The sequence below is a fragment of the Canis lupus genome, chromosome 21 (genome assembly GCF_011100685.1).
Source record: "Canis lupus familiaris isolate Mischka breed German Shepherd chromosome 21, alternate assembly UU_Cfam_GSD_1.0, whole genome shotgun sequence".
Classification (NCBI taxonomy): domain Eukaryota; kingdom Metazoa; phylum Chordata; class Mammalia; order Carnivora; family Canidae; genus Canis; species Canis lupus.
This window is the reverse complement of record NC_049242.1, coordinates 51,190,973-51,312,868: the sequence shown is the minus strand read 5'-3', so window position 1 is coordinate 51,312,868 and position 121,896 is coordinate 51,190,973. Positions and strand designations below refer to the sequence as shown.

General features: G+C 52.9%; 5 protein-coding genes, 1 long non-coding RNA gene and 1 other non-coding gene across 20 annotated transcripts; 4 read left to right on the top strand and 3 right to left on the bottom strand.

Annotated features, from left to right (window-relative positions):
- The first annotated feature begins 982 nt into the window (after nucleotides 1-982).
- TCN1 (transcobalamin 1) lies at nucleotides 983-13,870 on the top strand. Of its 2 annotated transcripts, none has more exons than XM_038569316.1 (9): nucleotides 983-1,101; nucleotides 3,659-3,838; nucleotides 4,828-4,968; nucleotides 6,057-6,209; nucleotides 7,702-7,892; nucleotides 10,163-10,352; nucleotides 11,364-11,547; nucleotides 13,141-13,259; nucleotides 13,644-13,870. In XM_038569316.1, exons 1-9 carry the CDS (start codon nucleotides 1,023-1,025, stop codon nucleotides 13,703-13,705), a joined length of 1,299 nt encoding a protein of 432 aa, XP_038425244.1. In that variant the 5' UTR covers nucleotides 983-1,022; the 3' UTR covers nucleotides 13,706-13,870. The 2 variants fall into 2 exon arrangements, with proteins under 2 accessions (XP_038425244.1, XP_038425243.1); XM_038569315.1 differs by having other exon boundaries at nucleotides 6,054-6,209.
- Nucleotides 13,871-19,656: 5,786 nt separating this feature from the next.
- CBLIF (cobalamin binding intrinsic factor) lies at nucleotides 19,657-35,174 on the top strand. The gene is given in 10 exon segments (NM_001005759.1): nucleotides 19,657-19,768; nucleotides 20,999-21,175; nucleotides 21,858-21,971; nucleotides 22,391-22,531; nucleotides 24,813-24,994; nucleotides 29,047-29,224; nucleotides 30,599-30,800; nucleotides 32,935-33,053; nucleotides 34,952-34,972; nucleotides 34,974-35,174. Coding segments are annotated over 10 exon segments (1,254 nt in total). The 5' UTR covers nucleotides 19,657-19,689; the 3' UTR covers nucleotides 35,015-35,174.
- Nucleotides 35,175-43,190: 8,016 nt separating this feature from the next.
- MRPL16 (mitochondrial ribosomal protein L16) lies at nucleotides 43,191-46,948 on the top strand. Of its 2 annotated transcripts, XM_038569313.1 has the most exons (4): nucleotides 43,191-43,267; nucleotides 43,729-43,794; nucleotides 45,318-45,466; nucleotides 46,276-46,948. In XM_038569313.1, the coding sequence occupies exons 1-4, from the start codon at nucleotides 43,213-43,215 to the stop codon at nucleotides 46,759-46,761; spliced, it is 756 nt and encodes a 251-aa protein (XP_038425241.1). In that variant the 5' UTR covers nucleotides 43,191-43,212; the 3' UTR covers nucleotides 46,762-46,948. The 2 variants fall into 2 exon arrangements, with proteins under 2 accessions (XP_038425241.1, XP_038425242.1); XM_038569314.1 differs by lacking the exon at nucleotides 43,729-43,794 and having other exon boundaries at nucleotides 43,198-43,267.
- Nucleotides 46,949-47,871: 923 nt separating this feature from the next.
- On the bottom strand, nucleotides 47,872-69,510 carry STX3 (syntaxin 3). 11 transcript variants are annotated; one of them, XR_005375896.1, is made up of 11 exons: nucleotides 69,395-69,510; nucleotides 59,928-60,011; nucleotides 59,226-59,325; nucleotides 57,615-57,689; nucleotides 57,108-57,175; nucleotides 56,772-56,880; nucleotides 56,363-56,436; nucleotides 56,131-56,265; nucleotides 55,068-55,178; nucleotides 53,925-54,546; nucleotides 50,813-51,857 (listed from the first exon to the last, which is right to left on the bottom strand). XR_005375896.1 is itself a non-coding variant. In XM_038569306.1 (11 exons), the coding sequence occupies exons 1-10, from the start codon at nucleotides 69,422-69,424 to the stop codon at nucleotides 53,955-53,957; spliced, it is 870 nt and encodes a 289-aa protein (XP_038425234.1). In that variant the 5' UTR covers nucleotides 69,425-69,510; the 3' UTR covers nucleotides 50,813-51,964; nucleotides 53,925-53,954. The 11 variants fall into 11 exon arrangements, 9 of the variants coding, with proteins under 9 accessions (XP_038425237.1, XP_038425240.1, XP_038425234.1 ...); XR_005375897.1 differs by lacking the exon at nucleotides 69,395-69,510 and adding an exon at nucleotides 61,095-62,552; XM_038569306.1 differs by lacking the exon at nucleotides 55,068-55,178 and adding an exon at nucleotides 55,253-55,363 and having other exon boundaries at nucleotides 50,813-51,964; nucleotides 53,925-54,038.
- On the top strand, nucleotides 59,964-60,072 carry MIR8811 (microRNA mir-8811). The gene has a single exon (NR_128751.1). It is a non-coding gene; the product is annotated as a microRNA mir-8811 (primary transcript).
- A 17,462-nt stretch (nucleotides 69,511-86,972) lies between the features above and the next one.
- FSHB (follicle stimulating hormone subunit beta) lies at nucleotides 86,973-90,553 on the bottom strand. The gene is made up of 3 exons (XM_038569302.1): nucleotides 90,395-90,553; nucleotides 89,440-89,604; nucleotides 86,973-88,401 (listed from the first exon to the last, which is right to left on the bottom strand). Exons 2-3 carry the CDS (start codon nucleotides 89,596-89,598, stop codon nucleotides 88,171-88,173), a joined length of 390 nt encoding a protein of 129 aa, XP_038425230.1. The 5' UTR covers nucleotides 89,599-89,604; nucleotides 90,395-90,553; the 3' UTR covers nucleotides 86,973-88,170.
- A 14,730-nt stretch (nucleotides 90,554-105,283) lies between these two features.
- LOC111091619 lies at nucleotides 105,284-112,113 on the bottom strand. Of its 2 annotated transcripts, XR_005375397.1 has the most exons (4): nucleotides 111,894-112,113; nucleotides 107,307-107,436; nucleotides 107,056-107,184; nucleotides 105,284-106,914 (listed from the first exon to the last, which is right to left on the bottom strand). It is a non-coding gene; the product is annotated as an uncharacterized LOC111091619 (long non-coding RNA). The 2 variants fall into 2 exon arrangements; XR_005375396.1 differs by having other exon boundaries at nucleotides 105,284-107,184.
- Nucleotides 112,114-121,896: the final 9,783 nt, after the last annotated feature.

The window sequence follows — 121,896 nt, the reverse complement described above, 5'->3', positions numbered from 1 at the left end:
TGATGGTGCTATTCTTAGGACCAGTGCCAAACAGGAATATAGCCAAGTCCACAAGGAGATGAAGCTGTTTTCTGGTCTGTATCCAGGACCATGGTCAGGAAGCCTGGCTCTTCAGGATGCAACAGGGAAAAAGGCAAGGAAGAAAACGTAGAGTTGGCAAATTCTGTGCTTTAGCTTTTGTGAATACAAGTCTTTTTCTTTGGTGTGCCTTTTCCATACAGCTCTCGGCTGAGGTTTTACAACCTCCTACCTGGAACACAAAGCCCCTACATAGAAACTGTTGTCAATGGATGGCTGCTAAGATGATTGGTGCTGGTGGGAGGGGATATGAGCAGGGGACCTCCTACTCTACCATCTTGCCAACCCATAGTGAACATCTCAAGGCCAGACTGTTAGTATTCTCTACAACACTTCTCACATAGAGCTTGTGACATCTTTCCTGGTGCAGCAAAAACCTGCATCCAGTGTACATGTCTGTGATTTTCCTCCTGGGTAATGAAACTCTCAGGGCACCTATCTTAGAAAAAAAAATCATGTAGAGCATCAAAAAACCACTATGCCCAAGACCCTCATGTGCCAGTCTCCTTCATCTTGCCTGGTTCAATTTCAGTCTCACAACTTCTACTTCCATGTTTATATGTTTTAAGCCTTTGCCCCATCAAATTTAATGTTTCAAGAGGCATAAATAAAAATACAGCCAAAGTGGAATAGAAAAGAGGGAAATATAATTTATTCTCATTGTGCTGAAGACAAGTAATGAATGTGAATCCTAAAGTTTGGGATACGAAACAAAGAAAATTATTTCCTCATCCTACTTGACCATATCTTTCAAGTCTTCTTCTTGGTTTATCACAATTCTTGGATAAATACATTTGACCACACCCCCTGACATTGCTCAATATTTGTTTAAGTGAAATAAGGTGAAGCAAGCTAAAGGAGGAGCTCTCATTACCTTCCGTCATCACCCAATAAATAGTCAGAACACTCAAATTCCCTCACCACTCCAGAACACTCTTGGAGAGATGATACCATCCCACCAGCTGCCCCTAGTGGGGCTCCTATTGTTTTCTCTTATTCCAAGGCAACAATGCGAGATCTGTGGTAAGTATGCTTTGAGCTAAAATCGCTCCTAGTGTGATAGTCTTCTAAAGTCTACTGGCAGGGGATTTGTGTAGAGGGGCCTGAGAAAAGATCCTATTCCAGTTATATATGTGGTTGGACTCCATGAGTCATGTAAAATGTGGTAGGGCATGGTGAGGAGAGCCCCAAAAATATGTGAAGAGGGGTCATAGATTCAATGCTAACTTGCCTAATGGTTCTTTCTATATTCAGATTTTCTCCACCGTAGCAACCCTACCAAGCAACTGTCTATTCTTCTTCATTTTCAATGATAGAATATTCATGATCCCAGAAGTTCTTCAAAATCATAGAAAGTTATTTTTTGAATTTGGGATGCAATCTTTCCTTCCAAATAATGAAGCCTTCTTTCCTGTCATCATTGAGTTTAGATGTTCCAAGCTATACATCTCCTTCCTTCCAAGTTTTCCCCACAGGACATGGGTACAAGCCCATCATCTCTCCTCTGGGCATAGGATCCCAAGATTCTGTGATTCTATTAAAAATTAAGAGAAAGAAAAACTGGTTCAGGTGTAGTATGACTCCTTACTAGCTGAATGATTCAATGTTTATGAATTTTTTTGGCTTCATCCATACATTGAGCATAATTGGGGAAAGGTGTTGAAGCAGGTGATGTCATGAAGTCTGGTATAGCTCTCAGGTGCATGATTCCTCTTTTGTATGTCTTCGCCCTGGAACTGAGCTTAAACCCAGTCCAAGGATGACTACATGCTGCCATCTGTGGCCATCTTCCTGGTGCTCTGTAGCCTACAAGAAGAGGCGAACGGCCCAGCAGAAAGACCTGTGTTCACACAAGCTAAAGCACAAACTCTTCTGACTCTAATTTTCCTTCCTGGTCTGTCATTTCCTCTGTTGTATCTTAAGAACAGGGGGTCTCTGTGGAGTTTTCGAACTTGAATTCATTGTACAAAATAATTAACTTTTGTCTTTAGTGGTCAAGGAAACTGACGAGTTGCAGCCCAGGAACCAAAAAGTCTATTTCAGTGCCAGAAAATCTGCTGAACTGGATGCTTCCACAAAATCTCTGACATGACCCAACAATTGTCCGATTGTTCTGGTACCAAACCAGGACTTTCTACCACCACTGGTTCAGATCTCCCTGATTCTCTTTTAAAGAGAAGAAAGGTAGACTGGTGCCTGGCTGGTAGAGCATGTGACTCCTGATCTCAGAGTCATGATTCTGAACCCCATGCTGTGTGGAGAGAACACACACTTCCTTGATTCCCTAAGTAGAGTGATAGAGACTCCAGTTGAGCTAAAACTGATAATATGTGTTTATTTTACAGTATATTAAGTGACTTCTTGTCTAATATACATATAATTTTATTATGTATAGTATATATGTATACACATATACATATATACATATATACTATATACATATATATTATATAATAGATGTTAATACACACAATTTTAAACTAAGGGAAGGTCAGGAAAATGACATAAATCACTCAGAGTCCTAAGTATGAAGAATTCCACCAAGGTCCAGCTGACATAGGGCTTATGCTCTTCTCAGTATCCCACTAACCCAAGAGATAATCTGGAGATGGGTAGGATTTTTCTCGGAAGTGTGAACAAAGTACATTTTTAAACTTTTATTTATTTATTTATTTGAGAGAGAGAGAGAGAGTGAGAGTGAGAGTGTGACCATGAGCAGGGGAAGGGGCAGACTCCACACTGACCGTAGAGCCCAACGTTGGGTTTGATCCCACAACCCTGAAGTCATAACCTGAGCTGAAATCAAGAGTCAACCATTTAACCAACTGAACCAACCAGGTGCTCCTGAACAAAGTATATTTAAGAATGTTTTAACTGGTAATGAACTCTCCTAATTTGCCTCCAGTTCTTGGGGTCTCTGGACCCTCTTTTCACTTCCACAGTAGAATGTGACTCTCCTCATCCTTTCCCTTGAGATGTGGGCTACGATTAGAGGGTTTTCTGAAAGGTCCATGCTGCTAAATAACGATCTTGATGCCAGGCCGGTTGGGCAAGCAGACAATTCAGCTCTGGGGTCAGTCACCACCGTAACTTAAAGCTGCTGCCTTCTTTCTGTCGATATTAACCTGATGGAGTCAGAAGATGGAGAAGGGAAAGAACTGAATCTGGCAAGTAGAAAGGACTACAGACTGGGAGTCAGAAGACGTGTAGCCTAGTCTCCGTTAAGCCTTCAGTTACGGAGGTCTTAAGGACACCCACCAGGCCTCACCCTCCAAGTCAGGGAAGGATACTAAATCTCCCGGGAGGACTGGTACTCTGCCCGTACACAAAGGTCAGGCTGGAACAGCTGTTAGAACATGGAGACGCTTCCACGCTAGTTAGGGAAGGAGTAATAACCGTGACATAGCAGAGATCCAGACCCACCTGTGGATTGTTCCAGCAACATAGCCCGTGGCCGCGGGATCGCTCCGTGGGCACCGTATCTGTTACTAAATGTATTAACGCCACCTCTGTTCCTAGCGTTCCTGTTCCTTAATGTGTTCTCAGTGTGCATTTCTTATTTCCTCCTCTCCTGCCGCAGAGATAAGCAGAGAAAACTACACCGCTCTAAATCCTCTGATAAACACAATGATCAATTCAAAATATAGCAAAGGAATCCAGGCCGCCAATGTCCTACTGTCCCTCAGACTTGGTGGGATCCTGAACCAAACCCAAGAGCAAAAGCTGATGAGACAAATCGTTCGCTCCGTGGAAAATAAAGGTGAGTGCCTACGTTCCCTCGAAGGTGTGGGGCAAGACTGACCTATGACCTCCCGCCAGCTGTATTAGGCAGAACCGCAGAAGCCCTGCTGCACCTACCCTAGCTGTAGGACCTGAGGGGACAGCGGTGCCCCAAGCACCAATCCCCTGCCCAGTACTCCGTAGCTGGGCCCTACTTCTTTGGGTCCTGTAAAGCATTTTCCTTCAAAAGGTCACAAGGAAAAGCAAAAGAAACCATAGACTCTTACCCACGGAGAGTGTTATGCGAGCTGAGTTCACAACCAGACAGGGTAGGGCTCGTCAGGAAGCTGGCGGTAGCAAGAGAAGTGCGGAAAGACAGAGGAGGACTGGGTTGTCTCTGTTCCTGTTTGTGCTTAGGGAGGAGGGAGACGGAGACAGAGCCCCCTGCGCTTGGGACAGAGACCCCCACGGCTCCGCCCCACCACCCTGGGATCATGACCGGAGCCAAAATCAAGAGTCGGACACTTAACCAACTGAGCCAGGGGTTGAGGGCGGCTCCACCCTGAGTCCTTTGTGCCAATCCTGAGCCTTAGCTTCCTCACTGGGATAAGGGGGAGATGAAGCCCCCCTACCTACCTCACAGGATTATTGTCAGAGTTACAAGAGGTCTGAGAATGTTGATACCCTGTAAGGAAGAACATCCAAGTATTACTATCTTGGCAAGACAGCACCTATAAGAGAGTAAATCCCAAGGCATCATTATCTACTTTTTTTCTTTTAAAATTTTTATAAGGATCCCATGATTCCAAAAACCTCCTATGATTTCATGGGGAAGACTGTGAACTAGCTTGCATTTATACCACACTGCTAGAAGTCTCTGCTTTGGGAATAAGGAAGAGAACAATAAAATATTGGTAGAGAGTAGAAAAAAAGAAAGAACTGATAGGTAATGTCAGTCACAAGACAGACAGGAGGCCGAGAAAAATCACAAGCAGGTACCTCGTTAAACTTGAACATTTTTTTTTTCAGAGTCCTCTTTAACCTCGGGACAGCTTGCCTTGTCTATCCTGGCTTTGGGAGCATGTAAAAGGCCTGATGAAATGTTTAAAAATTACTCAGACCTGGTCAAACAACTAGAAAATAAATTCCAAGAAGAAATAAAAAATATGGGTGAGAATCAAATGTTCAGAGACCCTGGACGACCTAGTGTTTTCCTCCACTGGTTCAGAACTGAACAAAGTTTCCCCTCGGCCTTTCCTTCTCCTCTTCCTTCTATGCACCCCACGCATCTTTGCGGATCACTTGCCCTTCTTCCCTCTTTCAACATGCATCTTGAGTTTTCAAACACATTCAAATGAGCACCGACTCTACATCCACCTTGCTTATGACGATGCACACGCACACACACAAGCTTATAGGAGACCGTTGTCTCGTTCTGCAGAAGCGTGGCTTTTAGACAAATAGTGAAATGCACCAGAAATAGCTGAGAACACAGACACTATGTCGTCAGTATGAAAGCACTCGATCCACACTCACAGGAGAGCTACCGAGGCCAGGAGCACTTCCCCGCCAGGAAAAACACGCTGACTGTGGTGGCTGCTCGAGACGTGCGTTGTTTTAATCCGAACGCCCACCCAGTATTTACCCTATTGATCATTAAGCCTCTACGAGCTCATCTCCTTTTGAGCTGGCCTCTACTTCTGCTTCTACTTCTAGGTTGGACACGTTACCCTCGAAAGTGCAAGACGCTTAGCGGCAGGAAATCTGGGTTCTAGTCCTAGCTCTGTAACCACCTGAGTCTCAGGATGGTATTTTAATCTCTTTAGAGCCCAGTTTCCTCAGTTATAAAGTAAAAAGAGTTAAGTTGAATTTGAAGATCCTTAGCAGCCTTTACATTTCTCAGGTTTGCTGATTCTACAAATGACCTTCCTCCCTCTCTCACTCACCTCTCCTTAAGTGTAAAGAAATTCTAATACAGAACATAAAGGCTCCTAATTCTGGGAAACGAACTAGGGGTGGTGGAACGGGAGGAGGGCGGGGGTGGGGGTGAATGGGTGACGGGCACTGAGGGGGGCACTTGACGGGATGAGCACTGGGTGTTATTCTGTATGTTGGTAAATTGAACACGAATAAAAAATAAATTTATTATAAAAAAAAGAAAAAAAGAAATTCTAATAAAGCAAGTAGGAATAGACTGAAATTTTATTATTCAAATATTGTTTCCATGAGTAAGGTATGTCTTTCCTCCCTGACAGAAGAACATGATGATAATCCACTGACTAACTACTACCAGCTCAGCCTGGACGTTTTGGCCTTGTGTCTGTTCAGTGGGAATTACTCAATCTCTATAGTTGCTACAAAATTCAATCCTGAAAATAAAAACTACTATTTTCATGGACAGTTCTCAGTAGGTGAGTCATTACACCCAATTCCCTCAGTGGAGAGGACATGGTCACCGGTAAGTCTTTTCCTTCAAGTTTTTCTACCAGTAAATACTTGGACGCTTTTTTACCCTCTTAACGCTAGTGATCAGGGAGGAGAATTCTCTTCTTGAAAGGAATGGATGTGGGGGGTGGGGGGAGGAGGCTTTAAGCATCTTTCTAGATGTGTAATACAGTAGAAAGATCCAGTTCCTAAGCTACCTCTTCTTTGAATTATATAACCAAGAGATGTTAACTTTTTTAAAAGATATATTTTTTACTTATTTATTTTTGAGAGAGAGAGAGTGTGTGTGCATGAGTTGGGGAAGGGGCAAAGGGAAAGGGAGAAGCAGACTCCCCACTGATGACAGAGCCAGACATGGGGCTCAATCCCAGGACCCTGAGATCATGACCTGAGCCAACCATCAAACATTATCTGCCTGAGCCCCCCAGGTGCCCTATGGATGTTAACTCTTGGCCTTAATTTTCCCATCTGTAAAATAAGGATAGATGGTGAGAATCTTCGTATAAGACATTTTAGCAAGTGTAAGTATTAGAAAAAGGAAAACAGCGGAATTCACTAATCTTAACTTTGCCTCTTTCTCTAATTTACTGGGACCATTTATATGTGTGGGCTTACTTGGACAACACAACCTCTTCAGGGACAAGGCCCAATATATTGATCAATAACGTCTGTATCCCCAATAGAGAAGGACTGGAAATTTTCTCCTGGGTCAGCTCACACATCCAAAAAGAGGCTCCCTCTAGAGAGCTAGTTCTGTTGCTCAGCCCCTCTGGACCCAGATACACAAGCTCATCTTTCTCCAAGAAGCCCAAAGAAAATGGCCACTCGACGTCTCTGGATAATAGGGAGAATGTGAGATTTCTTTCTATGGGAGAGGGAAGGTACCACAGCTAAAGAATGCAGGGGGAACTAATTAACAAACCAGAAAAAAGGCCTTATCCTCCCTTCTTCCAATCTCTTGCCTCATCCTCCCTCTTAAGAAGCTTTATTGGAAAACAGTTCTCTTAAGTGCTGTTGATCAGCCTAAGGGAAACATTGGAACATTGCAAAGACATATTTTGATTTATCCTCCTGAGTTCTCTCGACTCTTTTGCCAATATGGCTGAGAGATGAAAACAATGGGAAGCCAAGATGTTGAAGGGAAAGACTATTCACGTGTATGCCCCTGCAAATCCATATGTGTCTCTATGACCAGAAGGTGAGTTATTGAGTACGAGGCCCAGGGTTACACAACATAAGGAAGGGATCTTGAAATATTTGAGTGGTTAATGCCGGAAGAACTGCTCTACTTCAAGTCCTTTTCTCCCATTATCAACTAGCATGGCCAGTCTTCTCAGTTTGCCCAGATCTGCCTCTTTTTCGGCAATGATAATCCTACACACCAGGAGATCCCTCGGTCCAAGGCAAACCGGAATGGTTGGTCACTCACCTTATCACTGATGTTTTATTTCCTGGCAGATACTGGTGCGATGGCTGTCCTGGCTCTGACCTGTGTGAAGAGGGATAAAACAAATAGTCAGAACATAATGTATAGACAGGATTTAGAGATCATTGGTGGTCATATAGAGTCACTGATAAGGAAGATTCTGTCTCAGAAAAAGGAAGATGGCCTCATTGGAAACATATATAGTACAGGAGAAGCCATGCAGGTAAGTCAGAGACAGAGAAGGGAGTCACGAAGGAAAGAAATACTGAATCCTCTCTTCTTGTCCCCCTAAGACATTACTCATTCTGCTTCCTATACTAACTGATTTCATGTGATTCCTCTCCCCTGATGGAAATGTATTCTCCTCACCCCTGAACCTTATCTTTCCATGTCCAGTGCTTCCGTGAAGCTCTTCTAGACTACAGCTTTTTAAAGAAATTCTAGAGTCTGCTACAACCTACTATATTGTTTCATTAAATGCACTTAACACTTTGCTGTCCACCAGTGTTGGGTGCTTGCCTCCTACTTCCTAAATTAGATTATTGCTGTCCCAGTGACGAGAGGCAGTGCCAGCAGTAGCATCTAGTATTTATTGCCGTGCCCATTGATGCACACAACCCAATGAGGAAAAAATTACTGCCTCCATTTCCCAGAATAAGAGCATGAGTCATGGAGTGTCGGTAACTTGCCTGACGTTACGAAGCCAAAAAGTGATTCAGACCTAAGCGGCTGGTTTCAGTACTCATACTCAGCACCTCCTCTGTCCTGCGTATGCCCCTTGAAGTGTGGGGCTTTATTCCTGCGTTCACTCACCGGTTTGCTCAACTCTAAGGGATAGGTACAAGAGGGGAAGGGAGATTTACAGAAAAAATATTTTGCTGAGTAGAAGTAGGGGCCCGGAGGTCAGGTCACCCCAGGAGGAGAGGGCTTCCCAAGGGAGAGAGGACAGCAGGAAAAAGGCCAGAGGCACAAAAGAACATCATGTATTTTAGGGAGATCAAGGTGTTCAATGTGGCCATTGCGGGGTCCCTGGGAAAAACTACAAGAAGGAGCTGGGGTGTCACAGGGGTCCAATCACAAAGGTGGTTTTCATTGTTGGTGCTGTTGAGGCTGCTGTCTGCCTTGCTGAGTTTGAACTTCACAAAACAGGGCTTGCCCGTTCTGACTGTACATTTGAATCCACTGGAGAAGGTTTTGGAAAACACTAATGTTCCAGCACCACACCAGCCAGCCAACATAGAAACTTAGAGGTAGAGCAAGAGCCTTGCTCTGGTTTTAAGACCCTACAAGAGATGTTAATTCACAGCCAGCTTGAGAGCTGCTTGCCTACAAAACAGTTTTTAAGATTTTGTTTATTTGTTTATTCATGAGAGACACACAGAGAGAGGCAGAGACACAGGCAGAGGGAGGAGAAGCAGGCTCTTTAATCTGGGATCAGGCCCTGAGACAAAGGCAGCTGCTCAACTGCTGAGCCACCCAGGCTGCCCTACAAAATAGTTAAGAGGAAATGAAATAGGATCCTTTTCTTTAAATATCCCACAAATGCTTGTTTGACTTCTTGGTTAACCTAAAGGGTCTTCAGGAGAAAATGAAAAGGGGAATTGTCCTTCCCTGAGAAACTACAGAGCGATGTCTACGGGTCCAGCCCATTTTAGGCCTTGTGTTACTCACTCTGACACCCTCCTAACTTTTCCTGCCCCATCATGCTGCCCCCCTCAATCCAGTTTACAACCGCTGCTTGGACAGTTTCTATTCAAGAGCCCATTGGACTCCCCATTGTTAAGCAAATAACGTCGCACACTTCACCCTGCAGCTGTAGGGTGCACCAACGCAGCCCCAACCTCGTCCTCCAGCCTGTTCTTCCACAGTCGCCCCAAGGCTCCCTGTACACCAGTCTTCCCAGGCCAGGAGGACTCCCTTAGGGATTTTGCTGAAACGGAGAGAATGTCATCATCACAGGCAGGCCATGCCCTGGCCTCACCTCCTATAGCACCCTTGACCCTGCCGTTCCCTCTGGGTACACACAGCAGTGCTCTCCTGTCCCCTACTGAAAGGCTGTCCTACCTCACATGCCGCCTTCTCCACCGAGCCTTCTTCAATGTCACGAAGTGTTATGGGCTCGTCTTATGGCCCTAGATGCGTCTCTTAAGCCATCCACCTTTAGGATTGTCTTTAGGATTGGACTTGAAAAGCATTTATCAGGCGTCTCCTATGCAACAGGTGTTGTTCCAGTGTCAAGGCTACAAGAGTGAACATGGTAGAGAAAGTCTGTTCTCCTTTTGCCATTATCAGTTGTGTTGTTGAGCAACTCCCCATCCCCTCCCCCAAAACTAGTTTATAAATTTCTTGGTGGCAGGAAAGGTATCCTAGCTATATCCAAGGTGCTGCCCCGTGGTCAACGGCCAGTAAATACTGACCGAACTAGTTAGATGTAGGCTCTCCCCTTGTTTGGTGTTTCTCTCATGCCCTCCCATTCTCTCTCTCTCACATTAGGCTCTCTTTGTCTCATCACACTATTACAAGAAAAGTCAATGGGATTGTCAAAAAACACGGAATAAAGTGCTTGAGGAAATCCCTAAAGGAGTATTCCGTATGCCAACTGCTGCAGCTCAGATCTTACCTGCCCTGCTGGGAAAGACCTACTTGGATGTTAACAAAGACTCTCCTTGTGTCTACAAATCAGGTTGAGCCCTAAAGAGCATGATCCCCGAAGCACGTGAGACTAAGGTGTCCTTAGGGACCACAAGTGACCAGATAAACCGCTAAAGCATAACCGTTCCCAGATAGAACTCAGTCCTCCATGTCTCAGCAGCGATCGTAACCACCTGAGGATTTGTTCTGAAGAGGGGAGTAGGTGTTTTTCTCGGGTCAGACCTTACTAAATGAGGCAGACTTAATTCGGTGATGTCTGTCTCCAAAGGGATGCTTTGTGATGGCCGGTTAGAGAGATGTTTGAGCATCATTCCCATTCTGAACAAAGTGAGGTGTCTCTGACTCTCCATTAAGCACAGTGAGTGAACCCTCAGGGAGCTCAGAGGAAGATGGGAGGAATATGGCAGCAGGAGAAGAAAATGAGAGCGCGAGTCATTTATTCAAACAACTGATTTTTCAACAAACGATGAAAGAAGACTTGACTTTCATCTCTGTTCATTCTGGTTCGGCTATTTATAGGCTTAGGGACCTCACACAAAATGTTTCATCATATAAACGATATAAAAAAATGCAAGTGATAATAGTATCCAACGTGGGTTTTTGTAAGGACGGCGTAAGATAAGCCATGTAAAATCATTAGGGCAGCCCCTGGCACTTAATAGCTTTTCAATAAATGTTAAGAAATAGAAAGGCAACCAAAAAAACAGGATGGCATGATCGTATGCTGCACCAAAGCAAAAACAAAACAACAACAAAACCCCCCAAACTCAGGAGCCTCTGTGAGAAACAGGACACAGGGCAACTGCACTGCTTGAACGGCTGGACGTGGAGCCAAACGCGTGCATTCATGAGCTGGTGCGTTTCTGGTTCAGTCGCACAAGAGCTCGGCCCCTTGGTTGATGATTCTTGCTCCTTGTAGCAAATCCTCCTCCTCTGCGTGAAGGAAAGGGGGCCGGGGGAGGGGTTGGATGGGCTGTAAACTCAAGCATCAGTTTTTCTTATTCTGAATAGTAATTCTTCTCTGCCTCTCTGCCTCTGCCAGGTGCCTTCAACCTCTCCACCCAGGAGCCTACCTCAGGGCCACCTGCTGTGTCACACCCACAGATCCAAGTCAATTACTCCGTGGTAATCAATACAACATACAACATCGTGGTCTCTGTGGCAAACGGCTCTGTCTTCCTAGATGTGATGGAGAAAGCTCAGAAAGAAAATGCAACTCTATTTAGGTATGTCGGCAGGTAACCTACGCTGAAGGTGCTTGGCGATTCTGAAAGACTCGGTAAGAATACGGAAGCACCTGAATGCAAAGTGCATTTGAAACACTCCTTTATGGCAGGGATTTCAAAAAAAAAAAAAAAGAGAGAGAGAGAGAGAGAGAGAGAGAGAGAGAGAGACTTTTCATCTTCTAGCACACAGTAGGTATTAAATTAATGTTCACTTAATGGGTGAATAAGTCCCAGGGATCTCTCTTCCGTTGGTTAAATTCTTTCGACAAATAGAAACTCTTAGGTCAGTTATTTGGTGTTTAGAACACGGGGTCATTGGTTTTGAATCATTGACCTCTTTGAAAATCAGATGCCCGTGCGTTGGATGCTGAGCCCAGACAGGTGAACGCTCACACGAAACTTGTCCTTTCGGTCAGAGGTTTCACAAATGCCCTGAAGTCTCCCTGCGCCTCCCCTTTTAGATTCATGGAACCCTAGATTAAGGTTGCCCGGCCCAAAGAGGTCAAATATCAAAATTTAGGTATTGACTTTGCCTCTGAAAGGTATGGTTCATTTGAAGCCATTACTTCGTCTAGTAACGTATGATACCACAGAGAAAATTATATATGTGGTATGTGATGTAGATATTATAAAGATTGCTTTCAAGGGCTTCCAGGAAGGCAGAGAAATGTGACCGAGGAATGTGAAACAGACATTGGCCATGTCACTTTTTAATCAAGACAACATGAAATTTTAAAATTTAAAATTTTTTAATTTTTAAAATTTTAAATTTTAAATTTTTTAATTTTTAATTTAATTTTTAAATTTAATTTTTTTAATTTTTTAAAGTTTCATATTTTTAATTTTTAATTTTTTTTAATTTTAAATTTTTTTAATTTTTATTTTTTAAAAGGTTTATTTATTTATTTATTTATTTATTTATTTATTTATTTATTATTTATTCAGAGAGAGCGAAAGAGAGGCAGAGACACAGGCAGAGAGAGAAGCAGGCTCTATGCAGGGAGCCCGACATGGGACTCGATCCCAGGTCTCCAGGATCAAACCCTGGGCTGCAGGCGGCACTAAACCTCTGCGCCACCGGGGCTGCCCAATTTTTTTAATTTTTAATTTTAAATTGTTCTTTCCTGTTGTTCTTTCCTAAGAGAAAACATACTAAGTTATGATGCCTCTAGGACACGAGGCTAACATTTTCTTCTGCTGCTGTAGTATCTTCAACAGGTACTATCTTGGGGTAGAAGATTAGTAGTTACTGACTACAGAGTGTTTCCTATGAAGGGAAGTGGGTGCAGAAGTAGGCATCATTCCTCTAATTTAGAATAGATTGTGGAGTGTCTACATCAGAATCATGCAGATTCCTAGTCCCTGCTCAGACCCACAGAATCAAAGTACCTGAGGATTGGGCTGAGAAATCTGTTTGTTTGTTTTTTTTTTTTTTTAATGACTTCAAATGATTCTTAGGTACACTGAAGCTTGAGAAGTGCCCACATAAGGTTGTCTTTGAAAATAATAAGTTCCTAAAAAAAATCATATATATATATATATATATATATACACATATATATGAGTTCCGATAACCTATTTATTTCCCCCCAGTTTTACTGCAGAGGAAAGCTCTTGGGGCCCCTACATCACCACTGTTCAGGGCATAAAGGCCAACAGTAATGAAAGAACCTACTGGGCGCTCCTGAGCAATGGCAAACCACTGAGCCAAGGTAAGGGGGTGCCAAAAAGCCCCACAGACTAACAATGCCCCAAACATGCAGAGGTGAGGGTGTGAGCTTTGGTGGGGAACGTGCCAAGGCGTTGAGAAAGTGAGACCCATTATTTGGTGATTTCGTGGCTAAATAATTTGACCCATTGGGCGCCTGGGTGGCTCCGTTGGTTAAGCGTCAGACTCTTGGTTTCAGCTCAGGTCATGATCTCAGGGTTGTGCGATCAAGCCCCGTGTAAGACTCCAGGCTCAGCAGGGAATGTGCCTGAGAGTCTCTCCCTCTCCATCTGCCCCTCACCCTGTTCATGCTCTGTTTCTCTCTAAAATAAATCTTAAAATAAAAAAAAAAAAATCATTCGACCCACTTCTCATTCTTCCTTTTCAGGAGCCGGTAGTTACGTTGTCCATGCGGGCGAGAATTTGGAGGTTCGCTGGAGCAAGTATTAAAATTCAAATCTCCCTCAGCTGCATGGAATCCTTTTGCAGTGGACTTGCAGGTGGAGACTGGCTCCATGACTTCCTTTTCACTCATCTCAATTTCAAGAGTGGGGTCACTAGCCTCCCCTTCTCTCCGAGTGTGTTCAATAAAAGATCAACGACAATACAAAAAGAGCATGTTCTAATCGCTTCATTTTAAAGGGGATCAATGATGGAGGGAAGACCCCTGTGGGAAGAGGGAAGGGGAAAGGGATCAGACCACGTGTCTAAGCTGGGTTCTACTCAAGGTCCCACTGCTGACTGTGTGGGCGACCTCGGGCGGCGGGTGGGGATGCAGATAAGGTTCTAGATCTAGGGTTGAGGCAGCAGCCAATGAGATCAAGCAGGAAACCTGTAGGGAGACAGCTGTCCGAGGCCCAGGTGTGAGGGACAAACTGAGTGGGCATACGGACCCCAGAGAGGCAGTGGGCAGAGAGGAAAATGCTGCTCTGGAGACACAGGAACAGGGAGGCTTCGACATTAAAGGCCGGTCCATAAAGTCTCAGGAATAATATCGTCCCCTCCTCCAGCTATCTCCCTTGGAGCCCATTTGTTCTCCTCCCGCATGTATTTTCCTTTTACTTCCCCATAAAAATCACTCATATTCATATCATCATGTGCATAAAATGCACATGCAGAAAAAAAAATCAGCTTCAATGTTCGTTTCAGTAGAACTCATGTTTAAAAAAATATATTAAATCAGGGGCACCTGGGGGTGCCTCGGTGGCTCAGCCAGTTACCAGCTGACTCTTGGTTTTGGCTCAGGTCATTGATCTTCGGGTCCTGGGATCAATAGGGTTGGGCTCCTTGCTCAGAGGAGAGTCTGAAGATTCTCTCCATCACTCCCCGTCCCTCCCCCAGCTCACACTCTCTTTCCCTTTCTCTCTCAAATAAATACATAAATCTAAAAATGAAAAGTAAAAGTAAATTAGATGTGCCTGGGTGGCTCAGTTAAATGTTAAATATGAGATTGAGCCTCATGGAGGGCTCCCCACCGAGCACCGGGTCTGGATCTTTCCCCTTCTCCCTCTCCAGTCCCCTCCTTGCTCCTTACAACCTTTGCACACTCTCTCTCTCTAAAATCAATCAATCAATCAATCAATCAAATCCTTAAATAAAGCAACCTCTAAAAGGAAGATGCCTTCAGGCAGAATTAGTTAAATTATTTTATCAATGTCTGCCTCGTTGCTCCCGTGTTTCCTTGGTGGTCGTCTTAGCTTCCGCCCCTCCACAGACAACCCTGGTCCTGATCCTCAACCCTCAGGGTCGACTCCTCCCTATTCTTTATGAATCGGGTGTGACAGATGCCCTCACAGCTGGACAGCAATGGATCCTATCCCCTCGGGTGCGTCGTCTCTCATCCTGAAAGCTAAGTTAGAGGTGGGGGGATCTCCGGGGTGCGGTGCACATTGCGCAGCAGCCGGCAGACCTGGACAGACTCTACAAGTTACTCAAGGTCCCACTTGGGGGGAAACTGGGGGACAACGGCTTACGGTAATAAACATGCAAAATGTCATAACCGCCACTCCTGACTCTCACACAGTGCGACCCTAGAGCTCATCATCCAACAACCACTGCGCTGTGAAGAGTGAAAGCGAACTGTTGAAAATTCCACTCAAAAAGATCAAATACTGGCAATATCCTGGAAAACAAACAAACAAACAAAAAAAAAAAACAGTGCATATGGTTGGTTTTGTCCATCAGGAAAAATAGGGAAGCTCAAGCAAAAAAATGACAGAAAGGATTGAGCCCATTTTTGCAATGGACCAATGAGGTTGAATCTCAGAATAACCAAGTTGGAATAGTTCCCTTTGAGATTCCTGACTCCCTCGATGATTCCAGCTATTATTCTCTCAATAATAAGCAGTCGGCACCAGTCAAGCGCACAATTTGCGCTCGACCTGTTCTCCCAGACGTGGCGTAAGGCTGTTCTAACGGGCACACCGCCGTGGAACCAAAGGACGCGCAATCACAGCGTTGAGGAAGTCCTTTCCTCTGCCGTTCTCGTTCAGTCCCTCTCATTGGATCAGACGTAACAACTCCCCTTACGCCGTGTTTCTAACACGTCCCCGTAGCCCCTGGAGCCTCCGTCCTTAATAGACAGAGCCACGTTTCTCCCAACAGTGGCCCCACGGTAGAAAACAGTGACACTGCTCCCTGGTAGGGATGCATTTAATCTCAGAGACAGACCCGAGGGAAATGGAGCGACATTCCCTTAGGGTGCCACCGACACTGCCCAGGGGACCCTCGCTCCGGCCACCCCTGCCTTACGGGTCCTAAGGCCTAGCACTATGACAGAGCCAGGACTGAGTCCGGGGGAGAACGTCCCTCTGCTGCCATAGCAGAGCACAGTCAACACTGATAAACCTCTGAGAGGTTTATGCACTGAGAGTCTGGGTGCTTGGACATCGGAAAACCAGGCACGTGATAAAACAGGCAAATAAATTAATAAGTTTCAGGCAAGGGGCACCTCGGTGGCTCACTCGGTTCAACATCAGACTCTTGATTTTGGTCCAGATTGTGATCTCAGGGTCGTGAGATCAAGCCCGGCGTCCAGCTCTGCACTGAGCTTGGGGCCTGCTTAAGATTCTCGCTCTCTCCCACCCTCTCCCTTCCACTGCCCCCCACCACCACCCTCTTCTTTTGAAAAAAGGACAAGAAGAGGGCAGCCCGGGTGGCTCAGTGGTTTAGCGCCGCCTTCAGCCCGGGGCGTGACCCTGGAGTCCCAGGATCGAGTCCCACGTCGAGCTCCCTGCATGGAGCCTGCTTCTCCCTCTGCCTGTGTCTCTGCCTCTCTCTCTCTCTGTGTGTGTCTCTCATGAATGAATAAATATTAAAAAAAAAAAAAAAAAGGAGAAGAAGAAGTTCAGTCGATAGTTAGCCAAGGACTGTCAAAATATAGGAGTTAAGAAATGTGTGTCCTGTTCGGGAAGTTATTTGCTAAGCGGGACAATTGTATTATCTTGAGTCTTGCACCAACCATGGCTGTGAGCGGCATCTGCACGGAGGCGTGCGCTTGAAGAGCATCTTAGGCTGGTCACAGGCAGCTCCGGAACCCAAGGCCAGGACCACGCTGGGATCCTAATCCTGCGTTAGAGCCTCACGGCTGCTGTAACCGGTCACCACCGATTTCCTGGCTTTAGGCAAACGTATCCTTGTACAGCCCTGGAGGCTGGAGGCCGGAGACGGATCTCACGGGGATAAAATCAAGGGGTCCTTCAACACACCTTGATTTTGTCCCCGTGAGACCCTAGAAGGCGGAGTTCCTTCCGGGGGCTCTAGAGGGGAATCTGCTTCCTCGCCTTCTCCAGCTTCTAGGGGAGGGCGACGTGCCTCTACCTTCAGAGCCAGCGCTTGTGCCACCCCCACCTCCACTGCCATCCCCACATCTCCTCCTCGGACTTACTCTCCTTTCTCCCTCTTCCGCTTAAAGGGACCTCTGACTACGGTGGGTCCACCCCAATAATCCCCCAAATTGTCTATGTCAAAGTCAGCTCATTAGCGACCTTATTTCCGCCACGTGGGTTCCAGGGATTAGGGAGTGGACGTGGGGTGGGGAGGGAGTTATTGTGCCCTCGCTCCCTCATGGGGCGGCCGGAGCCCTCAACCATCTTTCTGGCCTCATCTCCTGCCAAACTCCACATGTAGTCAACAATGCAAGTCACCCCAAAACGTAAGGACTTAGAGCAGCAAGACACATGGTGTCTCAGCTTCTGTGGATCAAGGTCTCCCAGTGAGGCCACAATGGGGACGTCAGCTGAGGCTTCAGGCCAAAGCTCCCCGTGGGGCCATCCACGGGGGACATCCATGCCCAGGTCGTTGGCAGGCCCCTCGCTGCTGGGCTGTCGCCTGGAGCTGCTCCCAGGCCTTCGCCTCGTCAGCTGCCCGTGGGCACCTCACCTCGGAGCAAGGACATTAGCCAGCGGCAACAAGAGCCAACAAGACGGAGGGTGGCCGTCTCCTACCCTATCTCGTGACTTTTGCCGTATTATATTCACGAGAGGAGAGGCCAGCCACAGCCCGGAGCAGGGGACTCCAGGAGGCGACGACCGGACCGGGGGCCAGGGAGTACCCGCACAGTCACCCCACAGGGCCACCAACGCTCCCCCACGGAAGAAAGAAAAATGCTTTATAACCCAGGTCTTACACATGCTCGTTAATTTGTTCATCCAAAAAAGTATTTATTCTGTTCCTGCTGTGAACCAGGTGGTGGCCCAGGAGCTGGAGGTTAAACAGCGAAGGGGAGACAAAGGCCCTTCCCCCTGCGAGTGGGGGCGGAGCAGCTGGGGACACGGCCTGTCTCCCACGACAGAGATGGCCTGAGATGACCTCTCTGGAAGTGGCCTTCGAGCGGACACGAAGGAAGGGGGGCCTCCCCGGGGGTCTGGGGGAGCAGCGGGGCGGCAAATGCAAGGGCAGGCGATGGGATCAGGGAGCAAGAGGCCAGGGCAGCTGGAAGAAGCAGGGGGAGCAAGGGAGCAAGGGAGGAAGCCCTCAGAGGCAGGTCTGGGGCCCAACCAGGAGCCACATCCTACGGGGCTTTGTCATTAAAAAGAAGCTGTGGTCTCTGTATACAGTGGGATATTCCTCAGCCATTGGAAATGACAAATACCCACCATTTGCTTTGAGGTGGAGGGACCTGGAGGGGATGATACTGAGTGAAGTAAGTCAGTTGGAGAAGGACAAACATTATATGTTCTCACTCATTTGGGGAATATAAAAAATAGTGACAGGGAATAAAGGGGAAAGGAGAGAAAATGAGTGGGAAATATCAGAAAGGGAGACAGAACATGAGAGACTCCTGACTCTGGGAAACGAACTGGGGGTGGTGGAAGGGGAGGAGGGCGGGGTTTGGGGGTGACTGGGTGACGGGCACTGAGGGGGGCACTTGCCGGGATGAGCACTGGGGGTTATTCTGTATGTTGGCAAATTGAACACCAATAAAAAATAAATTTAAATTTAAAAAAAAGGACTTGGAATTCTATTAAGGTGGGAGCCACTGAAAAACATCCCCCTAAAAGAATCCAGTGGTTTACAAAAAATATTACCCCGTCCCTTCATCACCTCATGACATTATTTCCAGCTGCACGTCATAAGGAGGCACACTTTGCTGCAATAGAGCTGCATTTCTGAAATCTATAAACACTTAAAAATAAAAATAATTTTTATTATTAAAAAAAATAATAATAATAATAATTTTTATTTTATTTTTTATTTTTTCAACACTTAATATTTAATAGAGTTCATTGATCCCACATTTTCTAATTATTTACTTTAAAAGATAATGCCTGAGAGCCCTGGGTGTTTGAAACGGCTTTGTCCCCAGATAAGGAGAGAGAAATCAAATAAAATAATCTCCGGGCAGGGTGGCTCCGGTCGGTTTAGCGTCGGACTCGATGGCGGCTCGGGTCTTGCTCTCAGGGTGGGGAGTTCCAGCCCTGCACTGGGCTCCCTGCTGGGCTTGGAGCCTAGTTTAAAAAAAAAATTTACAATTTCTGGGAACCTCGGGTCCATTGCTTGCCTGAAGTCAAACCACCTTAAAGACCCGGGTCACAGTAAGTGAATTCATTGCCTAGAGGCCAACTTCACCTGGCGGATCCTCACCGGAGAGCGTGAGGTAGAGCGTAAGCTTCGGTGAAGTGGCTGCTCATAGAGACCAGGAGGTTATCTGTCACCGCGGCCCTCCCCGCATGCTCACCCCAAGTGAGACACCCCAGAGACTGTGCCACTAGAAGTCACCTTCACACACCTTGGAGGATCTATAGGAGGGAATCCAGATAAGCACATGGAAATTAGAGACGGAGAGAGAGGTCGGCGTAAGGGGCTGGGAGTGGCTGGAAGGGAAAGAGGGCAGACTGTTCTGCAAAAAGCGTATATAAGAGAGGAGAGGAAACACCCCACTTTCAAGCACAGGGATCAGCGCACGGGACCCTTGGACAGGACGAGAGAGGCAGATGGCCTGGTTCAGCCTCCACCTGCTGCACCTCCTGTGGGCGGCGGCGGGGACCAGCACCTGGGCCCGAAGCTCCTGCTGTGAGTACGGCGTTGCCTCCAGAGAGGTCACAGGAGCAGCTCCCGGGGGTCTGTTGCGGGGAAAGTGATGGGGAACAGCCATCCCTGTAGGGGTTCCAACGGCGTGAGTCGGGGTGAGCATGTGCTTCATCCTTCCTGGCCAAACGGCAGGAGATTTTGGAGGCGGGTCTGCGTGTTTTCCCTTAAGAGGGATCGAAATACTGGTGCAGGACGATGGCTGGTGGCACCGAGACGCTCAGAGCTGCCCCGACCACGGGCCGCTGCGAGGGGGGATGGTGGTATCCACCGAGGACAGGTCAGACCCCGTTTTCTGTGTTTTTCAGGTAAGACGGAGGGGGGTGCCTGGCTGGCTCAGTTGGAAGAACATGCAACTCTTGATCTCAGGATTACGAGTTCCAGCCCCATGTAGGGTGTAGAGATTAATTAAAAATAAAATCTTTAAAAAAGAAAAAAAGGTGTGGGAAGGCACCTGGGGGGCTCAGTCCGCTGAGTGTCTGACTCTTGATTTTGGCTCAGGTCACGATCTCACGGTCGTGGGATCAAGCCCCATGTCGGGCTCTGTGTTCAGCAGGGACTCTGCTTGTCCCTCTCCTGCTCGTGCATGCACATGCATGCTCTCTCTCATAAATAAATAAATAAATAAATAAATAAATAAATAAATAAATAAATAAAATCCTAAAAAAGCAAAAAAAGAAATAACTTTATATGTTTTAAGATTAATTTATCTTCTAAGATATGGGGGCGGGGGACGGGGGACAGAGGGAGAGAGAAAACCCCAAGTAGACTCCGTGCTGAGCACAGAGCTGGACTCAGGGCTCCATCCCAGGGCCCCGAGATCAAGACCTGAGCCGAAACCAAGAGTCAGAGGCTTCACGGGCGACAGCAACCAGGCGCCCCAAAAAGAAATAACTTAAAAAAAAAAGAGTGAGAAAAAAATGCAAAGAAATCAGTGATTTCTAGGAATGTGCTAGGAGGAATATGTCCGTGAGCCACAGGGCTTGAATTTACTAAGTGAGAAATCATCCGTTGAAGATGAGGGTCATTTGCGAAGATGTGGAGTCTAATTGGCCTCAAAAGACCATCCCCACGTTTCCTGCACGTGTCCCTGATAGTCTCCCCAGCACAGGGTGCCCCTGGGAACACCGTCCTCCGGCAGAGAGAAGCCCGAGAAGCGCGCTTCTGCGATGAGGGAGAGGACCCGGGTTTAGCTCACGGCTTTTCTCTTCCCAGCCGTTCCCCAGGCGGCGCAGCACCTGGTGGATGGCTTGCAGGTGCTCCTGGAGGACTCCGTGAGCAGCGCAGCGCCCCCGAACCCCAGCGTCCTGATCGCCATGAACCTGGCCGGGGCCCTCAGCGCGGAGGCCCGCGAGCTGCTGGCCGACAGGCTCGGGGCCAGCGACTCGGCGGGTGAGAAGCCAGGGCCCCCCAGTGCGCCCCCCCAGGCCCCCGCGAGCGGAGCCGAAGCACCCAAACCCCCTCCCTGTGCACCTGAAGGGAAGCGCGGGAGCCAGAGCACCTGCAGAGCCGGGCCGCGCAGGAGGCCGTGGGCCAGGTGCCCGGTGAACAGGTGCGCGGCCCCCTCGCTTCCTCCCCTAACCGGGTGACTCTAACAAGGACACAGCCGTAATAATAACAAAGATAATAATAATAAAACCTCTATTCTGCGTGCCTCCCAGGATCCAGTTAGGTAGTAAAGTGAAAATTACTTTCAGGAATGAACCTGCACAGGCGTCCCTGCTGCTCTTCCAAGTAGACACCAGGGATCCCCGGAGAAGCTGTCGGGTCACACGGTGCTCAGCAGCGGTCGAGCGTTTTCCCATACTCCTTTCCTTAAGAAAAACAAAATAATGATAATAAAAAAACCATCTAGGGGCATCTGGCCGGCTCAGTGGGGCACCATGGGGTTCTTGATCTCCGGGTTGTGAGTTCAAGTCCCATGTTGGGTGGAGCAATGACTTACAAATATTTTTTTTAAAAAATTATCTAATCACATTATTAAAAAAATCAGAATGATCTGGACAAGAAGCAGAGAGCTCTGCCCTGGCGCCCGGCGCAGCGTCCTCGTGACCGTTTCATCTCCCCTCCGCAGGGCTGAGCGTCGGCCAGCTGGCCCTCACCATCATGGCCCTCAACTCCTCCTGCCGAGACCCTGGGAATAAAGTGTCGGTTCTATATGGACAGATGGAAGCCTGGCCACCCTCGAGTAAGACCTCATCGGAGGAGAGGGGAGACTGAGGCAGAGGCCTTCCTGAGCACGTTAAGCCTAGAAAGAAACAGCAGGGCGACCGGAGAGTCACCTGCACGCGGGACCCTCAGATAATCCCACGTGGGGTTACTCACTTTGATTCCAAATGAACCAGAGAAAACCACACCCCAGGGACATAGATTTACAGCCTCCACCCGAGGACCCCCACCACGGCCTCCCCTGGCGCCGCCGGGGGACATTCTTATTCTGGGGAACTTGACGTTACTTTTGCCAACGTGGAGCCTTTCTTTTTTTTTTTTTTTTTTTGATGGGTTTTTCTAGAAATTTCTATTTAAAGGTTTGACCTTTACCTTTCTCATGAAGGTCCTCACGATGGTGAATGTTCACCTTACAGAGACCCTCTGTCCCCTTCCCAGGCCCCAGTGCTCCGGCTTGGACCTTCTACGGGCCCAGCCTGGCAGTGCTCGCCCTGTGCCAGGAGCACCCGGGGAGGGCCCTGCCCGTGGCAGCCCGCCTGGCCAAGATCCTGGCAGCCGGCCTCTCCCCCTTCAACACGGGTGAGTTGGCGGCCACCTGCAGGCGTGCCCTGAGCTGGGAACCCAAGGGCCGGAGGGGGCTGCGGGGGGAGCGGGGAGGCTCCCGTGGAGGGGGAGCCAAGGGCCTGGAAACATCTGCGGGTGGGAGGCCTTCGGCAAATACTGTCGGAGACGTGATTAGGGAATAAGTGAAAGGGACACAGAGGAACCGATGGAATGACAGGTCTGACGACGACGGAGCCTCCACTGGGGGCGCTGAGGCTCCCAAGTCAGCAGTTACTCCCCGGCAAATTCGTAAAGAATTGAATCCATGTCTAGGCTCAGCCCCTCCCTGAGTGCTCTCTCTTCTCTCTTTATTTTTATTTATTTTTAAAGATTTTATTTATTTATTCATGAGAGACACAGGGAGAGAGAGAGGCAGAGACACAGGCCGAGGCAGAAGCAGGCTCCATGCAGGGAGCCCGACGTGGGACTCGATCCCGGGTCCCCAGGATCAGCCCTGGGCTGAAGGCGGCGCTAAGCCCCTGAGCCACCTGGGCTGCCCTCTCTTCTCTTTTTAAAGATTTGTTTATTTATTCAAGAGAGACAGAGAGACAGAGGCAGAGACACAGAGACAGAGAGACAGGCAGAGAGACAGAGGCAGAGAGAGGCAGAGAGACAGAGACAGAGACACAGAGAAAGAGAGACAGAGACACAGAGACAGAGACACAGAGGCAGAGACACAGAGGCAGAGAGACAGAGACACAGAGACAGAGGCAGAGAGACAGAGGCAGAGAGAGCACGCGTGCGCAGGGAGAGGGAATCTCGGCTGACTTCACGCTGGGTGTGCAGCCCACTCAGGGCTCCGTCTCAGCCCCGAGGTCATGACCCGGGTCGAAGCCAAGAGTCAGCCGCCCAACCGCCTGAGCCACCCGGCGCCCCGAACCTTCCCCTTTATCACTACTACCGCTCTTATTCTCTATTCTTCTCGGTTTCTCCTTAGAAAGCCCGACAGTCTCTCTAGTAAACAGACCCTCCGGGCCCCAACGGCGCGATGCTCCCCCTCCAAGGAGACGCCAGACCATGGTGTTTCCTCATCCTACGGTGCTGGGCTGCTGTGAGCGGAGCCCCTCCGGGGCCCACGGCGCGCTCTGCGCACCCGGTGCAGACAAGGCTGCCTGCTCTGAAGGACGCCCTCTCGGAGGACGCTATCCCGGGCCCCCCTCCTGGCCGCCTTTTCCCCTCTCTCGCTCTCTGTATCTAGGGTCATCCCCCCGCTACCACGCAGCCTCAGCAACCGCTGTCATCTCAGGAAACTGTCCTTCCAGGCTTTCTCAGACCAGGAGGCAAGGACTCCTGCAGGCTCCCTCGGGGTCAGGAGCTCACGGGCCTTGGTTTCCGTCGGGGACCTCACGCATTCCTAGGCTGTCAGTTCAGGAGACCTGGCTCCTTGGCCGGCGACGGTCGCAACACCACTGTCATCCTTGATGGGGTTGCACAAACTTCGGGAGGAGGTTACCGTAAGGAGGGGAAGCTCAGCGAAAGGAGCCATCTGGCAAGTCTTCCATTTCTTCTGTCTTGTCCAGAGCTTGCTCGTTCAGTCCCCATACACTTTCCCGTGCAAATAATGAAAACGGCCCCGTGCTGGGTGCTGGGGGAGGGGGGTGCAAAGTTCCCCCCACCCAGGAGCTCACGGAGCACAGTAACAACAAAACAGAGCAGCAAGTGCTGAGATTGCAAAACAGGTCCAAGCAACACCTGCTAAAGTTGAGAAACAAGGGGCTCCTGGGTGGCTCAGTCCATTAAGTGTCCGACTCTTGATCTCAGCTTGGGTCTTGGTCTCGGGGTCATGAGTTCAAGCCCAGCATGGAGCCGAGTTAAAAAAATTAAAAAGTTGAAAAAAAGAGACTGCACCGTGGCGCTGGGCAGCCCAGCGAAGGCGTCACCACTGAGAGGTAGTGACGGCTGGGCTTTCAAGAACCGGCGACACTTTGAAAAGACAAACACTGGGACGAAAGCAATGAGATCGAATACAGTGCCGGTCGACATTAATTAAAAGGATGGGCCGTGGAGCCATCTAGACCTGGGTTCAGGCCCTGGCACGGCTACTTACCAGCTGGCTGGCCGTGGGCCATCACTTGGCTTCCCTGAGCCTCCATTTCCTCATCCCTTCAGCGGAGGTAATAGTAGGTCCCACTTAAGGTTCTCCTGAAGAGTAAAGGAGGTAGCGTAGCCGGAAGGCTGTGAGCACACGGTAAATGTTAGTGGTTCATGTCGTGCGGTTGCCCCTGTCTTACCCACCCACCCTGCCCCTGCTTCACAGACACAGGAGCCATGGTGACTTTGGCTCTGACTTGTATGTACAACAAGATCCCGGAAGGTTCAGAGGAAGGTTACAGAACTCTGTTCAGTCAGGTACTAAAGGATGTCGTGGAGAACATCAGCATGAGGATCAAAGACAACGGCATCATCGGAGACGTCTACAGCACCGGCCTCGCCATGCAGGTAAACGCGTCGCCCCTGCTCTTGGTTGGGTCCCCACCCGCGCCGTGAGACTGGATCGTAGGCTCAGGAGCCCACGCTTCTCCTAATGTCTCCAGGAAAGACCAGCTAGTGTGACTTGAGATAGATTCCTTGTATTTGTCTCGGTTTCTCGACTGGTAAAAAGCAGGTGTTCATTCCTCCCTACTCCTAGGTAAAGTATGAAAATAAAACTACATGAATTCTTTTCTCTTTCTCGGAAAAAAATAAATAAATCCTAGAAACATATTGTTTTTTATTTTTGGTCATGATAATGATCAAAATTTTTTTGATAATGATCAGTTTGTTCATAATAATTATAAATTGATGAAAATTTGATGTATAAAAAATAAGGATATTAAAATATATCTTTTACTAGAGATTTTAAAAAAGGGATATTGAAATTTTGATCATGATAATGATCGAAATTTTTTTGATAATGATCAGTTTGTCCATAATAATTATAAATTGATGAAAATTTGATGTATAAATAATAAGGAAATTAAAAGATATTAATCTGATGTATAAAAAATAAGGATACTAAAACTGATAATGATCAGTTTGTTCATAATAATTATAAATTGATGAAAATTTGATGTATCAAAAATAAGGATATTAAAAACTATCTTTTAATAAAGACATTAAAAAGGATATTAAAATTTTGATCATGATAATGATCGAAATTTTTTTGATAATGATCAGTTTGTTCATAATTATAAATTGATGAAAATTTGATGTATAAAAAATAAGGAAATTAAAAGATATTAATCTGATGTATAAAAAATAAGGATATTAAAACTGATAATGATCAGTTTGTTCATAATAATTATAAATTGATGAAAATTTGATGTATCAAAAATAAGGATATTAAAAATAAGGATATTAAAATTTGATGTATAAAAAAGGATATTATATTTATGCCTCAAAAAATGGAATTTTCTGGTTCCATCTTGCCAGCCCTTTATCTTGATCAAGAAAATGTGGGCTTGTATTCAGGCTGATTAGTGAAAATAACCTAAAGCTGACTTGTCAAGCTCATGTACAATCTCTATCTCATTTCAACCTCACGCAGTGCTCTAAATGGCAGAGCCAGGTGTGTCTGTACCCACATCCTATACTCAATGTGTTCCTTGTACAGATTCTCAGACTCGGATTCCGTAAGAGGCTGCTTGTTATATCTCCCAATCCCCACCCCATTGATTGGGGTTGATTAGGGCAGCACCTTTCAATAAAGATAGGCTAATGATAGTGGGGAGAGACGACCAACTAGAATCAGGAATTAAAGGGTCATCTGTGGCCAAATCCTCTAGTCCAAACTGAGAAGTTTATGCTCCAAAGTCTCAAAATGCCTAATGCAATTAATAGAAAAGCTACATCATGACCCTCTTAACTCAGAAAGCCCAGGAAACAGAGAACCATGGAATTATGATGCCAGCTCTAAATCCAGTATAACTCTGGGCAAGTGGTAGAAAGAAATCTTGTTGGGGGAAGGAGCAGACATTGGCCCTGATGCTCCACACGGTAGAAATTAGCAAAGGACAAAAACAGACTAGAAATCAATTTATGTTAAACATAAAAGTAAATTAAAAAAAAAAAAATTCCAAAGTAGGAAGCAGCTAATGGGAACAAAGCTGCCTCTGTGTCACGTCATGGTGAATGGAGTCTTGCCGTGGGGCGATGGACTGTCACCGTCGCTGATTCACCCAAGAGCAACCCCGGGGCCCAGGTCTAGGGAGCCCTGTGGAGTATCAGAGGCAGTCAGGAAGGGATAGGAGATGGGCTTTATCTCTGACTCGCTTAAACCTGCTTCCCCTTAGTGCCAGACAGAGAAATGTTTGCTTTTGTTTGGTTTGTGAAATCCGTTTGGGATTTTATCAGCCACCGGGTACATTCTGATAAGCTGTACCTAAGAAATAAAGCTTTACTTATGCAAAGGCAAGATCTCATCCTTATGCAGATATCACAGGTCACGTGGCTCACTAATCAGTTAGGACACGTAACCTCTCCCCACCGGAGTCACGGCACACGGCTAGAGTAGACCCACGCAGCCTGACGTCTGAAATCACCAGATACCTAACGTGTAACTTGTTTCTAATTTTTTTTTAATTTTTATAAATTTTTTATTGGTGTTCAATTTGCCAACATATATAACAATACCCAGTGCTCATCCCCTCAACTTGTTTCTAATTTAAAACATCCTGCTGTCGAGAAGTAAAGGGCTCTGGAGACGTCACCACTTGAGTTTGAATCCCAGATCTGCCACCCTGTGGGCAAATATTGAATTTCTCTGAATTTCACTTTCCCCCATAAAAGCATGGTTGCAAAGTTTTTTTTGTTTTTGTTTTTGTTTTGTTTCTGTTTTTGTTTTTATCACAAGCACAAATGTGATGCTCAGTAGCTCTCATGGTCTCTCCCAGCTGAAGAGTGGTGATATGAAGCTTGCTCTTCAGCCTTCATTCACTCATCCTCCTCCAAGAGGTCAGTGCCCTTCAAGTGCTCTGGCCGCGCACTCATGAGGCACTTCCCCTGTCCCAGAATTTCTTCTCTTCCTTCCGTCAATATTCCAGAGCTTTCGATGTTCCTAGGAAAGGAATCTGATAAACAGCTTCATGCAAAGTTATTAGTGCAATGTGTTATTCTTCTCTAGAGTGTTGGCCTTGGTGATGCTTCATTACCAAGGGGATACATCTTGTTGGGGATCCAAGAGGTGACTATGGCAAGTGAACAAGATCTGGCTCCGGAGGAGTACCTACCTGAAGTCCCTTAAATCAAACTGCCCTATAAAGCGACCTCTGGCAAGGGCCAGGGTCCTCGGTTGCCAAAGCCAACAGTCATAGGCTTGCTTGTCAAGACTGCCTGGTTGTTGGTCACCTGCCTCTGGCTCACGGAGCCATTTCTGACTCTACTCTCACTTCTCTCGTTTCTTATTCCAAGCTTCAGGCGAGTCAGTCACCAGCCACCTCAAACCATTGACATACACTGAGGGTCGTGGTCAGCACAACCCCAAAGGGAGGGAGGTGGTGACGAGATTGCATGTACCACACGTTACAAGATGCTCTTGCTTATCGTCCCACATCTGGACCTCAGATGAACCCCCAAAGGCAAGCGGGAATGCTGATTTCTATCTTACCCTTGCGACACAAAACTCAGCAAAGTAGAACGAATTACTTGGTGCATTAATCAAGAATCATTTTGCAAATCACAGAAACCCAGATAATCTTTGCTTGAGATTAAAAAAAAAATGGGGATTCACTATTTCACATCAACTAGAGGGTCCAGGGCTAGATTAAGTTTCAGGATGAACCTGATAAAGGACTCGAATTATGTGTTTCAAGCACTACTCTTTTTTCGTTGCCCAGCCCTGGTTTTCCTCACTGTCTCCTACCGCAGGGCTCCTTCAGAGTGACTGAGGAAGATGGCCATTATGGCCCAGTGCTTACTTACATGGTCCCCAGCAGGAGAGAAAGAAATCCTTCCCTCCCTGAATGGCCGTATATCAGGGAAGGGCGCTGGCTAGTCGTGTGCCCACCAAAAGGATGGCACTCTATGATTAGCCCAGCCCCGGCCATGAGTCCACCCTGTGGCCAGACTGACGCTCCTGACGTGATCACAAAGTATGGAAGGAGTCCACCCAAGGGTGTACCGGACAACCCGAAGCAGGAGAGCTCTCCTAGGCTCAGATGGCCAGGCCGTCCCAGACCCACACAGGCCCCGGAGCGTGTGAGCCGTGCTGGCTCTTACCTTCGCTCTACCTGCACGTGCCATAAATACAGCAGCCCTGATAGCGATCCAACAGGTATCTGTGCGGCAATCAGACTTGGGGAACACCATCGTGGATAGTTGTGTGACTGCTGTGTGACAGGCCCTGAGCTAGGAGGAGGGGATGCAGCAGTGAGCACGACAGACATCCCAAACCCTGGGCAGCTCAGGTTTGGACCCTGGGTGGTCCCCGAGACCGGTGATCAAGTACGTCTCTTGGAAAGCTTCTAAAGGCCAACTCTTAGCGGTGCCTAATCTCTCTGTCTCTCCGGTCCCAGGCTCTCTCTGTGACACCTGAGCCACCTAACAAGGAGTGGGACTGCAAGAAGACCATGGACACGATACTTAAGGAGATTGAGCAGGGGAAGTTCCACAATCCCATGTCCATTGCCCAAATCCTTCCTTCCCTGAAAGGCAAGACATACCTGGATGTGCCCTATGTGTCCTGCAGCCCTGGTAAGGACTCTTCATCTCTGCCTTTCCTTATGTCCTAAGTGGCAACTTATGCCAGTGATAATATATGCATCGACTTTAAGTGGTATGTGGGCTCGTTACGTAGGCAGAGCCACAGCCGATATCCAATCCCCGGGCGGCGCGTGCTCACACACCCACCCTCAGAATTCAGCCGCACTCAGCACGTCACTCAGTACGTATTAAGTGAGCACCTACGATAGGTAGAGCATCATGTGAGGTGCTGGTGAAGAGGGAGTGTCCGTGGTCCTAACAATCAGATGATACATAACTTTATTCATTTACCTGGCCGATGCACCAAACATTATTCTGTGCTTATATCTGCTCTTTACAAGGTCGAGAGACAAATAGGTAGCAAACAAAACAAAACAAAACAAAACAAAACCAACAACATTTGGAAGAATGGAATAAGTATTAAATATAAATGGAAGCCACACAAAGCAAAGAAAGCCGGGTCTGAGAGACCAGAGAAGAACAGGGCTGGCATTTAAGCCTAGACTTGGCGATCTGGATATAAAGCCTCGGTGCTCCTGGCACACCGAAGGAATGGGGTGGAAACCTGGCACAGTAGCTTTTTATTTTAAATATCTCTATTTTATCCAATTAAAAGTAGAATACAGGGACACGTAACTTTGCAGAAACGCGTACAAAGAAAGCGGGAGTCCTGCATATGCATATCCTTGCTCCAGAGGTCACGAGTCTTTGGTAAAGACACCTCACACCCTTCTTCCTAGTATAAAGTACGGTTCACCTTAGGGTCCGTGGTCTTCTCAAGGCGAGCAGAGGGCTGGGCTCCTCGTCTATCTCAGCCCACGATCTACAGAGGCCGCGATCAAGCACCCCGATCCCAACCACATCAGACACGGCCACGTCCACCTGCCTCCTCGGGCTGCCGCCCGGTGATTTCCCAACCTTGATGAGGTGGCCCTGGAGTCTCTCCTAGGATCCTACACCATAGAGGCCCCCAGTGTTCTGCTAAATGGTCTAAAATCTACTACCTTTTGCTTCCAGGTTCACAGTGTTGCTGAAAAAGCCCCCAACTCAACAGAACTCAATCATGCAAAATACACAACGTGCGGTTAACAGTCCTCCCTTCTGGTTATAAATTCTTTTGACGAAAACTAATGTTCACTATAAGACTAGCTGTCGGCTCTTCAGCTACGAACGGTTCTGTAGAACGGAAGTGGGAGCTTCAGAGACCACACCAGTGCCTCAGAACAACCCAGAAAGGACACAAAATCATTGCCATTTCTTGAATTTTTAAAAAAAAAATTTTTAGGATGAGTTGCCAATAACAGAGGTTTTGCACCCATAATTCAAGCCCCATGATCTTTAATCTGGCCTCTCGGCTGTCCACAGGTCATCAAGTGCAACCCACTCTCCCCAGTCAACCCAGCCCCGTTCCCACCTCGGCATCCAACATCACCGTCGCGTACACCATAAATAACCAGCTGAAGGGGGTGGAGCTGGTCTTCAATGAAACCATCGATGTTAGCGTGAAGGATGGATCCGTGCTCCTCGTTGTCCTAGAGGAAGCACAACGCAGAAATCCCATGTTCAAGTGAGTGCTGCAAGCCGCGTTCACCATTCCCCCGGGACCCCACGTGAATTCTCATCCTCTTCCCCCTTCCTTCATTTTCTTACTTCTTTTCCCCACTTCTGGTGACTTAGATCTTCATGTCATGGTCCCTTGAGAGGCCTGCAGTCTAGTAACTGGCAAGGCCGTCAGGAAAAATACAATCACACAAGTCAACCTAGGATGGAGTCTTACAAACAGGGATTCCAAGGGGGGGCCACTGTGGATTAGGGCAGTCCAGGAAGGCTCGCAGCCCTGGAAAGCTCTCGAAGAAGAAGTCCCGCGGGACGATAGTGGAAGATGACGCTCTAGGAAGAGGGATTGGCTGGAATGAAGCATTCAGGACAGGAATAAGCAAGGACTCCGGGGCCCGTGAGTGGCCCGTGTGACGAGGGAAGAGACTACGGACTGCATCAAGCGGGGCACGTCTGGAAGGACAGGCTGGGTGCTATCGGAAAAGCCTGAAAAACCAGGCCAAGGAATCTGCCCTCCTCACTATAGAAACGTGTTACAAGTTTTTAAGCAAGAAAAGTCGTGTTGTAAAACGCTCATTGGTTCAAGGGTGGGAGACAAGGAGGAGAGCTGGGGCTTCCCTGTGGTGACAAATCTGTGGGGTGACGGAGACTCCATCTGTGGTAAATGGACTCACGCCCAGGAAGACGCCACAGGCTCTAGGAGCACTGGATTCGGGGCCCACTTTACAGATAGCACCACATAGGCCCCCGAGGCTAAGGGACGTTCCTAAGACCACAAGGCTTGAAACTGGTAAGAGCTGAGATCTGAACCCAGACTTGACCGCGAAGCTCATGTTCCTTCTACTGCCCTGTCGGAAAAGGGTAGAAAACAGAAATAACTCCCAGGAGATAAAAATCAACCCTTGGGATGTGTTTCTAGTTTGCAAAAAAGGAGGAAGCAGTAGAGAAATATGGAGACGACGGAGGTCACAGGAGGAGCGGAAGGCAGCTGCCAGGTCCTGGAAGGAGGAGGAGGGCCTTCGCCTTGCAAAGGAAAGACGGCAGGAGCCAAACCTGCAGGGAGATGCCAGGAGAGAGACCGGCCCAGCCCAAGGACGGGGCTACTTGGGGGCGCGTGGAATCCATCCCACAGGCCTAGGTTCAGGACGTCGTGTCCACCGTCCACGGCCCCTATAACGCAGGTCAGGGTAAGAGTTGCATTTCAAGAATCCTTTTTTTTTTTTTTTGAATTTCAAGAATCCTTTTTTTTTTTGCATTTCAAGAATCCTTTTTTTTTTTGCATTTCAAGAATACTTTTTTTTTTGCATTTCAAGAATCCTTTTTTTTTGCATTTCAAGAATCCTTTTTTTTTCATTTCAATAATACTTTTTTTTGCATTTCAAGAATCCTTTTTTTTGCATTTCAAGAATACTTAGTTTTCAAATACCCTCTGGCCACTACCTTACTTCTCTGAGCTGAGCTCTAATTGTGCCTCGTTTTTCTTTTCCTGACTGTGAATGTCATAAATTCATACAGCAGATGCTGGAGGGGTGATGCATAAAGAACAAAACAAAGCACCTCTGAAACTCATAATACGCTACATGTTAATTAATTGAATTTAAATGAGTTTTTTTTTTAAAAAAAGAACAAAACAAAGCATCTACAGCACATCCACAATGTAATCACTGCTGACATCTCTTTATAGTTTCGTAGGTGTCTTTTCTGTGCATATTATAGACGTGATCCCTCACACGGACGGGATGGTTGCTTCGCGTAAAATTTGTGTCCCACATTTTCTGAGTAACAATTATTGCACATGTATTTTTAATGTCACTTAAAATTAATGAAAAGTACAATTTTGTAACTTGCAAAAAAAAAAACTTCAATCTCGGATATTCATTCCGTCGTCACTCATGTAAGTATTCACTCATTGTTGGGCATTTATGTTTTAAAAAATTTGCATATTGATAGGTTTTTTTTAAACTCCATTTTAATTTCATTTAATTTCAAGTGAAGTAATTTGATATTCATTAATCATTTGCAATTTCTCCTTTGAGCATGGTGTTATTCGTTCTCTAAAACATTTAGAATATCGCTGTCCCTTCACCTTAACCCCTATTGCCTGACCTAATTGAGATTAATCACACATAATTTTATTCTTGCAGATTTGTAACCACGATGACATCCTGGGGCCTTGTCGTGTCCTCTATCAACAATATTGCTGAAAGTGTCCATGACAGGACATACTGGCAATTCCTGAGTGGCAAAACACCTTTGAATGAAGGTGAGTAAAGGAAAGGGATCTGGGACTTTCTTCCAAAGTCTGAAGGCTACTTTCCTTCATTTCCATATTTAATTCATTCATTCATTTAATCAGCAAATAATTGTGCGGTTGTAGGTATATATATATGATACGTGTGTATACAGTGACAACACGTGTGTACGCTCGCATATATATCATCATGATATATACAGAGATTCGGTTGAACGATAGATCTTGGGCAGATAGATAGATAAGAGATAGGACAGGTGGCTGGCTCTCTAAAAAAGCTTTTTCAAAAATCAGGAATCCTAAAAAAAAAAAATCAGGAATCCTGACTCCACTCTGAGCCGATGGGGACACATGCAGCGACCAAGAAGCGTGGATTGACCTACTTAGAGCAATAAGAGCTGAAAAAGGAAAAAGCAGATAATGTCAGAGACAAAAAATAAAAAGGTAGAAAAAGCAGTATGTGATCCAAGAAGATGGGCCCGTTGGGATCCAACCAAAGCGCAGGGCCGTCGTGCCAGTGGCCCCGAGCGCCAGGGGCGGGAGCAGGGCTCCTGTGGGGTGGTGCGGTCCTACTTCACACGTCAGCTCCGTAGGTGTTGGTGACTCTGTCTTTACGGGGAAAGAAACCAAGTCTTGGAGTGTCAGGGGGGCTCGTGCAAGCGCTGCATCTAGCGTGGGACGGAGCGAGCCGCGATCGCACGCCGTCGGCCCAACTGCAGCACGCGTGGGCTTCGCTCGGCCTTCACTCTTCTTCCTGCTCTGCCGTGGCTGTAAAATCTCCCAAGAGGAGGAAGTCGATGCGTGTCCGGGTGTGGAAAGGGGCAGGGATAGAATTCAGACCTCGGCAAGACCTGAACATACTTTGACATTTTGCACAAACACGAAAATCTCCGGGTTAAAGAGGCCTGCATGTGGCTTTGTCCAAGGATGGTGTCACCTAGCCTAGGGCGTAGCTGTCCCCGTGCAGGGAGACGTAAAGCCAGGGGAGGTGGCAGCAGAACTGAGGCTGTGGCTCCGCAGAGGCGCGTCGTTACCCGAGACGACCACGGAGACGTGTCTTCTCATCCGTCGGGCATTTCGGAGCCCATTTCGGACACCGGGCCGGGCGGGGCTCGTGGAGCGGCAGCGCGGCCTAAAATAAGTCTTGAGGGACAGAGGCTTGGTTAGAAGCCCCGGCTCTCGCTTGCTGGCTGCTTCCGGCGAGGGCTGAGTCTTCTCGGAACCGGTTTCTAGAACTGTAAACGGAGACAGGAGTGGCCATTCCTTGGGTTGGTAAGAAAAATTTAGAAATAACATGTTTAAAATGAGTAAGTGCAGTGTCTTCAAAACCTGCTGAATGTTAGTAGGTTCTCAGGAGCTGCCTTGGGACCCGAGATCGGGATTGTTCTCCCGTCGGCCAACTGTCGCTCTTCTCCAGGAGAGGATGGTCAACAGAAAGGCCTCGGAGATCCCAGGAGATCGGGCCTGGGGTCATGCCTTCCAATGCCTGGCGACCCGAGAGCGAGTGGCCGGGGCTGCCACCAGCTGGCTTTCCTGCCCTGGAACATGAGGTTCTCCACCCACTGCCCTTCCTCGATTCAGGCAATGCTTTTGCGCCCGAGCTCCAACCTCAGCGTCCTAAGGTTGGCTCAGGTCAGTGGCCGGGGCGCACACTCACCTGCGGCCAGGTGCGTGCTGGGCATCCGCCAGTCATCACCCCTAAGCCTGAAAGGTTTCTTCCAAGGAGATGGTCCTGGGGAACTTCGGGGGAGACGCCTCGCCGCCCAAGGGCTCGTGCAAGGCCGCGCTCCCCGTGGCAGCTCCCAGGCTGCAAACCCGGCCCAGCCGCGGACTTGACGCCTCTAGCAAGGGGCTGAGCCCGGGCCTGGGAGCCACCCTGCTCACCCCTGCTCCTCTCTGCTTGTTTCCAGGAGTTGCCGACTACACCCCCCCGCGACCATGAGCACATCACGGCCAACTTCACGCAGTACTGAGGCCGAGGTGGGTCCCGTGCTCTCAGACGTCCCCAAAGGATGGTGGAGCCTTGGTTCACTTTACGCCAAATCTATGCCAAAAAGTGGGTTATCTACGATGTGACCATATTCCTAATAAAAACATGGAAATCACTGTGTAGAATAAACGATTCAAACTGCCTGCCCTGGAGCCTCTACATCCGTAACCCGTGAAAAAGTCCGGCTTCTCAAGGCAATGACTGCCGGTCATCACTGAAACCTGGAGAGGGCCCAGCTGGTATTTTGGGGGTTCATTCTGATCTTCTTGATTAATTAACAAACACATTCCTTTACTTCTACAAATGAAAGATTTTAAAGACTCCAATTTTCTTTCCTGAACAAAGTACTGCTTCTCAGATCGGTAAAATGGCCAACATTATTGCAAATGAGACTCCCAGATGGTTTAGAACTAGGTGAACGGTGTTATGACTCTCCCCTTCCATTTCTAATATTTATTCTGGGTAGAATTAAGTTTTTGAGATGCATATTTTATATAATTTATATATATATTTATAACTTGGTAATATAGAATTTAATATATACATTATATATTAAATATAAATACATATCTAAAATCCCACTCCACGTATATTTTTTTTACATATTAAATGGAAATATGTATCTATAACCACACTATGTATGTATATTTGAAAGAAAAGTTAAGCTTCCAAAGATAATCATTACTCTCATCTCTGCTGCTAGGAATCAACACTGGTACCAACATTTTAGCGAAGAATATGGAAATTGTATCAAAAGACCTAAAATATACTAACGTCAACCGCCAAATCCCAATTCTGTAAGTTAGACAAAGAGACAAAGGAGAGAATCATAATAGGGCACAGATATACAAGAATTAAAATGTGCGCCGAGGCGGTTGGAGAGCAAACCTTAGAGATGCAGCCTCAGTACCTTCCTAATACTGACCCCAAGGCAGACGGTCACCTGCCCCGTCACAGGTCTCCCCTCCCAGCCACTGGGGTAAGAGCCTGCCCTCTGGCAACAGGGGCTCCGGGGAGAAGGAGGCATGAACCACCAGCCCCAGCCCCCATCCCAAACATACCTACTAGGTACATCATCACCCCAGAAAAAGGCCAGCACTGGTACCGCGGTGGAAGGCACCTTCCAGAAGGGGAAGTGATTTCTCCTACATGCCATAGTATTCATAATATGGAAAACACGGAACAGTCTACTTGTCCAACCATAGGGCAATGGGCAGGTAAACAGTGGTGGATCCACGTGAGGGGACACTGAAAAGTCACTGAAGTTCTTAAATTCCACATATGAGTGAGATCATACTCTTTAAATTCCACGTAAGAGTAAAATCATCAAAGAGCTCATTCTGTTACGGCTGAGCAATGCTCCACTGCACGTCTCCACCACGTCGTCATCTTTATCCACTCGTCCATGGACGGACGCCCGGGCTGCTTCCATAATGTGGCCATTGTGAGTGATGCTGCCACACACGTAGGGGTGCACGTATCTCTTTGAATTAATGGTCTTTTTTTCTTTGGGTAAATAACCAATAAAGGAATCACTGGCTCATATGTGGAACAAAACAGGGCATCCCGGGGGCTCAGTGGTTTAGTGCCACCTTTGGCCCAGGGTGTGACCCCGGGGTCTCGGGATCGAGTCCCACGTCGTGGTCCCTGCATGGAGCCTGCTTCTCCCTCTGCCTGTGTCTCTGCCTCTCTCTCTATGTCTCTCATCAATAAATATATAAAATCTTAAAAAAAAATGTCAGCAAGATCCGTGTTGAAGATAAACACCTGCTGACACGAAGTCACCCATGGTGCGCTGTGTGCCCTCCACGCCCGAGCATCAGGGTGGGTCACCGGGTGGTGGGGTTGCTGGTGACTGATTTCGTCTGCTTGCTTCTCTGTTGTCTACCTTTTCTCCATTTGAGACATAAGTGGGCAACCGGAAGATGGGGGGAAAATACTTTTAACAAAGCTGGTCTTTTTTATGTAACAATAAATTGGGCAACAAAAAAAGGAAGGGGTGTCGGTGTGAGAGAGAGAATACTGCCCCCCAATTTTTGCCATTAGTTATGTGGGTTCCTTTGCATGCGTTGGGGGGGGGGGCGGCAGGCCAACAGGCCAACAAGGGACCTGTGACCTGTGGCAATTGCAGTGCAGGATGCAGCCTGGGTGCTCCTCCCCATGAGGCCTGAGCCCAGGCGCCTCCATTAGGGTTTCTGCGACCTCCGCGGCCTCAGCTCCCTGCAGGGAAGCGGTCAGGTGGCGTAGCTGTCTGCAGGGGGAGGAGGGAAGCCGGCTTCCCATCCCGCTGTGCTTGCCTTTATCTGGATACATGAATGACCTCTAGCAAGTTCAGGACCGGAGATCACTCCCTGAGACGTGGAACTAGGGGGGCCTCCTCCAGGCTCTTCCCGCCCCCCACCCCGAGATCCCGTCATTCTTCAAAATGACAAAGAATCCTGCTGGGAAGCGCCAATGGCTCTGAGATTTCTAAGAACGACGACAAGAAGGAAGGAGGAGGAGGAGGGGAATAATTCTGGCCAAGAAAATAAAATCTGAAAGGGAGAGAGAATAGAGCAAAGCAGTTCCAGCTTTCATCCTGAGGACCAAACCCGCAAAACAGCCATGATGTTTTTACAGAAAGTACAGTGAATTTGACCAAACATAAAAATATGTAATAGAGTGACAATAATTAAAAGGGTGTAGCACTGGTTTCGGATCAAGGAGACCATAGGAATGGGATAAAATGTCAAAAAATATTATGGGGAAATTAGTGTATTATAAAATCACATTCTTTTAAAAGATTTTGTTTATTGAGAGAGACAGAGAAAGTAACTGGCTGATTTACTGCATGAAAATTAGGGATGGTCCTACCTCAAAAAAATTAAAGGACATAATGAAAACAATAAAAAAAATCCATATATAAACGAAGTCAATGTACTTAATATTATAACGAGTATTTTGAATTGACAAACACACGGTACAATAGAAACACAAAGCACACAGGCAAGCAAATGACACACACAGGAAAACCGACAGAAATATAAGAGCAAAGAGAGGAGAAAAAGCTCAACAGCACTAAGTCATTGAAAACTTGCCAGCTGCCGTACTGTGGAGCGGGCCTCAGCGCACCCCGGCGGAAACCCACCCAAGAGCCGCCTCGCCTTGACCGCAGGGTCGGGAGTTCCAGCCCCACGTTGGGGGTAGAGCTTATTTAAAAAGAAAATCTTAAGGAAAAACAACAACAACAACAACAACTGGAATTTACCCTGCTCCTGCTTACCCAGACTCCAAAACCAACTTTGTCATTTTCTCATTTCTCTGATTTAAAAAGAAAAAAATAAAAATTCTAAAAAAAAAAAATAAATAAAAAATAAAAATTCTGATTTCAGTACCCGAAGCGCCCGATACTGTGTTAAGAGTCGCCACCGTGGATCCACCTGCAGGTGAAGGTGCTGGTCTCCGGGCTCCGGCCTGCTGGGGCCGCGGTGCCTCAGTGGAAGCCAAGGGCGAAGGGCGGCAGAGGGGCTGCACGGCCCCACTTGGTGCTTCCAGCAGCTCCTGGCTCTTCCCTGGCCTCCCCGGCCCCTGCCTCTGACCCCTGCCAGGGCTGACCCTCATGGCACCTGGTAGGGGCTGAAGTATGTCCTCCTCTGCCCCAACCAAAAATATGTCCTGGGGCCCCAAGTCTTCCCTCAGGCCCTGACACCCCCATCTCTGCGGCTCCTCCAGCTCCTGGCTCCCCCTTCTCCCCCTGGTGAGCAGGATGTAAGAGGACCCTAAATCCACACCCTGAATGGGGTCCTCAGCCAGTTCCTACCGCCTCCTTTATGAATCCTGCCCGGGGGGCACCTGAGTGGCCCAGTCAGTTAAGCTCCGACTCTTGGTTTCGGCTCAGGGTCCTGAGATCGAGTCCACGCTCACCTCGCAGAGCCTGCTTGAGGCTCTTCCCCCCTGCTTCGCCCCCTGCTCGTGCTCTCTCTCTAAAATAAATAAAATCAAAAATCAATCAATCAATCATCAATCCATCCTGCCCAGAAGGCCCAACGGCTCACTCGGGAATGTGGGGGTCACCACAAAGCTGAGTCAGGTACAATCTTGTTTTAACAGCCTGTTATGCACATGACATTGGGTGTCCTTTGTCCGTGTTCACGCCGGCAGAGCTCTGAGAGAAAGGTGTGACGACTACGGGGTATTTGCCCCCAGGATACACGTGTGGGATTGATGCGAAGGGGCACCTGCGCCCCGGTGTCCACAGCAGCCACACGGTGGGAGGCGCCTCGGTGCCCCCGAAAGACGATGGATGAAGAGGAGGTGTCTCTGGATACAGCGGGCATCACTCAGCCGCCAGGAAGGACGGCACCCGCCGCGGGCTTCCCCGAGGACGGCCCTGGAGGGCGTGATGCTGAGGGGAGGAAGCCCGCCAGACAAAGACCATTATCATACGGTCTCACTCACGTGTGCAATTTAAGAACAAAACAGAGGAGCACAGGCGAAGGGAGGGGAAAATAAAACAGGATGAAATCAGAGATGGAGACAAACCAGCTGAGGGTCGCTGCATGGGAGGGCCGCCGGGTCACTGGGTGATGGGCATGAAGGAGGCGGCCCTGGGTGTTCTATGCGACTGACGACTCCCTAAACTCTACCTCTGAAACCAAGAATACGCCATATGTTCATTAATCGAATTTAAGTAAAATAAATAAATAAATAAATTTCAAAAAATAAAAAAGGTGTGCAAGAGAGCTCAGCACGTATGTGCATCAACAGGCACTCTGATGTTGCTGGTGGGTCAATCCCTTTGGAAACGTCCTTTATCTCTACACCCCCCCCCCCCCCATACATGCGAGCAGTCATCCTCCAAGGCTATGGCCCACTGACCCGGAGGGTCTCACGACGGAGGCTTTATTAGACGGTAGGAAGTGACACCTCAAGGTCCCGAAAACCTCAGACTTCCGCTACCCCCACCCCCTCCAAGAATATACTCAGTCACTCCTCACAACCTCAGCGCAGCTTTCTGCCCACGGGTCCTGTCTCTGAGCTTTAATAAAAACCACTTTTTTGCACCAGAAACGTCTCTGGAAATCTCTCCCGCCCATTCACTCCAGGACCCCAAAACACAGGAGTACAGCTGCTCTCTCAGGAAGGCCCTACACCATATGGAAGCGAGGTGACGAAGAAGACGTACCACTAGCCCTTTGACGAGGTTCCATGGACTTCCTGAGATGAGGAGCTTCCACGGTGATTTATCACATCACGATATTGTGATTAGACTCTGATAAGCCCAAGCCCAACCTTTTTGTTAGAATGAGACTGTGCGCACGCCTGCGCATACACACAGACAACATGCGTGCGGGTGCCGTGTATGTCAACCACTGGCCCTGGAGTTAGGCTTCAGGCTTCCGTTATCTCTTGATTTTAGAATAAGGAAGATTAAACATGGAGATTGTGATTTTTATACAGATGGGAAAATCACAAATCCCAGCGAATAGAGACCCGGATGATCCAAAAATAATGCCTTGTAGCTATACATTGTAGCATCTTAAAATTTCACAGCGCTCACCGAGGACTGGTAATCCCCTTGCTTAGGCTTTAGGATCACCCACAGGGCTTAGTTCACAAGAGGAATTCCTGGACCCCACCTGCACTGTCTGGCTCAGTAAGGAGGGACCAGATATTCACATTTACACCAAGGTCTCAGAAACATCTAATGCAGGTGGTCTGAAGCCAATTTTGGGGAGGTTTTAGCAAACCCATGCCAGTAAAAGTAGGAACATCAAGGTTTTTTATCTCTACTTTGCATCATACTTGCCGGGTAGCAAATCATTTCATCCCAGAACATCCGTTTCCTACAGATACATACCATGGAACCACCAGAGAGAAGCATAAAGAAAGGGCTGTGAGACCTGGAAGGAGGGAAAATCGTGTTTAGGGACGAGGGGAGCCCTTACGTGCCTCCTACCGTTTTCACGATGCTCTACTCTTACTTCTCTTCTGGTGTTTCGGCAGTAGCTGGCCTGTGCTCATCACGTCGTGTCTACGTAAACATGAATTCCTACAGAAAGGCGTCGCTGGCTTTTCCTCTCTGTACCCTATTGTACCGGGCACAACTGTTGCAAAGAAAAATAGGCGTCATTTGTCATGGTAACTGTTTAAATGTAAAACTTTGAGTTTACTTTTTAGTTCTTTTAAAATAAACAAAAGGGGGCACCTAGGTGGCTCGGTGGTTGAGTGCCTGCCTTTGGCTCAGGGCGTGACCCCGGGGTCCCGGGTTCGAGTCCTGCATCAGGGTCCCTGCGTGGAGCCTGCTTCTCCCTCTGCCTGGGTCTCTGCCTCTCTCTCTCTCTCTCTCTGTCTCTCTCGTGAATAAATAAATGCAATCTTTTTAAAAAATAAGTTAAATAAGTAAAAATAAAAAAAGTAGAAATTGAGGGGAGGGCATCAAAAGACTTCGAGACCTGTCAAAGACAGGTTGTACTGACACTTTATTTTTCCACCCAAAACAAAATTACACAATATTCACCCTGAGATGTTCTAATGCCTGAGCACGTTGTCATCTACCACCTTGGGAGGGAGGGAGCAGGGAAGGGCTGCCTAGAATCCGGCTCTGGCTCGGGATTGGGGGCGTTGACCCTCAGAGGCCTGCTCTAGAAGCTCAGAGGCCTGGCTGCCGTCAAGCCCATTCACTCTGGAGACAGCTTCGGGGTGCAGGGGTGTGCAGGTGGCCTGGGGCCGGAGAAAGCTCTCCAGGAGCCCGGCAAGCCTCACGGGCTTTATTTCTCGCCATTTATGAAATTAATCCTTGACCACACGGAGATTTAGTCTAATTTAAATACAACACACAGCTGTCTCAATGCGTCAATCCGATTTGTGTCCTATAGGCTTGGGGAAAGATTCTCTGTCCTTCCAAATATTAAAAAGCCTGTCATATTAAGACATGATTGGCCCAGCCTCCGCCAGAATACTCATTATTTTACGTTAATCATCAAGTTTTGGTAACTGTCCAGGCCCTGGGGTCCCTGGAGCAGCAAGGCCTCCAGGCGGGATGGTGCTGTTCCCTCCAGGTGACAGACCTCCACCTCTGGGGGGGGCTGGGGGGGACACAACACCTAACAGGTCAGCAGCACCAGCTCCCAGCTCAGGCCAGGGTGCAACCCGGGGAGCGCCCAAGGTCAGGGCCCCGGGCTGGGGAAGCTGCAGCAGAGGCCGCAGCCCCGCCCCCCGGCAAGGCCCCGCCCCCCGGGAGCACAGCAGAGGCCGCAGCCCCGCCCCCCGGGACAGGCCCCGCCCCCCGGGAGCACAGCAGAGGCCGCAGCCCCGCCCCCCGGGACAGGCCCCGCCCCCCGGGAAGCACAGCAGAGGCCGCAGCCCCGCCCCCCCGGCACAGGCCCCGCCCCCGGGAGCATAGCAGAGGCCGCAGCCCCGCCCCCCGGGAGCACAGCAGAGGCCCCAGCCCCGTCCCCCGGCACAGGCCCCGCCCCCGAGAGCACAGCAGAGGCCGCAGCCCCGCCCCCCTGGCACAGGCCCCGCCCCCGGCAGCGCAGCAGAGGCCCCAACCCCATCCCCCGGGAGCACAGCAGAGGCCCCAGCCCCGCCCCCCGGCACAGGCCCCGCCCCCGAGAGCACAGCAGAGGCCGCAGCCCCGCCCCCCCGGCACAGGCCCCGCCCCCGAGAGCACAGCAGAGGCCGCAGCCCCGCCCCCCCGGCACAGGCCCTGCCCCCCGGGAAGCACAGCAGAGGCCCCAGCCCCGCCCCCCGGCACAGGCCCCGCCCCCCGGGAAGCACAGCAGTGGCCGCAGCCCCGCCCCCCCGGCACAGGCCCCGCCCCCGAGAGCACAGAAGGGGCCGCAGCCCCGCCCCCCGGCACAGGCCCCGCCCCCCGGGAGCACAGCAGAGGCCGCAGCCCCCCCCTCGCACAGGCCCCGCCCCCCGGAAAGCAGAGCAGAGGCTCCAGCCCCGCCCCCCCGGCACAGGCTCCGCAACCCTCGCGTCCCGGGGTCCCGAGGTCCCGACTGCGCAGACGCCGACAGCGGCGGGGGCGGGGCTAGCACTGACATCTCCGGAACCCCAGCGCCGCGGCCCGGGTTCCCCCACTTCCGCCGGGACTCTCCGGGGGCGGACCCGCGCCAACGTCACTTCCGGCCCGGCGGGTGCACCGCGGCGCCGAGGTCGCGGTGGAGCCTGGGCGGCCGGTCGCGCGCGGCCATGTGGCGGCTGCTGGCTCGGGCCGGGGCGCCGCTCCTGCGGGCGCGGACGTCAGGTCAGGAGCCCGCGGCGCCAGCAGCCCTCCCGTCCTCCCCGCCCGCCCCGCGGAGGCTCCGCTGGCGCTTGGCCTCCCCGCTCCCGCCACCGCGGGGACTGGTGCCGGAGGGGCGCTGCCGGGCGGTGGGGGAGGGGCGGGGGTCGGTGGGGAGGGGCGCGGGGGGTCGTTGGGGGAGGGGCGCGGGGCCGCAGGGTCGGTGGGGTGGGGTGCGGGTCATTCGGGGAGGGGTGCGGGGTCGTTGGGGGAGGGGCGCGGGGGGTCGGTGGAAGGGGTGCGGGGCGCAGGGGTCGTGGGGGGAGGGGTCGGGCGTCCACGGGGATGTGCCCCCCTCCCCTGCCCCGCTCCCCGTGCTTGCCCCCCTCCCCCGTCTGCCCCGGTCTGCCCCGGCCTGCCCCGGCTGCGCTGCGGTCTCTCGTGCCCCGCCCGTGGCCGCCGAGTCTCACTGCCTTTCCCTCTAGGTCCCCGGGCCGCCCCGCCCGCCCGCGCTGGGCTGAAGACGCTGCTCCCGGTGCCGACCTTCGAGGGTGAGAGCTGGGGCCCGGGTGTGTCCCCGTGTCTGGGCGGGACCCGCAGGCGGGCGCCCTGGCGCGGTGCCCCCGGCAGCCCAGGGCAGAGCCGCCCAGCCCAGGCAGGCCGTGCGGGCCGCGGTGAGCCAGGAGGCGCTGTCGGGCCGGGAAGCGCGAGGAGCCGGCGCCGAGGAGCCGGAGCCCCACGACCCCGCGCCTGCACGGAGCCGAGGCCCCTTGCGGGCTGCAGCCCTGATGTCCTCCCCCCAGGCCGGCGAGCCCCGCAGGCGCCCTGGAACCAGAAGCGGAGGCGCTGACCCGCGGGAGGGATGGCGGGAGGGATGGCGACCTTCAGATAAGCCACACTTGGACGTGTCTTTGATGGATTGGAAATCTTAAAGAAAGAAACCAACCCCGGCAGTGTGGGCCTCTGAGGGGTTTTATCTTAGACACCAGGTGAAGGTGCGGGTCCTGCAAGTGCCAGTGGGCGGGGGTGGAGAAGCGTCACTGCAGGCCTCGGGCTGCCTGGGGAAGCCGTAGGGGGCAGTTGCTGTGCCCCCGAGCGCGGTCCCAATGGAGTGTTGGACTCGGTGGTGCAGCCCTGCCTGCCTTACCTGAGACACACCTTAGGTGACCTAGGAGGTAACAGGTGTTTTCCCCAAGCGGTCAGAGGCCTGTGTGGCCTGCGCTTCAGCCCCACCCCCCCACCCCGCCCGCCCTCAGGTGTCGCGCACGGCGAAGTGCACAGGTGTGGGCATGAAGGGCCCCGTGCAGACCCAGCAGGCGTCCTCCCGAGAACGCGGGGAGCAGAGAACTTAGGGATTCAGGTCCCCTGCAGGGAGCTGCCCCTGCAGCGCCGCTGACGTCCACAGGGCCTGCGTGGCTGTGCCGTTGTCCCTGGGCGGCCTGGACCACCTGAGCAAAGGTCTCTAGGCCTCAGGTTCCTCTTTTATAAAACGGAGATTTCAAGTAGTACCTGCCTGACGGCGGTGACGGGGGTATGTTTGTGCGTTCACTTTGCGGTAACTGAGCTGCACGGTTATCCGGCCATGTGGTCACGGGTGTTACACTCTAAGAAGTTCAGCATTCTAGACCAGGGAAGCGCTAAAAAATGACCAGGGCTGTGAAGTTATCTTAAAGATAAAACAAGATGCTGCACATAAAGCGTTCAGCCCAACGTCTAGCACTTGCTAAACATAAAAATAATTTAGCAGGTGTTCTCTCGGACAGTCTCAGTCTCTGCCTTCCAGACGGTCTCGTCTAGCGTTAGAGGGAGGTTCCTTTGAGGGCCAAGACTCTGCACGGGGGTCACTGTGGGTCTCACCTGTTGTTCGCTGTATCCCATTAACACTTGTTATAACCAGATTCCACTGTCCATAAAAAACATCCACGGGAAAAACCTTTTAAGCATTTGAGTTTTTTGTTTTTTTCCAGTGGGAACTTCAAGACTTTGATTTGACTGATGAGAGTCTTGTAGGAAGAAAATGGGTCCTTTGAGATGTGTGGTTGTCCTGACTCTTGGTTGTCTGTGCTCCTTTTAGATGTTTCCATTCCGGAGAAGCCCAAGCTTAGATTTGTGGAAAGGGTACCACTCGTGCCAAAAGTGAGGCGAGAACCTAAGAACTTGAGCGACATCCGGGGACCTTCTACGGAAGCCACTGAGTTCACGGAGGGCAACTTTGCAATCTTGGTAAGTGACGTCAGAGTCCTGCTGCTCCGGGAGGGAGGCCGGCGGGTTGCCAAGTGTCCTGCTCGCGAGTTAATTCCCTCCCTCCACGGGTTGTCTCAGAAGTGCCACCGTTTGCTCTTCAAGCAGGTGTGCGCTTCCCAGTCAGCGTCTGAGTCCTAGGTCTCGCTTTTACATGTTGCGTGAAAATAACGTAAAGACGGAAGGAAGCTACCACGCTGGTGGTCCCTATGAGATCCTCTCAGACCTCTGGTAAAAATAAAACTACCCATGGCTCAGGAGGCGGCCAGCGGTCTTCCTTCCTCGGAGTAGCTTCCCGAGAACTTGATGTCAGTCGCTGCACAGGTGGGTGTGGACCCAGCGGCTTTCCCATCAGGCAGCCCGAGGGACAATGTACAGTCCTTCCACGGCCTGATCAGCCCGACAGGTCCACACCCAGCCCCCCCACCCAGCTGCTCCAGCCACTCCGGCTTCTCCCAGGCTCAGGTCCTTCCCCCCCCCCCCCCCCCCCCCCCCCCCCCGCCGACTCCAGCCTCTCGGGCTTCTGCTCAGACTCCCCAAGCCATTCCTCTGTAACTGTTGTCCGTTTCCCTTGGCTAATTCCTACCATTCTGGTCTGTTTTAAATATCACCTGCTCCATTGAAATGGGTCCACCTTGTTTTCATTTACTAGCACACCCTAGGTTTTTACTCCAGGGTACTTATTAGGACTTTTATTTTTATGTATGTAATTAAAGCCACAGTTACTATAAAAGAGCCCATAAAAGATAACTAAGTTCCCATATGTTTCTAATTCTTTCATCCACTTTTAGGCGCTGGGTGGTGGTTACCTCCATTGGGGCCATTTTGAAATGATGCGCCTGACAATCAACCGCTCCATGGACCCCAAGAACATGTTTGCTTTATGGAGAGTACCGGCCCCTTTCAAGCCCATTACCCGCAAGGGTGTGGGACAGCGCATGGGGGGTGGCAAAGGTGCCATTGATCACTACGTGACCCCCGTGAAGGCTGGCCGTCTCATAGTAGAGTTGGGCGGGCGTTGTGAATTCAAGGAGGTACAAGGTTTCCTCGACCAGGTTGCCCACAAGTTGCCGTTCACAGCGAAGGCCGTGAGCCGAGAGACTCTAGAGAAGATGCGGAGAGATCAGGAGGAGCGAGAACAGAACAACCAAAACCCCTGGACCTTTGAGCGCATAGTCACCGCCAACATGCTGGGGATTCGGAAATACCTGAGCCCGTACGACTTGACCCAGAAGGGGCGGTACTGGGGCAAGTTCTACATGCCTGAGCGAGTGTAGGGAGGATGGGAGACGGAGGTGGACAAAGGCCACGGAGAGAAAGGACCTACCCTTTCAGTCTCGGGGGCTCCGACAGCTAACTGAGGAGCAGTGGATGAGTAAGTGGCTTCTGGAAAATGGTACCATATCTCTTGTTTTAAAGGCATCCTATTTACATTAAATAACGTTTGAATGTCCCCTCAGAGTATAACTTCTCGTTGGTCCCTCCTGGCCCTTACATGGTCACAAAGCTGGCTTCACCGACCGTCAGGGGTCCAGTTCTCCCCAGCTGTCAGGTCAAGGTCTTCAGGGTCTCCCGCCTTGGGGTAAAATGGATTTAGTATCTGCACGGGGTTTCCTGCTGTCAGTCGGCCTCACATGGCTTCACTTGTACCAGACCTCTACATTAGTACCTGTTCTCCAGCTGAAGGAAACTGAAGGTTCCCGCTTTACTGTGTCTCATTTCAGCCTGGGAACACTACTTTTGGACAGTGGGGGAATTCTGTGCTGCCTTTATATGTACACTTCAGGAGCTATTTGCTGTATTTACTGGTTAACAGGTTTTTGGAAAAGAAAAAAAAAAAAAAACGGTGCATACGTGGATTGATTGAACAGATATTTATTTATGCCCAGCTAGCCATCTCTCACCCTTGGAAGGCGGGGGTGGGGGGTGTTGAACAGTATGATAAGGAATACACTCTTGCTTTTTAATACAGGAACTGGTAAGCAAACGTTGACGTTGCCTGGCCTTTCCTAGGTCTGAAGTTCTCTGAGGAGGGCGAGTGTTTGGCCCTCCCTCTGTCCCTGCACGTTGCAGTACAGTGCGGTGTGCCACACGACGCCCAGCCACCTGCTGGATGGATGAGGGCCCCGGCCCCGTGGCCCCACCCTCCTGTCTGCCTTCAACAGTTTCTCTCTTCCAGAGCTCCCCAGCAGTTTTCTAGCCCCTATTCAAACTAAAAGAAATACAAATGGATAGAAGTAGTGAACCATTTGCTTTTGAAAGTGGGTAGAAAACAGCACAGACTGGAAAGGTCAGCTTTTTTTAATCCCATTTTCTTAAAAAGATGTCTAGCAAAGAATTCACTTTCCAAAGTACACGTATAACAGTTACGCGGTCCTCAAAAGTTGTACATGGTGGTTTTTAATATATTTTTAGTGAACCCCTAGTAACATAATTACTAGATTGCATTAGAAGACATCTGAACCTTCCCCTGGGGCCAGTGTTGGGGACAGTTTTACACACACGTCGCCGGCCAGCAACATCCGTTCCCGCTGACCGCGTGACTCAGACCATGCGAGCGGCAGCCTCCTGCCATCTTTGTGACCTGACCTCGCTGTTACGGTTCACGGAGCGTGGTGCTGATGATCTCTGGGGGTTCAGCCGTGGGGTCAACCTGGTTCAAGCCGTTTGGAGTCCACGTTGTTACTGAGCCACAGTCCCGAGCCAGCCAGTCTGCAGAGTGAGACCCTATCAGCTCCACTACCCATAAAAAAGGACCTCGTGTGTCACGGTAACGGGAGGCCTGTGGTGTCTTTGCCGGTCAGTGAGCCCTCTCCCAGGTATTTGCACACAGCCTCTGAGACCAGCAACCCATTTACCACTGATGCCTTATGGGGTTTAAACCTATGGACTCTTCCATGAGCAGAAATAAGAGCTGAATTACAGGTAATTAAGTCAACATACATGAACACCTGTAAGTGGCAGGCGCTGTGCTAAGCACTGGGGATGCTGCCGTGAGCAAGACCTGCATGGTGCCTATGGTTAGAGCAGCTTCACTTTGGACTATTAGGCTCTGAACAAGGAAGTGGATGGAAGGCTGGCGGGAGGTGAGTGAGTCCTAAGGAACCTGAAGAGCAGATGTAACAAGTGCCTGGTGTTGACCAAGGAGGAAACGAGCTGCTGCTGAGGAGCTGGCTGTGCTCCAGGACCGGCCTGGCTGCTGTTTGCCCAACAGGCGCCTATCCTCTACCCGCAGCCCCTCCCTGACCCCGCCTTCCGAAGCAGCCACAGTGGCTCCCTGTGCCCACCCCCACCCTGTCCTGTCCTGTCTGCCTTTGCATGACTTTTCCTAGGTGGTTGATGGACGCCCTGTGTCGTGGATTTCTTAATGGGAAGAGGAGTAGCTGTTGAGGAATCTGCAGTGGAGAAGTGACGGCACCATGGAAGTGCAAGGAGGATTAAAGATGCCGGCCGAGGCTCCATCGCTGAGGACTACAGGAGACAGCGGAGAAGGAGAAAACCACAGATTACATAACCGGATGTTGGAAGCCAGGATCGCGTCCTTCCTCTGCAGGGGCGAGGGGACCGCGGTGAGCCTGCACTCCTTGTCCTAGCTCCTAGCCCTCCCAGGGGGAAGCTCATTCACTCCGGGTTTACTGGCTGGCGCTCTCCTACGGGTTCATCGTGCTTCTAATGCCAGAACTAATTCTCTCTTGGCCTTTCCCAGACGCCACAGCCCAAATTTTGCTGCAGGAAATCAGCGACAAATCGACGTCCTTCTACGAAGCATTCTAAATAGCCTTGTGCTCCCAGCACTGCCACCTCCTGCCTCCCGTCCACTGCCAACTCATTATTCGCCCATTTCCATGAAACCCTGTAGTTTTCTCCAGCCTTTATTCTTGCACCTAATACCACCCAAATCCGGGGCACCCAGCGACAAACAGCGAGTGCCCTACGGACATCAGAGTTTCAAGTAGGTGAAAGGGGATCTGAGCCTCCCCACAGCCGGCTCACCTTTTTTAGGCAAATATGCCCCCAATGGTAGAAGCTAAGATGATCGCAAGGATAATGCAGCAGATCATGATCATGATCTTCTTCTGCTCGTCCAGACAAGGAAAGAAAAAGCACGTGAGAAGCAGCATCACTGTGCAGAGTTGCAAGGGAAGGAAGACAAAAGGGGGGATCTAGACACGGAGGAGGATGTGAAGGGAACGGGACATGGATCTGGCTTCTAGAACCCAGGATGTTCAGGCGAGAGGTTCAAAATTCGATCAACAGCAATCTCGGAGGATGTGTAGTCTGCTCCGCCTTCTAGATCCCATCACATGGGCTTTCCCCTCTCCTGGAATCCATGCTCCCAACAAGTGAACCAAATTCTTGGGAGGAACACCGTAAGTCTGAAACTCAAATACACGCTATTCTTTGAGAATTGAACCGTTTTCAAAAATTAGAACTTTGGTCCATCGGGTCTGGCACATGGTTAAAAAGGATTTTAACCCTTTTCCAAAACCTAAACAAAAACCACCACATGGTGGCACCCAACCACTGTTTTGCAGAGAAACGGAGCCAGAACTGTTTTGCGATCAATATAAAGTCATTTATTTTTTAAATTATCAATAAAATAATCAAGTTTACATTTAAAAAAATACAAATGACCAAAAAGCCTTCACTTGTATTCCAGACTAAGCCCCAGGCCTCCACAAAGGCCTGTGACTAGAGCTTGGCTGCCCTTGTTGCTGGAGCCAGTCCACTGTCTGACTTCATAGCCATGGGCAAGAGGACATCCCCTTGGCTCTGTCTGAGTGCTGAGCAACGGTGGAGTGTGTGGCCTTTGCAAAGGAAGCCACGCGGTAGGATTAGGTGCTCACCCCATCCCAGGGAGTCGGGCAGGGAGTCTGAGGGGCTCGCCCTGGGTCAGCAGAGCCACTCACCTGAACTCGTTTCCTGGCTGTTGCTTCCTCCGTGACAAGAACGGGGGAGACCAAACCTGTGAAGCTCATTAACCGGGTAACAGGATGAGCTACTCGGTAGTCGCCTGTCTCCCCAACTGACTCTGCCCGGGAGACAGGACCATCCTGAAGGCACAGGATCAACCTCAAGTCGCTGTGGTTGTTCTCAGGACAAGCCTCACCTACGCAGCAGCGGGGAGAGGTGCCAAGCCTATCGCACCTGTCTGCTACGCAGAAAAACTTAACGGGATCAACGTAGTCCTCCCCCCAAAGATCTAGGACTGTTCCAGTCCCCATCTAGAAAACGAGGCTTCTCGATGACACGGGAAGATCCATTTCTACTAGGATCCATTTGCAGGTAAGCAAATGTCTCCTAACTAGTTTTTAGCCCTGCTCAAGGTTTTTTTTTTTTTTTTTTGAGGTTCTAACAGTCTTCATTTCTAGTTCCTACTTCCTGAGAGACACGGGCAAACATGAACATACATCTGACACACATGATTATAACAATACATCTGGAATATACGAAATGAGTGACTGAACACTCGCACCAATCTGAGCGTTTCCAGAGCCTGAGGCTCCAGCACCTCGTCCCTGGCCCAATTTTAAGCGCCTGGGTTCTTCCGGCCTCAAGGCAGTGGCTTCACAAAGCATCACTCTGATGAGAAGAGCCAGTTTCCAAGAGTCCGAGGGAAACAAGGCCTCTACCCTCAGCTTTTACAGATGGAAACCCCAGGCCGCCACGTCCCCTGGAGCCTCCCTGAGTAGACATGAGCAACCACAGCGTAAAGGCTGAAGTTGGCCGCCAAGCCGAACATCTTCAAAGGGTAATTTAAGACCGAATTTCCCAAAAGTCAGCTTCTAAGACCAACGTGACATCTGCAGTCCCTCGTATTTGCAAGACCCAGGGACAACAAGCTGGGGGCCGAGACCTGCCAAGTAGAAGGCTCGCGTCCAGCCTTACTGTTGCCCCACTCGGGAGAACCCCTTTGTGTTGTTTCGCACACCCCTGAAGAGATTCATTGCAGTGTCTGAGAGAACAGTCCGTGAGGTAGAAAACAGCCCCTCGGGAAGGTTGTGAGCGAGCTCTCCCGGTGCAAGGGGTAACGTGACACGTTCAGAGGGAAGACGGGGAGCCGGGCGGTTCGCACTGTCCGGGAGAGAAGGTGCTCGAGAGCTGGCGGGGCAGGAGGAGGTGTGAGGAGAACTCGGGGTTGCATCAGGGAGGTTAGCTTCCTCCGGGGCCAGAGTGTTTGCTGGGTCAGGTCCAAGGACGGTTACAAGGAAGCAAAGGAACAGGTCCCACTCAGGAAGGCCCCTCGGACTCCGTTCCCATCTGAAGACGAGGGTGGCCACAGCAGGCTGGAGTGCATCAGGCTCTAAGGGAGGCGGGGGAGGGAGGAGCTCATCAGTGCGCAGGATGGCGGCGGAGGGCAACGTTAGCAGGCCTAGGAGGTGGACAGGGAACATCACGTCACTGCAGGGAAAGGAGGGCAACGGAGAGGTCCACCCTACACCTGACAGCCCGCAGACGCGACCGGAGCTACACATCCTACTGCGAAAGAAACAAAAAGCCATGTTACGAGGGGGTAAATCCCGGGGCCTCTGCTGGCCCTTCGCGGGCGCGGTGACATTTCCTGGGAGGACACGCCGGGGAGGCACAGTCACCGCATGAGAACGCCTGTTCTCTCTACGGGGCCCTCGGCAGCACCTTGCACATCGAGCTCCAGAGCTCGGGTCTTCTCCATCCCTCCCCTCCTCCCCGCTTCTCTAACACAGCGAAAAGAATAAGGAAAAGTTCAGGGGTCACCACGGCTGCTCGTCTTAGGAGCTGGGCCAGCTTGGGCAGGTTTCTTAGCCTCACTGAGCTCCAGAGTTTCCCATCCGAAAATGGGGACAGCATTACCGCCCTAGAACAGCACCTGGCACACCACTGGGGAGTCCAGGGTGGGCTGTCTCCTCCCTCTCGCCCTCAGGCCATGTGGAGGGAGGGTCCAGACCGTCCCCTACAGAGCCCAACGTCCCCTACAGAGCCCAACGCTGCTCAGCGACGCAGCCTCCTGAGGAGCACATAAGTCCGCAAAGACATTAATTAGTCTCCTTATTTAAAGAAGGGATTCATCTACATTCTCCAGAAGAAGGTGATGTTTAGCGCTATAACTGTCTGACTTGGAGACTCTGGTCACATGGGAGGAGGTGGGAGGAAGAGACACACAGGAGCAAAACTAGAGAAGGCTCGGGTCTGGGCACCGCCGTGGCGGGAGGAATGTGTCCAGCACCTATTCCCTCAGCCACCTGCCCTCTCTGAATTCCTAATATAAAGACAACACTGAAGTGAGAAAAATACAGATTAGTCATCCCGTTAAGTATAGGAACACAGTAATCCCCAAACTCCAACCGTGGGGAAGTATTAAATAATCGAGAGTATATTCACAATCTTGTGCTGAAAATCAGATTCACAAGGAGGCTGCGGTGCATAGGATTTCTGAACGGAGCCTCAAACCACCGAGGATCTATCTGAACTCTGAAACAGGTCTGAGTATGTGAACATGCCACGACGTTATCAGCAGTAACATCAAAAATTCTGTTCACCTTTTCTGTGTTTGATAGGTTTTTGTTAATTATACATCCTACATCTTAGGAAAGCAATACCTGAGACGTCACGGAGGTGCGGACCGTGCCAGTAGTTAGATCATCCTGTCCTGCTGCTCCTCTGCACATGAAGCCCCGACTCAGAGCTCAGCTCTATTCTTTTCACCAGATTTTAAAGAAATTAATAGCCTAAATTTTAGACTCCCTCTCCTTCAAGGTCCTCGGGACTGCGCAGACGATAAACGGCTACGTGGTTTTACAGAGAGAGGCTACGACGCGGAGAACTCTCCTAGGCCTACCATTGCTGTGTGTTCACACCTGGCCCTGTGACTTGTCCATAAGATATGGGTCACAGCAGTACGTCCTCCTTCAGGGCACTGTCCTGCGACTCAAGGACGTGTGTATGAGCGTTCAGGGCAGGCCGTGGCACGACGCACACTCCAGTGTTGGCTGCTCTAGCATTCAGGCCCCAACCCGTCAGCCACAAGCAAGACCCTACTGCCCCCCAAGCCCCACTCCAAAGCTTTGTCTATACTGGAAAGGATATGGAAAGCGAGGCCCGAAATCTGCGAGAGTCAGCAAGAATCCAGAAGACAGACCCCAGTCCAGGTCTAGACTGTACCCACGAGGAACCTGAGTGCCCAGCAGAGGGAGTGAAGACGCGGCGCTCGGATGTGCCCGGCCGGGCAGCAGCGCGGCGTAAGACAAAGAGCCGGGGCCGAGTCCCCAGGAGAGGAGCCAACGGGAGCCGAGCCAGAAGAGGGTTTGAAGGACCAGAGACCGAGTCCGAGCAACGGAAAGTGAGAGCGCTCAGCGCGTCCAAGGATGACCCCGAGCGGGGACAGAAGGGCCGGGGGGGATCTCAGGCCAAGTTCTCAAGGAGTTGCCAATCCAGAGTCCCCACGAACCTCCCATTTACTTACATTTCAGTGCAGCAGCCGCTCGGGCCACCATTACTTCAGCCCAACGGAAAGTCCAATAATCAACGCTAAAATGCCCAGCAACACCACTACTACCACAATGATAATTATCAATTTCTGGGGAGGATAAGAGAAAACAAACCATTGTTACAAACAACCAAAAAGCAGTTCGTCCAAGACCCGACCGCTCTCACCTCTATGCCGAAAGCCTCTTAGCGACCCAAATAGGACTATAGCTCTATATAAAGACGTTCTATTATGATGTTTTATATTTCTTAAGGACTTCCTGGCTAGCAAGGGCAGCAGACGGAAATAAGGAGCTTCTGCTGGCTCTTGCGTCACGTTAAGTGTTGCACACGTGGACAGATAAGAAAGCAACGGTCTCGGGGTCTCCCAAGTAGCAACAGGCCAAGGTGTCAAGTGCCCGATTTTTCCTTTTTCAGGAAGTGGTCTATGTTTTCGAATAGTCCTAATTTCAGACTTCTGTCGTCTCTCCCGTGAAGCACATGCCCGCCCGTCAGACCCAGTCCGCTGACTGGGGATCAGAAAGCATGACTGTGGTCCTGTCGTGAGTCGTGAGCCAGCCTAGGTTCGCCAGGTAACAACTCCCCCGCTCCCCGGCTCCCTGCACAAGCAATAGGTAAAGTGGGAAGAAAGGAACTGAAGAACCAAAGTATCGGAACCCAGGAGAAGTGCTCAGAGAAGAACAAAGCACAAGCCACCAGAGCCAGCTTCCATGCGGGCAGAGAAACGCAGAGGTGCTCAAGCAACAGGGTCGCTGCAGGGGGGTGTCCGGTGTGGGGGAAGGAGCCCGATGCGAATCCCACCGCCTCGCTTACTGGGGGGCCCGGAGCCCACTAGCCTCCGCGCCCCACGGCCTGCCGCAGGTGGGAAGGAGGGTGGGGTCCGCAGGGGAAGAGGAGGAATGGGCCTCTGAAGAACGGCAGTGGGGACCGGGAGGGGCCACCGGGACGGGGCCTGAGCTCTGTCCGGCACGGCCCGCTGCACAGGGGGCTGCGAGGTGGGTTGAGCCAGATCCATGCGGGCTGCGGGGAGCCGGGGAGGCGGGCTCGGGCGCGGGCGCGGGCGCGGGCGGGAGGGACCAGGCGGGAGCGCAGCCCCGGCTCCAGGGCGCGGAGGCCTCACCCTCCGGGCTTCGCTCTGGTACTTGACGGCCTTCTTGGTGTCCGCCACGGCGCGCTCCACGAAGCCCACCGACTGGTCCATGTTGCTCTCGATGCGGTCGATCATGGCCCCCTTCCCCCCGCGCCGGCGACAGGCGGAGAGAGCAGAGGCGGTGAGCGGGGCGGGGCGGGGCGGGGCGGGCTCACCTTGCGGGCCTGGCCGCGGTACTTGACCGCCCGCTTGGTCTCCTCGCGCGCCTTCTCCACGTGCTCCGCCGTGTGCAGCACGTTCAGCTCTATGTTGTCCAGCATCTCCCCCTGCGGCGGGCGGGCGGGCGGCGGGGTGGGCCGGGGCCGGCCGGGGCGCACGGGGGCTGCCGGGGCGCTGTGCCCGGCGGAGCCCCCCCCGCCCCCGCCCCCCGCCCCCCGCCCCCCACCCCGGGCCCTTGGCCTGGCGGACCCCGCGGCGCCCCGGCCCTCCCCTCCCGGCGGCCTCCGCGCACCGGCACTTACCGCCTCTCGACCCGACCCGCAAGCCCATTCCTCGGCGCGGCCGCGAGGGCAGGAGAGAGAAGAGGGGGAGGGGCGGCCGCTTAAGGGGCCCGGGGCGGGCAGGGGAGCCCGGGGGGGAGCCCGGGGCGGGGGCCGCTCGGGGGCAGGGCAGGGACCCACGCGGGCGCAGCCCTTCCGCAGGGAAGCGGTTCCGCTGGGCGGGGGCGGGGGCGGGGGCGGGGGCGGGCCAGGGCACCCGGCCGTGTGCAGCCGCCACCCCGCAGCCCGGGGACAAGCTCGGCGGGGCCGGGGCCTCCTACGGGCGCTGGGCCGTTCCTCCAGGGCCGGCCAAGGCCCAGAACCGGCGGGCTGCGGCCGCAGGGAGCACGGGGGACCCCAACCTCCGGGAGGGAGCTGTCGGCCGCGCGGCCCGAGCTCGGCGTGCAGGGTCAGCGTGGGGCGCCCCGGCAGCCCTGCGCCCGCCGGGTCAAGAGCCCCGCGTCGGCGGGGGGGGGGCGGGGATGGGGGCAGCGGGTCCGGGCCCAGGGCGCCCCTCGAGGCCCCGCCCGGCCCCCGCCCGGCCCCCCGCCTACCTGGTTTTCCACCAGCATGGCGATGTCCACGAACATGTCGTGCAGCTCCTTGATGCTGCTCTCCAGCCGCACGATGTCCTTGTGCCGCCCCTCGATCTCGCTCAGCGCTTGCTTGGAGATCTGGGAGTCGATGATCTAGGCCGGGCGCGGGGCGCGGGGCGGGCGCCGTCAGCGCGGCCCGCGGAGTCCCCGCGCCTCCCCGCCCCCCGCGGCCCCCGCCCCGCACGCTCACCCCGGAGGTGAAGATGGCGGGGTTCCCGCTCTCCAGCATCTCCTCCAGCTCCTCGTCCGTGGTCTTCTTGCCGGCTTTGCGGAAAGAGGTAGCGCTTCGGACACGCGGCCGAGGCGCAGCGACCAGGGGCTCCCTGCGCGCCCCGAAGGTCGAGGGCCGAGCGCTTGGCCGCGCCCGGGCCCGCCCGCACCCCCGCGGCTCCGCGCCGCGCCCCCCCCCGCAGGCAGGTCACGGGGCCTCGGCCGCCCAGGACCCGGAGGTCGCGAGGCCCCGCCCCGGGCAGCAACCGCGGGGAGGCGGCGCGTCCTGGAGCCCCGGGCCTGTCCCGTCACGCGCCGCTGCCCTGCGGGGTCCGCGAGGGGCGCACGGCCCGGGGGCGGGGGGGGGGGAGGCGGGGCGCGGCACGTACTGATCTCGAGCTGCCGCTGGATCCTCCCCTTGCTGCGCTCGCGGAAGTCCACCTGGGCCTCGTTGTACCGGGTCATCACCTCCACGAACTTCCGGGACAGGACCGAGTGCTGCGGGGACGAGCGGGGTGTGCGGGGGCGCTGGGCGCGCTGCACCGGGACCCGGGCCCGCCGGACCCCCCCGGACCCCCCCCGGACCCCCCGCGGGCCCCGAGCAACCCCGCGTCCCCAGGGCCGCTCGGCCACCGCGCCCAGGGCCGGCTCGCCCCGCCCCGTCCCCCGCCCCGTCCCTCCCGCACAGCCGGGACCTCGGGGGCGGGCGGCCGGGGACCCCTCACCTGCGACTTCCGGATGCGGAGGTCCGCGGACGACCGCACCTCGTCCTCCTCGATGTGCCTCTCCATACCTGCGGGCACAGCGGCTCACCTGCGCGGCCCCGGCGCGGCACACGGCGCCTGCGGGGGCGACCTCCCCCCCACCAGCCCCAGCCCCCGCCCCCGGGGCCTGCGCGGTCCCCCCCACCCCCGCCCCCCCCCCGTGACCCCGCCGGGTGCCCCCCCACCCCCGCCCCCCACCTCCCCAGGGCGGCAGGAGCGACCCGCGGCGCACACCCGGCCCGGGAGGGGCGCACTGGCCCCGCGTCCCCGCGCCCAGGACCCGGGAGGGCTGCTCCAGGGCGGCTCAGAGGGAAGCCCAGGGCCAGGCTCCAGCCGAGTCGTCCCCGCAGGGGCAGGGGCAGGGGCAGGGGCAGGGCAGGGCAGGGCAGGCCCGGATCCCACCCTCTCCCCACGGACCCCGGGTGCGGATCACGGGGTCTGGGGGCCCCCCGGCCTCTGCCCCCTTACTCTTCAGCTTGTTCCGGACGTTGTTGGCTCTCTTCTTGATCTCGGCCGTGAGCTGCTCCAGGTCGTCCTTGGTTTCTGCCGCGACGGAGGCAGCGGGTCAGCGGGAGGCTCCGGGTCCCCAGTCCACGGAGGCCACAGGGCCCGCAGGCCGCCCGCCCACAGCCGGGTCCACCCCCTGGCGCCCCACACAGCCTGGGAGTCACAGGCGTCGGCGGCACTGACCAGGCTCCAGGGCCCAGGCCTCGGCCTACAGGACCTGCGGGCCCTGCACATCCGTCTCCATCAGGCTCGCCTGGGAGGCAGCAAGGTCCCCGGGGCCACCCTGTGGGCACAGCCTGGACGTCTCTCAGCAGAGGAGGGGGTAAGGGGTCTACTCCGCGGGACAGGCCCCACCATCAGCACATCTACACCGTGGGACGGGGCCCACCATCAGCACATCTACACTACAGGACAGGACCCACCATCAGCAGGGTCTACACCACGGGATGGGGCCCACCATCAGCACGTCTACACCGTGGGATAGGGCCCCACCATCAGCACATCTACACTACAGGACAGGACCCACCATCAGCAGGGTCTACACCACGGGATGGGGCCCGCCATCAGCACGTCTACACCGTGGGATAGGGCCCCACCATCAGCACATCTACACTGCAGGACAGGACCCACCATCAGCAGGGTCTACACCACGGGATGGGGCCCACCATCAGCACGTCTACACCGTGGGATAGGGCCCCACCATCAGCACGTCTACACCGTGGGATAGGGCCCCACCATCAGCACATCTACACCGTGGGACAGGGCCCACCATCAGCACATCTACACTGCAGGACAGGACCCACCATCAGCAGGGTCTACACCATGGAATGGGGCCCACCATCAGCACGTCCACACCATGGGATGGGGCCCCACCATCAGCACATCTACACCATGGGATGGGGCCCCCCATCAGCATGTCTACACCACAGGACAGGCCCCACCATCAGCACATCTACACCACAGGAAGAGCCCCACCATCAGCAGGGTCTACACCACGGGATGGGCCCCCCCATCAGTAGGGTCTACACCATGGGACAGCGCCCCACCATCAGTACATCTATACACTGCAGGATGGGCCCTGCCATCAGTAGGGTCTACACCATGGGACAGGCCCCACCATCAGCATGTCTATACCACGGGATGGAGACTGCCATCATCAGGGTCTACACCGCAGGATGGGCCCCACCATCAGCACCTCTACGCCGCAGGACGGGCCCCACCATCAGCATGTCTACACCGTGGGACTGGCCCTGCCATCAGCAGGACGGGATCCTGTCACTTGCAACAAGGGGTGGACCCGCAGGACGCAGTGCAGGGGGAGCCAAGTCCGTCAGAGAAAGCCCAGAGCCTCTGACCTCACCCCTGCGTGGACTCCAGGAAACTGAGGCTCGGAGGGAGGATGGGAACACACAAGGAGATAAAGCAGAGCGGGCGCCGGGCCGGGAGAGACTGAATCACGGGACATGAGCCGAGGGGCCTGCAGGGGAGGAGGTGGGGGCGGGGGCCGGGGGAGCGGCGTTAGGGGGCGCGTGAGGGCGCAGGGCCGCGGGCGAGGTGCGCCCCGACACTCACTGGGCTCGGGGATGGGGGCGGACAGGATGACGCTGTACAGCTTCTTGGCCTCGTCCACGTGCTCCGAGATCTTGTCGATGTTCAGCCGCGTGTCCTCGATCTGCAGGCACAGGGATGGGGCCCGGGGTCACGGGAGACACGGCCCAGCCCACGGGCCGCCCCCGTCCTGGAGAGTGGGTGCTCCTAGGAGTCCTGGGTGCAGGGGGGCCTCCGCGGGCACACACACCCCAGCCCCGGCCCACACCCACCCCAGCCCGGCCCAGCCAGGAGCCGACACCTGCCCCTGGGACGGCAGACGGGGCCAGGGAGGACCCCAGGGAAGAGGGAGATCAGGAGGAGAGGACGGGGCAGAGGAGAGAGGGAGGAGAGCGTGTGTGTGCCTGCGGCTCAGGTCATGGTCTGGGTCCTGGGGTCAGCGCCCCCTCCCTGCCCGCTCCCAGGCCCCTGCTGCTCCCTCTCGCTCTGTCTCAAACCCTTAAAGTGCCGTCACGTGCCTCCGGGACACTCAGGTGGCAATCCCGACCCCCAGCAGGTGGCAATCCCGACCCCCAGCAGCTCCCCGAGAGGACGCGAGAGGACGCCGGGGGCTCGTTGGTGTGGCCGCGCCGCCCAAGGCCCCGTGCTGCCCTTGGAGGAGCTCAGGGTCACAACCACTGTCACCCCCAGGGAGAAGGCCCCGCAGGCCCCGGGCAGGTCACCCACCTCGGCGAAGAACTCATCCATGAAGGCCGTGTTGTCCACAGCGATCTCCACCTCCTCCGCATCGTCGTCCTGCGTCAGCTGCTCCTGTGAGACACAGAGAGGTGAGGCTCAGCCGGGACACTCACGGGGAGGGGGGAGGAGGGAGGGGGAGGGGAGGGAGGGGGAAGGGGGCCCATGCATCTGCTGGGGGCGGGCGCTCACGGGGAGTGGGGGGCATCACCACGGGCACCTGCACGTCGTCACCCCCAGTGCAGCTCCGTGGTGCGTGGCCCCCCCATGCTGGGCACCATCCCCCCATGCTGGGCCCCCCCACACTATGCACCCCACCCCTGCACGGCCTCCTGACGGGGGCGCCGACCCCCGGGGCCTGGCCCGTACCTGAGCGCCCCAGGGAGCCCGCAGGCTGCACGCGGTGAGAGCCCGGGGTCCCTAGCGCGGGGTTAGGGCCCAGGCCCCACCAAGGACGCGGGGACCTCCACGAGCCCCCAGCAGCCCCGCCCGCCCGCAGCAGCCTCCGGGGCCGAGCACAACCTGCGCCCAGACAAAGGGCCTGAGGCCGCTGCTCCTGGACGAGGAGGGAGGCGCGGCCCGCCCGGCCCACCCGGGCTCCTATGGCACCGCCCGCCCCGCCAAGCCACAGGAGGGCTCTGGGGGAGGCGTGTCCTGCCCCGCCCGCGCCCGGCCCCCTCGCCCGGGGCTGGGTCACGGCTGGGTCTCGGGGTGCAGGCCCGCGGCCAGTGCCCACCCTGCCTCCCGCGCCTTCGGGGGCCTCTGGGCCGGGGCTGGCACCTCAGGCTCGGATGCCAGCAGGGCCTGTGCCCCCCCCACCTTCCCAGATGACGCCCTTCCTGGGAATTCCCTCGGAAAGCTGACGCTCTGCGGGCTCCTGGGGAGTCCGCTCCGATTGCCCCCCCCAGGATCTGGTTCCCTGGCCTGTCTGGAACCTTCCGCAGCCCAGGCTAACAGCTGCATTCAGAATAGGTTTTTTTTTTTTTTTTGGTCATTTTAGCTGTTTTTAAATTTAAATTCAATTTGCCAACATAGAGCGTAACACCCAGAGCTCATCCCATCACGTGCCCCCCAGTGCCGCCCCCATCGCCCCGTCCCACCCGCCGCCCTCCAGCGACCCTCAGTGAGGCCAAGGCTGCAGCCCCCGAAACCACCTGCCTCTGTTCACCTCCTCGGGTTCAACGTCCCAAAGCCTGAGGGCGCTCGGAGGCCACGGGCGTCCAACTAAGATCACTTGTCGCCCGGGCCCGCGGCTGCAGAGCACTGACCACCTGCTGCACAGGTAGGAGGAAGGCGAGAGCCAGCAGGACGGAAACCCCGATTCCCCAGCAGCCCCCGAAGCTCCGGCGAGGTGCTCCCTCCATAACCGTCGTCCACACCTGGCCCAGTGGCAGCCTCCGGGGCCCCACCTTCCAGGAAGGACCTACCTCTCCCGCCTCGCTGGAAAACGAGGCCCAGCCTCCCCGGGGGAGGCGGCTCAGCGAGTACTTGTGGACTGTCCTGGGCAGAGGCCTCCTAGAGACGCGCCCCTACGAGACGGCCCGTGGTCAAGCGAGCTGTTAGTGGGATGGGGCTGCCCTCCTGGATGGGCTGAGGAAGTTTCTGGAAGCTGGGCACACTTGTGCCCTGGGGCAGGGGGCCAGGCACTAGGTCTCCGTCACGACATAAATATCGGAGGCCCGTGGACTCTGCGTAAGGATCGTGCACGCCCGCGAGGTCGCCCCCGCGTGGGGCAGTATCCAGCGGGGCAGCCCCGCCCCACGTCCAGGGAGAGATCGTGGGAACCACAGGAGAGAAGTCTCTGGAATCTCCCCACCTAGGCCTGCAGCCGGTCGTCGCCACGGGCTGGGACACCTCAACAGGGGTCTCCGCTCTGAGGCTCTAACGTGTAAGTGGTGGCGACCTACGCGCCGGCCGATCGCACGCCAGGCCCCCGTCACCTCGCGGCAAAGGCGAGGGGTCCCCGGGGGTGAGCTCCCCTCGCCCGAGGAAGGCCTCACGCAGAGCCAGGACCGTGAGGCTCCATCAGCAGGCCCACCCGCCGGGCCACCGGGCCGCGTCTCTGAGCCCCGACTTCCCTGCCTGCCCAGTGGGAACAAGGGTGCCCCCGGGCTTGGGGCGCACCAGTCGGATCTCTAAGGCCCCGAGCACTACCCAGGAGGCGCGGCCACTTCTCTATGAGGGTTGGGTGTGCCCAGGGTCTCCCACCTGGAGAGGCGCACGGCCAAGGCCTGGAGCCAAGCGACAGACGGACACGGCGTGGATTGTGACTCCGGGGCCCCATCCCGCCTCCCCCGCGGCGTCGATCCCACGGCTGCGGCGCTTCCGAAAAAGTAAAGTAACATCAACGACAGGCAGCGCGCGCTCCGGTCCCATCAGTCCCAGGGCGGGACCCGAGGGAGGCCATCATCACGGGTCACGGCCGGGCGGCGGGACTCCCACCGGCTTCTCCCGCGGGGGGACTAACTGGTCCCAGGGAGACCCCGGTCCCTCCTGACACAGCCAGACTGTCCTTGTCCTGGCCGGGCTGTGGGGACGACCCGGCGGGAGCCCAGACAAGGCCTTCAGCACCGTTATCGGCGCATCAAGGCGTGCGGCCATCGGACGGTGGCCGAGCTGCGACACAGGCCGTGGCAGGGCCGGCGGGAACCACGAGCCGCACCACTTCCTTCCCCCTCCCAGGCTCCTGCTGCCTCCCCGGCCTCGGGGGCCCCCGAGGGAGCCAGAGCCCCGGCGTCGCCCACCCTCCTGCCAAAGCTGCCCCGCAGGCCCGTGGGGGCAGCGGGGTGACGTCCCGCATGGTGGGGACGTGCAGGCCCGAGCTGTGTCTGCACCGCCTGCGCCGCCAATGTCGGGTCCCCTCCGCTGGCTTCCTTGATGAAACCGCCCCCCAGGGAAGTGGCCCCACACGCCGCTGCTTGGCCGGGTGTCTCCTGGGGCCGGGCCAGCCGAGGCTGTGTCCCCGGGCACCACCCCCCAGCGGCCTGCCTGGGCGGCAGGACAGGGGCGCCTTCCTGAGCCTAGGGGATGGGGGGGTCCCCGAAGTGGGGCGAGGCCTTCCCCAGGACCCTGGGCCGTGTCTCGGGAGCCCCCAAGCCCTGGGACCAAGGTGGGTGCAAGGGGCCCCTTCAGTCCCATGGCTTCCCTGTTCTCCGCTGGACGCCCGGCGCTGGATGTGACGGTTCCTCTGAGGGAAGGTCCCCTTGTCAAAAGAGCAGCGAAGGAAGGAGGAAGTGAGCAGCCGGCCAGGCGGCGCCGGGGAACCGCCGGCTCCGCTCGTTCCCCTTGAGGCTGTGGCTCCCTGCGGCCGCACCCCGCCTGCACCTAGATTGTGCCCAGGGAGGCAGGTGTGCCCGGGGATGCAGGTGTGCATCGGGGACATGGGCTGCACAGGGAAGGCAGGTGTGCCCGGGGAACACGGGCCGCACAGGATCCCTACACGACGCTGCACCCTCGCTGTGCTTCGCTGACAAACTGCAGAGGAAACAAAAGGCGGCGGCGGGTCAGCGCCAGGATGGGGCTGCTGCGAGGGCCGCCCACGTCGCAGCAGCGACACTCGGGAGCCGAGGCACGTGGAGTCACCAGTTCCGTCCTGGCCACGCGTGCCAGGCCTCGGAGGGCAGGGGCGCGGGCCGCGGGCGCTGGGGACGCATCGGGGCGAGGGACACACTCAGCGGACGGGCGGGCGGCTCCTTGACTGGCCGCGACCCCTTAACACCCGCGCTCGGGGCACAGGCAGGGCCCACGGCTGGTGCGCTGCGTCCTCTCCGGCGGCGCTGCCCGTGGGAGTGAGTGCACAGGCCTCCTCGCACCGGGGTGGCTCCCGGGAACTCACTCGGGACGGCACGGGGCGCTCCCGTGTCCCCGGCACAAGCACCGCCGCTGCTCTCGAGGGCCGCGCACGCCGACACACGCACACCCGGGCCCACACGCGCACCCGCGAGGCCAAGCCAGCCTGCTGGGAGACAGACGACTCCCTCCTCACGACAACCCGGGGGCAGCGGTTTCCCCGATACACAGGCCGCCCCTCTGTAGGGCTGGGACGGGGCCACGGCGCAGTCCTCGTGGGGGCGGCAGGTGCCCCACAGTACACCCCAACGGAGCGCATTAATGTGAATGAAGTCATTTCTCCGGAACGTGTACTTGAGTAAGGCTGCCTCTGCAGGTGGCTTCCGCGGCCGTCGGCAAATTCGGATATTTACTATGATTATCCTTCTAAATATTCTGCCATCCCTTTTTCGGGTTTCCTCTTAACCTGACAATTATTTAGAAAGAGGTTTCAAATTTCCAAAGTCGGAGGGAGGGCACGGGGGGGCCCAGAGATTTAGCGCTGCCTTCAGTCCAGAGCGTGACCCCGGGGTCCTGAGATCGAGTCCTGCATTGGGCTCCCTGCATGGAGCCTGCTGCTCCCTCTGCCTGGGTCTCTGCCTCTCTCTGGGTCTCTCATGTATAAATAACATCAATGAATGAATGAATGAATGAATGAGAAAAAAAAAGAAGAAAAAAAAAGAAAGAAAAGAAAAGAAATAAAAGGAAAGAAAAGAAAAAATAAAATAATAAAATAAATAAAATAAAATAAAATAAAATAAAATAAAATAAAATAAATAAAATAAAATAAAATAAAATAAAATAAAATAAAATAAATTTCCAAAGCAGGCGAGCCCAAGAAAGAAAGAAAGAAAGAAAGAAAAAATTCCCGAAGTGGGTGAGCCCAGGGTGGAAATCACCCAATTCTGGTCTTGGTAGGTTTTTTGTTTTGTTTTGCTTTGTTTTTTTTCTGGTCTTGGTAGTTTTATGATGTCATCAGTAGGGCCCATGACCACGGGACTTCGCCTTCTGCGCAGTCCGACGTTGTCCTCACGTCTTCGGCCCCGGCCAGTGTCTCCTGACCTTCTGCCGTGTCTGAAAAGATCCCGCATCCCGTTTGGCCGCAAGAACCGCAGTTTGGTCCCGGGCCTGCTCCTCGGGACCAGCCGGGGCTGCAGGAAGGCTCAGGGAGAAGGGACGCGTCGGCCTAGAGGGAGCCTGGGGGCTCGTGCTCCGGCACATGCTGCGCCTCACCCCCGGGGCTGCGGGACGAGGCCGGGGGCGCGCAAGGGCTTGGCCGGGACCATGCACGGGATGCCCACGGGATGCCCACGGGGCGGCCACGGGGAGGGTGTCCTCTGCCCCGCGCCAAGGGGCGGTGGCCGCACCCACAGCACGTGGGCCCCGCGGGCCTGGGGCACCTAAGGCGGCTGCGAAGCTGATGCCCAGCCCGTGGGCCTCCTCACGCAGCCGACGCAACGGCCATGACCAGGAAGACGGTCTAGCTGGGTGGTGGTGGCGGTTTTTTTTTTTTTTTTTTAAGACTCTACTTTTAAGTCATCTCCACACCCAGCGTGAGGCTCGAACTCACGGCCCTGAGATCGAGAGTCGTGGGCTCCAGACAGCGGCCAGCCGGCCGGCGCCCCGAGCATCGCCCAAAGACCACAGGATCGGGGGACAGGGTCCCAGTCACGGGGTGACGGAAACCCCAGCGGCCCCACGGGGAGGGGCGCACGTGGACAGCAGCTCCGGAGGCGGCGGGCGCCGGGCGTGGAGGACAGGCGGGAGGACAGACGGCAGCGTGACCCCGGCAGGCGTCCCCCCCACATACAGGAACAAAAATAACCCTAATCCCCTCTCTGGTGGCAGCGCTCTCCCTCCTGGCGTCTGCCGATGAGCCCGTAATCCCTGCTCGCTGCTCCCCGTGGCCTCCCCGTGGCCTCTGCAGGGGCCGCCCCCGCCCCCCCCCCTGCACAATCTCAAAGGAGAAGTTCTCAGGCTGCATCTCGGCCAAGAGCTTCTCAAACCAGGATGTGGACGTGCGGTCGTGACCCAAGCACCTGCCACGCCGTGCGGCCCCGTGGCGGCAACCAGCGAGCCAAGCTTCAAAGGGGAAGCACAGGGGCACTGGGGCCCGGGATGGAGCGGCCCAGGGGGTGGCCCGGGGTCCTGGATCCAGTCCCACGTCGGGGTCCCCGCGGGGAGCCTGCTCCTCCCTCGGCCCGGGTCTCTGTCTCTCTGGGTCTCTCAGGAATAAATAAAATCTTTAAAAAAATAAGCAATTACTAAGAACACGGGGAAGTACAGCGCCGTGTTTTCAGGGGTTCCCTGCAGCCCTCATCAGCGGGCCCCGCTCCCACAGACACACAGCAGGACACCGAGGAGCCCTCTGGGATGCACACGCGAGATGGGAGACGACAACGAGCCGGTCTGCCTCGGAGACCCCGGGGTCCGCACCACCTGTCGCTACGGCCGGGCCGGGAGGCGGGTGTCCCCGAGGGGCCTGTGGTCCCCCCCACGCCAGCTGCAGGCCCCGAGTCCTCGCCCCGACTCCCTCCGCTGCCAGCCTCTCTGCTGCCGCCGCCCGCCTCCGGCTGGGGCCTTCTGCAGCCGCGACCCCTTGCTCCACGCGGGGACCCTGTGCCCTAACTGTGGCCCATGCACGTCCAGCGGGCGGAGGCCAGCGAGGCTGAGGAGGAGCCCTCCCGGCTCCTGGCGGCCCCCACGGGCAGGGGAGCGCGGCACCCGGCAGGGGGCTAGGTCATGCGGGTCTCCCACGGGTGTCCCGGCGCAGCCTCCACCGCAAGATGCTAGGCTCCCGCTCTGCGTCCTGCGCGTCTCCCCGTCCGACTGTAACCCAAGAACCCTGGATGCCCCCTGCCCGGCCGGTGCCCCCCACAGGGCTCAGGAAGGGCAAGTGGCCCCCGACAGGAAGCGCATGAACTGGGGAGCCATCCGCAGGAGCCCCCGCGGCCTGGGCTGGCGTGGGCCGTGTCCCCATCCCTGGGCTCCGGCTGCGGCTGAGCCCCAGGATCACAGGGCAAGAGAGGAGGCAGGGCTGGTGCCCGGCGGCTCACGCGGGGGACTCACGTGTCCAGGCCGAGTGATTATCTCGGGTCACCTCACTGAGCTCGCACCGTGGCCCACGGGGACGGACGTGACCCACTTTACGGGTGCAACCGTGAGACGTGGGTCCCGGCCCCAGAGCCTCGCGGCGCCCGGCACGGGCTCACAGGTCCTGGGGTGAGCAGGGCCTCAAGTCCTGCCACGTGCCCCCCGCCCTCAAACGGCGCCCAGCGCCCCCCCAGGCTGGAGGGCCCACAGCCCCCGCGGCCGCGCGGCCCGGGCAGCTCTGACAACCGAGGACGCCTCTGCAGAGTCCCCGTGTCTGCCCGTGGACCTGGGGTCCTCGCACGTTCGGGGCAAAGCTCATCTCTCAGCACACACGGCCCTCGGGTCACCCGGAGGCGGTCACCACCGCGCGCGGGGAGCTGGGTGTCGCGTGAACCAGCGGCCTCCGCTGCTGGAAGGGATGAGACGGGCCTGCGTGAAGGCCTCCCTGGGGCGCAGGCTGGGCCGCGGGGTGGGCCACAGACCCAGGCCCACGCCAAGCTGAGCCGCGGGCTTCGTGGGCAGGGGCCAGAGGGGCTGCTGGGGTGACGGAGCCTTCTTGTCTTACAAAAGAGGAACAGAGAGGCGGAGAGGCCGAGGACGCCAGGGAACTCAGCTCTCCCACGGCCGGGGACAGCCAGGACCCCCGCGGCCCGGCACTCCCTCCTCCCCCACACACACACCGGGGCACTGTCAGGTGTGCGCCTCCCCGGAGGTGCCGCTCCATTACCCGGAAAGTAACAACAAGGTGCAGGGGACGCACAGGGACTTGTGTGGCCTGGGCCAGGACCTCCGGACTCAACCCTCTTGGCCGCTTGTCACCAGTGGGCCTGAGAAGGGCTGTGGGCTGACGCTCTGGATACAGACCAGGGAGCGTGTCCCCGAGCCTCCACCCGGTGCAGCTGCTCCACGGAGGGAGGGAGAGGGGGAGGGAGGAAGAGCTTCGCCCTCTGCCTGCCTGGGCCCCTGGGAGCATGGTCATGGTCGGGGTGGGCCGCGTGGAGCCCGCCCTGCGAGCTGCTGCAGCCCTCCTGCCCGCTGGGCTCCCTCTGGGCTCCCGCTGCCCCTTGCACTGGGTGGGGGCAGTGACACCCGCCTGCCGGTGACCAGGACGTGAGAGGCTCTGGCAGGGAAGAGCAAGCGGGCGCAGGGAGGCCCCCCACTCCCTGCAGCTGGGCCGCGGCCTCTGCCTTGCCTCTGCCTCTACCCCCCTCCTCTGAGGACCCAGGCCCGGGCCCACAGCGTGGGAGGGGCCCGACGGCCTCACCCCACACCCTCCCAGTTGACCCTTGTCCCTCACACGCACGAGGCCTGCATTTTTCCGGAGCTGCACAGCCCTGAATGTGCTGCCCTCAATCCCGCCCGTGCCCTGTGCCCCACAGAGACCCGGAGGCGCCGTGGCTTCCAGGGCTCAGAGCCACACACCTCACAGGGGCCGGGACTTGGGCTCAGGGGTGCAGGGGTGGCTCCTGGGTGCAGCCCTGGGGAGGTCGGGCCGGGCTGGGCCTGCGCTCCCACGAGGTCCCAAGGGGAGGGCGGCTTTGTACCCGGGAAAGGCACCGGTCCCCGGGGCTCAGGCTGGGCCTGCCCCCACGGTGCTCTCCTAATTACTGGCTGCGCGAGTCAGACCTCAGAACCCTCGGTTTAACGATTCTCCGGCCACGTCCCATTATGTCACTCGGTCTCACAACAGATCTCTAGGGCATGATCGTCCCCATGAGATAAGGAAACGGACACGGAGCCCCAGAGGCTGAGCCGCCTGAGCCTTCAGGGCCGCGCCCTCCGACGGGGCGGTCCCCCTGCTGGTCCCCGAGGGTCCTCCTGCGCATCCCCCAGGATCCCCCTGCGCATCCTCCTGCGGGTCCCCCTGGGCATCCCCCTGCAGGTCCCCCTGCGGACCCCCCTGCGCATCCCCCCTGCGGGTCCCCCGCCTCCCGGGACAGGGAGACATTCCTGAGGACAGACCCGGCGGCGGGGCCGGGCCCATCCCGGCGCGTGACCGGCTCGGGGCTCGGAGGTCACCGGAGCTCGGCGGCTCCTGGGGGAGGGGCAGCCCGGGGGAGGGGGAGGGGAGGCGCTCGCGGGCAGGCGGGCAGGTGGGCGCGACCCCCGGCCCCGCGGGGGGAGGGGGAGGGAAGTAGGCGCTCCGGGGCCGCGGCGGGCAGGCGGGCAGGTGAGCAGGTGAGCAGGTGGGCAGGCGGGCAGATGGGCGTGACCCCTGACGCCGCGGGGAGCCCGGCCCCGAGCGGCCGGCGGGGGGGAGGGTAGCCCGGGGCGGGGGGCGCTCCCGGGCCGCGGCGGGCAGGCGACCAGGTGAGCAGGCGGGCAGGTGAGCAGGTGACCAGGTGGGCAGGCGGGCAGGCGGGCGCGACCCCGGCCCCGCGGGGAGCCCGACCCAGCGGCCGGGGGAGGGGAGGGGCGGGGCGGGCCTCCGGGCAGTCGCGGCCCGGGCTGAGTCACCGGCACCTGACCCGGGGCAGGGGGGGGGGGGGGGGGGGCGGGGGGCAGCGCGGGCTCCGGGCCCCGCGCGGGGCACTCACGGCCTTCAGCTGCTCCAGCCGGTCCTTCATGCTGCCCCGGGCGCCCGGAGGCAGGTGCGCGGCCCAGGTGCGCGGCCCAGGTGCGCGGCCGGAAGCGGCGGCGGCGGGAGGCTCGGGCGGAGGCCGAGCAGGAGCAGGAGCGTCCGAGGCCCGGGAGGCTCCGCCGCGCCGCCCCGCCCGCCCCGCCCGCCCCCTCCCGCCCCGCCGGCGCCGCGCGCGCAAATCCGGCTCCGGGACGCGGCACAGCGGGTCCGCCCCCTCCCGCCCCGCACCTGGGCCGCGCCCCGCCCGCCTTAAAGGGCCCGAGCCCGCCCCGCCCGGGGGGGGGGGGGAGGGAAGGAGGGAGGGGGGAGGGGAGGAGGGGGAGGGCCGCGGGAGGGGAGGGGAGAGGGGAGGGGGGAGGGGGAAGGGGAGGACGGGGAGGGCCGCGGGAGGGAAGGGGAGGACGGGGAGGGCCGCGGGAGGGGAGGGGGGAGGGGAGAGGGGAGGGGGGAGGGGGAAGGGGAGGAGGGGGAGGGCCGCGGGAGGGGAGGGGAGAGGGGGCGGGGGAAGGGGAGGACGGGGAGGGCCGCGGGAGGGAAGGGGAGGACGGGGAGGGGCCGCGGGAGGGAAGGGGAGGACGGAGAGGGCCGCGGGAGGGGAGGGGGGAGGGGAGGGGAGAGGGGAGGGGCAAGGGGAGGGCCGCGGGAGGGGAGGGGGAAGTGGAGGAGGGGGAGGGCCGCGGGAGGGGAGGGGGAAGGGGAGGAGGGAGGGGGAAGGGGGAGGACGAGGAGGGCCGCGGGAGGGGAGGGGGGAGGGGAGGGGAGAGGGGAGGGGAGAGGGGAGGGGGAAGCGGAGGACGGGGAGGGCCGCGGGAGGGGAGGGGAGAGGGGAAGGGGAAGGGGAGGAGGGGGAGAGCCGCGGGAGGGGAGGGGAGGAGGGAGGGGGGAGGGGAGGACGGGGAGGGCCGCGGGAGGGAAGGGGAGGACGGGGAGGGCCGCGGGAGGGGAGGGGGGAGGGGAGGGGAGAGAGGAGGGGGAAGGGGAGGGCCGCGGGAGGGGAGGGGGAAGGGGAGGAGGGGGAGGGCCGCGGGAGGGGAGGGGAGAGGGGAGGGGGAAGGGGAGGACGGGGAGGGCCGCGGGAGGGGAGGGGGGGAGGGGAGAGGGGAGGGGGGAGGGGAAGGGGAGGAGGGGGAGGGCCGCGGGAGGGGAGGGGAGAGGGGCGGGGGAAGGGGAGGACGGGGAGGGCCGCGGGAGGGAAGGGGAGGACGGGGAGGGCCGCGGGAGGGGAGGGGAGAGGGGCGGGGGAAGGGGGAGGACGGGGAGGGCCGCGGGAGGGAAGGGGAGGACGGGGAGGGCCCGCGGGAGGGGAGGGGGGAGGGGAGGGGAGAGAGGAGGGGGAAGGGGAGGGCCGCGGGAGGGGAGGGGGAAGGGGAGGAGGGGGAGGGCCGCGGGAGGGGAGGGGAGAGGGGAGGGGGAAGGGGAGGACGGGGAGGGCCTCGGGAGGGGAGGGGGAAGGGGAGGAGCGGGAGGGAAGGGGAGGAGGGGGAGGGCCGCGGAAGCAGGGCGTCCCGCAGGGCGCAGGGACCCAGGTCCGGGAGCCTCAAGGGTGGGGAGCGGAGGCATCACTGTGCCGCCCCCGCCCGGGGCCTTCCCCACCTGCTCGCCCTCCTCTTCCTCGGACCCCATGCTCGGGTCGCGGGGGCCGCACCGCCTTCCCCAGTCAGGAGCAGAGTGCGTGTGTGTCCAGGTGACAAGGCCGTAGGTCTGTCCCAGTCCCACCCGGACTCTGCCTCCCTCCGTCTTGGTTCTTGGTGCCTGCGGCCTGCAGACTTCACCCCTCCGCCTCCGCCTCCGCCTCCGCCTCCCGGGAATATACGTGGGATGGGGGCGGCTGCGGCCTCCAGGCTCTCTGTGGCCTCGGGTCCCTGGTCCCTGGCGGAGGGAGCCGGCGACTGTGCACCCGCTGGGGGCAGGGGGTGTGGGGGACACGCACCTGCTGGCCCTGCCCGTGCGCTCCGCTCGGCGGGACCCAGGGCTCCACGGCCCGGGCCCCAGGCCCCAGGGCGCTGTACTATGCATTGTTTCATTTGTCAGAAATTAAGAAAACGCATAATTATAGTGGCAGAAAGCAGGACCCGGGCTGGGGATTGAGATTGACTATAAGAAAAAGCACGCGGGGGATCCCTGGGTGGCGCAGCGGTTTGGCGCCTGCCTTTGGCCCAGGGCGCGATCCTGGAGACCCGGGATCGAATCCCACGTCGGGCTCCCTGTATGGAGCCTGCTTCTCCCTCTGCCTGTGTCTCTGCCTCTCTCTCTCTCTCTCTCTCTCTCTCTGTGTGACTATCATAAATGAATAAAAAATTTAAAAAAAAAGCACACAGGGACATTTGGCACAAAGCGACCTGCGTCCATCCGTGAGGGCTTTCCAGGACTTTCTATTAAATGTACCCTAAACTAGGGGTGTGGCAGGCAGGAAGGTAGAGGAGGGTCTTCCCTCCTGAAGCTTACATTCCCTAAGCATGGCCTCAAACGAATAGGGAACTTTAATAATTTATGCTGCTTATTGGCCCAAACTGCTTACGAGGGGCAGCACCCAGGCCGTAAGCCCGGTCAAGCCGCCCGAGTTCCATGAAAGCGCCGCTGGCTGTCCCACTGCTAGCTGGCCGGCGCTGCCACAGTGGAAGCCAGAGACCCAGAGACTCAGCAGTAGAAATGCATCTCCTCATAGTTCTGGAGGCTGAAAGTCCAAATTTAAGGTATTGTCAGGTTTGGCTTCTTCTGTGGATTTTTCCTGTGGCTGTAGATTGCCACCGTCTCTGTTGTCACGTGGCCTGTCCTTTGTGTTCACGACCCCGCGGTGCCTCTTTATGTCTAAACTTTAGCTTTTAAGGACGCCAGTGAGAGTGAAGAAGTCCCATCTGTATGATCTCCTAATCTGATCACCTTTTAAGGATCCCGTCCCCAAATGCAGCCGCATTCTTGGGGGTTATTAGGGCTTCGACGCGTAAATTCTGGAGGGCCACCATTCCGCCCCTTGGCCCAGTGTCACGCTTCTCCAGGCCCCTTCACCTTGCATCTGCTGAGCAGCCACGGCGCTACTTCCTCGCTTCCTGAGAAATAAATCACAAAAATACGTATTGAAGAAATCTCATATGGTTTAAATTACTTGGAACACTGCAAGGACAATAAACAGGGATTGCAAAGAAGCACCAGTCTCTGTTCTCAAACCCAACTTGAAGAGTTCCCGTGCGTAGGTCTCGTGGGCTCTCTGCAGAGGGACTCCACAGGGCATTTTCCTTTGTGCTTTCTCGAAGCAAGAGATACACACGGTGGGGAACCTCTGAGGGCTCACTTGATTTTCACGTTATTCTCTTCCTATAGGTAACATTTAGTATCTTAAAAGCAAGGGTTTGGCGTAGCACTGAAAGGATCGTGCGGCCCCTTGCGTCTTGGGTGTCTAGCCCGGTATCCAACCAGTTGTAATTCCTAGAGGAATCTTCTCTCTGAATTGGCCGTGAGCGTCTTGAGGGCAGTGGTACCTTTTGTGGTACCAGGCTGGGTACTAGGACTATAGCAGAGACTAAATAACTATTGAATAAATATTTTACAAAGCTAAGAGACTCTCAAAAGCATAAACATCCCTCAACATCCCCCATATCACGTAGTCCCCAGTGAGAGTCTGTGGAGGTAGAGGACAAGGAGAAGCTCCAGAGGCCATTGAAAGCAGATATGTGGGCAGCCCCGAAGTTCAGGCTGCTTCTAGGCGAGCTGGGTCATCATCACACTGGTACTGTAGGCCGAGCCGCTCAGCGGAGGATTTCCTGAGGATCCCCAATTCCTGTGAATCCAGATTCACAGTAGCTTCAAAGTGAACCTGTTAGATGCACTCATTGGCTGGGAGACAACTGGATGAGTTTGTGTGAGGAGCCTCCCATGGGTTCATCGGATCGGGGCAGATTTTGCTTCATCTTCTGAAAACTACTCACTAGTGCATCAGTCTGAGATAGATGGTGACGACTCTTCTGACTTTTGCACCCAACTTTTCCTGCTTTGCTAATGCTTCTAATTCCCATGCCAAGGACATATTGTATCTGGAATCCAAAGAGAGGCTTCAGCTGTCCTCTCTGGAAAGTGGTTTGTACATGAGGTTACACAACTGAGCAGAATTGGAGACTGCTCCAGTCAGCGAAGGGTAGAGTAAGAGGAAACTCAGAGTTCTACTAAATTTCCTATTTTGCAAATGAGGAAATAAGGCTTGAGTAATTTAGGGATTTATAAGAGAGGACTAGAATTGCAATAAGAATTTGACTTCATGGGGATCCCTGGGTGGCTCAGCGGTTTGGAGCCTGCCTTCGGCCCAAGACATGACCCTGAGGTCCCGGGATCGAGTCCCACATCGGGCTCCCTGCATGGAGCCTGCTTCTCTCTCTGCCTCTCTCTCAATCTCTCTTTCTCTCTCATGAGTAAATAAAATATTTAAAAAATAAAAAAAAGAATCTGACTTCATCCAGCCATAGCAATCAGATAAGAGAAAGAAATAAAAGGTGTTCAAATGAGTAAGGAAGGAATTAAACTCCCTATTTGCAGATGATGTGATACTATACACTTAAAATCCTAAAGACTCTAACTAAATACTATTAGAAGTAATAAATGAACTCTGTAAAGTTGCAGGATGCAAAATTAACACACAGAATTGGTACTGTTTGTATATACTAAAACCAAACTAACAGAATAAGAAGTTGAGAAAATAATCTATTTACAAGTATGCCAAAAATCATGCAGATTCAGCGCATACCCTATCAAAATACCAAGAGCATTTTCCACATAACTTAGAACAAATAATCCTAAAATTTGTATAGAACTACAAAAGACCCTGAGTAGCCAAAGCAAACTTGAGAAAGAAGCACAAAGCTGGAGGTTTCACAATTCCAGATTTCAAGATATACTAAATATCCGCAGTAATCAAAACAGTGTGGTGCTAGCACAGAAGTAGACCTATAGCCCAATAGAACAGAACAGAAAGCCCAGAAATAAACCCGCAATTATATGGTCAGTTAGGACAAAGGAGGCAAGAATACGCAGGTGGGAAAAGTCTCTTCGACACCTGGCTCTGGGAAAACTGGACGGCTACATGTAAAAGAATGAAACTGGACCATGTTCTTACACCACGTACAGAAATAAACTCAGAGTGGATTAAAGACCTAAACGTGAGACCCGAAAGCATGAAACTACTAGAAGAAAGCATAGGCAGCAATTTCTTTGATATTGGCCATAGCAACATTTTTCTGGATGTGTCTCCTAAGGCAAGGGAAACAAAGGCAGAAATAAACTACTGAGACGACACCTAAATGAAAGGGTTTTGCACAGCGGAGGAAACCCTCAACGAGGTGAAAATGCAGCTGACTGGACCGGAGAAGAAATTTGCAAATAAGATATCCAGTAAGGGGCTAGTATCGAAATATATATATAAAAAAAATTTACACAACTCAATACACACAAAAAGATAAAAATGTGATTAAAAATGGGAGGACCAGGGGCAGCCCAGGGGGCTCAGTGGTTTAGCGCCACCTTCAGCCCAGGGTGTGACCCCAGGTCCTGGGATCGAGTCCTACATCGGGCTCCCTGCAGGGAGCCTGCTTCTCCCTCTGCCTGTGTCTCTGCCTCTCTCTGTGTGTCTTTCATGAATAAATAAATAAAATCTTAAAAAAAAAAAAACCAACAAGTATTGATGAAGATGTAGAGGAAAAGGAATTCTCGGACGCTCTCGGTGGGAATGTAAACTGATGCAGCTGCCGTGGAAAACAGCATGGAGGTTCCTCAAAAAAAAATCAAAAATAGAAATACCATATGATCCGGCAGTTCCCCTCCCGGGCACTTTCCCCGGGAGAACAGCCGGAAAGCTGTCGCCGGGAAGAGTGAGCCTGGCCTGGCATCTGCGCAGGCCCCTGGGTTCCTGGGAGCCTGTGTCCCGCTCGCGGGGAGCCAAGGCCCGTGCACCGGCCCGAGGGGGGGTGCGTTGCAGGAGCTGCTGGGGCTCCGCGCTCACGGCCGCTCCTCCCGCACCGTCGCAGGCCACCGCGGGGCACCCACACCCGGGCAGCACCTGCGCCAGCCGCCTCCAGGGCTCCCCGTGGCTCGCGTGGCCTGGGGGTCCTGGCCAGTAGGTGCCCACGGGCGCAGGGGCCGCGCTCCTTCCCGGCGGCTGCACCTGCTCCCCTCGCAGGGCCCCTGCCCTGCCAACCGCTGTCGCCTCCGTGTCACAGACGCCTTGGTGATAATAGAGCCAGACAGCGTGCGGCCTTTGGAGACTGGCTTCTCTTATTGAGCCGGATTTCCTGCAGCTTCCCCCAAATTGCCAACGTCCGTGGTGCGTTCCTGGGGGCCAGGCAGTAGCCCCGCGGGGCCGCCCGGCCGGCCGAGCAGCGGTGGCCTGCAGAGGGGCCTGCGGCCTGTTTCTGGTTCGGGCTGACGCGGGTGGAGGTGCCGTGGACAGGTTTTGTGTGAGAATCAGTTTTTCATTTCTCCGGGATAAACGCCCGAGAGTGAGGCCGCCGCGAGAGATCGCAGCCCTGGCCCAGGGGCGCAGGAAGCCGCGAGCTGTCTGCCACTGGGGCTGCCGCGCTCTGCAGGTGCCAGGCTTCGGCCCACGGGACACGGGACACGCAGCCCGGCTCCTCATGATAGCAAAGACCCTTGCAAGTGTTGACTTGCCACCTCGGGGCCTGCGCTGCGGAGGTCCGGCCTGGCTCGTGCCCGATGCCCTTGCCTCTCACCGGTGCGTCCTGAGAGTCCTTTGCAGGTTCTAGATCTGAGCTCTCTACCAGATGTGCAAGTCGCCGATGTCCCCCCTCGACCTACAGTTCATCTCGTCATTCTCACAACAGGGTGTTTCGTAGAACAGAATTTTTTATTTCGAGGACATCTAGTTCGTCTCTTCGCTTCCCTTCTTCTGTGGATTAAGCCCCTGGTGCCCTCTGGGGAACCCTGCCTGTCTTGAGGACCCAACCGTCCCGCGCGTGGTCTTTGAGGCCAGACCGTGGGCACTTACAGGGGCGCGGCCGGCGGGCCTCGGGGCTCCCTCCCGGCTCCTTCCCGCTAGGGCCCTCAGAGGACCTGCCCCCCCCCAGCAGGTGCACCCCCACCTGTCCGCCGCCTGGCCCCCATCTGCAGCTCCAGGCGTCTTTGTGCAGGATCTTGGTGCTGACACTTCCCAGTCGCCTCCGCTGACACCTTATTGAGGTCCTCGGCTGAATTCCTTTTGTCCACTTTGTCTCCACTTGTAGCCTCTTGCCCCATCCTCCCCGCAGCTGAGGCCTCCCCTTTGTTCAGGGCTCCTGACGGGGGACAGTTCCCTTGTCTGCGCAGGGCACACTGCTCCCACCTCGTGACCCGGACGTCTCCGGGGGGACGGGGACACCAGGGTGACCGCAGCCCTGCTTACACTGTCACACTAGGGAAAGACAAGAGGGACCGTCACTTTCAGTGCGTTTCGTTGTCCTAACTGACCACCTGAAGGCCGGATTGCTTGACTATTTTTTTGACATTCATACTCTCAGTATTCATATTTAATCCCATGATTCACTTTTAAAAAAGATTTTATTTATTTATTCATGAGAGACACAGAGAGGGGCAGAGACACAGGCAGAGGGAGACGCAGCTCCCTGCGGGGAGCCCGATGCGGGACTCGATCCCAGGACCCCGGGGGTCATGGCCTGAGCTGAAGGCAGACGCTCAACCCCTGAGCCACCCAGGTGCTCCCATGATTCACTTTTAATTAAGTTTTTAAAAATGGATTTGTAAATGTTCTCCCTTCTTCTATTTTCTTGAATAGATTGTGCAAAATTTATGTTAATCCTTTAAATATTTCCTAGAACTCTCCAGTAAAATCATTTGGGCCTGGAGACTTGTTTTCTCGGGAGCTTTTAAATTACAAGTTCAATTTTTTGGATGGTTCTGGAACCATTCATGATAACATATTCCATCTTGGTTGAGTTTTGATAGTTCATGGCTTGGGTTTCTATCAACTGAAAACAAAAACAAAACAAAACAAAAAAACAACGAAATCCCTGACAAATGTGATAGGGTTACTTACAATAAAATTGAGAGTGAAAAAAATCATAAAGTATCTTAAAGCTTATCCTTTCAAATTTCGATCAGAGTCTGTGATAGTTTAATATTCAACAAATAATTCTTGAGGGCCTACCATATGTCAAGCCCTGAAGTTTTAGGCTCTGAAGACAGAATTCAAACAAGAAATAGTTCTATCCTCAAGGAGTCTAGAGGACCTAGCATCAGAAACAGACGTTAAATTCTCTACTGAAAGCACCCTGACTTTAGTCTTCACCTCCACCAGCCTGTTTGCTTTATAAGCTATTAATGGAGTTGGGTAGAAATCCCATAAACGGTCCTGATTCAGGTCCATGTATCCTTTTTGAGTCTAGCCAGTCTAGCCAGGGCGCAGCTGCTGGCACATTCATGGGCTGTATCTTGACTGGAAGAGATAGATCTGTGTGTCTGGAAGGTCGATGAGAGCTGTCGACAGCTATATTGGTTTTCTATTGCTGCCATAACAAATAATCACAAACTTGGAGGCTTAAGATAACGCAAATTTATTATTTTACAGTCATGTAGATTACAAGCCAAACACAGGTCTCACTGGGCTAACCTCAAGGTGCAAGCTGGGCTGTGTGCCGTTCTTGAAGCTTTAGAGGATAATCTATTTCTTGGCCTTTTCCAACTTCTTGAGGCCACCCACATTGCTTAGTTCATGGCCTCTTTCTTCTATCTCCAAAGCCAGCGATGGCAGGTCAAGTTCTCACATTGCATCATTCTTATCTTCTGTGGTCACGTTTCGTCATGACGCTCTTCTTCTGGCTCCCTGTTACATTTTTGAGAATCCTTGTCGTGACATTGAGGTCACGGGTAATCTAGGATAATCACCCCACCTCAGAGCTCTTAATCACAACCATAAAGTCCCTTTTTGCTGGGTAAGGTAATATATTCACAGATTCCGTTGTTTAAGGCATGAACGTTTTGCCTACCACAGCAGGTTTTATCAACTTAAAGGGTTCTGATATGGCCTATGATTCACTGAAAGAAATTCAGAACCACGTAATCTTCATATTTAGCCATTCCAGTAGTCGAGGCTGCTAGTCTTCAAAACATGAGGCGAAATAATGTTAAATTGGCTGGTGATATAATCATTTTTGTTTTGGACTGAATGTTTGTGAACCCCCCCCCCCCACTGCACAAATTCATATGTTGAAGTCCCAACCCTCAATGTGACTGTTTTTGGAAATGGATGATTAAGTTAGGGCACAGGATGAGGCCGTGATCAATAGAATTAGTCGCCTTATAAGAAGAGATGTGAGAGCTCACATTCTTTCTCTCTTTTTTTTCTCTCTCTCTCTCCCTACCATGTGAGTATACAGCAAGAACATGAGTCCTTGTTAGGAACTGAATTGGCTACTACTTTGATCTGGGACTTCTAGCTTTCAGAACTGGGAGGAAATAAACTTCGTTGGTCGAGCTACCCACCCTGTGGTTTTGTGCTATGGCAGCCTGAGTGACTAAGGCAGAATTTGGAACCGAGAAGTGAGGTTCTGCTTCAATAAATAACAAAATGTGGAAATGACTTTGGAACTAGGTGACATATAGAGGCTGAAGGGGTTTTGAGGTACATGCTAGAAAAAGCCAAGTTGCCATGCAGTGACTTTTGGTAAAATTATAGATGCTAAAGGTGATTCTGGTGAGAGCTCAGAAGGAAAAGAGTACTGGAGAGAGAGCTTCCATTTCATCAGAGAATATGTAAATAATCAAGAACAGAGTGTTAGTAGAAAATATGGACATAAGGGTCATTCTGGTAAAGACTCAGATGGAATGAGGAACAGTTTGCTGGAAACTGAAGGAAAGGCGATCCTTGTTATAATATGGCAAAGACCTTGGCTGAGTTGTGTTGTAGTGTTTTGTGAAAGGAGGAGCTTGCAAACGATGTAACTGGATGTTTAGCAGGAGAGATTTATAAGCAAAGTATTGAAGGTGACGTGTGGGTTCTCCTTACTGCTTATGGTAAAATGCTGGAGGAGAGAGAGGAACTGAAGAAAGAACTAAGAAGGAAAAAGGAACTGGAAAATTCTCAGCCTATTCATATTGCCAAAAATGAGAAAGCTTATTCTTAAGAGAACACTGAGAGTGTGGCTGCACAAGCATTTGGCAACGAGGTCGTGGATACAACTCATGGGTTTTATCAGCCGTCTTCACAGAAACCAGGAATAGAGATGGGATTATATCGTCAAAGACACTGCCAGGTTGAAGTAAACTGGCAGTGAAAGTGGATGGAATGGTTGAAGACTGTCAGACTTCTTGGATTCTGCAGGACCAAGGCACAGAACTGTTTGGGTGTGAACACGGCTATTCTTCAAGGAAGAGGAAGAATGACTCAGAAGGTGACTCAGAGATCACCAGGGCTGTCACTTTCCCCGTGAACCTAGAGGGCCAGGCTGTTTTCTCCTCCTTGGTTTCAGAGGACAGAGCCTCTGCAGAGAGCCACATGAGCAAGTCTCAGATGGAAATGAGAGATGTGGAGACCCCATGACCACCATCAGCAGCGACTGGAGAAGGCCTACGGGTGTACTGTGCACCAGGCTCTGCTGCCCAGGCAGCCATTCTGCAGTTCTGGGCTGGAAAGCACAAATACAAGTTAGACTTCAAAGTCTTTTTCGGAAAAACGTGGTCTATGGCACAGTCAGAAAGTTTGCTGGAGACCCCAATACGTGTCTCCACAGAGGGGAAGGTGAAGCAAGCCTGTAGCATCAAGTTTCAAGGCCCAAAGAGCATCCCAGACCATTGGGACCCCTCAGCCCTGCCAGAGCCTGGCTTTAAGATTACTCACAGAATTCACTCTACGGAAGTTTATCAGTCACAAAGACAATAAAAGAAGAAAGAAGGCCACCAAAAAAGCCTCAATAAATTTAAGAAGATTGAAATCGTACCATGCATCTTTTCTGTTGACAGCATTATGAAAATAGAAATAAATGACAAGAAAAAAACTGGAAGAAAACACAAACACATGGAGGCTAAACAACATGTTACTAAGCAACCAATGGGTCAATGAAGCAATCACGGAAGAAAAATAATACATGGAGACAAGTGCAAACAAAAACCCAGTGTCCAGGGGTGCCCGGTGGATCAGTTGGTTAAGTGTCTGCCTTCAGCTCAGGTCATGATCCTGGGGTCCTGGGATCAAGACCTTCATCGGGCTACCCACTGAGTGGGGAGCCTACTTCTCTCCCTTTGCTCTTCTCCCCCTACCTATGCGCTCTCTCTCCCTGTCAAATAAATTAAAAAAAATAAAATAAATAAATAAATAAATAAATAAATAAATAAATAAATAAATAAATAAATAATACTTTAAAACACACACAAACACACACACACACACAATGGTCCAAAATCTTTGAGATTCAGCAAAAGCAACTGTAAGAGAAATGCATAGCAATACAGGCCTATCTCAAGGAAAAGCTCAAATAAGCAATCTAACCTTATACCTAAAGGAGTTAGAAAAAGAGAAAGCCTAAGTTGAGTAGAATGAAGGAAATAAGATCAGAGCATAAATAAATGACATAGAGCCCACATAGATATTGATATCTGTATCTATATCAATTAAACCAAGAGATGGTTGTTTGAAAAGATAAAGTTGATAAACTTTTCGTCAGACTCATCAAAAAAAAAAAAAAGGGAAAGGACGTAAATAAAATCAGAAATAAGGGAGAAGCAACAAATGACACCATGGAAATGCAAAGGATTATAAGAATTTATATATTCTTATATATATTCCAGGAGAAATGGCTAAATGCCTACAAACATACAATCTTCCAAAACTGAATCAAGAAGAAATAGAAGATTGGACAGACTGATTAGAACCAACATAAATTAAGTTGGTCATCAAAAAACTACCAAAAAATAAAAGTTTAGGACCAGATAGATTCACAGGTGAATTCTGCTAAACATTTAGATTTAATACCGGGGCAGCCCGGATGGCTCAGTGGTTTAGCGCCACCTTCAGTCCAGGACGTGATCCTGGAGACCCAGGATTGAGTCCCACGTCGGGCTCCCTGCATGGAGCCTGCTTCTCCCTCTGCCTGCGTCTCTGCCTCTCCCTCTCTCTCTCTGTCTGTCCTGAATAAGTAAATAAATCTTTAAAAAGAAAAAAAAAGATTTAATACCTATTTTCTTCAAACTGTTCCAAAAAATAGAAAAGAGAAGAAAGCTTCCAGACACATTCTATGAGGCCTGAAACCATAGCCAAAGTCACCACAAAAAAATCTACAGGCCAGGGGATCCCTGGGTGGCTCAGCGGTTTGGCACCTGCCTTTGGCCCAGGGCGCGATTCTGGAGTCCCGGGATCGAATCCCGCATCAGGCTCCCAGTGCATGGAGCCTGCTTCTCCCTCTGCCTGTGTTTCTGCCTCTCTCTCTCTATGTCTATCATGAATAAATAAAAAAATAAAATTAAAAAAAAGATTAAAAAAATCTACAGGCCAATATCCTTGATGAACATAGGTGCAGAAATCCCCAACAAAATAATAGCAAATAACACACAATACATAAAAAAGAGCATTCACCACATTCAAGTAGGATTTATTCTCAGGACACAAGGATGGCTCGATATTTGCAGATCAATCGATGCAATACACAACATCAACAATATGAAGGATGAAAATCGTATAATCACCTCAATAGATGCAGAAAAAGCATTTGACAAAGTACAACATCCAATCATGATAAAAGCCCTCAACAAAGTGGGTTTAGAGGGAACACACCTCAACATAACAAAGGCAATATATGAAGAGCCCACAGCTAACGTCATACTCAGTAGTAAAAAAAAAAAAAAAAAACCTGAAAACTTTTCCTCTAAGATCAGACACAGGACAAGGGTGTCCACACTGACCCCTTCTATTCAACATCGTACTGGAAGTCCTAGCCACGGGGTCAGACAGGAAAAAGAAATAAGAGGCAACAATACTGGTAACAAAGAATTAAACTTTGACTATTTGCAGATGACATAGTATACATAGAACATCTTAAAGACTCCAACAGAAAGCTAGAAATAATAAATGAATTCGGTAAAGTTGCAGGTTACAAAACTAATACACAGAAATCAGGAGCATTTCTAAACACTAATAATGAAGCATCAGAAAGAAAAATCGAGGAAACAATTCCACTTACAATTGCATCAAAATGAATAAAATACCTAGGAATAAACTTAACCAAAGAGGTGAAAGACTTGCACTCTGAAAGCTACGAAACCTTAGAGAGAGAAGTTGGAGATGATGTAAACAAATGAAGGATATTCCGTCCTCGTGGGTTAGAAGAATTAAGGTCGGTAAAGTGGGTGCATTACTCAAAGCGACCTACAGAGTCATCGCAATCCCTGTCAGAACTCCAACGGCATTTTTTCACAGAACGAGAACAAATAATACTAAAACTTACGTGGAACCGGAGAAAACTCTGGACAGTCAAAGCAATCTTGAGAAGGGAAAACAAAGCTGTAATTCCAGATTTCAAGCTCTGTTACAAAGCTGTCGTAATCAAAACAGTATGTAGACACGCAGGTCAACAGAGCGGAACAGAGAGCCCGGGATATGGGCCTACACTTACCTGAAAGTACAACGGGGGAAAGACGTCTCTTCGATGAATGGTTCTGGGAAAATGGACAGCTGCATGTGAATGGGAATGAAACCCGACCACCCTCTAACCCCGCACACAGAAGGGCACTCAAAGTGGATTATAGACCTAAATGGGAGACCCGAAAGCATAAAAACCCTAGAAGAGAGCACAGGCAGTAATGTCTCTGACTTTGGCCATAGAAACATTTCCTAGACATTTGCCTCCTCAGACAAGGGAAACAAAAGCAAAGATAAGCTATTGGGACGACGACAAAAGGAAAACCTTCTGTGCAGCAAAGGAAACTGTCAACGAAACAAAAAGGTAACGTCCTGAATGGGAGAAGATATTTGCAAATGACATAGCCAAAAAGGTCTGATATCCGAAATATATAAAGAACTTCCACAACTCAACAGCAAAAAAAAAAAAAAAAAAAAAAAAAAAGCAGACAATTCAACTTAAAAAATGGGAGAGGACGTAAATAGACATTTTCCAAAGAAGACCTGTGGATGGCCTGCAGACCCTCTCGACATCACTCGTCATCAGGGAAATGGCGAATCAAGACCACGGGGAGATACCGCCGTACACCTGCCAGAATGACTACAATCGGGAAGACAAGAAGGAAGTGTTGGTGCGGATGTGGAGGAAAAGGCACCCGCTGGTGGGAATGTAAGCTGGTGTGGGAAACAGGATGGAGGACCCTCAAAATATTAAACCTGGAAATGCCCGGTGGTCCAGTAGGTCCACTACTGGGCATTTACCCAAAAACAATGAAACCACTAATTCGAAAAGACCTATGCACCGCTGTGTGTACTGTGGCTGTATTTACAGCAGCCAGGGGCCGGAAGCACCCGTCCGTCCATCAGCGGACAAGTGGGTCAGGAATCGGTGGTGGACACACACCAGAGCACAGTGCAGCCGTAGAAAGGACGAGATCTCGTTATTTGAGACAACATGGATGGACCCAGAAGGCACTGTGCGAAATGAAATAGGTCAGACTGAAGCTGGCGATTTCACTCATCTGTAAAATCTAAAAAATGAAACATGAATAAATGAAACGTGAACCAGACCTGTAACTAGGAGAATGAACGGATGATTGCAGAGGGGAGGGGTGAGGGAATGGGCCAAATGGGGAGACGGTGGGAGGTACAGGCGTCCGGTTAGGAGATGAGTAAGTCCCAGCAGGGAACACAGTCCGTGACATTGCTGTGGGGACACGTGGTGGCAGACGGAGCTGCCCTGAGGGGAGCGCAGCACCGCGTGGAGGCTCCTTAGGGGTCCCCGGTTGTCCGCCCAGAGCTAAGGGGGTCCTGTGTCAACCAGACTGTTTGAGGAGAATACTTACAAAACAAACATCTAGAAGAAGCTACAAAACTGCTGTCCCCCTATCGCCCGTCTTCCCCTGCCCTCCTCCTCTGTCCCTTCCCCTTTCTTCCCTTTGCCTTCACACGGTGAGGTCTCAGTGGGGAGGTGGCCTCCAGGTGGCCTCCAGCCTCCAGCGTCCAGAAGCCCTGGCCCCAGCCCACCCAGTCCAGGCTGTTCCCAGGGTGCCCTGGGCCAGGGCTGGGGAGCAGGGACCTTGGTGACCCCGGGAAGAGCCCACCCAGTCCGGGCTGTTCCCGGGGGTGCCCTGGGCCAGGGCTGGGGAGCGGGGACCTTGGTGACCCTGGGAAGAGCCCACCCAGTCCGAGCTGTTCCTGGGGGTGCCCTGGGTCAGGGCTGGGGAGCGGGGACCTTGGTGACCCTGGGAAGAGCCCACCCAGTCCAGGCTGTTCCCAGGGTGCCCTGGGCCAGGGCTGGGGAGTGGGGACCTTGGTGACCCTGGGAAGAGCCCACCCAGTCCAGGCTGTTCCCAGGGTGCCCTGGGCCAGGGCTGGGGAGTGGGGACCTTGGTGACCCTGGGAAGAGCCCACCCAGTCCGGGCTGTTCCTGGGGGTGCCCTGGGTCAGGGCTGGGGAGCGGGGACCTTGGTGACCCTGGGAAGAGCCCACCCAGTCCGGGCTGTTCCTGGGGGTGCCCTGGGTCAGGGCTGGGGAGCGGGGACCTTGGTGACCCTGGGAAGAGCCCACCCAGTCCGAGCTGTTCCTGGGGGTGCCCTGGGTCAGGGCTGGGGAGTGGGGACCTTGGTGACCCTGGGAAGAGCCCACCCAGTCCGGGCTGTTCCCGGGGGTGCCCTGGGCCAGGGCTGGGGAGCGGGGACCTTGGTGACCCTGGGAAGAGCCCACCCAGTCCGAGCTGTTCCTGGGGGTGCCCTGGGTCAGGGCTGGGGAGCGGGGACCTCGGCGGCCCTGGAAACTGCTCGTTTCCCTCTCCCTGTTTCCTCCCATTGGCCCGGGGGCCCCTGGCAGTGCTGCCCACGTGTCTTTGTCACGGCTTTTATTCAGGAAAATGAAGACGAACATACCAGCGTTCAGGGCTGGACGGGAATTGTAGGGGGAGGGATCATGCACTGACGTCACATTTGTTATCACTTAAACTGGCTGATAAGTCAGCGCTAGTGACGTCTGCCATGGTCAAACCTCTAGTGGGAGGAAAGGCCTAGTAGTCGGGTTACAGCACGAAATAATCCCTCAGTCCTCAGAGCTAGTCTCCAGGTGTAACAGCCCCTTGGGAATGAGGGAACAGGGACATAGGAGGTTGGCCCTTTACACAGGTCAGCTAAATATTAAGATCCATCCTGAAAACACAGAGGAATCCCATTCGTTATCGGGCATGATTGCAGTTGTGGTTTGGACACATTCACTCTTGCAGCCCCGGGAGGACTTGCTCCAGTGCTGGGAGAGACCCTGTGGCCTTCAGCTAAGATGGTGGCCCCGGAGGTGGCCTTTCCTCGGCAAGCACTTGGGGAGCCCACAAATCTCCTTAGTTGCTACTTGAGAGAGGATCGTGCTCCCGTTGGGCACGGGGGCGCCTCAAGCGGAAGCCGTTGCTTCTTCCCAGCATTTCGACCTTGACCTTCTGAGCTAGGTTGGAGAAGTCTCGCCCGTCACGATGGTGGTTCTCCCCTTGGGCTCCCCAAGCACCTCACGCCCGTTCCCGTTTTTCCTCTTCGGAGCCGCCCTGTGGCATAGTTACCATTTTCACTCTCCACTTTAAAAATGAGGAAACGGATGCCCGGAATAGTTAGATATCTTACCTAATATAGTTAGGAAAAGCCTAAGCTACGTTGTTTTACGAAGGCCACTTACTGTCTTGACACCGGCCTGTCTCTCAAGGTGTGACCGCTCGGACCTACCGGGGACCGGCTGTGCGCCAGGCGCGGGGTCTTCGGCACGTCCGATCCCACTTAATCACCCTGACAACCCTCTGAGGTGAATGATATTACTCTCCTCCTTTGACAGCTGCGGAAACCGAAATGCAGAGAATTTAAGTGACTTGGTTGAGATGCTACCTCTGGACGAGGCGATGAAGACGCGTTAACCCTGAGGCCAGCGCCCTGTAGTGTCTCCGACGGGAAGGCAGCTATTCCGATTTCCAGAAGCCCGAGAAGAAGGAAAACGCTGCGTTGTAATCCAGAGCCCTTATTAAACCCCGTCAGTGCGGCCCAATCGCGGGGTGTCGAGATGCCGCGGAGGCTGTAACTACAGCCGCAATCGGCACCAGACCCGGGGGCCCAGCCTGGCTACCGATACGTGCAACCTGGCTCCGGTCTTGGCCCAGGGGGCTTCTCAGCGCGACGGAGCAGCGCGGCAGCTTGGGTCAAGGGCCAGGCCCGCGTCCTCACCCTGCGGCGCCCTAACGCTCTGAGTTCTCGGTGCGTCCGGGAACCATCTCGGACTTCAATGTCTCCATTTCAAAGGCTCAGGAAAGGAATTAGAGAATCTCCCGGGTCCCCTCCCGCTCTGCGGTTCTCTCTTTGCCTTCCCCCCCCCCCACATTCCCTCAGAAACGGGCTTTGAAAAATGACAGGACGTTTAAATAAAGAAACACTTCTAGAAATGCAATGAATTAATTTTAATATTTCCAAAGGTGAGGACAAGTAAATATTCTAGAAGAGCTGGGCGTTATTGTTTAACATGATTTCTACTAATATTATAAACATGACTGATATTTTAGTCATTTGCTTACGCATGGAAAAACTCTAGATGTGTGACTCTGTGGCTAGCATCTTTATTTAAAAAATAAGGTTTAAATAAATTAAACAACGTAAGTGTGAAACAAGCACATACCTAAGAGAGGTAACACCTCGAAAAGAAATCATGAAATACTTTTAATATTCACCCTTTTAAAAGAAACAGATTTGGGAGGACACGGATAGACCAAAGAAGAGACTGATACGCAGGACTCGGGCAAACACGCAGGATTTTAGGTTTTTGGGTTTTTTTTTTCCCTCCTGGCTAATTCTTTCTAAAGAAGCTATTTCTTTGCACAAATATATTTGTCGATAAGATAAATATATGTACTAAAGTGACAACATTGCTTTCAAATCTACGTTCAAACCCACCTCCCCCCGAAGGGGGGGGTCCTGGCCCCGGCGGCAGGGTGATAAGGTTCTCTTCCCCGACGTCCCAACAGAGTCTTCAGGAGTCGGACAGGGTTGGTTCAATTTGTGTAAATGATGAAATAGTTGTGGGCCTGGGAAAATCAGCCCATGTTAACATTTCTTGCTTTTGCCCTTAACTAAAGGGCCGGGTGGCGAGAGCTTAGGGAGCCTGAGCTCGGTGACCACCTGGTTGGCGGGAATCCAGCAAGAGGCAGGCGTGCGGACGCTGCAGGTGCACAGGAGGGGAGGTGGCGCTCCTGCACCTGCCGCCTTGCACGGGGTGGCCTCGCCCGTCCCTTCCGGCCTCTCCCCCGCCTCTCCCTGAGGGCGCTCCCGTCAAGGAAGCCGTGGCGGGCGAGTCTCAGGCTGGGCCGGGCTGCAGTCCTGGGGGCTCCGCTCTCGAGGCCTGCGGGGTCTAGAGGAGTGCTGCCTTCTGCACGGGGACCCGCTGGCTGCCCCGGGCCTGGGGACCCCAGTTCCAAGAAGGAGCAGTGGCCCGGGAGGACTTCTAAGAGGGGGGGCCGGGCAAGCAGCCCCGTGTCTGGGGACCGGCTCGGACCAGGGGGTGCGGGGGACAGTGCAGCCCGAGGGCAGGGCCCCGGCGCCTCAGGCCTGGGGACAAGGCTGCGGCCGGGTGCCCGCGCCTCTTCACTGCTGCGGCTCTCCGAAGGAGCAGTAGCCGGGCCCCAGGCCGCGCACCGTGCAGTCGGTGCTGTCGCTGTCACACCTGCCGCAGTGACACTCGGTGGCGACTGGATACGTGTGCAGGGAGTCCGCGTGGCGGGCGCAGCCGGGCACTCTCACCGTCTCGTACGCCAGCTCCCTGAAGGTGCATGTCTTCTGGATGCTGGGCCTGGCCGCGTCCTTGTACACGAGATCCTGGGGAGCGTGAGGGGGACGGAGTCAGGCTAAAGCATTCGGGAAGGGGCCCCGCACGGGGGACATTGCCTGCCTGCCGCGGGCTCCAGCTTTTACCCCCTAAAGCTCAGCCCAGGGTTCCTAACCGAGGGCACACGGTCCCATAGGCGCCCCACGCAGGGGCCCCCTAGGTCCTCCCTTTAAATGCCTGTATTGTGCAGGGCTCTCAGTTTCGAGGTATCCACAGTTTGCACTTTGTGCTTTTTTGCACAAAGTCCGAGCACTTTCAATCCAAGCAGAACAGATTCTTTCCCCAGCGATTTCTAGCAACATTATTTGCGCCGAGGGAAGAAACGGGCACGGCTGTTAATTCGGGTTAAGGTCATGCCGTCGGGTCTGTGGATCACGCTCATTTACCTCCCCGTAAAAGGCCTTTCATTAAAAGGTTGCTATTCTCGATTTTGGTTCATAGACAAGCAGCTGTTCTAGGAGAAGACAGTCAGGAAGCACAGTGGAAACTCCTGGCTTGGACTAAGGCACAGAGGCTGCGGGACCACGAGCTAGCGGCGCTGCACCCCGGGCCTCGGTTTCCCCAGCAGCAGCAGGGGGAAGCCGAGGCTCGTGGAGTCACGCGGGCTCTAATTCTGCGGTGCCAAGTGGCTCCGGGCTGCTTGTTGCCCATGATTAGGGGCCCCGTGTCTGTGCTTTGGTGTGGCCTGAAATGTGTTTTGACACTATTTGGGGCAAGGACCTGGCCTCCGTTACAGCACCGGCTTTGGGGACCAGGGAAGATGCCCCATCGTCGGGCATCTGTGCTCTGTTTCCCTGCCTCTGTCGGACCCAGCCCAGCAGCACTTCGCTGCAAGCGCACGTCGCAGGCGGGGGGTGGGGTGGGGGGTGGTCCGGTGCAAGGCTCTGCTGGACTGACCTGCTCGAGGCCAAGCCCGACCCAAGTGGCGCTAAGGGCCCGGGCTCCTGGCGGGCACGGCGGGGGTTGGGGGGCTGCACAGCGGGGCTGGGGAAGCCCGCACCCTGACTCCCAGCCAAGCCAGCTCCTACCCGCGTGTAGCAGTAGCCGGCACACCAGGTGGCGTTGACGCTTATGCAGAAGCGACACTCCTCCTTCTCCACCGCGATGGTGACGTTGGTCAGCTCACAGCCCGCGCCGCAGGCCGCCCTCCAGCAGCAGAGGAGGAAGCAAAACCGGACCGACCTCATCCCGGGCTGGGAAGCAGACAAGGCTCAGAAGAAGCCAAACAATTACGAGCGTGGGAGGTCACCAGACCCCAAACCATTGATCTTCCCGTCCTCCCAGCCGCGGCACTTAGCTCCAGCAACTTTTTCCCTCCTTCCCTTTCCTCTCCCGCTCTTGAACACACGTCTCTTCTTATACCCCTTCTCCTTCTTCTTTTTGTTTTGTTTTTTTTTTTTTTTTTTGGTCCAAGTAGACCCCATTACAGGTCAACACTCCAATATAATGATTTTTTTTGCACAGCAGTATTTAAAGATTGGAGTCTTCTAGTGATTGTTCTGTGGGTGGTAATTGTGATCATCCTCTTCGTCCCTTCATTACCGTTTTAAGGACTATTTTTGTTTATTTTTAAAAAGATTTTAAGACTATTTTTGTTTATTTTAAAAAAATTTTAAGACTATTTTTGTTTATTTAAAAAAAATTTTTAAGACTATTTTTGTTTATTTTTTTAAGATTTTTTAAGCCTATTTTTGTTTAAAAGGAAAAAGGAAACGGGCTCGCCAGTTTTTGCATCTCGTGAATGTTGTCCGCTGCTTTTGCTTATTACTTTCGTTTAAAGTAAGGCTGCTTGAGAGGCCAGGCGACTTGGGCCACATGCAGTGGCCACCGCGCACTAGCGATACTCAAGTAGCCACATCGACAAGAACAAACCGTCTACGCAACGGCAGTTGGAAAGGTCTCGATGTGTTCTCCGGGTCCTACAGAGCCTGTCCTTTCAAAAGCAGCTGCCACCACTTGGTAAGAACCGACCCCAAGACTCACCTTTGGTCAGCAGCCGCGTCCGGAGAAAGCTGTGGACCGAGTCACGTCTCAGCTCACCTTTTATACAAAATCCCGGGCGACTAACACCTTGTGGACTTGCTGGGTATTAGCTAGAGCAGCGTTAGCCTGACGCCCGCTGTAAGTGAGTCAGTGTTTGGGTGGACGGGGAGATCAAGCCTTGCGGACGTAGTCTAAACGCGGCTCATCGGGAAAAACAACACTACCAGGGATGGAGATTCTGTACAAAGCGAATTTGATACCGCAGCACGCCCACTCCTTCACCTTGTCAAGTTAAATGTGACTCTAGGTTTCTCTGTTGCGCCTTCAACTCCGGGAATTCAGGATCCTTTCCAAGTATCGCATGAGCCTTGTTGAGGCGACGTGTCCACCAGAGGACGCGGTGGGCGAGTTGCTCCGGGAGCGGCTGGAAGCAGACAGATGGAGTCTCTCCTGGCCCAGCCGCCCGTGAAGTGCCAGCTCTGGTTCTCTGTACCCCCACGTCCACGTCCTCTGACCTCAAGTGTCATTCCTTGGCCCCCGTGCTTGTCATTCTCTAAACGTCCTGCTGACTCATTTCTCCAGAGCTTCGCATTCGCGGGGCTTGCCCTGCCTCAAGGGTTTTTGGTTCTCACCCGTGCTCCCCAACGCCTCCCCGTCCCCGGCGAATTGCTCTACCTTCACGCTCACCTGCCTACCGGAATCAAGGCTGGGGCTAGCGGAGAGCTCTAATCTCCGCGGTCTGTTTGCAACCCTTGCTATGCCTCTATTTCTTCCAGTAGAGTACGAGCCCCTTGGAAACGGGAGCTCCGTTTCGATTTAACAAATATTTATCATTCAAACAGTGGCCAGAGCCAAGGAACAGTGGTAGAAATATCGGGATCTGATGTCAAAGACATAACAGGAGCCCGATCACGTAGGACCTTGGTTTTTGCTGTGAGAGGGGACCAGTGCCGAGGTGCGACGTGACCTGATTTAGGTCTAAAGGGGTCCCTGCAGCCGCTGCTAATGTAGGGGAAGGGGAGACCACGGAGACTCGTAGACGCCGTTGCGGCAACCCAGATGAGAAACGGTATTTGTGCAGACCAGCGTGTTAGCAGCGGAGGTGGCGGGACGTATTTTGACCCTGGGCATGTGTTGAAAGGACAGCCAAGAGAATTTTCCGGTGGATGAATGTTGAGCATAAGAGAAAGAAGAGGGTCAAGGACGACTGATGATTCTGGGCTGAGCAACTTGAAAGATAACGGACATGGGAGCTGTCAACGAAGGAAGCTTTGAGTAAAGATGAGGAATCCCGTGTAGACTTGTTGAGCTCACATGTCTTCAGGACTCTAGGGGGAAGGCTCAATCTAAACTCTGGGACAGACATATGGGCTGCAGGTATAAGTCTGGGATTCATCGACACGAGCCGGGAAAGAGATTACCAAGGGAGCCCGTATGAATAGAGAAGGTGGAAGGACCAGGTGGAGCCTGGTGTGCTCCGGCGTTCAGGGGGCGAGAATAAGATGAAGGGGGTTTTGCTTCCCGACGGAGAAAGGCCACTGAGCCAGGAGAGGAATGGAGAGAATGTGTTGTCCCAGAAGCCGAGAGAGCACGTCAAAGAGTGAAAGCTCTGCTCGACGTAGCTGACGGGCCAACACGAGGACCGTGAACCCTACGATGTGGGTGCAACGTGAAGGGCACTTGCGTCCTTGGCTAGAGAAGTTTCCTTGGAGTGAGGGGAGCATAACCCTGATTGGGATGTGTTTATTGGTAAGAGAGAAAAAAAAATGAATATAGGCAACTTTTTCCAGGATTTTGATATAAAAATGACCAAATAAATGGGTAATTTGATAAAGTGGAAGTAGGATAAAGATAATTTTATTTTGATTTTTATGTTTTATTTTATTCCATTTTAAAGATTTTATTTATTTATTCATGAGAGACACAGAGAGAGAGAGAGAGAGGCAGAGACCCAGGCATAATAATATTCTTACTTGCCTGGGTTGTAAGGGTCCGCATTGACGTTTAGGGTAAAAAAGTCAACATGAGACCACTTGGCATGGGTGTGCATTTGCCTTTTGCCCAATTTAGCAGCAGGGACTCAGGTTTATGGGTGACAAATAATTGAATTTATCCAAGCTCATGACTTTGTCAAACATATGGGACAACGATGAAACATAAGGTCCCGGATATTGTGAGTATTAATCCGACATTTACGTGAGTGATATCTGGAATATAGAAATATTTTGAAATCCATTAGTTGTGGGCAAGTAAGAATATTATCAAAGTTATAGGATGTGTAATTAAATATCAGGGAATATGCATTAAATGAAATATAGTCATTCCCGGAAGATTATAGATCGTTTTAATTTTTAATCATTTTAAGTAAATATATGTGAACTTAATGTGTCTTAATGATTAATGCATATATAGTCGTATTTGTTCCTTACACATTCACTTGAAGATGTGAAGAGCTTCTTTCATTGAGCCCTTACTACGTCCAGGCACTTACCTAAACACTGAATACCTGATCACGTATAATCCTCACTAACGTCCCCGAGGGAGTCCCTGTGGTGCTCCCTGTAGTGCTCCCTGGAAGACTGGGGCACGGGGCTGAACACCTTGGTCGGGGCCCCGGGGCCTTTGCACAGGTGGGGTGGCTGCAGAGCTCCGGGCTGCTGGTTGGCCGCAGTGCCCTGTGACCCCACCGACCCCGTAGTTGGAGGGGCCAGACTGGAGCCCCAGCCAACCTCTCCCTCTCCCTGTGCAGAGGCCCCAGGCTCTTCTCCCCACTCCGGGCTCTTATGGCCTCACTATCTGGTTCGGGTGCCTCCTGGTTCGTGACGTTGCTCACACAGAGGTCGTTGAAACGCTTTATTGAAGGAAACATACAGGTCTTTCCTGTTACTTTGCGTCCCGATGCCGTAGGGTCTCTAACATACAGCGGAGCTGGGACACTCCTGCTGGACAAGCCCTCGTGGTGCCCCTCAAGCTGCGCGGCTGCACGGCCGCCTCCTGTCCCGCTGTCTGTCTGGGGGCAGACGTCTGCAGGCCGCCCTCCCCGCTGCGGAGGCGGCAGGCTGGGTCCTCTGGGAAGGCCGGAGTCAGGCCTGCCCTGTCCCTGCGCCTCCTCTCTCGGCGGTGGCCGCCTTGCCGCCCCGGTCTAGGCCCAGGACGCAGGCCCGGCTTCGGGGAGGAGCCGCCCTGGTGACTTGGGCTTCTGCCGCGTGGAGCCACCCGCTGGCTCCGGGAAGGCCCTCAGCTCCTGCGATGTGCGGGGCAGTGCTTCCTCCTGCTGCTGCTGATCCGGGCTGGCCTCACTGTCCCTGCGTGTCCCCCTCCTTAGCAAGTCTGACCCTTGGTAATCAACTCTCCGGACTTAATTTCTCTGTGTTACGGACTGCAGGTGGTTTCTCTTTTCCAGGCTGGAAACCGGTAATACCCTCCTTTACTTTCAGCTCTCTGTCGGGCTTTATGAACCCCGCGTTTAGTGAAGTATTCAACGTTATTCGGGGAGACCCTGGGTCCAGTTCTCACTTTGTTGAAGCCCCTCCCCACTTCCCCAAATCCTATGTCTACTTCTCCGCTTCCTTGAGGGACAAAAGGTGCTGCTCCTCAGGCCTGGGATGCGTGGCTCCTCTCCTTTTCTTCGAAGCTCCTCCACAAGCACTGCCCCAGGATTTCACTTAGAGGGACGGAGCCTCTTCCAGGAGGCGTTGGCTCCACCTGACCCCGTAGCCATGACTCACGGTCCGGCCAGTGCTCTCGATCCCTGTTTCCTTAGTTCCCTGTACTCAGCTCAAGGTGAACATGCATCACGTTGTATTGTAAATGTACAGCACACTTCTCTCGTGCGTTCCGGTGAACCCTTGACTTCAACTGTGCGAGGATCCCCAGAATTTCCACCTGTACCTAAACTCAATGACTCGTATTCTTCTTTCATTTATAAAGAATTTTATTTTATTTATTTATTGATTTTTATTGATTTTTATTTTTTTTTAGATTCTATTTATTTATTCTTGATAGACATAGAAAGAGAGAGAGGCAGAGACACAGGCAGAGGGAGAAGCAGGCTCCATGCAGGGAGCCCGACGTGGGACTCGATCCTGGGGCTCCAGGATCACTCCCTGGGCTGAAGGCAGCGCTAAACCACTGAGCCACCCAGGGATCCCCTTGTAAAGAATTTTAATGTCATTTTTAATTGTTTGGGTTAAATAAATAAATAAATACATAAATATTTGGGTTTAAAAATAGGAAAGTAAGTATTTATGCTCATATCTTGATAGATCATTTACTCCTTATAGGATCTGGTCTCTTTTCCCTCCTTTACTTTGCCTGTGTGATGTATGTTTCATAAAGTAAATTTTTAAAAAATGCTTGAGATATTTTAAATAATTTCTAATTAAATGCACCAATTTTAGTTATTCAAATTTACCTTAGTTATTTAAATTTATTTCCTGGGGCAGCCCAGGTGACTCAGCGGTTTCGCACCTGCCTTCAGTCCAGGGCCTGATCCTGGAGACCCAGGATCGAGTCCCACGTCGGGCTCCCTGCATGGAGCCTGCTTCTCCCTCTGCCTGTGTCTCTGCCTCTCTCACTCGCTCTGTGTCTCTCATGAATAAATAAATAAAATCTTAAAAAAAAGACTTAAAAAAGAATTAAATTTATTTCCTTTATTTAAATTACAGAGTAATAGATGATATACATGATGGAATATTTTCATGTAAAGCACTAATTTTTTTATTGAGTCTTTACCCTGCCCAATTACCCAACAATCATATAGAGCTGTACTGTCCGATATGGTAGCCCCTACCCACGCGTGGCTGTTAAACACCTGAAATGCAGCTGGCACAAACTAGGATGTCCTGTGAGTATAAAATACCCATCAACTCAAAGACAAAATAAGAGAGCAAGTACACCATCGCAATGGCTTTTGTATGGTCACACTGAAATGACGTTATTCGGGATGTATCAGGCCACATGAAATCAGTTATTAAGTCAGTCTTACCTATTCCCTTTACTCTACAATTACCTTAAAATGTGTTTCCTAGAAAATTTCAAATCACCCACGTGGCTCATGTTCTATTTCTGTAGGACGCACTCGTATGGAACTTGTTGGCTGATAAGTAGATTTTCAGAGGTCCTGAGACCTGGTTGCTGGTCTGATGTCTGGCCCTCGTGTGTCACGTATTGCGAGGCCAGATCAGTTGATATAACTGTGAGAAAAAAATAAAGTGAGAAGCCCACTGGTTGCCAGTATTTATGAATATGAAGACACAGTGATGGGGATCCCTGGGTGGCGCAGCGGTTTGGTGCCTGCCTTTGGCCCAGGGCGCGATCCTGGAGACCCGGGATCGAATCCCACATCGGGCTCCCGGTGCATGGAGCCTGCTTCTCCCTCTGCCTGTGTCTCTGCCTCTCTCTCTCTCTGTAACTATCATAAATAAATAAAAATTAAAAAAAAATAAATAAAAATAAAAATAAGACACAGTGATGCACTTTATATTTCTCCGTGGTGGGGTCAGAAGGGTCATTTGTTATCAGTCAACCGATGACGCAATTATGTTTACGTAGGGTAAGCAGTCAGTAAGCACTTAAGGATTTTATTTTTGGTAACCTGACGCATGAGGGGAAGATCCCGCTTGTTTTTACATCTTCTGTTTTAGGACGGAGCGTCTTGCATACCTGCACACGTGCACAGACACACATGCACTCGGGTACATGGAGACACACGGAGCAAAACGCTGACGCGACAGCTTGTGGGGCTGCTTCCTTAAGCTCATGCGTGTCCTTTGAAAAAAGTATTATAGTCCTCATTTTACAGAAAACAGACATTGTTGAAGTGCCTGCTCTACACCAGTCACCGTGCTAAATACGCGCACGGCAGCCTTGAGCACTCTCGGCAGCTTACCCAGTACGTAACTGCTGCCGTCTGTATACTGTAGGTAAAGAAATGAGGGTCGGAGCGGTGCCTCGGGATGCCCAGTGTCACAGCAAGTACGTGCCAGAGCCTCAATTCCGGACCATGCGAGGAGACTCCGGAGTGCTTGGTGCTCTTCCTTTGGGCATAAAACTGTTTGCAGACAGACTGGACCCTATAAAGCAGAAGCAGGATATGAGGAAGAAGAGAGAGGGGAAAGGTAAGGACACCCTACAATGAATCATTACGCAGAGGGGGCTTATCCAAAAGCTAGATTCTGAAGCCAGGCCGAGGGCATAAACAGCCAGGACATGAAAGGATAAACGGACTCTTGCTGAGCACGTAGGTGCTCGTTACCCTCGTGCTGAGTATTCCGTGTGCGCCGTTTCGATTGCATCGATGAGCACGGGAGCCGCGGCTCAGGTACTATGATCCTCCCCACTTCAGAGACGAGGCAGCTGCGACCCAGAGGCCTCAAATGTCTTCACCAAGTCCAGGTAGCTGGTACAGGGGGGAGCTCACCATCCGGGTCTCCTGCTGTAGGGTCTGTGCTTTCCCTGCTACGCTATCCTATCAGGCTCCCGCCGTCGGAACCCCGTGCGGCCTGTGTTAGAGGAGATACACGTGTGGCTGGTCCCCTGGGCCAGGGCGCTTCCCCGGCAAAGCACAGTTGCTGGAACCTTGGGCCCCGTGTGGCCCGAAGCACAGTGGTTTCTGTGACGAGGCTCTAGCCCCCCTCGTGGTGATGATCAAATATAGGAAGAAGCTGGGGCGCCGACCGGTTGATCGCGTGAGTCTTCATAAGGGTCGGCAGGCCAGTGACCCCGAGTCACCGAACCTCAGGCCACTTCCCTCGATTCCGCTCACCTGCCGTCTGGGCCCCAACGCCCTACCTTTTACCGAGAGGCCCAGAAGGAGAATGGAGAGCATTCGAATGAGACACATGCACGCTTAAAGGGGACAGAAGACGGCTTCTTGCTCTGGTTCTAATTCGCCCCAAGAGTTATTTATGTCACGTTTCAGAAATTACGTTCACCGTTATCATCTGCTTCTTCCCGATTTTTAGAACTTTCTTTTAAGGCAAGGCAGGGAGTTAAACCACTGATTGGCTTGCTGGCATTACATCGAATGCTAGGATTTTGACGTTTACTTCAAATTTTTTACAAGAATGTGGAATTCAAGGCGTCCTATTTTAGGTGACTCCAGAGTTTATTATTAGGCGGCGGAAAGGTCACGGCTGTAGCGCCGAGGCTGCTGCTTAGCCCGACCTCGTTCCGTGGCCTCCTCGCACAGCAGGAGGGAGGTCGGCGGGCACGCGCCCTGCACGACGGTGAGACACCCCAGCGCCCTGGGCCGGAGTGGCCGTGTTTTGAACAAAAAGACGTGATTAAAATGTTGGGTGACGGATTCCAGGAGCTTCGGGAGACAGGAGGCAAGTAACTTTGGCCCTTTCTTCTTCTTCTTGGTTCCCCCCCATCCTGCTCCCGGAAGGAGGCTGCGGAGCTTGAGGCGGGCTTTGGGGCCGCTGCTGCCAGGACCTGAACCCACCTGCCGCGCACACACCTTCCGGAGCAGAGCTGCCCGTCCGGACTCAGTCTGCATAATCTGAGAGTCTCCCACGAAAGGGAGAACAATTTCTGCCTCGTGTAGGCCACGACTATTTTGGGTTCATCGCTTGAAGCTGAATGAATTTCACGGATACGTATGGTCAAAGCCGTCATCAGAGTAGAGCTCCAATTCTTAGGCCAAATGCCTAGCAGAACTAGATTTTGGGTGTTTTTGTTTTTGTTTTTGTTTTTGTTTTTTTTTTTTTTTTTTAGGATGACTAGCTTTTATAGAGTCTGTGGAGGGCAGGGAAAGCCTACGGTATCTTGAGACGCCCTGAGAATGAGTCTTGGCAGTAGGATCCTGGAAATATCAAAATGGGGAAAACTGTCCATTTAAAAACTGCTTGTTTTTGTCACGTAAATGATGGGGATTTTAAGCATCCTTGGTGAAGGAACTTTTTTAGTTAGATAAAAATGCAGGTGATGGGAAGGCTTTCTTTGTTTCCTTTATTCTGTTTTTCCTTTTCTGCACCGGTAGTAAGGGAATCTTTTGTCCCAGGGCTTTATTTTTTTTATCTTTTTATTTTTTTATTTTTTTGACCCAGGGCATTGATGTGATGTCACTAGAGATAAGCAAGGAAGGTTTGACGATAGATGCTTAGCTGTGGAGGATTTGAAAAGTCAGGCTACGACTATGGAGGAGTGAGAAAGCAAGGTGGGTATGGCCTTGATCTGGGGAAAGCAGCAGGCCAGGAGCAGGAAGGTGGACACGAGAAGCAACAGGGAGATTAGGGGACAGAAGATGCCCAGGGTGTCCCGCGGAGGCCGACTCAGGGTAGACGGAAGTGGTCAGGAAAAGTGGGGATGCTTAGGTGACTCTGGGTCTTCCGGAGACGCTAATAAGGTGTTTTCTAGTGATCTTTCCCCTTTATGCCTACCCGGTGCCGTGGGGGACAGGAGAAGGGGTTGCCTAGGGCTAAACGTGTCTTATCAACTGGACATGTTTGTGGAGGTGGGTCTGGGACACCAATCGAAGGAAAACGCCACGTTTCTTGAATGTGAACTTGGGAAAATATACCTTCAAGTGACGAGATACAGACCAACCTAAGGAGGAAGAGCTGCCACGTGTTGTCAGAGAAGGAGGTGTCGGTTCTCGTTTGGGGCTTTGCTTTAGGAAGATGAAAGAAATGTCTTCTCTGGGGCCCAAGTGACAAAGTGGGGCATGGCATTGAATAAGAAGATTTTCCTACCTCAACAGGGAAGCCAGCGTCCCTCTTTCCATGCTAGTGGTTTCAGCGATATCCGTGGTGTGAACGCTGGCCTTCAGATGACGGGCGTTATGTACAGGGGAGACTGCTCTCCCATCCTACCCAGGGAGAGCCAGAGCGAGAGGGAACATGGCAGACGCTGGGTAAAGAACGAGGCTGCGTAACTGGTCTATGGGCACGTGAAGCATCTCTCTGCAAACCTCCTAAAGAATTGGGGGCACTCGGGGCATGATTAGGATTCTCCTGGAAGAAGGTTGGAAAGGAGGGGGGCTAAGGGTCACCGAAATCTGGGCGTCGGGTGAATCATTAGTTGAATGAGGATTCATCAAAAGAGAGGACCTAATATTTTTAAAAGGGAAGAGTCTGTGCAAACCCCAGAGAAAAATGAGAGCACAGTGCATCCTAAGGGCTTTGGTGTGCGTAGCTCCACCTGGGCCATGTGGGAACTTGACACACTTGACAACTGTGCAGCGGAGACTGTGACTTTACGTAGAGATCACGGTATGCGCTGGCTACCAACGTAATGGATTAGCTCTGAGCTTCATTTAGTCGTCAGAATTCTGGGGGAAACTCTGAAAGGGTTATTATTTTTAAAAACAAAAGGAAACCAGCTACAGTCAATAGAGAATCTTCTTATTTAGATTTTAAAATATGAGGTAGGATTTTTATACTCCCCAAAAAAAAGGAAGGAGGAGGAGGAGGAGGAGGAGGAGGAGGAGGAGGAGGAGGAAGAGGAGGAAGAAGAAGAAGAAGAAGAAGAAGAAGAAGAAGAAGAAGAAGGAGGAGGAGGAGGAGGAGGAGGAGGAGGAGGAGGAGGAGGAGGAGGAGGAGAAGAAGAAGAAGAAGAAAAGGAGGAGGAGGGGGAGGAGGATGATCTTGGGGCCGGTGTGGTCCCCATGCCCTGAGCCCCCCGCCTATGTGACCTCCGTGGCTGAGGACTCCCAGGCTGCGATGAAGGGTCTTGAACCAGGAGGACTCACCCGGACTATCTGGTCCAGGTGGTCATCTAGGTCCGGGCAAGAGGGAGAGGCGTGAGGGTCATAGTGGGGACACGGTGACAACAGGAGGACAGGAGGTGCAGGTGGTGAAGGCAGGGCTGCAGGGGTGCCACAGCTGAGGGGGCCGCGCAGGCTGGGAGGGGCGGGGAAGGGCCTCGCCCACGGCCTCCGCAGGAGCACGGCTCTGCCCACACTGATTTAACCCAGTGACACTGTTGTGGACCCCGATCCCTTGGACTGCGGGAGGGTAGATCTGTGGTGCTCGAAGTCATTGAACTTTTCTTTTATTTATTTATTTTTTTTGTAATAAGGCTGCATTTGTTTTTATTGGTGGCAGGTGCCAGGGGCCCTCCTACTGCTCGAGTGGTGTTGGCCTCACGACCAGTGTGGCCACGAGCTAAGGTCCCCACCGCTGCCTGGCTGGGTATGTGGACGGCTAGGGAGAGGAGGCGGCTGGACGCCACCCAGGCCAGGGCTGATGGGGACGAGGGTGGCGTGGCCCCCAGCGGGGACGCTGGGCTCAGCCCACAGCCCGGCCACCGGGCTGCCCTGGAGGCTGGACGGGCTTCCACGGCCGAGGGCGCCTGGGCCCCGGGGCAGCCAGGACGGAGCCCTCAGGTCGGCCCTGACCGGGTGCCAGAGCTGCTGGCAGCCACTCGTTGGAGTGGCCACAGCACAGCCACCGCCACCCCTGGCTCTTGCCTCTGCCCCTCCTGTCCCTGCGCGGCCACCTGCACAGGGCCGGGCGGCCGCACCTGCACGCACAGCCGATCCTTCGCTCCACCTTCCGACAGTTACTGGGATTCTGCGCCCCATTATGCAGATTTTCAGGTGACAAGATTTTTGATTGAATCAAATCCATGTGTGGATGAGCCTCCTCGAAGGCCGGTTAGCCCGGGGCATTGATTATGCTCCGGGTCAGACTCACCTGAGGCCCCAATCCGTGGGCGCTGACGGTGCGACAGGTAACGGCGATGGAATGTGAGGAAGGAAGGGACCCGCGTTGGTGTTTCTAGCTGCCGCTCCCCGGGCTTGGGCTCGGGCTCACTTCACCTGGCACGACGTCCTCCGGGCTCGTCACGGCCTAGTGGATGACGGGATTGCCTTTTCTTTTCTTCTTCTTCTTCTTCTTTTTTTTTTTTTTAAGATTTTATTTATTTATTCATAGAGACACACAGAGAGAGACACAGAGAGAGGCGGAGACCCAGGCAGAGGGAGAAGCAGGCTCCATGCAGGGAGCCCGACGTGGGACTCGATCCCCAGACCCCAGGATCAGGCCCTGGGCTGAAGGCAGTGCTAAACCTCTGAGCCACCCGGGCTGCCCTCTTTTCTTTCCTTTTCTTTCTCTTTTCTCTTCTTTTTCTTTTCTTTTCTCTTTTCTCTTTTCTCTTTTCTCTTTTCTCTTTTCTCTTTTTTCTTTTCCTTTCCTTTCCTTTCCTTTCCTTTCCTTTCCTTTCCTTTCCTTTCCTTTCCTTTCCTTTCCTTTCTCTTTCCTTTTCTTTTTTTCTTTTCCTTTTCTTTTCTCCTTTTCTTTTCTTTTTTCTTTTCATTTTCTTCTTCCTCTAGGATTCCTGTAATGTAAATGCTACTACATTTGATGGAGTCACCGAGTTCCCTAAGTCTATTCCATTTTGCATAATTCTTTTATCCTCTCTTTTGTTCTTCTTGATGACTTTCCATTACTCTGTCTTCTAGGTTATTAATTCATTTCTCGGTTTCATTGCAACAAGCATGCTTCTAATCTCATTTATTGCACTCTTCATCTGTGATTGGTTCTTCTTTATGACCATGTTTAGGGTCTCACTAATGTCTTCCATTCTGTTCTCAAGTCCAGTGAGTAATTTTTTTTTTTAAAGATTCCATCCATTTATTCATGAGAGATACAGAGAGAGAGAGAGAGAGAGAGAGAGAGAGAGAGAGAGGCAGAGACACAGGCAGAGGGAGAAGTAGGCTCCATGCAGGGATCCTGACGTGGGACTCGATCCCAGGTCTCCAGGATCACGCCCTGGGTTAAAACAGTGTTAAACAACTGAGCCACCCGGGCTGCCCCCAGTGAGTATTTTAAATACTCCATCAGGCATATAACATCTGTTTTGCTTAGATCTCTGGCTGTGGCCCTGTCCAGTTCCTTCATTTGGGACAAATTTCTCTGTCTTCTCACTTTGTCTAAGCGAAGCTACCTTTCCTGTCCTTGAGGGTAATGGGTTTGTGAAGAAGAGGTCCTGTAGTGCCCTGCAGTGAGTGCCCCTTGCTCGGGCCCGGTGCTTCTGAGAGTATCTCAGTGTGTGCTGAGTGTGCTCTGCTGTTCTGTCCTGACTGGTGTATCCTTCAGGCCAGTTGTTTACGGGGGCTTTCTTTGCCTATTGTGGGCACTGTTTGGTCTCTGGCGTATGTTTGAGTAGGTGTACCAAATAGTCTGCTGTAGAAATGAGACCTGTCACCATTGCCACTGGAACTGAGGCTCCGCAAAACTCTGAGTAGGAGACAAGGTGTTGACAGGGGTTTGGGCCAGTCTTCAGAGGGATGCACTGGGACCGAGGCAAGTGTGCCTGGAATGGGCTATTCCACTGGAGCACAGGGGAGTGGGGGTGGTATAAGGAAGTTAGGTGGAGTTTGGTCCTGTGCTGGTTTCTGCAGGTGGCCTGTGCTTATGTGAGAGGTAGGGAAAGGAAGCCGTGTCTTCCAGTCCCTCTGTGCCTGGAGGAGTCTCTCCATAAATGCTGTCTCTCAGGGACTCAAGTAAACTCCCCTCTGTGAGCCCCAGGTGCTCTTCAGATTGCCATTTGCCCCTGTTCTCTCCAAGAGCAGCCCCAATGCTATCGAGAGGGCTCTCCCGAGACGAGACAAGGCGAGGGGAGCCTGCTGATCCCTGGAACTCCAGGAACTCATGAAATTTGACCCGTCTTGCCCTTCAAGCCAATTACTATGGAGACTTGCTCTCCCTGTGCACTCCCGGGTGTTAGTCTATTCCTTGTCCTTCTCCGTGACCGCAGCTCCCTCCCCGCCGCAGAGGCCACTGTTTGTTTCTCTCCCAAACTGCATCTCAGCACTTCATACCTTTAACGTGGGCTCTTCTCTGCCTTTAGTAATGGGGTTTGTTCTGCTCTTCTTCAGGAAGAGTATTTAGGATGATTTGACAGTTATCTAGGTGTATTGGTGGGACGAGGCACCGTCCCTCTCTGCCACCATCATCCCCCCACTCAAGAAAAAATACTTTTGTGAGAATAAGTTTGACCTCCTAAATTGCCGAATTAATATGCTAATTACCTCTTAGACTTTATCTTACATGACTTTCCTATACCATTTTTGCTAACTATTCTCCTCTTCTTTTAAAAATAATTTTTGTGGGACGCCTGGGCGGCTTAAGTGGTTGAGCACCTGCCTTTGGCTCAGGGTGTGACCCCGGGGGTCCCGGGATCGAGTTCCCTGTCGGGCTCCCTGCATGGAGCCTGCTTCTCCCTCTGCCTATGTCTCTGCCTCTCTCTCTGTCTCTGTGTCTCTCATGGATAAATAAATAACATTTGTTTAAAAATAGATAAATAAATAAAAGTAATTTTTGTATTTTCCTACATTTTTCCACTTAACACTTTATCATGAGCTTTCATTCATTTTATTAAATATTCTTTTAAAATCCGTTTTCAATTGTTGTATGAACTTTGGTTAATCTAACAAACACTTCCCTATGATTAGACAAGCCGTTTTCATCTCTCTACACCCCAAAACACCTGCACTAATACAAGGAATACTGCAAGTATGTTAGGTATCATTCTTTATCTATATTTCTAGTTTTTTCCTTAGATCAGATTCTTAGATGTAGGATTATGGGGATATATATATATATATATATATATATATATACACACACACACACATATATATACATACATAAATACATATATAATTTATTAAAATAAAGATATCCTTTTCTTCATTTAAAAATGAGTAAATTAGATGAAACCAACAATTCATCAAAGAAATGCAAATAAATAAATGAAAAAATGAAATGAAAATCCATATATATGGTGAGAGCTGGAACTAGATACCGCCGTCAGCTGTTCTTGTTTCCTGCAGTCCACATATATATATATGGATTTTCATTTCATTTTTTCATTTGTTTTTATATATATATTGTTTATATCTATCTATCTATCTATCTATCTATCTATCTATCTATCTATCTATCTATTGCTTCCTATGGACTAGCTCAGATCAACTTCAGATTTTAAATTTCATTGCTGTAAGCACATGGCTTGAAGAGGCAGTTCTGTTCCTTCCTGCATATGGTCCCTTAGGCAGTGAAGCCTTGGTTCTTCCGCCAAACACAGGCCTGGGTGAGGATGAACTGGGGGGAACCCAGCCCCGTGTTATCAGTGCACAGTGGGGAAGTGGCTGAAGTCATCTCTGTGGTACTGCCCGTTACATCCGTGCACAATGATTGGAATTCCTTGGAGCATGGTTAAATACACACATCTTGTCATGAAAACTCTTGGACCTCATCTCTGTATCCAACTTCTTCCTGGCCTGAGGGTGGTGATAGTGACATGGGAACAATTTATTTAGTTGCAGAGTGCTCATTTGTATCTTGAGTGAAGCAGCAAAGCCTGGGGGTGTGGTAGTGTGGAAGGGTAGGAGCCAATCTGAGTGCCTGTAGCCTCTACTATGACTTCACTGTTGAGACCTTATAACAAAAATATTTAAAGAAACTGATTTTATTTTATTTTTTTAATATTTATTTATTTATTTATTTATTTATTTATTTATTTATTTATTTATTTATTTATGATAGACACAGAGAGAGAGAGAGAAAGAGAAGAGGCAGAGACACAGGCAGAGGGAGAAGCAGGCTCCAGGCCGGGAGCCCGATGCAGGAACTCTATCCCGGGACTCCAGGATCGTGCCCTGGGCCAAAGGCAGGCGCCAAACCACTGAGCCACCCAGGGATCCCCAAGAAACTGATTTTAAATGCAAATTAAAGGGCCAGTATTTATTTTCACACACGGGCAAAAGTACAGACAACACACAAAGCTGTGGTAACAAGGATACTTCTTATACTGCTGGCAATTTACATTGAAAATCTTTTTTTTTTTTTTTAAGATTTTATTTTATTTATTCATGAGAGACACAGAGAGGCAGAGGAAGAAGCAGGCTCCATGCAGGGAGCCCGATGGGGGGCTCGATTCTGGGACCCTGGGGTCATGCCCTGGGCTGAAGGCAGATGCTCAACCGCTGAGCCACCCAGGGGTCCCTACATCGAAAATCTTAGAAGAAGGGAAGTGTGTGTGTGTGTGTGTGTGTGATATTTGGCAGTTGTAACAAAAAATGTAACTGCATTTTCTTAACTACTAGTAGGATTGAACATTTTTTCATTTGCTTATTTGCATTTCTTTGGTGAATTGTTGGTTTCATCTAATTTACTCTTTTTTAAATATGAGTAAAAAGATATCCTTATTTTAATAAATCCTCTAAATTTTAATATAGCCAAACAAACATTATTTTCCTTTATAATTTCCTTCTAATGCTTCAATGAAAATCAACACCATTCAGCCAGCTTACTATGTGCTGGGTTAAGATGGGTAATTCTTGGTCCCCTGCCTTTAAGGATCTTATAATCTATTGAGGTAGGAAAATGTATGGATAACCAGAAATAACACAATATAATGAAGACTCCTAACTCTGGGAAACGAACTAGGGGTGGTGGAAGGGGAGGAGGGCGGGGGGTGGGGGTGACTGGGTGACGGGCACGGAGGGGGGCACTTGACGGGATGAGCACTGGGTGTTATTCTGTATGTTGGCAAATTGAACACCAATAAAAAATAAATTTATTATTAAAAAAATAGACTACAGTATGTTCCAGTAAGATCACTGAAAAGGGAACCCCTAATCCTTGCTGGAGTCAGAGCATCCTCCTCAGATGTTCATAGATATTTTCCGACATGGGACTGTTAGCAGAGAGTTGAAGTGGGATAATTAGGAGCATCATAGAGCAAGAAGGTTGTAAAAAAAATGAGTTTGGAAAGCCCTAAAAGCCCAATTTCCTGAGATCAAAATTTGCCCGAAAGTAACCTCGTGTCTCTTTAGAAGGTTAGAGCTGTGACTGCAATTTTCATTTCTCCTGGTACTTGACTATTCCGAAAACTCTGTCAAATAAATGAAAGGAGACAGACCCCCCCCCCACCACCACCACCAGTTCAGCCTGTGGAGCTCAGGTGGCCTCGAACCAGCTGCTGAGGATGAGTCACAGAGTATTCCCTGGTGCTTTGTTGCCTGGAAATGGGAAAGGTGCCCCTGACTATGGCTGTGACATTTTGAAGGAATCCCATTAGCAGTGTAATTGAAACTATCCCAAGGTTCACCTCTTGGATCCTTACATTCTTGACCTTAAGAGTGAGTTGCAGTCTAAACGTCCAGGGGGAGATGTGGGGTGGGAAGCTCAAACCAGGGATTTTGATGGGTGTCCCCGTTGAGCTCAGCTGTGTTTACAGGCTGTTGGGAAGAAGGTCAGGGGCAGGTGTCTTAACGGGCTCAAGAAGCAGCGAGAAGTTGATGATGTTTAGGGGAGTGAGGATGGTGGGTAAGTGGGAGAAGAATGAAGACGGGATGGTTTGGAGTCACAGTGAAGATACCGGGATCAACACATGGTAGATGACGGGTGTTAGTCTTAAACTTGATAAATCTGCATTCGTGGGCCTCAAGGACGGAGGATAGCTTTACCTTGTTTCCTGCAGTCCGCAAGCATTCATGGAACTGAGAAAGCAGCTCCCTTCTAGGCACTGTCCCTGACCACCAGGAATGTTTCACAAGCACAAACCTTTAAAAATGGAAGCACATTTGAAATTTGAAATTCAGATATCAACATTAGGGTTGTTTTAGTTCCCTTGTGTACTTGGAGTTTGGAGGTTTAAGACTTTAAAATTGCAGTTAAGACGTTTAGTTTCTTCCTAGGATTTACCTCCCTGCAGGTGGCTGCCACCAGGTGAGAGCTGGAACTAGATACCGCCGTCAGCTGTTCGGCCTTCCTGCTCTCGGGCAGGTGCAGCTGAACACACACCATCACAGCCCGGATCCTCACTGCGCTCACCTATAAATGAAATACGATGGACAGCGGAAATGAGCCCTCTTACTAAATCACAGACTTCCCCCCTACCGAAAGCACAGCTGCAAAACAACGAGAAAATACGTAAGTGCTAACTGATCCATTACCTGTTTGAGAAGATGACTCTGATTTTGTTCCCTGGTAGCGTTTCTTCTTACCCAAAGTCTCTTTTCTGAGAAACTTCCCCAGCAGTTACACTCTGTCCGTATCTCGTCAGTTTCTTAGGCCAACACATCACTAATTTAGATAAAAGTCTTTTATTAGATGAAGGAGCCTAGTTATAGTGTTTTTGAAGATTCTTTAAACCTATTTTGCAATAAAGTAGGGTGTAAATAATGAGCGGTGCCCTAACTCAAGCTGTCATTCTTCCAGACCTGACCTGACAATCTGAACGCAGCTGAGAAACTCTGGGCCTCGGATGAAGTTCTGGGAAGGACTCATAGAGCCAAAGCTGGGGGTGGAGACTTGAGCAATGATGTAGGGTCTATAAATGTGGACGGTTCACAGCTTACCCCTCTCTTAGGAGAGCATGGTATGTACTGCACTATCTAGGGAGCAGCAGCATTCTGGGGTTAGTGTCCACCTGTAGGTCTTGGGGTCTCAGAGAAGCTACGGCAGAAAGAATAAATAAAAAACTGAATTTGTCCAAAGTAGAGGAGCCTTTGCAACAATCTATTTGAGTAGAGCAAATTCCTGGCGGGTTGAGACTCTCTCTGCTCAAGAGCCATGGCTGACGTCTTAACCACTCATGATGTCCCCACATGCCTGTGCCCATCGAGTTCCAGGACTTCCTCGTGATCCTTCTGAGCCAGAACGCCAGACAGTGGCTGCGTGACCCAGTCTCCCTTGAGGAAAGAATTGCTGCGCAGCTGCCCGAAGTCTGGTCAGTTACTGGCCTAAGGATCCTTCAGGGTCTGTTTCATCTTTTGACCCGAGGTCATGCTCCTCTGGGGAACCCCTTTTCAGTCCCTGAGCAGGGCTGTGGCATAAGAGCCCGGACATTCCTGCCCAATCTGGGACTCCCAGAGGAGGCACTCTGTGCTCCGGAGCTGCTAGATGGGCTGGCAGAGCTGCCTCCCTCTGATCAATCCTACTTCTCCGCTTCCTTTCACAGATGTTAGTCCTTAATGACCCTTTTGCTTTCCTGTGTCACATCCGCCAACACAACTACTAGTCAGCTTTGCAAGAAAAGACGTACCGGCACTTACTGAGCACCTATCCTATGTCAGGAATTGTTCTAGATTATCAGTCTGTACTCTCTTTTTGAATCTTCACATGACCTTATGTGCTAGGAACTATTATTATCTTCATTTTTTTTTAAGATGCAGAAACTGGAACAGATGGCATAAATTACTTGCCCAAAGTCAAACAACCAGGATGACTCAAGATTTGAATGTTGACAGGCTGAAGCTAGTGCTTCTAACAGTTCTCCTCGTTCTCCGTATTTGCCAATCCTGGGCCAGTTCAAGCACGGTAGCCACCTTTCAGTACCAGCATGTAAGCACGCGGATTTGCTAAATTTATATTTCCAGCCCCTAGTACGTTGCCCGGCACATAAAAGGAGCCCAATGAAGTTTTGATGCTGAAGTGAACAAAGGGGAACTGCACATCCCAGAATCCCAATTAGGTAAAGGAACGTAGCACAAAAGACAGTGAATACTGTGGGGAGGAGATAATGACTGTGTATGGAGTAGACGTGACACGGAAGGAGACAACCTACAGATTGTGAAACTGTGCACGAGCTTTTATAATTTTGAGCTCCTTCCCATTTTAGCCTCCGCTAGTCTGGGGGGCAGGCCGATGTGGGAGAGAATATGGAGCAGTTAACTCTAATATGTTGGACCTTGTTGTATGGATCTGTACTTTCCCTTAACCAAACACAACAGCGTCCTTTAAACTTAATGTAATTGAGATATTGAAAGTTAAGTCTTTCCTTTCCTTTCCTTTCCTTTCCTTTCCTTTCCTTTCCTTTCCTTTCCTTTCCTTTCCTTTCCTTTCCTTTCCTTCCTTTCCTTTCCTTTCCTTTCCTTTCCTTTCCTTTCCTTTCCTTTCCTTTCCTTTCCTTTCCTTCTTTCCTTTCCATTATTATTCTTATTCTCTTTTGGAAGGATAGCAAGTATTTCTGAAGAGAAGTTGATTTTGTGCTTCAAAGTATTGTTTGGAGTCAACTACCGTCTTTCTCCTCCTTTTTCTCATCCTCACGTTGAAATCCATACTAGGCTGGGAACTCTGGGGGTACAGGTTAAGATTCAGGAACATCCCTAGACATCCACGCCGGTTGTTTGCTTTAGGGATTGGATCACTGGGGCCCTGCTAGTGACATTAAGCCATGATATGCTCATAGGTGGCGTGCTTATCAATTGATGAGGTGTCATAGGTGCATCTTTGAAATGCATCCCGTTTTGAGAATCTCTGCGCCATTTTAGGTTGATAAGGAATAATATTCTTTTGTTGTAAGGTAGTAGAAGGAGTAATTGATAGGATATACATATCCATGTGCTTCATAATAGGGATTTAAAATCCATCTCTTTTTTGTTTTTTTGGGTTTTTATTTATTTATTTATTTTTAAATATCCATCTCTTTAATCTTTGATAGAAATGCTATCTTAAAGCTTTACTTTAATTGTATTCTTAATAGCCAAAGAAGTGGTTTTTCGCTTCTGTCTTGGGCTGTTGTGTTTTCATTTCCACCAGTTTTGCCAGTTTCCATCACTGACATTTAAGCTTTTGTGCTCCCTTCAATGCAAATAACAGGAAATGCTGCAACCAAATCCAAAGGGGGTTAACTAAGAAGCAGACTTTCTAATTTGAGATTTGACACCCATCTCACCCTAGCATAAGGTCTGGTAAATATTCAAATGGATTATATTTCTTGACGGGACTTCTATTGAATTTTAGAAAGAAGGATCAAAGCGTTGAGATTTAAGTTCTGATTCTGCATATTTCCTTCTTAAACTATATCGAAATCCTCTGAATATTTTTCCCACAAGAAAGTTTAATAAATCCTCAGTAAGTCATTTCCACTAGAGATTTTGTCTTTATTACAGTGAAGAGACTAGATATTTTAATTCATGGTTGGGTTCCTGTTCCAGGGCATCTAAATGCTCTATTTTTTAGAACATGAATGATCAATTGGCTAACTATATTTCATGATTTAGTATAACTCCCTATAATTCATATAGGGAAGACATTTAATTAGTTTCTTCTCCATATCCTTGGAACATAGTCTAAAAGTACAAATATACCCTGGAATGTAATAAGGATGATAATAGTAGCAAAGCAACATTAATTGTGGCATCTAATGTTTATTGAGTGCTTAATATGTCCTAGGTACTTTGCCAAGAACTTTACACGTATATGCACGTATATGCACGTGTATATATATGTGTCCGTCCATGCGTGTGTTTTCATCTAAGCTTCGTAACAACTCCAGAAAGTAGTTACTATTATTACCCAGAAACTGGAGATGAGAAAATGGAAATTCAGGAAAAAATATATATATAACTTGCTTAAAGCAATGTTATAGTGACCTATCTGGAATACTGTGACTCTGATTCATTTCAGATCACAGGTTCTTAACCATTAAGTACTACGGCTAATAAAAAGAAAAAATAGAGGTTGCTATAGAAGGTCTATTGTAAGGAATATATTTATCTGGGGACTCCTAGATCTCAGCATTGGAAGAGACCTTAAAGGTCATTTAATCCAGTCACTGATTATTTTGGAATGAGATTTATTTAGTTAAGATCTTTGCAAGTGCATGGCATGGAGGAGAGGAGACCGGTTTCTGTCATAGATCGGACAACTTGTTATAGGTCTTCTTAAAAAATCTCTTTGTGTCTGAACTTTTTAATGCATAAAATGGTCATAATGACATTAGCCAAACCATCCCAGAGCTGATACATGAGTTGATAGGTATGGAAATGCTTTGAAAAGCGTCATATATTACACTACTGTATTACAGAGATGCCTTTACGTCCTTACCCCATAAAGAAATTCCAATTTGACTTTGATGAAGGTCTTGAAGGAATCAGTACCTTCCCTTATCTGTACATTTAATTACAATAAAACATCGTAGAAAGATGTTTGTGTCCTGTACAAACCTCTAATGTAATATGTATAGCATCTAGGTTATATTCAGAGATTAATCGTATGTTAAGATTAAAACATTAAGTAATAATTATCACACGTTAGTACATCTGGAGAATATTTATAGCATTAAATTTTTTGAAAAATCATTCCTAAAGCTTCAAAAGCCAGTCTGTGCTTGGTCTAACCCTCCTGCTAAGTGATTAGATTGGACACAAATAGAGAGGATGGTTACGTGTCTATTGACCCTGAAGTAAATATCAAAGGACACAACAATATTAAATTCCAGACATAATAATCCAAGTGTATGAAAATACCTGAATCCCGAGTAACTGTCTCTCCTTGTAAAAAGTGACCGCATTAAAGAAGGACAAGACATGTCTGACAGATGGGAACGTCACTGTCTTTAAAACTCATCCCTTCCCCCAAGCAGGAAAGACAGGAGCATGGACTTTTTCAAACGTCAGCTGCTAAATTCTTATTTTATAAAAAAAATAATAATAAAAATAAAATGAATAAATAAATAAATAAATAAATTCTTATTTTATTCTGCTTGGTACAAAACAGCATTAGTTCATTCATTCAAAAAGCCATTTTTTGAGTACCTGCTATATACTAGGCAGCACGGTAGGCTCCAAAGGGTGCCGGACATAAATTGTAGAGATTTTCCCTGAAGAGTCCACAGCCCAGGGCAATAGGTAGACACAGAAATCAACTTTGTAGAGAGAAATTGCTAAGGGGGACATTGTCCTTGAAACAATGTCCCGTGTGGGAGGAAACGTGCCCTAAGGGACGGAGGCCACAGAACTCTGGAGCACGCAGAACAGTTCTGTGCTGCTGATTCTGAAGCGTTTGAAGGTCACTGAAGGAGATAAACCTTGGAGTTAGAGTCATGAGGGTGGCCTGGAGCCGAGGGGGAGGTACAAGGTGAGAGAGGCTGTGGGAGCACGGCCCGTGCCATGCATTCTCCGACGTGCGCTTCGCGTTGTGGGCCACTCGCCTTCAAACTTGCCTGTCCCCATTCTCTTATTATTGCCCTAGTTTTTGAGTCCTGCCTCTCCCTCTGTCCCCCCTCCCCCGCCCTGTCATTGACTCCTCGTCTACTTGCTCTCCTAGGGTGAGCTCATTTATGGTTGCGGGTGAACGACCCCCGAGTGTTTGCCTCCAGGCCAGTGGGCTCTGCTCAGCCGCCGAGCATTCTCTGAAAATCTTACCGAGGATGGACGTTATAATGGGCCGAATTATGTCACTCTCCCGGGATCCCCCCAAATTCATATGTGGGAGTCATAATCTCCAGTACCTCTGAATGTGACTATATTTGGAGATAATCTTTAAAGAGATTGTTTCGTTGTTGAAGTTAAAATGGACTTACTAAGGTGGCCCTAATCCAATACGTGTGGTGTTTTTGGAAGAAGAGATTAGGGTAGAGCATGGACACACAGAGGGGACACCTCATGGAGGCACAAAGGGGAGACAGTAATTCACAAGCCATGAAGACAGGCCTCAGAAGGCTCTAGCGCTCCCGACACCTTGAGTTTGGACGTCTAGCCTCCAAAGTTGTAAGAATATTGACCTTTGTTACATAAGCCCCTCCGTCCGTGGTGCTGTCCCAACTAGCATAGACGTCTCCCGCCTGACACACCTAAAGTGAAACTGCACCATTGCTTCCCTCCCGGGCATTGAAAATCAGACATTTATAGGGGTTAAAGCCCAGAGGTAGCCTGAGAGGGAGTAGACCTCCCCCTACAACGTGCACCAGGGCAGCCAAATATGGGAAGGACACTTATGAGTCCCTGGAGATCAGTACCAGGTTGGAAGTCAGGATTGATGTCAGGGCCATGAAAGAGAAGTAAGAATATAGAGATAAGCAACTAGAAAAGGTAGTCACCACGTGAAATCCCACATCCATATACACGTTTCCCGACTTTCTGTCACGTGACTAATATGCATTTTGGGGGCAATCACAAAACATGTTACTATCATATTATATTATTATTATTTAATATGCTTTTTATCACCTGTCAACGTGCTATGACTAGATTTATTTTTCAGTAGATATAGACAGATAGACAGAAAGACAGATAGATAGATAGAAGACAGACAGATAGGCAGACAGACAGACAGAGAGATTAGATAGATAATTAGTTATATAGGATTTATCCCCAAGCTAATAGCATCTCTTGCTTGAATTATTTCTGTGGGCTATTACCAAATCTCTCTATTTTTTTCCCCGCTTTCTGGCACCGTTGACCATTTAGCCGCCAGAGCACTATTTTTAAATGACGCTTACAGGGTAATAAAGGACTAGATCGTCTCGTTCCCCTCCCTAAACTCTGCCTCCGCCTCCCATCTGCTGGCTGCTCACTGCACTTCAGACACGATCTGTGCTTCTCGCCAGGACTGCAGTGTCCCCGGGGCTGCTTTCTGACCACATCCCACCCTGAACCACTCTTGGTTTTCAGCCTGTTGTAAGGCTTTGGGGCCTTTGGGTTTTCTTTTCTTTTCTTTTCTTTTTTTTTTCCCTTTTTCCTTTAGAGCGCGGGGCTTTGCATTTTCTGGTTCCCTCTGCAGAGCCCTCTTCTCCCTATTCTTTGAATGACTTGCTGTAGTTCAGTTCTGGGAAGGCGTGCGACCTCATCACTGGTGTTGCCCTTCCTGTGAAACCGAATGAGAAACGTCGTGGGGTCACTGTTTGTCACAGTCCCCTGTGTTGCTCCTTAGTCCCCTTAACGCCCGGTGAAGCGGCCCCTGTGCGATTCTGGTCTGTGCGGGCGGCTTTCCTCCTCCAGGGCGGGGGCTCTGCGGGCCTTGCCTGTGGCGCCGTGAGCACCCGGCACGCGGTGGGGCTTTCTGTACCGAGACTGTCCCTGGCATCTGGTTCTTACTTCGGGGCCACGTCTCCCTTAACTCCAATCCTACTAATTCTCTCAAATGGGACATCTCGATGGACGAATGACTAATCAGCCCGTGATCACACATAACTGTGGTGTCACGCATTTGGTGTCTTTTTATTTTTGGGGGGGGAACTTGCTATCACTCAGCTATGACCACAACGGCCATTAGCTCAGTCATACGTGTAGCCAAGGAACAAAGGAATCAGACCCAGTCTCCACTGTGGAGTGGAAGTTGTCTCTTAAATCCACTGTATTTTTCAGTTGGGGGATAGTTCATGCACCCACGGAAGACAAGGGGATGCTCTAATCAATGCCTCCATACCCATCAGCTAGCTTTATTGCTTCTAATATCGTGGATTTTGTGGGTTTTTTGTTCAGATCTTTTCTATTTCTAAGAGGTCAAACATTATAGTTTTAGTTGACAGTCCCTGTAAACCCCTTTTAATCCCTTTCCCTTTCTTTTGAAATCTCTTGGTGGTACCAGGACGAGGGAGGGAAGGACTGTTTTTTAAATAACTGAGACCGTCCGTAGCCCTCATTTTCTGAAGAGTGTGACGTCATGTGAAATGTAATTTCTGGTGGCAGAAGAATTGTATTCTGGTTCAAGAGTTTCAGAGGTGAACAGGCAAAGATGCCTGCGCCCCCACGGTGGGTCCCTTCCCTGTTCCTCAGATCTGGCCTTGCTCAGTGACCTCACGTGGGAAGGGCTCGGCTATCCCCCTGGACCCACGGGAGGTTCCCAGCTGGCACCGGTCACGCTCTTGACTTCCCGTCAGGGGAAAAGCAGAACGAGGGGCTGACTTGGCCTTGTGCGCCCCAGGTGGGTCCAGGCACCTCCCGTAGCCTCCGTCTGCCGAGGAGACACTAGGCTTGCGCCCGGGGGAGCGGCGGCCGCCACTCTACACCTGCAGGACCGTGTCCCATGGCCTCCTTCTGTAGGTTGTAGGCCGCTGAGTACGTTTGTCGGGTTGCAACACCTGATGGGGGTTCTTAGTGTTCATACAAGTGAGTGGTTGTCCCCACACCCCGTGCACGTCCCCGTGGGTCTCCACGCCCCAAGCCCCGGCCCGGCCGTTTCGGGGCACCAGACCCTGGGCCCCAGGCATCGGATGGTGGTGGGGCTGATGTAGTCTCGCCTCGCTGGGCTCTTGCTCCAGGCCCTACTCGGGGTTTCCACATCTCCCAGCAGCTCTGCAGAGGTGGGCTTGGGCCTGAAGGACACACAGTGAGGTCTTAGTCGCTGGTCCCAGCGATGCGATGGGGACACCTCGCAGGAGGGGTGTTACTGGGCCGGAAGCAGGAAACCGGCCTGGCCGCGGCCGCCGCACACCTGCTGCCTCCCGGGGCGTCGCAGGGTGCGACCAGGGCCTCTGAGCCCCGTTCCCGGCTCTGTCACTAGCCTCTCACTTTCCTCGTCTCATAAAGGAAAAAGAAATCGTCCTGGGCCAGTATTTTTTTTTTTAATTTTGTAATAGCAAAGTGCTTTTATTATTTATTTATTTATTTATTTATTTATTTATTTATTTATTTATTTAATTATTTTTAGTGCTTTTAAATAAAATAGGAAAAGATGCATTTTCCTGGCCTCAGCGATACAGTGCGGCTCAGGCAACAAGGGCCAAGTCCCTCATCCTTCCCTAGATCCGTGCGCTCAGCCGTCGCGCTGGGTTGAACCGTGTCCCGTCCAAATGCGAGTGCACCCGGACGCTCCAGGGGCGACCTGATTTGGGAAATAGTGTCTGTGCAGACGCAGGTGGTCAAGACGAGGTCAGAGTGGATTGCAAGGGATCCCTAACCGAGGACTGGCGTCCCCACCGGGACGGGGACACGCTGGGAGCAGCCTGGATGAGGGAGAGGGAGAGGGGGCCGGGGTGGTCTGTCCACAGGCCCAGGGCCATGCAGGACTGTGGATCCCTCGTGAGCTAGAGAGGCTGGGCACTGTCCCCCGGAGGACTGAGGGCACGGGGGCTCAGGCCCAGGTGTGAGGCGTAGCCCCTGTGGCCGTGACCCTGAGGCAGCCTCGTCCTGCGCCATGGGACGGCCTCGCCCATCGGGGCGTTGGCAGCGGGAGGCCGGCAGAGGCCTGAACACGGTCCTGCGGGACGCTGCGCGGGCTTGGCTGAGGACTGCGCGGGGCCCACCTGTGGGTGCGGGGGATGTGGGGGCGTGGGGGGCGGCAGGTGCGGCCCCCGGGGCAGGCCTCTCCCTGCAAACCGGCCGGGGGGCCTGGCGGGGGCAGCAGGCTTCCTCGCAGAGCCCGTTGGCTGCAGACGCAGAGCGGACACGTGCTCACTGTGTGATCCTTGCTCGGCAAGCTCATGGTGGCAGGCAGCCGACAGGGAAGGGGCGCGGTGAGGGGGGCAGCGCGCAGGGGCCCGTGCGTGGAGCCCCGTCCTGGGCTTGCACACCCCGCCCTGGGCTTGCACATCCCTTCCTGGGCTTGCACATCTAGCCCTGGGCTTGTACACCCTGCCCTGGCCTTGCACACCCTGCCCTGGGCTCGCACATCCGCTCTGGGCTTGCATATCCCGTCCTGGGCTTGCACACCCTGCCCTGGGCTTGCACATCCCATCCTGGGCTTGCACAACCCGCCCTGGGCTTGCACACCCTGCCCTGGGCTTGCACACCCCGCCCTGGGCTTGCACACTGCATCTTGGGTGGGCTTGGCGTCCCCCTGGTTTTGGCCTTCGTCCCTACCAGTCGCGGTTGCGGCAGCACAGGTCCTGCGGCTCCTCTGAGGGTCATCCTTTCAGGCGCCCACATTTGGGCCCAGGCACTCACGGCGCACGACACTCTCTGAGCCGCGGGTCCCGCATCCCTACGGGGGCTGAAGCAAGCAGGCACGGGAGGACGCATCGCCCCAGAGCCCAGGGCACCCCCCGTCCCCCGCCTGCGCACCTGGGGGGCTCCTCCACGTCGGGGCACCTCGCAGACATGCTGTCAACTTGTTTGCCGACAGCGGGAGTGATGCTAAGTGTGCGTGTGTCGGAGGAATGCACACAACTCTGCGAGATTCTTATGGTGTCACCGGGGGTTCAACGTCTACACAGCCTCCGGCAGGGACGGTGAGTTCTGTGCACCCACCGTCTGTAGGCTGCGCGTCGGGTGGGACCGGGTCCAGGAGGCCTCGGGTCACCAAGGGGACTGCTCCCCCACCTCGGGTCGGGGGTCGGGGCACGGGAGCTGTTGGGCACCGCAGCCATCGGGCACCGAGGGGGCTCCTTAGTGCCCCCCGCGGGTGTCCTCCAGGGGCTGAGGGGACCCAGGGCCACACCGCAGCCACTTGGCACCGCTTGCTCAAGGCCACTCCTCAGTGTGAGCCCTTAAGACCCCAGTAGGGATCCTTTGCAATGGGCCAGTGTTTGATGAGTTAATTTGATGAGTTTATTGTTTTTTAAGATTTTATGTATGTATCCATGAGCGTCACAGAGAGAGGCAGAGGGAGCAGCAGGCTCCACGCAGGGAGCCCGATGCGGGACTCGATCCCGGGACCCCGGGGTCACGCCCTGGGCTGAAGGCGGCGCTAACCGCTGAGCCCCCTGGGCTGCCCGGGCAGCAGGAATCTGGAGGAGAGGAAGCGGTGACCACAGACCCGCCGGTCCCCCTGCCGTGTGCTTCCCCGAGAGGGCGCGGCGGTGGGCTCCAGGACGGCGGGGTTCCCGGCGCCCTGGTCATTCTCCTGCTGGACTTAGTGGCGGAAAAGAGCAGTCACGCCGCTCGCCGCATCCTGTGGATCCGGGATGTAAAGGGCGCGTGGAACTAGGTTGCTTCTGGCCCGAGATGTCTGGAGCCCCCCCCCCGCCAAGGGCCCCAAGCCTCAAGGGAGCCCGACGGCTGGGGCTGTCTGCGTGGCCTCTGGCAGGTCCGGGGACCTGGGCCTCAGCGGGGCCCTCGGGTGCAGCGCTGGCCTGGTGGGTGCCCGGCCTCCTGGCCTCCCCCGAGCGCCCGGCCTCTGTCCCATCAGCACGGTCAGACGACATTAGAACCAGAAGGGAGGCCCGCAGTGCACGGCGGCGGCCTCATGTCTAAAAGACGCGGCGCAGCCCGGACCGGACCGAGGACCTCCACTCACAGCAAGTTGTCGCCTTGTTTGTAAGGAGCTTTCCGGTCTGTCGGGGGGCACGTTGGTAGGAACGTCAGTACAGATCCGGGGACCGTGCTGGGGCGTCGGGGCCGGCGGCTCTCAGAGGCCTGAGAAGCGTGACCTGAGCTTAGAAAGATGAGAGCGGCTCCGGGGCAGGAGCGGGGAGGCCCTGCGGCTGGAGGCTGCGCCCCCCTCCCCGTGTACTGCGGGGCACTTTATTTCCTCAGTATTCTCTAAAATACGCCTACAGCGGAGCAGCTACGACACGATGATGTTGCTTAGGAAGCGCGGCGGCGACTCCAACCTCGTCGCGCTGGGACATCTTTGACGTGAAGAACCACGAACGATGTCGACAGACTCTCGTCGCCCTTTGCAAAAGAAAATGCAAACAAAACACCCAGATTTCCTGCTTTGAGGACTTATTTTGGTTCTAGGTTCTGGCGGCTTTGATTGCACCGGTTTGGTTTTTGAGGCCAAATTGATCAAAAACTGTTGTTTCTGCTTTGTTAACCTAGATTGTGCTTCGCCTAAGGAATTTCCGTCCCGACTGATCGACGGGCTGTCGCGGGGCCGCTGCGGGGGAGGATCGGCCAGGTGGGAGCACACCCAGGAGACCCCAGCACGCCTCCGCCCCTGCCCCTGGAGGAGGTGGAGGGAAGGGAACTGGTCTCTGCCTTGGACATACGTGGCCTATTTACGACTCCTCGCCTCCGCGTCTGTGGCTAGTGTCGCAAGGGTCCCAGACGTGGCCCCAAATCCATCTTAAAACCCCCACCAGCCCCTGGTCATGGTAGTGCGCCCGGTGTTCATGCCACCAAGGCGACGTCTTCCGTAGGCCCCTAGCAAAGTACCTGGGAGAACATCCTAATGTCTGCTTCCACTCACACACGAGTGACAGCTGTTTTCAGCTTTGCTGGAGGTCACCGATGGGCCATCAGAGAGCGATTTGGAGCGAACTTGCCCGAACCTCGCGCCCGTTCCCGTGGATGCTTTCGCCAAACGCTTAGAGAGAGACGACGGCATAGAGCTAATGCATTTTCCGGGAAACGAGCTGGGATCGTACTTGGTCATAAGACCCCCGAGTCCCGGTAAGCGCGAGTGAAAGACTGAGCTACCCGGCTACGACACAGCTGATTGGGAAGGATGTCCAGCTCCGCCGGAAGTCCAACAACCCCATAATCCGAGCCCCGGACAGGTGAGGGCGAGGCTTGCCAGGGTGTTTCGGAGCCAAGGTCCCGCGAGTGGCTCATTGCGCAAACGGATGCCTTTCCAGAGCCTGCTCTGTGGGAAGGAAGCCTCGCCCCAGCCTGTGTCACGTAGGGGCCGCCCGGGGACGAGGGTCCGCATCACGGAATTTTGGAGAATGTGTAGTTAAGTTCAAGTCAACTGGTTTCTGTGTTGCGAGACAGGGACAGGCCCCAAGGTGCGCTAACGCGCGTCCTAACTCTACAGAGCAGCGTTTCCCATTTCCCAAACCTCCTGAACCATAACCCCTCTCCCTGCCGGGTGCCACGCTCTCCCTACTGAAAGCCCACAGGATGGTAGAGGACACCCCCCCCCCGTTACACGCCTTAGGCTCGCTCGGTAGGGGGCCCTCAGGGGTGCTTGCTCAGAACCGGGCTCGGAACCCCCCTGGGCGGGGAGACCGGGTCGGGGAAGGCGAGCAGCTGGCCTGGGGCAGCGGGAGGGCCACCTCCAGGGTGAACACACGCTCCTGCCACGGCTGCCAAGGGGCTTCTGGTGCTTTCCATGCTGAGAGCTCCCTGAGCCACCCTTGGAAACCCCAGGGGAACTGGCTTCGCTCGCGCCAAGCTCACGTCGGTCCGCCTGGAGGGGGCTACGAAACTGCTGGGGCCGGCGGCTCCTGACACCTGCCACAGAGCGGCCGGACCCACCGGGCTCGGGGGACACGACCAATACTCCCGGGCGTGGAGAAGAGGGAGCAGCAGCTCTGGGAGGCGTTGATCGCCGCCCATAGGCTCCCGGGGAGCCCCGGCCCAGCTGGCCACGAGCCGCCCCCAGAGCCCGAGGGCCCCCCAAGGGCGCGGGTCACTGCGGGGAGCGGCAGGGCCACCTGGTGTCAGCCCGCGGGCTCCCCGAAGGCACTCCCTGTCCGAAACACTGAGGCCACCGCGGCCCGGGCGCTGGCAGGCAGCCCGAGAGTTCAGGACCCTTGGGAGGCGTCAAGATCCAGGAGGATTTAGCAGATCCTTGACTATAATGAAAAATGTTTGGAAAAAGGTCCGTGTCCACCATCCGGTTACAGGAATCACAGTAAAGAAATCAGCCCGGAAAACACTTTGCGGTCAACGAAAAAGACACAGAAGGAGGGGGTGTTCTCTTACAGAAGGGAAAGCCCTATTAAATCCCAGGGCGCGTGGCCACTGGACCCTTGAAACACGGCCACGGGACGGTGAAACGAGAGCTTTAGTCTAATGTGATCGTAAGTAATTTGAATTCACGGTAAACGCGAGTGGCTGCGAAGGGCAAGTGTCTGCGTGGACGGAGGGCGGAGGAGTGAGGCTCGCCTTCCCCTCGGCGCAGGTCCTGGTGGCTTCACCCTACACTGAAATCCTAAGGAGCAAGTGCTGGCTCCCTCGAGGTGGGAACGTGCAGTCCCACGGGGGCAGGAGGGAGAAACAGGGCTTGCAAGGTCAGGGGGGGTCAGGGGAGCGGCGCCCCAGGACCTGGGGACACCTGAGGCTGCCCCAGCAAATCGCCCACCGCGGCCGAGTTCTGAACCGGATGAGAAACCGGGACAAAGATGAAGTGATTAGCAGCAAAGCATCCCCGGCCTCAGCACCTTCCTCCCCGGTGAGCTGCCGCCGCCAGGTGTGCCGAGCATCCTGGGGACACGGGCCAGTCACGGCGGTGCCCCCGTCCTCGTTCTCGGGGCGGGTGACCTCGGGGTGGGGGAGGGTGACCATGGGCTCAGGGCAGGTGACCTCAGGGTCGGGGCAGGTGATCTCGGGGTCGGGGAGGGTGACCTCGGGGTCGGGAGGGTGACCTCGGGGTCGGGGTGGGTGACCTCAGGGTGGGGGAGGTGACCTCGGGGTCAGGGAGGGTGACCTCAGGGTTGGGGTGGGTGACCATGGGGTCAGGGCGGGTGACCTCGGGGTCCAGGAGGGTGACCTCCGGGTCGGGGGATGACCTCAGGGTCGGGGTGGGTGACCTTGGGGTCGGAGTGGGTGACCTCAGGGTGGGCGAGGTGACCTCGGGGTCGGGGAGAGTGACCTCGCGGTCGGGGCAGGTGACCATGGGGTCGGGGTGGGTGACCTCGGGGTCAGGGAGGGTGACCGCAGGGTGGGGGCAGGTGACCTCAGGGTTGGGGCAGGTGATCTCGGGGTTGGGAAGAGGTGACCTCGGGGTCAGGGAGGGTGACCACAGGGTGGGGGCAGGTGACCTCAGGGTTGGGGCAGGTGATCTCGGGGTTGGGAAGGGTGACCTCGGGGTCAAGGAGGGTGACCTCGGGGTCAGGGAGGGTGACCGCGGGGTTGGGGAGGGTGACCTCGGGGTGGGGGGATGACCTTGGGGTTGGGGTGGGTGACCTTGGGGTTGGGAAAGGTGACCTTGGGGTGGGGGCGGGTGACCTCAGGGTCAGGGAGGGTGACTGTGGGGTGGGGGTGGGTG

What these genes read in the sequence shown, in the direction of transcription:
- TCN1 (XM_038569315.1), top strand. Translation starts at nt 1,023, where the DNA reads ATGATACCATCCCACCAGCTGCCCCTAGTGGGGCTCCTATTGTTTTCT. An exon ending in TCGCTCCGTGGAAAATAAAG is followed by an intron (nt 3,839 to 4,827) that starts GTGAGTGCCTAC and finishes TTTTTTTTTCAG; the next exon opens with AGTCCTCTTTAACCTCGGGA. An exon ending in AGAAGAAATAAAAAATATGG is followed by an intron (nt 4,969 to 6,053) that starts GTGAGAATCAAA and finishes CCTCCCTGACAG; the next exon opens with AAGAACATGATGATAATCCA.
- MRPL16 (XM_038569313.1), top strand. Translation starts at nt 43,213, where the DNA reads ATGTGGCGGCTGCTGGCTCGGGCCGGGGCGCCGCTCCTGCGGGCGCGG. An exon ending in CCTGCGGGCGCGGACGTCAG is followed by an intron (nt 43,268 to 43,728) that starts GTCAGGAGCCCG and finishes CTTTCCCTCTAG; the next exon opens with GTCCCCGGGCCGCCCCGCCC. An exon ending in AGGGCAACTTTGCAATCTTG is followed by an intron (nt 45,467 to 46,275) that starts GTAAGTGACGTC and finishes ATCCACTTTTAG; the next exon opens with GCGCTGGGTGGTGGTTACCT.
- FSHB (XM_038569302.1), bottom strand. Translation starts at nt 89,598, where the DNA reads ATGAGGTCGGTCCGGTTTTGCTTCCTCCTCTGCTGCTGGAGGGCGGCC. An exon ending in CCGGCTACTGCTACACGCGG is followed by an intron (nt 88,402 to 89,439) that starts GTAGGAGCTGGC and finishes CACGCTCCCCAG; the next exon opens with GATCTCGTGTACAAGGACGC.
- STX3 (XM_038569303.1), bottom strand. Translation starts at nt 69,424, where the DNA reads ATGAAGGACCGGCTGGAGCAGCTGAAGGCC. An exon ending in TGGATGAGTTCTTCGCCGAG is followed by an intron (nt 59,326 to 59,927) that starts GTGGGTGACCTG and finishes CTGTGCCTGCAG; the next exon opens with ATCGAGGACACGCGGCTGAA. An exon ending in ACCGCGGCCAGGCCCGCAAG is followed by an intron (nt 51,789 to 55,252) that starts GTGAGCCCGCCC and finishes CGCCTCCCTTAG; the next exon opens with AGCCTGATGCACTCCAGCCT.